Genomic DNA, 142,674 nt, shown 5'->3' with positions numbered 1-142,674 from the left:
AAGCCCGGAATGAACCGAGATCCTCCAATACGTAGAATTGACTTATCTTTACTATGAGTAATCTATAAGTCAGGAAGGCCTTGACCGGTAACGGCTTTTGCGCCATAAAGAAGAAAAAGATGTAAGACCCTCTACGGGGCGTTGGAATGTAGAAAATAGAGTAGATGACCGCTAACTGGGTACTTTTTAACTGGAAGTTCTTGAATCTGTTCGTTCAAGTCAACGCCAATGAAAACAACCAATCTATCGAAACGTCATTTCAGTTAGCGTATATTGGTACGTCGAACTATACAAACATTAAATTCAATGTTTTGTTGTTCTTATTTCACCGAAAATCATTGACAACGGTGCAATTCTGGGAAAGAATTTAATATTTGATAAAATATTGTATAAGAGCCTAGACGATAGTGAATGTAAACTGATAACACCTGTAACTTATCGGTTGTTTTACGATACTTTTGGTAGCATACATTGCCTAGAAAACTTTGAAAAATATAGAAATTTGTTCAAATGATCGTGCGGCTGCTTGGAATTAGTACACTGCGGCTATAACCACACCCCTAAAAACTGGCAATGACTGGGTCAAACTTTGTCATTGATATTAAAATATCATAGATAAAAAAATATTTTTCACGAACATAAAGCCAGTACACGAGCTCGGTTACAAAAATACGATTTAAGGATAAGAAAACTCATTACAATTTTTACAATTCTTACACTGATCCTCACAAAATTTTGATATTAATTCGGTATACAATATTGAAAGAATAATTGTGATAAAGGAGGGTGTATGCAAAAAAATGGCAATTTCTTGATGTAAAATTTGTAAATAAATTTTGTGTCGCAATTTGAACAGCTTATAAGAAGCTCGTCAAAAATATTAAACAATTTCGACAAATGTATACCAATCAGGATTTTCGATGTAATAAAAGTTGCAGAGAATGCAACAAAACATACATTAATGAAAAAAGCTTACGAAATATAAGTAAAATCAACCTTCTACCGTAATTTATTTAATTGCGCTTATAGAAACTAGATGGTCAAAATAACGTAAGTTAGTTATTACTTTAGCTACATGCATGAAAAAAATAATTAAAAATGCGCTAAATTCCTATTTCTCCACAAACAAAAGCCCCATACCCACCGATATCAAATCTTTTAAAGATATAGAAAAAAACACGAAAACTAAGGGTGCGGTTAAACAAACTAGCCGCAGTGTATTACAATATAGCATGCACGGGAAATATAAAAACATTTATGAAAACATGTTGTTCTTTTTGATAAAATGATCCTGATTTTATGTGCTGTTAATTGATGTATGCTTCAAAACAATTGAAAACAAATTTGAATTGACTATTTTTAAGTAAAAAGTCTACGAAGGCCTCTGGATGATATTGCTCTTGAAAATAAAATTTAAGTTCAGTGATGCTTCCAGAGTTGGGATTCATAATTCCCAAACAACTCATGTAAAATAACAACTCATGTTTGCTAATTCAAATTAACTAGAAGGTAACTTCTAGTTAGCTCAACAGCTATTTTCTCAGAATCTTTATGCGTAAATATCTGTACTAAACTGTATTTTTGTTGGTGCTGATGATAATTTAAATAAATGTTTGTCAATGAAATAGATATATCATTACATCTCATGATGTCATGATGTATGCTATGTATTGTGAGTAATCGATGTCGGCTTGTCTTGTGTCGTATGTGTGCTATATTGACAGCGGTTAAACCGAAGGAGTTAAGATGAACAATAACTACGATGTGGATTAAATGAAACGAACTTTTGATGATCGTTCCTCATGTATTGAACGTTTGGTTTTAATTTTACATTGTATATATTAATTTAAAATCAATTCACTTCCCTTCTGAATTAAATTCACTTCAATGATCGTAAGAAACATTGGAGAATCTTTCAGATATCTGCCGCAGCCCCGCAGACCGTAAAATTACTCTAGTCTGCCGCTTTTCTTGAGTTTGTCAACCCCGGCTCTATTCAATTACCAATGAAATTTTAGCGGTAAAGTAAAAATGAAAGAGAAGGGATTTGAAAGAAGACAGACATTTGATTTGATGAACTCTGAAATAAATTTATAGATATATTTTGATACATTTTGTCGAGTTAGATAGCAAAGTTTTTTCATACATGGTTTTACTTTTAGTCTACATAGGAGATAGCAAATTGCTACTTTGTAATTGTGTTGGAAACTTGCCAGTGTTAGACAATATTAGTATATGCTATTGCATTTTGGCGTTCAATACAATGTTTCATTCTACCATTTCGATAATTGGAGTGCATAGTTTGCCGATCAATAATATTAATCCTTTTAATCGGGTGTAATGAATAAAGATTGGTTTGTATTAGAACGTATTCAACGCGGAAACGCGCTGCAGAAATAATGGATTCAACAAAGTGAATAAATATGAACGTATGCTGGACATCGATTTGGTGTTTTAATTGCATTTTTTCATATTTTTGGACAAACATGTTTCACACTATCAGTTAGTAGAGAAAAAAAAGACAAATAAAATAGTGATATTCTTTTTTCTTTTGTTAATAAATGCAGAATAATTGTTAATAATTGAGTTTGGATGCGATGTAAGTTTAGTTGATGAATGTTACATAGCAACAACAAACGATCCTCGAGTTCGTTTTTTGCTATGTAAGTTTGTTCCACGATCCTCGAAAATCGAATTCAAACAGAAGCATCATCAACACGCTGAAATTTAATGCAATTGCAATGCAATGAGTACATATTCAACAGTTTATACGTTTCGATTGCCACAATAAACGATAGTTTTTTTTATTGTTGCATGGATAACAATTTAATTTACATCTACCTTGACACGGTCTTAAAATGCAGGCTCGCTAACGGACCAGTATGGATGGGACGAACAGAGCAAAGCTTTCATCGGTAAAAGTTGCGCAATGTGTTAGCAACCGTGATGAAGCGCTCATCACAGTACATTGCGCCATAAAGCCTAAACAACGCGAACGACGTCACAAGAGACCGCAGACTGTTTGTAATTTGTAATTAACCTCAACGGGTTCCGTTTTCCACCGTACGGTGCTGAGGTGCAGATGAGCACCGATGTTACAGCGGACCCGAACCGATGGGAGTGTATCATCTGTCTGCTTTCATAATCCATAATTGATAACAATTCAACGAAAGTGCGATAGATAATGTTCGCGGCCCACGGTGAAAGAGAAAGGTCAAATTTGTGCATTGATGATGAGCACGAGATGAAATTTTAAAACCGCCCAGTTTTGTTGTGTCTCTACATCCTTCCTTTTCCCGTTTGACGTCACTGGGTAGAGAGGGGACCCGTTTTGTGGGCTGTTGAGAGTGACTAACCGAGATATACTCCATTGGGCTGCAAAGGCACCGGAGGTGCCAAGACAGCCTTTTCCTTAAATGAGTCGGATGGGTCAGAAAATTCGCGGTTTTGTGTTGTTGATATGTACTATTGCTCTAGCAAGTAAGCAGTTCGATAATCAGTAGTTACATGTAATATGTTCTCCTCTGCTTTTCCTTTTCACAGGTTTCAGGCCGGCAAGATCTACACATACATCGGGGAGGTTTGCATCTCGGTGAACCCGTACCGCGAGATGAACATCTACGGGCCGGAGTACGTCAACCGATACAAGGGGCGAGAGCTGTTTGAAAATGCGCCCCACATCTTTGCCATTGCCGATGCTGCCTATCGGGTGCTGAAGCAGCGCAACAACGATACCTGCATCATGATTTCCGGCGAATCGGGTGCAGGCAAGACGGAGGCATCCAAAATCATCATGAAGTACATAGCGGCAGTTACGAATCAGGGAAAGCAGGGTGAAATTGAACGGTAAGCCGGCGGGGACCGGGATCGCATACCAGCACTCTCGATAGTAATGTTTTGCATTGCAAAACTGTTAACCTTCTCCTTCTGCTTAAATGCGCGTAGTTTTGGCTCTCTCATCATGATGATGGTTTACGTTGTGTGTTGTTATACATTGATGGAATTTAGGAGAGCTTTTTACTTCTTCCGAGTTCCGAGCTGCTAATGTGAAGCATTATAATTAAGTAATTTCTCGGCCGCGTAATGTTTATATGAAATTTCAAATTCAATTGCTCTTCTATGTTGTAATACCTCCTTGCGCATTTTTATCCTAGGAAGAATAGGCTTCATAACAAGGTTAAAATATGCTTTTAGTCCTTGTTGTAGGACCTTTAAAGCGTATGGTTTCGCCAGTCGCCGTTAATAAGCGGCAAATTGAAGGTTCCACAGTTAATTGAGTTGTTTTTAAACCACCCAGCAACTTTTTGTGAGTGAAAAGTTGTGCTTACATCACAGCGAAGACGACGCTCCTTAAATGATGGCAGGGACATGCGAAAAGCAATTCCTTATCGCATGGCACAACTTCGGAAGCACAACAAACCTATTTGAGTAATATGTGCGCGGAAAATGAGAGTGATACTTTGTAAAGTTTTAATCCTGCTTCCGGGTATGTTCACTTGTTTCGTTTGATGAGATGAAGCAGTTTCCTGTTTTAATTTCCCATATGTTTTTTTTTACTTGGATTGCTTCTATTAACAAAAAGGCTCCTTTTGCTTTCAACAACGAACACACATTACGATGCCAGTGAATGAAAAACTGTTTACACATTGTTGATTATTTGCCAATTATCGTTAGGCTTTTTTATTGAAAAAAAGCGTAGTTTATTCCAGCATGCCGCTAATTGGCGTGGCAAAATGCTAATTAAACTTTTTTTTCTCCCTCCCATTCTTTTCCATGATGGCTCGCACTTGCAATGTTTCTAGACTTTTGCGTAAAGTTGTTCCACTCAGTAACATTTGAAAGTTTATCGAAATTTGGAGCATGGCTTTATTCTTGGTTTATTCCGGCCGTGTTAAGCGTTAAGCGAGCATGAGCGGGAGTTAAATAAAAAGTTTCAACTGTTGGCCGCGCGAGAACTTTTGATACTTTCAATTTTACGCTCTTTGAACACTTCACAAAACAAATTCTGTCTTTATCGCAGCTGCGTGAATTGGAAAGCCGAGATTTATCAGCATAATGTACTGTTTGCAGAATGTTTCGTTATGGATTGTATTGAAAAGCAAAAAAGATAAACCATATGCTAACGAAAAGGCACAATGGAGGTACCTTCTGTGGTACGATAATTTTCCCCATTGTATTGCTTCATCCCACAAAAAAAAATCAAGTTCTTTGACTAAATCCGAAAAGAATCATTCTCAATCAGGAAAAATGAACAATCACGAGTTTGCATGAAATTTGAATGATTCATAAAAAACGCTGAAAATACTCAACACATCTAAAATGGTTCAACATTATTAAGAGTCCCGGTATTAATTTCGCACATTGTTGCACATTATTCGCTATTTGCAGGGTTAAGAACGTACTGATTAAGAGCAATGCAATTTTGGAGTGTTTTGGAAATGCGAAAACTAACCGCAACGACAATAGCAGCCGTTTTGGGAAATACATGGACATCGAGTTCGATTACAAAGGGGATCCGGTCGGTGGTATTATTACCAACTATTTGCTGGAAAAGTCCCGGGTCATTCAGCAGCAGAGTGGTGAACGAAACTTTCATTGCTTTTACCAGGTATGATTTATCGATACGAGACCAGCCAGCATGATTGGTTGGGCAATTCCTGCCAATATTAATTACAGAGATTCCATAATTGTGTGCCAAACAATCATAATAATATCCATGTACAATTGCAGCTTTTACGTGGCGGTGCTAACAATGAGCTGCAGCAGTACAATCTAGTAAGAGATCCGGCCGCTTATCATTACACAAATCAAGGAAGTACGGAAATCCTGTCGGAAAAATCAGACTATCGAGCGACGACCGGAGGTTTGCAGGCACTTGGATTTAGTGCGGAGGAGATTTCTATGGTATGGCGCACGGTGGCAGCAATTCTGCATTTAGGAAATATTGAATTTAAAAGTAAGCATGCCAATGAATTGTCGCATAGTTTGGGGGAAATTAATAAATGGAATTTGTGTTTTCTTTCTAACTTTCAATCATAGTGAAGGATGAAAAGATTACTATTGCTAACGGTAAGACGCTAGCAAACGTTGCCCAATTGCTGCAGGTGACGGCAGAGGAAATGCGTGCTGCCCTGACGGAGCGAGTGATTGCAGCGCGGGGCGAGATCATGACTAAAAGCCACGACACGAAGCAAGCCGAGTATGGGCGAGATGCACTTGCGAAAGCGATCTACGATCGTATGTTCACTTGGATCATACAACGCATCAACAAGGCCATCGTAGTCCCAGGCAGTACCACGCAGAAGCGGTACAATAAAGTGATCGGCGTGTTGGACATCTATGGGTTTGAAATATTTGACCGCAACAGCTTTGAGCAGTTTTGCATCAACTATTGCAACGAAAAACTGCAGCAGCTGTTCATTGAGCTGGTGTTAAAGCAGGAACAGGAAGAGTACAACCGGGAAGGAATTGAGTGGACCAATATTGAGTATTTCAACAATCAGGTATGTTCGCGTGCGTGTGCGCTTTCGAGCTCATGATTGTTAATTGGAATGTAAGGTTAATCGGGTATTCATTTTTTTCCTAGATCATTTGTGCCTTGGTAGAACAAGCTGACAAGGGTGTTATCGCAATCATGAACGAGGCGTGCTTGAATGTTGGCAAAATTACGGACGAAATGCTATTGGGCGACATGGACAAAAAGCTCTCCCATCATCCGCATTATAGCAGCCGCCAGCTGAAACCGATGGACAAGGAATTGCGCCACAAAGAAGACTTCCGCATAACGCATTACGCCGGCGATGTAATCTATTCGATTAGTGGGTTCATCGAGAAAAACCGCGACACTTTGTTCCAAGATTTCAAGCGTCTGCTTTACGGTTCGCATGACAAGGTGATCAGCTCGATGTGGCCCGAAGGTGCACAGGATATTGCGAAAACTACAAAGCGCCCGCTGACCGCAGGAACGCTGTTCCAGAAATCGATGGCAGAGCTGGTGGCCACACTTTTGCGCAAAGAGCCGCTGTACGTACGGTGCGTTAAGCCGAACGACATCAAGAGTCCGACCGTGTTCGATGATGTGCGTGTGGAGCACCAGGTCCGATACTTGGGCCTGTTGGAGAATGTGCGTGTACGAAGGGCCGGCTTTGTGCACCGTCAGCGGTACGACAAATTTCTGCTCCGCTACAAAATGATTTCCCAGTACACCTGGCCAAACTTCCGCGGTGGCAACGATCGGGACGGCGTGAAGGTGCTGATGAACGAGAAAAACTTTGGCCACGATGTGCGGTTTGGTAAGACGAAAATATTCATCCGTTCGCCGCAAACGCTGTTTGCGCTGGAGCAGCAACGGAACGACATGATACCGCACATCGTAACGCTGCTGCAGAAGCAGGTGCGCGGTTGGATCGCGCGCCAGAAGTACAAGAAGATGAAGGCGGCCCTGGTCATCATGCGCCACTATCGGAAGTACAAGCTGAAGAGCTACGTGCAGGATTTGGCCGTGCGGTTCCGCAATGCACGTACGCTGCGTGACTACGGCAAGGGTATACAGTGGCCCCAGCCTCCGCTTGTCGGTCGGCAAGCGGAACGGCAGCTGCGGATGCTGTACTCTCGCTGGCGCGCCGCAATGATCCTACGCAAGTATCCGCGGGAAGAGTGGCCCCAGCTGCGGCTGCAGATAATTGCTGCCAGTGCGTTCCGCAAACGGAGAAAGTGCTGGGGCCACGATCGCCGCTGGCTAGGCAACTACTTGTCCATTGTGGCCGAAAACAGTAACTACTCGTCGTACAATGCGAGCGTCCGTAATATAAAGAATGTGGACAACTTTGATACGATCGTGTTTTCGGCGTTTGTGAAAAAGTTTAACAAATGCAACAAATCGGCAGACCGTGCGATCATAGTGACGGACGGAACTATCTACAAACTGGACGGTCCGAAGAACAAATTCCGTAACATGAAGCGAACGGTTGCTATTAGAGAGGTAAGATCATCATCATGGGATCTTTGCACACAACATAAACTAACGATAAATTGATCTTTCCTCCAACAAGATCACATCGATCAGCGTTAGCCCGGGACGCGATCAGCTTGCAGTATTTCATTCACATCATAATAACGACCTGATCGTATCGTTGCAAGGCGAACATCAACCGTTGAAGGAAGATCGCATCGGAGAGTTGGTGGCACATGTCATTAGGCGATACTTTGCGTAAGATTACTCGCATTTTATTTTTGTATATCAGACGATAGAGAAGATTAACGTCCATTTTTTCATTCTCTGTGAATAATTTTAGCATCTGCCAGCAAGAACTACCAGTGAATGTGGCGTCAACGATTCCGCTGCGGCTAGGCAACAAATCTCGCTCTTTGAGTATCGAGGCTGCCGCCGGTCAAGATATGCCAGAATTTACCCATGCCGGTACATTCATCATCTTTAAAGTGCCTGCAGCATATGCCAGTGCCCAGGAAACGACCGAAACTTCGCCCAACACGTTACCACAGCGATACTAAATAGAATGATAAGAGAGAATAGAGTGGAGAGAGAGAGAGTGAAAAAAACAACCGACAAGCAGAAGTGCCATTAATTAATAGTGAAGCGACGATAATCCAGTATCCATCCTTTCCAAGTATTGACAACAGCATCAACTAAATTGACACACATATGTTTGTAATGGTGCATTCCACACATTTGACTTTGACGGCAACGAAAACGGATGAACCGATTGTGATATTGGAGTTGTGCTTGGTTACCGCGCTATGACTTTTACATGGATCATTGAACGGCATTTTGATGTTACTTATACCATACATACACAAACCACTCCGACAGCCGGCGGCAGGAAGGAAGTAAAGTGATCGAAGGAACAAATCAACGTTTGCGGGGCACCCATTTTCATGGCTTAACGTAGTTTTCAATTTTTAATCTTTTTTTGATTTTTAGCATGTAAGATGTTCTTAAAGAATGCTTAGGAAGCTGTATTTCGTTTTTTTACAACTATTGCTGTACTTATTAGCTTACAGGGCGGCACATACTTGGTCTGTGCTGTTTCTGCAGATACCGCAATTTGTGCCTTTTTAAAACGTTTCCAGAATGTTGGAATGGCAATAAAAATATAGCATTAAGTGATATGTATTTCCCCCCACGTCAATTAGAGATCCTTGAGCGTGTCTGATGCCGGAAGCGGATACATGTTTTTACACGAACCGACAAAAATAAATCATGATTTTAACAAAGCAGAATGTGGTTTTTGCTTATTGTGCGGAAATAATTTGCAATCGGCATTAAATATTACACCATTTATACAATAGTTCATACTTTTTAGAGTATGTTTATTACAAAATATACTTCATAACAACACAGTGGCAATGCGAACGATAATCATGCCCGTTGCAGCAACTCAATTAGTGCCGGTCGATCCGAAACCTCCCGCTCCACGCTCCGTATCGGTAAGCGTTGGAAGCTCTTCCAAATCCGGATAAGCTATTTTCTCGCAAATAAACTGTGCGATGCGATCACCTTTCTTAACTTCAAAGTTTGTCTCGGAATGATTGAACAGTACAACTCCGACGTTACCCCGGTAGTCCTCGTCGACGACACCGGCGCCCACATCGATGAAGTTTTTCACGGCCAAACCGGAACGTGGAGCTACCCGGCCATAGCATCCTTCCGGCACCTGGACCTGGATATCGGTCATCACGAGCTGTTTGCCCCGAGCAGGGACCGTGTAATCGTAAGCGCTGAAAACGATACGAAGAGTGGTTTCTCTCATTAGATCGATTGATGGGATGCGTTGTTGATCGTTTCATTACCTTCGGAGATCGTAGCCCGCTGCCTTGGCGGAACCTCTCGTTGGCGCAAAAGCGTTTTCGGTGAGTTTAGCAAACTTGAGCACGCACTTTTGTTCTGGCATTTTTGATTGGGAATGTACTGCTGCAGCGGTTGTAAAAATGAACTGGCGTGAAACACAGATGCGTGACTATTGGCGCGAAAGCAGTGGATTGGTTTGACAAGCTTGAAAAGCCACATAGTGCTACGACCGGACATTGTTGAGGAATGAAAAAAAAAATTACAAGGGTCATATCTCGATTGGTGCAAAATGTGTTCAAAACTCAAAACTTTAAAAAATACACAATAAAAAAATCATGTCAGTGTTTTTATAATAGTGATAAGTACGCCGGATTGAATGAAAACTGATTTAATGCATATTGACTCTATGACCAATTCCATGTACAATACGCAATCATAGTGCAATGCTCGAGTTTTTAAAGAAAACAACTGTACAATTTATGTTTTCAAGCAAAACTACACGATTGGCAAGATGTTTAAATTGGCCGTTCAGATTTGAATAGTCGAGTAGTTCAACGGGCAGACTATTCTTATGAAAATGCTATCATGTGTAGTTTAACCACCGACGGTTTAACTACGCGGAAAGTGCGCGTAAAAATGTATTTGTGTAATTTGGAGCACCGTAACTTGCATTTGCGCAATCTACTAAACGATGTTAACTAAGAGTATGAATTATAATTCCGAAGTTAATAAAAAGTTCCTTCCTTTCTGTTGTTTTATGTTTTTATAAACAAATCGATATTTTTGTTTTGTTTTACGAGAGCATTTTGAAACATACTTTATTTTTTCAATTGCAGTTGGAAAACGGTGCACCCTGCATTGTTGCAATGACACAATCGTTAAACAATTCGATATTCGAACAGCCAATGGCAATACTTCTTCTAAGAAATACTGAATATTTTTTGCCAGGCTAAAAGTATTAAATCAAAGAGCATAATGTTGATAATAAATATTAAGAAGGAAATTTCATCGTAATTATGAAAGGATATTTAATTAGTCCACATATTTTATTTTAATTGTTGTTGATTGTTGAGGAAATAATATATATTGTATCGCCTTTAAATCATCTATTATTTCTACTTTTATCATGTGAGCTTGGGATTATTCTTTTTGTTTGAAGTTAACTCATAGTTTCTCTTTCATATTCAGTGGGCTGCTGGCTTTTTTTTATTCGATCGATTACTCGGAATCGTATTCACCGACTGGTCCCTTTAATGATCGTGCATATGCAATACGGGTTGTCGGACAGCATTTGTGAATGTGATTTAAAAACGAACGTGTACGTCTTTTTGTTTGCTTGTTTTTTTATTTAATATAACACATGGAATTCTTCAAATTATCCTAATGATTTTCAGTTTTGTTTAATAACACATCTGGAGGTGTCTTTTATTTTGGAGATTCGCAAATCATGTGTCTGGTACGTTACCTACGTGTTATGTATGTAATATTTGACTGCAGTTTTGCTGTAGTAGTAGTGGATGTAGTAATAGTAGTAATAGTAGGTTTAAATTATTGGTTTTGTACATGCAGTTTATGTTAACTTTCCTCATTATTTTTTTATATTTTTCTTTTGGCATTGTCTCATTGTATCTTTAGATAATTCCTTGTCTTTTCTATTATCTAGAGCAGTGATCGGCAAAGTCGCCGCAGTGTTCAATCTGGCCTACGAAAATATTTGCGCGATTTTGAAAGAAGAGGAAGAACCATAACATAACATGGATTGGCGGACTAATCAATATGGTCAAACTGGAGGAGAAATTTCCCGTATGTATTACTAACTAAGTACTTCTGCATGGCTATACTCATCTCCATTTGAAAATAGGAACGAATATTTAAAACAAAAACCCTGATTGTTGTTTTTACGAGAACAACGGACGGTTACATACTGTTGCTTTTTATGAGTAGAACAATTTTCTATGAGCTTTTTTTTAATAAATGCGCTATCAATTTATCTGACATGGCATTACTTGTCCGTAAGGCTTTAGAATAGTAACTGAAAATACGTTTGTCTCGATATTTTATCAGCCGTTAATGCTTTTGTATAATTCCCATAATATCCTCAATAAGTTTTGCAGCATCGGAGAAGGGGTTCATTAAGAGCGATATTGTTCTAGCTTTGTTGTTTGGTATATTTAATCATTTTTATTCACTATGTTGCTAACTCTTAACTGAAGAATCTTTTCAATGAATTTTAATAATTGCAATTTAATAATATTAATTTGAGCCTTGATATAATAATTTAATTAGGAATAATAATTAAAGAAAAAATAAAATGTAAACAATCGTATTGCTTAATACCACAAACCAGTTATTTTCTTTCTAAACTGTAATAATATAATCATTTATATGTAAAAGGAAAAAATCTGCATTCTCCTGGCCTGCGGCACTCGATCATTTAGGAGCGGCTTGAGCGGCCGCGGTGTCCTCGACTTAAAATTCGATAGTTTAATAGGGTTTTGAATAGAAATGTATACCTGTAAATGTAAAAATATTAACTTACTTCTTCTTCTTCTTTGGCTCAACAACCGATGTCGTTCAAGGCCTGCCTGTACCCACTTGTGGGCTTGGCTTTCAGTGTCTAATTGATTCCCCCCCATAGCAGGATAGTCAGTCCTACGTATGGCGGCGCGGTCTATTTGGGGATTGAACCCATGACGGGCATGTTGTTAAGTCGTACGAATTGACGACTGTACTACGAAACTGGCTCAACTATTAACTTTCGTTGATTGGTAATTTTTATAATTTTGAAAATTCGAAACATCGAATGTCTTGATTTCTTATCATCAACTTAAAATAGTTACAAAGATTGGAGGTTAAATTGCAGCAAAGAAAATTGTTAGAAAAAGCTATACTTAGCGTTATCATTCGCGCAAATCTTCAATTTGATTTTATATTTGTGTACTTTTAATGATTCCTAATGTAGTTTGGGTATCAGCCTATATCAGCAATCGGCAAAGTACGGCTCGCGAGCCGCGTGTGACTCTTTACTGTTTAGGTGGCGACATACGAACCTTTTTTATAAGATTTTGTTTTTTTGGTCGCAAATTTTGAATATAAAAAAGATTTAATAAATAGTTTTAATAAATTGGCTAGATAATTCACCAAAACATGAGTTCATTGTATATAATTTATTTTTATTATTATAGATAACTTTTTTGAAGTTATTATTTAAATTTGAAGTCATTTTAATTTTTACGATGAAAACGATAAAACGATTATCATCGAATAATGTCATGGGTGTAGCTTGGCAATTAAAAAAACAACAACATCTTACATGATAGCATAATGTATCGCTCCACAAACATCTACGTCACGGCCAACGGCCGCACAGGGTTGGCATGGTTGGTGCGCCTTAAAATAATCCGTTAACAGTGCTGCACCGCAAAAAGCGCAGCTAAGAAGGGATCAGTTCATCGGCACCTGCTCCACGTCAAACGGTAGCCCTCATTGATTCCTTGAGCGGAACTAGAGACACCTAACCCATCATCTCGCGCAGGGGTGTTACTTCCTTCTCGCTGCACCCGATACCGATGCTGGTGGAGGTGGCGTTTGCGGTGGCGAACGGAATTGCAATTGCAACACGTACTCCGCCGCTCCGCCGTTCGCTTCTAAGCGCAGCCTCCTGTTCGCCGCAGTCGCAGCCCGCCGGGAGCACGGTGGCCACGGTGGAGTGCATTTCAAAATTAACATAGGAAGCACTGCTCGCTCCAGCTGTACGCCCCAATCGGCCAGCAAGCCAGCCAGCCAACCAGCCAGCCCTTCGGGACCAGCAGAAGGAAGCCTATCGAAATCGAACGGCGAAATGGCTTGGTGCCGGCCGAGTTAGGCATGCCAGCTGCACAGCCTAGGCTAATTAATTGAAGGGAAAGGGGAGCGTAATTTTCATGTTATAAAAATAATAAGCGAAACGGATGCAGTTGACCTGCGAAAAGATCAGTACGCTCACTGCGTGGTCCGTACGATCGGGCGGCAGAAGCAAGCGGCGGCGCGTTAGGATGGGCCGGGCGCGCGATGCTTCGCTGACTCGATGGGCACTGGCGGCGTGGGGTGGTGCAAATTTCTCCACCCTTTGGGCCACCGCGTTTTGGGGGATGAACGATGGCATTGGTTGCGATTTGCGGGCCAGACCGAACCGGAGCAGGCAGCCCTTGCAAGCAGCCCCTTGCACATAGTGATCGTTTCGATACGCTCCTTTGAATCCGTTCACTGCAGGGCCTAGGAACCAGGGAATGGGAAGCCGAAGGTGAATATGAATGCTATAATGCACCAACGCAGGCAGGCAGTGGAAGGTGAGCATGATGCATTCTTTTTTCCCTTCCCACCAAACGCTCCCTCCCAGCTGCAGCGCTTTCCCTTCCAGCGCAAGACTAGATCGTGGCCATGTAGGGCAATTGTAGGGGAAAATGAGATCGCGGCAGGAAAGGCCTTTGGAGGTGGCGGTTGGTGTTTGCAGATGACTCCTGGTTTTTGTGCCGGAGAGTATGGACGCACGCTGCCAGCCCAACACCTACCACCCTATAGCCTATCATCGTTGCCGGTGCAGTCGTATGCAACGGAGCTTAATTAATAGAAGATAAGCATTATGAGGCGTACACAGGTGGCTTATGTGAAGTTGCGGTGGTTGATTTGCTGGAGGCAAACCGAAACTGTTGCGACCGGATGCACCGGAAGACACGTAAGGGTAACACACAGGCATAGAACATTGGCTGGGATGAGCAAAACTGTGTAATGAGTCCGAGCTATGCGACGGAGTGCAAAAAAATCACAAAATAAAACAATACAAAAACAAAAGAAAAAGATGAGGTGAATGATCTGGGACGCTTTCGATGGAAGGGCTTATTTGATGAATGCAGAAACGGTAGACAAAAAAAAACTATTTTATATTCCATTACACTTACCAACGTTGGTTGCATGTACAAAGAATGTAAATGCATGAAAGATAGCTCTTCTTCTATCTATGTTCTACAATTTGTTGAAATACTGCCAAAACGGGATGAACGATGCGGATGGGAAACAATTCACAGTACAATTTTGCTAAGACGTAGCAGAGTTTTTCAGTGGGAACTTAATGTGATGCGAATTGGACATTTACAGCACCCTTTTGGACAGACTCAGTTGTAATCCAATAGAATGTGTGCGTATTAAGGTGGCTGTCGCAAAAGGATGCCGTAGAGAGCCGTCAAGAAAGTGTCCAAAGACGTTCTTATATGATAACCCTATAAGAATGCCATTACATCATTAACCATTATAGAAATACTAGTTTTAGAAAATAGTATAAAATACAACTTGTACAATGCAAGTTTCACTCATTATACTGTTTTCAATATTTTTTAAACACGATCACCCCACAAATCGGCACAAATCATGCACAGCATTGTTTAAACAACATCTTACTGGTGACCTAACGTTACCTGAAGATTATTGATTGGCGTTTAGGAGCGCACCAACGGCTCCGTAGCCGGCTCCGGACTAACGGCTCTGCACTCACAGTTCCGTTCCAACAGCTCCGGAGCCGGCGACGAATCAACGGCTCCGGACTAACGGTTCAATAGAGACATCATTGTATGATAGCGTAATAAAAAAACGAATTTATATTTCTCGCACGTGTGGAAGCTAACACACGATGTGATTGCAGTATTGACATGCATGACGTTGTGTAGCATTCGTTGGTCTCGTCTTTCTTAACAATATTCAAAACTAATCGATGTTTTTTTTTTGATAAATTCTTTTAAACATACTCCTTTAGACCTACTCCGCTATTTACGGATTTCCTCGATTGAAACTTCATAGAAAAAGTTCTTTTGATCCCTTGTGTTAAAACCGGATCCAGAGCCGTTGGAGCGGAGCCGTTGGTGCGCAGCCGGCTCCGAAATTGTCTGGAGCCGGTCGGAGCCGGCTTCGGAGCCGTTTTGGCCATCACTACTGAAGATGTAGTTCTTTTGAATGAAGATATAGAATTTGACCACCATGACTAAATTGTCTATTTTAATGATGTACAACACACGTTTTTGAGGTGTGTTCTATGTTCTACACATTTCTTTATTATTATGAATGTTTGTTACTTGAGTTCAGTTACAGGGTTTACCAGCATAATAAACAACTGTTCATTTATTTATAACAATAGTCGTTTTGAATAGACACCGCTGTCTACCACTTACTCACACGTCAGATGGTGTAAGCTACTCTGTCCAATTCAATAACACAATTTTCGCCTTCGATTGCACAACGGTTGGATTCGGCACGGTTTCTTGTGGTTGTTGTATAATTAACAAAATTAATGTTTTGATTTATTGTAATGTATGGTTTATACTGCATATTTCTTGAATAAAAGAAACGTATTTGAAAATGTTTTGTTTTTGCAAAATTTGTCAAAACAAAACAAACTGTGCCGAATCTGACAGTTGCTTATCGAAGGCGAAAATTGTGTTATTGAAATGGACAGAGTAGCTTACACCATCTGACGTGTGAGCAAGTGGTAGACAGCGGTGTCTATTCAAAACGACTATTGTTATAAACAAGTGAACAGTTGTTTATTATGTTGGTAAACCCTGTACTTTGATTAAAATAAGTACCTAATTAAATGATATTATTTGTAAATACTTAGTAAATACTTGAATCATACTTAGAACAAATAATGGTAAGTGTTTAAGTCAATGACTAACATGCCCGTCATCGGTTCAAGCCTAGAATGGACAGTGCCCCCCGTAGCAAGGTTTGACTATCCGGCTGCGTGGTAATGAATTAAGTCTCGAAAGCCTGTATAGGCCGGCATGTCTGCGTAGGACGTTACGCCAAATAGAAGAAGAAGTTTAAGGTAAAAATATGTGACAGTTGATTAAAAAAACACAAATATTATACTACAAGAATGTCAAGTTACAAATTATTATAATTTTGTCGACACAACAATCAAATTACGAAAACTAGTAATAATCATTTTTACACCAATCGACATTTTATTACACGGCACTTTGGCAAGTCCTGATTGTTGATTAAGTGGATTATTCATAAAAAATAACTATTCTTTAACCCTAGTAAAGTAAAAATCAATAAAAATTTCGTTATAGCGAAATAAAAATGGGCTAGAATATAAATGTTTCGTTATTTTTTATTGAACAAATTTTGTACGAAACACTTGTTAAAATCTTTCACTACACGATCAAAGGGATTGTGGGTCACGATAGTCTAATTGTTCGACAACATCCTAAATATGCCTCTACGCGCACATACAAGAGCTACAATTAACTAAGCCGTAGCCGGGCAGATTCAATGCTCTGGTTGCGTTTGCACTATGATGCACGCCAGGGAAGTGCATCGTACGCGGGCGGTGTAAGTAGGAGTGGCAAACTTGCAAACGATTGCATTCACCCCTTGGTGGGTGCGGTTGGTTGTCTTCTTCACTCCCAGAAGCATACATCGGTTCGCCCCTGCAACGCACACCATGCTCCCTGGACGGTGCTTATTAACAGTAAAAGACGCCGAAGATAAATCGTAAGGCGAATGAATGTGATTACCTACGCTGCCGATTACTCCTGCAAGCACTAGGCAACCCACCATCGCCGCCGTGGCCGCCGCCACCGTCGTCGCTACGTGATCTTGAACCGTTGACATCGTGGGACCTGGTCAATGGGAGCCGACGATGACCACTTCACTTACAACACCGGAAATACGCATTGATGCGCGCGCCATCGTCGGTCCGGGCTGGGCAGCGCATGTTCCCATAGGGCACAGGGACGGTGTGGCTTAGCGAGATCCATTAGCCATCTAGCTGAGATGGCAAAGGTCTATCTGGGACCTGGGACGGGAACGGATCGGGATGGATGCATCGGCGCAGAGGGAGGGCGGGGTCAGGTGAAATACTTTTTTTGCATTCCTAGTTGGCTTGGTGAAGCGATGGATATGAACAGGAGCAAACTGACCCATGACGAGATGCCGCCGTGCGCCGCAATCGACCACACCAAACCGCTGGCTCTGTGCCGTCCACGTTTATGCGCTTTGTAGCAGCCACTGGCTGGTTGACCACATAATTGCATTCCGTAGGTAACAATCTCGCTTAAGTTCACCATCATCTTGTGTGTATGTGTCCGCGCCTGGTCTTACCTTTTTTCCCCTGTCCACTCGAGTTCCTTCTTCTCTGTTCGCTTCACTCTATTAATCCTTTGCTTGCTTGATGTCTCGACATCGTTCTGTCTTTTGAGCTTTGTTTTACAATTTGTGGTACTTGACCGCAAACCTTGCCTTGCGCTGTATGTCTTATTTAAGCGAGATGATTTTTTTCTTCTTTCGGTTATGTTTTACATTAAACGACAATGGGGGCATGACCTGAGAGCTATGAACTTCGTGTGGATGGATATCGTTTGTTCAATAAAGTAATCTAACACTGCGCGGTGTGAAATTGTATAACATTATTGACGCGTGTCAAAAAACGATTATCACAGTAGTGAATGTTGAAGCTTTAAATCATTCGATTTTTAGTTCGAAGTTTTAGTTTGGAAGATCTTGTTGTTAGGATCATCTTTTTTTAACTTGATCTATAAAATTACCCCTGATCCAGACAATTGCAGTCAAATATTACAAACATGTTTTATAGCAGAATTCAGCGGAATTGTCAGGTTGATAAAGCTATTGTATTGTTAGATATTTTGTCTTTAATAAAAAAACTAATTAAACAAATATTTTAGTGTAAAATCTGACTACGACACGGTAATTCGCAACTTTATACAGGGTACTGGACAATTTACATGCAGCACACATATCAGCATTTACATCATTTGGCCGACCCCTACAACATTCTGTCTATCTTAATTTTGTCTTTTTATGTCCTACCATTTCTTTTTATTTCTAACTTCAGGACGTTAAAAAGAGGATCCATTCCACATGCAAATAATACCAAAATGGGTGAATTTTGCTGAACTCCTCGTTCCTCATATTGACGATAACGACTTACGTGGTCATGCGGGGCTTATACAAACTATGCTACCTGCAAGTCAATCAGTCCTTGCCTCGAGCAGTTTCCTGATGGAAAACGAACCTGCCCTGCCTTGTAAGATCCAGTACATCTATCAAATAGATTGCCTAAACTATCGAACAGATTATGCCTTCGCGGTGATATTAAGCACGAGAACGAACGCTTAGTGAAACGTTTAGTTTACAGATAAATATCATTGGCAAACAGCTGAAGTGAGTACTACACCATTGACTCTGTTATAACTAAATAAATAAGCAAAGTTAATGCTATTCTTCATACAATGCGAATAAGTTGGTTCCACTATCCACAACTATACTTAAATTGTAATTACTCCTAATTTTATAGAGGATAAACATTCATGAACAACAGAGGTTTAAAACATATTTTTGTCTTTTTGATCCAAAAGGAACTAATTTGTTTTCTCTCCAAATTTAAAAAAAATGTTCAAACTTATCATTGCGCGTCTTTCCAACGAAATTATTTTTGTCTGTCGATAGTAGTTCATAGAAGGTAGCAAGGATGCAAAAAGACGGAAATTATTTAGCTGTAGACATTGAAGTGATACATTTTTCCATAATTTTCCTGTGGTGATCAGAGCAATTCCGTTACGATAATATGGGTTTTTCAGGGATTCGCTTTATTTTGGGACACTGTCCTGACACTTGATTTTTCCTATAAGAAGTCAACTTTATATAACAACAAACACATTTGAAATTCCTTTCGAACAAACACATTTGAAATTCCTATTGGGTTCACAATAGGCATCTATTATGATAACATTGTGTATGATAAACAGATGGTCGACGAATGGTCGATGCTGGGACTTGTATGTTGATACTATTAATTTTGCAGCTCATATTAATCCGTAGCAGCTTTCGCCTACTTAAACATAGATATGCATGTACATATTTCAAAACATGTCTTAACTGAAGTAGCACTAACCACCCTCTGTGCCAAACGGGCTAAACATTTCAACCACCAAATGTTGGCACCGTTCCGCTTAGTTCTTATATTCCAACTTGATCTGGCTGACATTTCGGCGTTGTAATCGATGGTTTATAAACCAACTTCAAACAAGTATCGACCATGCCCGGTCGTTCTGTGTATGCAAGCGACGTGTCGGAGCAGGTCCACAAAGTGATACGCGTGCTGGAGCGATCGAGCTGGCGATCTCGCTGTGTTCTCGCTGAAGCCGGGCGCAAGCAACCGGCTCAGAACAAGGCAAAGGAGACCGACTGGTCGCGAATACCTTCACCTTCATAGTCACCTAAGATGCGAAGAGTACGATACACCCCAGGTATGACCGTGACTTGTAGATATTATATTGACTCCGCCGTACTACCGTGCTGCACACAGTGCTTCTGTTTTTGACGTACTTTTATTTCCCTGTCCTCCGTCCAGCATCATTCTGCTCTGGTCAAAATCCGGGCCAGGGGCGACCCTAGTTCCGTCACTAAAACACTCCGCGCCGTTGTTGCCTGCCTGTCGCTTGTTTTGTTCGCCCCTCTTCATGTGCACCACCAACCCATTTCGCGAACTGCTCTCATTTCGGGCTCTCGCCTTCGATCTGCTAGCTTGATTTACGTTCTTTTTCGTGCCCGCCACTCCACCACTTACGGTTGCCCTTCTCGTTCACAGTTGTTTGCACATAAGGTGGGTGGTTTGGGGCGCGAGTTTGCCCGTTTGCTGCCCGAGACTGCCCAAAGACAACGAGACCCGGAAATCGAACTTTTAAGCGGAAAAAATTGACCTTTTAATTAGATTGTCCATTCCGCAATCGCTCGCCAACGCCGTGCGTCTGTGTGCAACCAGTTGGCCTGGGGCTTCTGTTCCCTTCCCTAGCCGCGTCTCCGTGCTGCTCATTGACCGTGCACTCTCGTGCGCAAATGATCACCTTTAAACTAACGTCGCTCAACGGCGACGAACAGGGTTTGGTAAATGAGTCCGGACGGACGGCGGGGACGATGGTCGTTACCGGCAAGACTTCTGTGCGAGTTCTTGCACAGATGAAAGTGGATTCTGGTTGGCATTTCTATATTTATTGGCAGTCTTATGGGTGTCGTCGTGTGCAGGTAGTTTGATTGGTGGAAAAACGTAAACGATAGAATTGTTGATGCCTTTGTCTGGTAGGGGATGATATGAGTGAAAAATGGTGATACAGAATTTTATGAGATCGGGTAGCTGCAAAGATTTAGCCCCATACAATTGAACAAAACTGTAAAATAATTGTTCCACAGTTATAAATTGAGGGGACAATACTCTTGATACAAATGCTCCTGATATTGTTTTTTATAATTTAATAGCTAATTAACTCTTCATGTCTTAAAAGCTGAAAAGATATTTCTACTCGGAAAGCCCTTTGCCAACGGAGATCATCAAGCAGCTTCTATTTTTTACCAATGTTTTGACCGATCGGATAGGTCACAATTGGAACATGGAGCAAAAAATCAACAAGTTTAGGGATCGGTGCTTTCGTTCTACGCCTTTAACGTCGGCACCGTCATCATCATCATCATCTTTTCCGTCGTTGTCGTCGTCGTCGTTGTCGGTTGTATAACCGCAAGGCATGTTAGCTCTAGCCGTCTCACAGTTTGTTGAGCTCGTTCTCCCGTACCAGAGACCTGAGCGATCTTCAACCTTTCGACCTACACAAACACCTCCGTAGCAGGGCAACAACATTCCACTTATTCTGCTTCTTCTCGCATCGCGTCCAACCCGGGTGCCGCGACTTTCGGCTTTTCGGATCTTTTCCCTTTTGCTACGGTCCTACTAGGAAGTACGGTTGACCTGATCGTGGGGACCCAAGGGATTGTGCTGAGGAAAGGGTGCGCCCGAACGGCAAGTGGGTTTTACTTTACCGGGGGTGTCATTTCGGCGGGTGAGCGGGAGCACGCAAAAGGCACAAACTCGGGGTTGCGAAACGGTTCGCGGGTTCACAGTGCGCCAGTGTTGCGTTGCGCGTCGCTGGCAAATCGCAGAACGAAACCATTTCTTTGCCTTTTTTTCTGGTGATGCTGGTTTTTGCCGCTCCTTCAAATAGAATCTATATTTAAAATAGGTTACTCATAAAAACCGACCAACTCAACCGACCCGTCGACCGCTCTGCCGACCTGATACGACCGCGCACAGCTTGAACTGTGCGAGTGACCCTCCCCTGATGGGGTGAGGCCAGTTTCTCTTCCCCACATCCGTGCTCCGTGCTGCCATATGACTGGCGACACAATCTGGCCGGGTGACCGCAACTTTGGCGTCTAATTGTATGACGTGATATCTGCTCGATTCGTAAATCTGCTGATGGTGCGCGATTCTGCGACTGGCAAAGCAACTCGTAATCGATTTTGGTTTTTCTGTTATACTTCAAACAGCATTTCAACAAACAACTGTGTTCATGCAACCAGTTGGGTTACGTGAACCTGAGCTTGCAATAATCGATACTTCTTGGCCTTGAAATATTGTTGAAAATATAAATTTAATACTCTGCCCACAGTATTTTATGTGTTAAATACTTACATACTTATCCGGCGCTACAACTGCTTGGCGGTCTTGCCCTGCTTCAGTAGTATCCGAAAACGCTCACGGTCTCACGCCATGTTATGGCTATGGATTAACAAAAAACTGAAGTAACGAAAATAAATACTTCTTTGTATTTTCTAACTTAATTAATAATTCATAAAGATATTTAAATTAATTTAGATTGCTAACAACGTATATAATCGTTTTAATTTAGTGAAATTTAATATCTATGTTACTTTTATTTATAGCTTCATTGCACTCTGTACTATGTTACAATGTTGAAAAATAGAAAAAAAATATTTATAGTAAATAAAAAATTAGCTTACCATTTCCATCCAACCGACTCAAACGCTAGGCCAAGCTAAGATAAGAAGCAAAGCTACGAAAGAATATGGGAAATAAAATCAACCCATCCTAGCTGTTTGTGTACGGCTAGAATGTAGAAATAATTAACATAATTAACACCAACGTCCAGCGATCGAAAAGTGATTTGCTCGTAAACTCGTCCCAGCGCAAGATCGCGGGCCAAACTTACACTACACTAGACCTGTGGCAGTGTCAGTGTATGTGCGCGAACGGGCGGTATCATCCGCCCAGAGGGAGAGCTATGGGGCCGTCTCGAGACGGTAACATTTGGCCCGAAAAGTTCACCACCGGTAAATGTTTGCACATGGCATTTGGCATCGCAGGGCACCGACCACCGGTGCTGCCCACCGCGCGCTCTTCACCGATCGATCCCATCTGCTCGCAGTGCTAAATGCCGTACACTCAATTCAACGAGCCGACTCTCTGGCCCGGTGTGTTTGCGAGAGAGCGTCAACGCTTCAATGATTTTTACAATTCGCAACAACTTCTCTTGCCTTCTAATGCATTCAATCGCGGCTCCGAAAGAAAGGCACCGATTCTCTCATCACAGGGGGCACAGTACGTTCGGGGTCTGAAAACGTGATTGCGTTTCCAAAACATTGCCACTGCCATTACTGTGCCAACTTTTACCTCAGTCCCTTGTTTTCGGGGACCGGGAATACAAAAAGTACACACAAATACACAACAAAGAATTACATGAATTGAGATTTTTGAAGTGTATATTGGTCTGACTCGTCTGGTCTGACTGGTTTGCTCATAGCACGCTTGCTGCTATCTGCTTTTTAATTTGGATACAGTACAACTAATACATTAATAAATAATGTCGATCACAACACGGATCACACCGCTCTAGATCTGATCAATATTGTGAAATTCTCACCCGGGAATAATGCAGCAAAAAGCTGTTTAAAATTCATCACATCCAACCCCGACGTAGAAGAGAATGAATGGAAATAAACCTCAAAAGGATGGGGCAATTGCCAAAGAACTCCTCGCTGATAGCCCCATGAGCTAAGCTTGTAAACAAATCAAGAGAGTGAATTAAATCCGGTGCGCCACGTGAGACACTTAGTGTGTGTATGTTTTTTTCTTCCTAACCTCGTTCGACACCGTTTCGACGCGATGAGAAAGAGCGGAGATGAACCGCCACGGCCCACCACGCGGAAGAGAAGATAACTCGCAGTATAAACTCGCCGCTGGCTTAAGCTTAGCCGCGCGAGAGCGAGAGCCAGCGCCTGCAAAGCGAAACAGAGCAACGGAGAGAAAGATAAGGCCTGCTACGAGCGAACGCGAGAGCTGAGAACGCGAGCGCGGTGAACGCGAGCAAAAGGCACCAGAGGCCGAGAAAAACAAAGCAATCGCGCGCTTTGGAACCGTTTCCATCGTGGCAAGTGAATCAATTGCGTGCGGCTAGCGAAAGACGGAAGGGCACGTTCTGTGTGTTGCCTCCGCCAGGTTCCCGGTTTTTTCTTTCTTTTTTTTGATTCGGCGTGCGTTCGTTTGTCGTCGCAGTGTGGACCGCGAGGTATCCGGCCGTTCTTTCAATTCCCCTGCTCGTGGCCGCCCTGGAGTTCTGGACTATTAGGAGGTTGGAAAATGATCAGTGAATCCATCAGTGCGACTGTGCGACATCTTAGATTCAATCCATTCTATATTGCACGTGTTCGATGACTATCTGCTAACGTCCTTCTGCGTTACGCAAAATGCGCAAGTAAGTGATTGAGTGTGTGAAGGGTTTGGGCGTCTTATCTACAAATCGTTCCCAGTGTAAACCGAAGTGTGAAGTGCTAAAGAACGTGTGTTGCTGGTGCATAATTAGTGCTATCAAGTGTTGTCCTCGGTTCCTTCAAACCAGAAGAAACAGTAACGGTGCAATCGACACTGGATGGCTTTGCGTCCTTCTGTGTGGTGTATGGGAAAAGGTGTCAAGACATGCTGATAACACGCTGTATGGGTGTGTGTTTGTGCGTGTGTGTTCGTACCGCAAACACGTGTAAAGTTATCAAGGCGAGTATGTTTTGAAAGCTGCGACGAGCGGGTGTGCATGAAGACATCATCATCCGGTGTTAGAATTGATTGAAGAGACATCGCGAACCAAACCAAAAAGTTACCCATTTACGAGGTGAGAATACGTTTGCGATATTTATGCCATTAGAATCGTTTGTCTGCGATCACGGGAGCACATGATCGTTTCGTTTGTGTGAGCGTTGCCATGCGTCGAACAGCAGGCCGCGGCCCACCACGGGGAGATGTATATGACGTTTGTGTTGCGCGGGAGGTTCCGTCAACCGAGAAGGGGTTGTGAAATATCTGAGTATTTGTATGTTTATGTGTGCGTATGTGTGTGTATTTGTGTGTATTTGTACGAGGAAGGGAGGCAGAGCTCACCGTAACGTGACCTTTTGTGCTTCGGAACGAACCCGCGGTCTGCCCTCGCCGGTTGAGCACGATTAGCCGCACCGTTGCGCTCGTGGGGTGGACAAGGAAACACCATCGCCACCAGTGAGAGAGTCCGGTGGGAGGCAACAGCAGCAACACAGCCGTACGCTCCGGTTTTTATTTATGAGCTTGAAATATTTCTAATGACAATTATTATTCCGTCCGAAGCTCGCGCGGCCTGCTGTCCGCCCGCGTGCGCGCTCCCGGACGCCCCCGTTCTGCCGCTGCTGCTGCTTCTTCCGGAGATGATCTTCCAACGTCCAATTGTCAATTCACGATCACCACGATCCGCGGGCCCGCGGTACGCGTTCTGGCGCGTTGGACGAATGTTTCTGTATTTGTTGTTTATTTACTTCTCGCAGCTCGTTCGCTCTCTCGGCGGTATGGCCGACTGGCTGGCTCTCCACTGGCACTCGCACCCTGGCACGGCGACACCTTCCCGTTGCGTGTTTCGAGGCGCATTCTTCGTGTTCATGGGGGTGGGGGAGGGGTGTTTTTTTGTGTTCTTCGTTTGTCCCTTCCAACCCCCTTCCTCTTCAAATCCGTCATAATGCGTCGCGGCGCAGTGCCTGAAGTTCTAAAGTTCTAAAGCGAAACCGATCCTACCCGATTCCGTTTCAACGTTCACCTTCACCTCCTGCTGGCCGAAAACCGTGGAGTAGCGCCCATATGCTCTGTGTACGGTGAGGGCCGGTTTGACATTCTTGGCTTGAACTACTTGAAATGTCAAATCATTAATAGAGAGACTTAAACGTTATTCTGCAACGGCGGCTGCCGCGAGCGATCATACGGGCGTTCGGGGGATGGAGGGAAGCTTGAGAGGGTGGTGGGTGGTGGGTATGATACAGAAACCTGTGCAAATCTGTTCCGCGTGCCCTGCTTTTTGAACCTTAATCACTCGCTCTCAGCCTGCCGGGCGATCGGGAGATCAGCATTGATTGATTTGCTCGAAACCTGCGGCTATAGCGTTGACGTGTAGTGGTCGTTAAAAAGTACTGGTCGGCGCTACCTTAAAGGCGCTGTCAAAATTTACCATCGGCATTACTACTCCTACAGTCTGGTGAATTTTACATCTTCGTACGACATTTCCTGCAATTTAGTTTTTGGCAAACAATCATGCAAACATTCTATTTGCAAAGATGTACTATATAACATCAGCTATAATCCCAATTGTTGGACGCCACAGCTGGTGGTATTTTTCTCGTGAAGGGGTCATGTTACGGTCATTGGATTTCGTCACAGACCGATGATCGACCAATAATGGGTTCCATATTGATACGAATTTCATGTCTAAGGGATAAGATTTTCGTTAAATAGTCAAAGTGAATGATTTATTGGAGGGATAGTCTAGCGATAACGATTTTACAACAAAATAGACGTTTTTGTGTGTGTGTAAATAAAGTATTTTAGCTCGGAAGATGTTGAATTAAATCAAATTCAATTTACACATTTCAATAATTACTCAAAATTTTACAGTTAAATCTTTTTGGGTGGCATGTTTTGAAGGCTACACGCTACATTTTTCTTTGGAGTATTCTCTCGAGGAAACTATTACCAACACACTGCGTAAGTACAGTAGTTCTTGTGTTTGCACCAACGTGTTTTATTTTCATCCTGATAATTTGCCAAGGTCAACTCAACCGGCTGAGGAAACGACATCACAAGGTGTAGTCATTTTTAGCGCCCGCTCAATGTCGATAACTTTCCCGAATACTTGTCCAATTTGTCCGACGGAGACAGGTCGTTGGGACAGCGTGTTGAATTGATACAACCGCGACCGGATGTGGCCGGCTAAGGTGGACTTGGTGGTGTGCATTAACAAAAAAGCATGACGAGACAATACAAAATGTAAGTGCAACAGGGTGCGTGCAAGTAATGGTGAGCCGAGTTGGCACCGCGTGTTGGAGTTGTACAAAAAAGGCAAACGGTTGAACTAAACGAACTCGCGTGGCGGGGTAAGCTAAAGGGCACCGGGGACGTATGGATCTTTAACGAATGAATGGAAGATTCTGGCGGGGTTGGCCCGGTTGGACGCGCGTGGAGAAAGAAGCAAATCATTATGAAGAAAGGTGTCATAAAGAAGCGAAGAACCGGGGAAGAAGCGACGCCTCAAATGGGCGTACGGCCGACGGTTTGTACATGGCTGTGGCATGAGGGAAGTGCGGCGGTGCCCGGGAGCACCGGGAGGGCCTGTGCACGGGGAAGGAAAAGTTCATGAGTCAACAGACAAGTGAACCCAGGTGACTCTTTGGTGACCGTCCGAGGGGTGAGTGAGCCCGCCTCGGTTAGAACTGCGCAGAACGCAGCGAATTGAGCGCGTTGGCTTCACTTCCTTCGCTGTGGTCGCGCATACCACGACATCGTCGCCGCGGTCGTTTACGACCGACACGTCAGTGTGTGCGCATTGGTTAGTATTTGGACGGCGTCTTTAAGTGTATGTATCTGGGGTGCTGTGCGCCGCCGGCCGATGACGATTAAGGTGACGATGAGGTGGACCACGACGACGGCGACGACGACGACGACGACGACAACTGCGCGAAGATGACTCTCACGACCTACGCGGTCAAAGTGTGGACACAGCCGCCACCGCACCATTCTCCCGCCGCCGGGCACGGCCAGAACGATGGAACGAATTGAGCGCGATCGTCAAACTCATCGGCCGTTGTTTCGTTCCGCGCGATTTCCAACACAACGCGCGCGCCATGCGTCTGGAACGAAGGGGATAGGGGACGTCTGCGGAGGGAGGCTACCGGGTTGGACCGGTAGAGAGTGGTGCGTTTGAAACAGTCAGTTCGAATGTCGAATTCTCTCGCTCTGCGTCCGACGTCGGGAGCGTTAATCTCCGCCATCAAGAATGAGCAAGCAGCGAACGACCGGAAAGGTTATGACATTCTTACGACTTTAAAGGTACAGCGTCAGCACACGATATAGAAAAACAATCTCGCGGGGGGTTTTCGATGCCATTAATACATATTAGCACGAGTTGGCCGTGTGGTCCGCGATCGTGCACGGTCGATTAATCAAACGCGCCGAAAGTGACGTGCGACAAAGATGTTCGACTTTTGGGCAATCATGCTGCCGTGCCAAGCCCGCGGTACTTGTGGCCACCGCTGTTTTGTAGGGTTAGAAAGTTTAGTGCACGCTAATACAACCACTTCGCGCTGAGGGCGAATCTGCCGCGGGTTGGTTGGTCCACCGCAAAAGTATGTATGACAGAGAGAGAGAGAGAGAGAGCGTTTGCATTATCTCCTGCCATTTGATGCACTTTGCCACGGATTGCCCTTTTGGGTTCCTGTTTATGTGCGCTGCACACATACGCTGTGTGTCGTAGCGACAAGCATCACGCGAGCTAGGGCACCGTCGATGTCAAGATTCCTCCGCCAGACCCGGGCCAGGGGGCGATGCAATAATGGACTTTGCGACACACATACATAAGACGGGCGTAAGCGAAAGGGGAAACCAAGCGGGACAGCGGCAGGCACGTTAGAAACTGTGTGCTATCTCCTTCGCGCGCTCCTGTTATTTTAGTCACGGGGGTCATGCTCTCGCCCCGATGGGCCACAGTAGCAGAGGCGATCGGTATGAGCATACACATGTATTCCAGCCTCCAGCCGCAGGCACGGCAACGAGCAATCGAAGTGTACGCTTGATCGCCCGACCTTTGACCACTAACCGAAGGAGGAGAGCTCGATTTCGCTAAATGGTTATGGTTGCCCACGGCACAAAAGCAATTGGCAGTATTTGTGCAATGTGTAACAGTCGCCAGCAACAAAGTTTAGCAAAACTACACTTCTACTTCTGGGCAGATGGGAAATGGCGAATGGGCAAATTACTGTATTAATCTATGCTCGCACTAGATGCTCCTCTCAACTATGACGTTCTGTGGCAAGGTAACAGTGAGAAACTGGGTCACCGATAAACAAAAAAAAAACTCGCTTTGGAGCAGCCAACCAGGATCCGATAACGCACTTTGCTCCGGTCTATTATGGTACACCCAGCTCCAGATAATAAACGGAGGAGACTTATCACGCAGCGCCGATTGTTGCAGCGTGGACAGGTGCACGATGGACCTCACGTATTGTCCTCACGCGCCTCCACTCTCCCAGCTCTCCAGTGCAGCCATGACATTTCATGGCCAAACTGGGGAGACGCGACATGGGACCAACCCTATTGAGAAGAGATAACTTGATGGCTGTCACTCTCCGTTCCATCCGCTCATTCGTATCACACTCTAGCTGTCTTGTTCCGTAGGGGTTGGCCAGTTTAATGGGGGAGTTAGTTTGCAGAAAGTGTTGTGGTTGAATATTCTAGCGTGTTGCAGTACGACTCAACAGAATGCTGTTAAAATGGCAAAGAAATGCATGTTTTTTTTTGTCATTTTCCTTCAAAATAAAATATTCCCCAAAATCAATACAAACAGTTGTAGTACCTCCCTGTAATGGTTGGATACAAAGCTAACATCTCGTAGTCCTAGGGATGGAACACATCGGAGAAAAATGAACCATCACCTCTATTCCATATTCGCCTCGAATCAGCGCTAGTCTTTCATTGTTGTCTTCCTTTCCTTATCGTTTCAGAACGTTCGTGGAGCCGTGAATCACCGTCGGCACGGCCACACGGGAAAAACATTCGTCTTCGGTAAAGGCGTGAAGTAGCAGCGATAAGTCGCGACAAGTAGTGGTAATAAACACACTGTGCCTTGCGCGTCGGCGGTTTGAACCGCGACTTGAGCAAAACGAATACCAAGCCGCGCAAAAGGGGTGTAATATCTCCCGCAGGTCATAACCGCGCAGTGCAGTGGTAGCAGTGGAGTGTGTTGGTGACCGACAGGGATAGGGCTAATGTGTGTAGGTTGAATGCGGGCGTGACAGAGAGAACAGAACCTTCGGACGATCACGAGTGTGCTCGAAGAGACAGGGTAGTATCACCTCTAGCGAAATTGATGTGCTGTTTGCGGTCGCGTACTTACACGATTGGGCAAGCGATTGCCCTGCGTCGATTGATTTCCGAGGGCTTGCAAAAAATAATAATAATAATAAAAGTGTCGAACACATATTGGAGCAAACATATCGGAGCGGAAATCTAGTGCTGGTGTGATTTTGTTTGCAGCACGCGTAAATTGTCGGTTGTAATGTGTATTTGTGCGGCGGATACGCTTCCAAAAAGCTTCGAATAATTTAACCTTTTGCGAGCCATCGACGGGTATTTCATTCCGATGAGTAATAGCATGAGCTACGCGATACTAATTGCCAAGGTTTGAAATTTGTCAAAAGTGTCACGTATCAGGTCGCCTGACGGACACTTACCGACCGCGTGGCGTAAGCTTCGCCCCCAAACGCTCAGTCTAATCGCGCCGAGGTGTGTAGTTTTTAGCGTTACGGCGTTGACTGTGTGCGCGATCGCGCAGTGTATTGGTTGTGTCTGTGTGATATCTAACTCTAAGCGACCGATTGTGAAATCTACGTGCGTGCGAGGGTGTGTCTGTGTGAGTACCAGTGTGCGAGTGTGTGAGAGTGCCTGCCGAGGGCTCAGACGGCAGTACGGCCGGTAAAGTGTCGCGTGTTCGTGGTCGTTATCTCTAGGGCTAGTTTTGCCATTGACCGTCCTAGTGCGCCCTAACCTCTACCCTTCCTTGGTCGGTGACTCCCGCCCCGAAGGGTTGACGAAGGGTGGTGTGTGAGGTGCTGTTGTTAAGGGACGGGCGGTTTATTTAGGGGAACGGTCGCACAGGGCTATCCCGCTATCGGCAGCAATGAACGATCGCGATTGTCGCCGTGAATGAGATCATGAGGGAAGTGGACACTTCGGAAACATCCGTCGTATGGCCTGCATGGTGTTACTCAGGTAAGTTCGATAAGCGAATCATTGGGCTGAGGATGGGTTGGGATTGGATTGGGGGGAGGGGGACACAGTGTAGAAATCAACATGTAACACACGCACGCCTATGTACATCCCCGATAAAACCAGCACCTGGAAAGTTTACACTCGGTCGGCGTTTCAAACTAATCCCGGATTGAAACTATTTCGAGCGTTTAAAGTAATTCTATCCTCTTACAATTAGCCTCCGAATGTCAAACGGCTGTTATCGTAGTTCGTTTTGTTGGATTTTTTAAACATTTTTCCTAAACTCACCTGCAAGATATTTAAAACTTGTAAGGATTCAACACGTTGGCGGCGTTATTGGTAGGGTTTTTTCGTTTCTTTTCTGAACGTCGGTGTCATCGTCCAATCGTGGAAACATTCGTCATAGAAATAGTAAAATGTGAAAACAAATAAAAATTGCGTACACTTCTACCACATGCCAAGTGCGTCCGTCCCGCACAGGTGTATTACTGTGACGTCCTAGTTTTGGGGGCTCCCGATGCTCAATTTAATTACCTTTGCGGCCGCAAAGTTTTCCCATTTTCCTACTATTTTGGTCAAGCGTGAGAGGATTTCACGGAGCGCTGAGCGTTGCTTGTGTGTGTGGGGAAGTTATGTTTGGATTTCCTTGCCGCACTGCACGAGATTCCTTGCGAGGGCTGCTTTTCAATAAGAGCCGACGCGTATAGGACTTCAAACTATAATACCGCAGCTTAGATGCAACGTGTGTCAGCCATGTGTTGGCGTCTGTGGTGTGACCAGTGTGGCGCAGTGAAAGGCATTCTGTAGGAAATTAAGCTGCGGAAAGCATTCCTGGAAGCTAGCGTGACATAAGCTAACGATTAGTGCAGGTCAAAGATCACAAGCAAAATGGGATCGTTTGTGTTGCTTTTGTTCAGTGTATTGTATACCAAGCACACTTTTTACATAACGGTATTGTTCTGTACAAATAACCAAATGCCTTTCCTAGAGTAATCTATATTTCGTAGGATTATTTCCTCTTTGTATGAAACGTTCAGTGCTGACGTTTGACAGTAGTAGTTCGACTGTTGATAAATCAGTAAGCCTGACCGCTGTAGGTATCCACATGCATTCAAATGGTGTGAAATTTTCCGATAAGGTCACGGCCCAAAGCGGTATGCAGATTTGCATACGACATAACAAAGGTCAAACTCGTTTGTGTCATTGGGGTGATTTCGTTTGACATAATCCAGGATAGATAGCACGGAATGGTAACCTTTACCCATGAGCTATAAGTTGGCCAGTTTGGTTCGTTTGAATTTGATTGGTTACACAAACTACTTTACAAAAGTCCTTTAATATTTCGCCGGTTGACAAAAAACAGCTACAGCTAAGTTTTCTGTGCCGAAAAAATAAATCATTGTAATCGTGTAAAGCTGCCTTCAACGTGATGCTGGTATACGTTTTCACTTGGATTTATACATTTTTTGCAGTAAGTAGTCATCAGTCATGCCAGGCTGCTGGTGTGTGCCTTTATTGCGCTTGGTTGTGCGACTCGGTCAGGTCACATTTATTGACATTTGGAGCGCTGCTGTTCGTTTGAAGGAAGGTACCGCCATTTAACAACGATGCTCCCGCGAGTTAACCTCTCGGTGTGTCCATGAGCCGGTGTCTTGCGCTTCGCTGCTTTAGGATGGTCGCTGAACATGGGTCACGATTTGCAAAAGCAATTACAATTACTTGCCCCTCGCCCTGCGTCTGATGACCACAAAACCTGGTCACCCTGGGCAGCTCGTGCAATCCTAAAGTTTTGCTCCAAATAAAGCTACTGAAGACGAGCAGCAGCCTCGACATTAGTCTCAGCGTAGATACAAGACAAGTGAAGATAGCAACATTTGTCCGCGTGCTCGTTTGTTGATGTGGGAAAATATCAATTTTGGTGATTTTGCGAATTAGCTTATTTTGCAGAGAAATTGTATGTGCTGTTGGATATTAATATTATTACCTAGTACAGTTCATTAGCGCGACGGTCAAATGTTCCGTTTCGTAGTTAATGACCGTCTACTATCTTATCTCGAATATATCGACTAAGAAGATAAACAAAAATTTTGCTTATTACTACTATACTATTTTGTAAAATGCAAATGTAAGATAAACAAAATAAGTTATTTGTAAACTTAACATTACCTGACTTGTTGTGAAAATTGTATATCATTCTACAGTGATATACAATTGATGGATTAAGCATGTACGGAAAAGACTCGCTTATGATGATAAATGCATAAATATCAGATTCTGATTCGGTGCTCCCATGGAAAAAAGGCAAAAAAGGGCAGAAAATGATCATAAATGGATAAAATTAAAGCCTTTTGTTATAGTGCCACCGAGATGCTTCCGAATAACTGTACCATGTGCTCAAAAATACGAATAATGTCTTGATATTGTGCCGATGTATCTCGTGCTCTCAACGTTTGCTTTAGCATACACACCATTGTCATGGCTCATTTGTTCGCGGGCTTTCTTTTTAACGTACCAATATGGTGGTACATAATAAAAATATCTTTTCTCATTATTGATTGGACCGGCTTTCGTGGCGCTACATTTGGATGGATCCCGTTTGTTTTGAAAAAATCTGTCCCACCGTTCGCGAGCCACATGTTGCCGATAGGATGATGCCGGTCGATATCGGCTGGGGTAGCGGGAATGTTGGTTCACCTGTTTACTGCGGTGATATCTGTGCCGTGCGTGATTAGCCCAGGGTAGCATTCCGGTCTGATGCTAAGCGTTACCATACGTGTCATAAAAAAGCGTCCCGGTCAAACTTTCTTCCAAAATACTCACGCTACCCGCTAGTCGATGGGAGCAATCGGACGAAGGACTCACAGAGGAAAATGGTGTGAACCACCGTTTTTTTTTTAATCAAAGATCCAACCAATTGAAACGAGATCAACAAAGCTCGTCAGAAATAATAAGTGACAATAAAAAAGAATACCCTTTATCTGAATCGGCTGTCTGATGATCATGTCCGTTTTGTTGCGGGATCTTTCCCGAAGCGGTACCCAGCGTTGAAACCGCAATCGTTTAGGAGAGGATTCGCTCGCTGGTAAGCAGCAGAAGCGGCAGGAAATCGGGAAAATTGAAATGAAACAAACTTGACACTGGTTTTGGGGCGATTGGACTGCGGCCCGGCACTGTGATCCAATCGACTGACGAAAAGGCGACAAACAAGTTCGAACGTAACGTGTGGTAATAAAATCACAGCTCGATCGATCGTCTGCGGGTCGATGCTCAGAACGACGCCATCGTTCGAGGCGATTCTGGTGCGCTGGAGCCTAATTTAAGATCGCATTCTTTTTTTTACGATTTAAATGTTTTCATCTGGGGCGACTTCCTCAACCTGTTAGTCAGTGTTCAGTAGAAGGGTGCTAGAGTACCACCGATAGGTGTTTTTGTATGTTCACCAAAAGATAAAACAGCTAACCATAAGATGCATATGAGCAAGATGTTTGAAGCGATCAAGATCGTTTTATTACACGGCCTGATCTCCACAAAAGGGCGATTTTGTATAACAAAAAGGCGTAGAGGAGGACAGTTGATTGTAAATCTTGTCGCTGTGGGAATCCCAACCAATTATAGCGGCGTATCAAGGCAGAAGGGATGCTTCTTCAGAAACGGTTTAAAAATTAGAATAAGAATAGCTTACGCTGAAAGTAGTTTCGGTTTAAATTTGGAAATTTCGCTCTTCAACCTACGAGACAGAGATGTTGAAAGGTCAGTTTAATAACGCCCATAGGCCAAATTCAGCTCTTAATCCCACCGTTGTTCTGAGACCGGTTCCGTTTATCTTCGTAGCAAAACGAACACCACTGGCTGGTTTTGAGCGTTGTTTCACTGTTACCCGACAGGTCGAGAAATGACTGTTTTTATGGTTTGGGGGCACTAGGGTCCAAGGATCACCTTGGTCCCGACATGAATATGAAACAGCGCTTAACATTCTGGACACTGGATCAATCGCTCAAGCAAACAAGCTTCATACACTTCATGATTGAAAAGTGATCGCGAACGGAGGACTCTCTGCGTTCGGTGGAATGTGTTCTGGATTAAATTGAAGCCAAACAACAATAACAACAACAAACTCATTAAAGAATGCGTCATTAACCAAACCAGACTGGGGGAGGCGATCTTTAAAAGTTTTTATTTTTCTCGTTCGGTCTCGCTCCTCGTTCGATGAGGACGAATGCATCTGCACAAAATGACCGAGTAAAAAGCACGACATTCACACATTTAGTAAGCATGTTGGTTTGGTCCTGTCCCTTTTTGCACGGCGACACTGTAACGCTGTCCTGTTGTTTTATTTTTGGTTGTTGTCATCCAACAGGAATCGTGAGATTCCTTTTACTTTTCTTCTCCTGAAAGCACAGAGGGTTACGTCAATTGGACGAAGGGCAAAAGTGAATGTTGTTTGGCTGTTGGCGACTTGGCACCTTCGTCGACAAAGGTTCACCCGGGATCGAACCAGGGCTGGGAAGGGGCGTCCTTTCTGACGGAGGATATTAAATTATAATTCGGATATGGTTTGCAAATTGGCTGATTAATTGCTTGATGCAGTGTCTGATACACTCTACCCATGTGTGATCGATAACGATAAATTTTATGACAAAACTCCATACCTTTGCACCAGAAACAAACAAGTCAGTAAAAAACAACACATAGCTACGAAACTGCAATTTATATCAGATGCGTTTGTTTTGTTCCTGCTAATCCAAGTAATTGTGTCGAGCGTAAAACAAACATCAGTAGTGAAAGGATCAACAATATGAGCGTGAAACAATGAATCTGAAAAGAAAATGTGTGAAGTAATGCTGGAAATCCGAGCACAAAAGATGATTAAATACCCATAAGACTGGCAATGTCAAACTGTCAGATAACAGTGACAGCGTTGCTCGTCATACATCTAAATTAAAGGTCCGCAAGATTGTGAAAGATGATGATGATGTTCGGAATGCTGCCAAAATGCCGACGCAAGCTTCGAGATTCATCATAAGTTGTTATAAAAGTTTCTTGTTCTCGTTATGGCACTTTCCTCCATTCGTGGAGCCGGGCCAACCCGCTATCCTTAAATTAATGAGGGAGCATTAAAACTGGAGTGTGATCATGCGCTGCGCAGTAAAGGGTCTCTTTCATTACAATTGCCAAGAGGTTAAGAATGTCGAGCGGGGAGTGAATGAGACTCGCCAGTTGCTACAGTTTCATCGATAATAATGCGAGAAGTAAAACTAAAATCAGAGAAAAGTGCGCTTGAGCGAGACTGGAGACACCTTTCGCCGTATCGGGGCTGGGTGGAATAAAACGGGCAAAAACAAAAGTAATTTGAAGGTTTCGGCAAAAGCCAAAAAGATGTAGTAACGCGCATGCGCATACTGGCAGATTACAAAACCAGCTAGACGGTGAAAGGTGCATCCCTGCTCACCCCTCGACCGCAGGGGTCCCGGGGTGAGATGGAGATGAAAAGTGCAACTGCATCCGCGAACAACAAAACGACGATTCCACGAAAGTAAGCGGGCGCCCCGAAACGCCTTGTTCCAGATCGCTGGCAGACTTTTGGTAAAAGTCACGTACAGCCGGAGATTGAAAAACAAGAACGTAAAAACAACTTCACACATACATGATCTTGACAAAAAAAATCACATTCAGCGAAACAAGAAAGGATCGCCCGACGACTCACCCACTGAAATGGAAAATCCCGGGAACGGAAGCATCAAAGCGCTGCTGGTGCGGGTTCAGGTTTGTTCTGTGGTAATTCGTAACAAAACTGACTTTACCACAAAACGGGTGTCCGTTTTATTGCTCCATTCGCGTCCCTTTTTGCTGCAGTGCACAGGAGATTGTGCAACGTTAGCACCGTTCCTTGACCATTCGGCTTGAACTATCCTTGTGCTTTGGGGGCGAGCTGAACGAAGCTGAACCCGGCGGTAGTAAGATGCCTCAGTGCAGCCTTCTTTTCGGCAGGTGAAATAACCGCCAAGAGAAAGGAACTCGATCAGCACAAGGTGTGGATATCCAGCTCACGAATATAGAACGTATCAAGCGAAGGGCAGGAGAAAGGAGACCCTCCTCGAAGAGTGAGTGGCGGTCCCGGGGGGTAGAAAAGACGATCCGGTGCAGGGTTGCGGCAGACAGGGTGGGATACGGTTCCCTTGAACCGAAAACTACTTTTCACTGGCCAAATACGCCAAATCATCCAGTTTGCTCGCGTTCCGAACGGCGGCACAATCGACCACCAATGCAGAAGCGCCTTTCGAATGTCCTGCTCGCCTATCGCTTGGGCAGTATGCGCAAGCACGGGGAGAAGGTTGTGCCGATCCCAAACGGGGACAGGATTGTTGCTGATGTGATGAGGCCGATGGCAGGACACACTGGTCCGGTGGACAGTTGGAAAGGAAATGACACGTTTTGCGCAACGGCGAAGAGAAAGGAACCCAAACTTGATACTTTTGCTGGCGGAATGATGACGCCTTAAGTTTTGTCCGAGCTGATGACCCGTGATCGACGGATCGGCGATCGTCGGTTAATTTGCTGCGGAAGGTCGGAATGTTTCGCAATTCCATAAAAGATATCTTTCTTCAATGGGCTGACATATTTATAAACGAGTTGGAGTTAACATAATGTAAATATATTCAAAAACATATTCATAAACATGCAATTACATGATATACAAAGTTGATGACTCACATAATAATTTTATTAAAATTGACAAGTTTGGTAAAAGATATTTGTTACTTTCATAACTTTAACTTGTATAAATTACAATGACAAAGCATGTTCAATTATACATAAAAGACTGGCATCAACGAACGAAGTATTCTAATACCGTTTGAAGGGACGACTTTCGTTTCTAATAAACCAAATCGCATTCGTTAGGGTCGAAGGTACAAAAGATCTCTTTTCGGCTTGATTCGATTGCAGTAGTGGTATTGTAAATTGATCGAGAGAATAACACGAAAAAGCATAAATCGCAAATTTCTACCGGCCATTGCACTAGCCTATGCTGTATGCAAAAGAAGAGAAAAAAACAATAGTTGTTCGGCACAGTGCGGCAGTAACCTTTCGTCAAGGGGTTTTGTGTGAGAAACGGTTCGCATCCCGATAAACACACCGCCGGCTTCATAAGCCCATACAAAAAAGGCCGCCAGCAGGGATAGATGGAAGGAGAAAATACAAATAAAAAAACAAACACTAAGACGAAGTAAATGCCTCAATGGAAATAGAAGGAAAATAGAAAGAAACAGAAAGAGGAAACATGAAACTTAATTTTATAATTAAATTGTTTCGCTCGTATTAGAAAATTAGGTATTCCGATGCGGTTCGATATAACTGTACCAGTTTTGTGGCGGGTTGATTTACTTTCATTTTTTACTGTTTCTACTTGGTATTTGTTTTGCAGGTTGAAAATAAAACAAACCCAACTCGCGGCCTGTGGCACGGTGAGCAAGAATAGGGCATTTGTGGGAACACTAGTTCGTCTGATGGGAGGAAGAATTCTTCTGTTTCTTGAAAGATGTGAACACAAACTGTATTAGTATTGTTTTTCGTACTTGCTGTCGTTAGACTCAACTTCACTGGGAAATCGTATAATCTCATGCCAATCAGTGTGCAGAGAACGTGAATGTAATGACATAAAATGGGCTTGATTTTTATTGACTGGATAATAGGGGCGTTGATTTTACGAGATCTACTCGATATTTCCGGTAAGATGTTTCACTCACATGATCATCGCATGGAGCACTAGCAGCCTGAAAGACCGTAACTGATCAACAGGGTGACTTATTTGTAGTGACAGCCTAGTGCAATCGGACACTGATTGAATGTATAAGGACGCGAAAGCTATTTCACAATGCAAAGAATTGAGCGGAACGTGCAAAAACAAACGCAAAGATTGAGCCGATGATCTTGCGCTACGTTTCCAGCAGCATCCCAGTTAGTGCCACAATTAATCTAAAGAACTGGCCGTTTCCCGTTGGCACTGTTGGCAAACAAACGCGGGTTTTCTCTTTGCTAGCACGGTAGGCGTTTAACGTTGGGCAGATGACTCCACCTCAAATCAACGCCGGTGGCATCGGGCCGAACGCGAGCACATAGCGTGAAAGCTCGATTTGTAAGATTTGTTGTTCGCTGTCGGCTACGCAGCGCTCCTGAATACATTCAATTGGCCAAAATTGCGTTTCAGTAGGTTCCTCACAGTTGGGCGGGTAGAAGCTGCTGCTTTTCCATTGGCAGCTATTACGGATATTGAGTGGCGTTGTTGCTCACACTCTCGCGGTAAAGGGTTTTCCGTTGGGTTCCCCGGAGCTTTCGCGGCAGTCGGGTGTTCTGCTTGCTCAGCTAGCCAGCCGGTGCTGGGTTTGGCCACGGAAGGAAATTAATTGAAAAATTGATTAAAACATTTGCCGTCATCTGCACTGGCAAGCTGTTTGAGTAGCCGATAATGGTTGTTCCGATTTCAATGTGAACTGTACCGGGTCTTGGGAGCAATTTGTCCATCTGGACAGAGACGATGGGAACGTAGCATATACGGCGATCGCTAAAGTATTGCTCGATTACTTTGAGTATAAGAAAAATCAACGTTGCCAAAAGAAAATACCCTCGAGCATGTGCCCTGAACTTCAAATGAAATAGAAAAAAATCATGCTGCTGGCAGGTGACTGTACGGAAATGGTTATTTTCGTTGATATTGGTGAGAATATTGATTCTCATTGGTGTAAACTAGCTTGGTCCCTCCAGTAAAATAGCAATGCTTTTGTAATTATTTTGGACTGAACAGAGAATTAGAATGAGAAATTGCTTTGATTGCCTTTGATTTGTTTACTTGTAGCTATTTATGTGAAAAGTAGGAAAAATATAAATTCCTTGCAAATATTTCATCAGAAGATGTTGAATAATCCTGTAAACTTGTGTAAATAGCCATCCTTTCCGATGCTGATGATTTGTAGCAGAACAACAAAAACAAGGGCGATTTTTACGAGAAACTAATTACATAGGATATAGAATAAACAGTTATACGCAACAAAGAGTTACGGCTACCTTCGGGAGAAATCAATCGTAGAACCGGCGATTGGAGTGTAACAGGTGTTTAGCCTTGTAAATTTCGAACCTGGTGATGTACTGCCCGTACCGTTGCAAGCTTCCGGAGAAAAGAGATATTCTGACCTCTTGGAAGATAATGAGCAAATAAGGCAAGCAAAATCCTCATTAAATGTAAAGTGTTGAAAGCATGATTACCTGCTGTGCGCCTCCTCCCTGCACAGCGAACTACATGCGTTTGGATTGTTTCGCTATCTTTTCCTCATGAAAACAAGGTGTTTAGGGAAATTTCATAATTGCCTTAAAGCATTTGTCTGAATAGGCTTGAAGCGTTGGAATAGATGAAAGTTCTTTCAACATCCAGTGTGTGTGTGTGTGTGGGTGAGCTTTTGATAGATGCATGACGAGATCGATTTAAAATGAGATCTTTCCCTGAACCGTTAAAAATGCATTTTTTATACATACTTTGAAGTAAAAATGCAATGAACTTTTTAATTGGACAAAACAATATGAAACAATCAACGTCTCGGCAGTTGAATCGCATTGCAAAGAGAAAAAGGTTTCTGCGCCAAACGACGTGTGCTGGAATAGGGTAATGCTTCTAAAACGTTCCTTCTTTGACTCTGGTGTTGACTCTGGTTCGTGTTGCAACGACGCGTTCGAAGCACTACCGAGCAAACGCCCTTCTTCCGTGGCGGATCATCGTTCGGATGATCATGATGATCATGATAATGATAAATATGTTATTATGTGCCTACCTTTTATCGTAGAAGCGTTCGCGTTGAGCATGCTGCATGGCTGTTGGGAAGGCAAGAAGCACCAAACGTTGCATTTCTTGTGCTCTCTTCCGATTCTCTGGTTTCCTTTCCTTTTTGGTTTTTCTTTTCAAGCGCAAGAAAACCTGCACACTCATTGATTGCCACCGAAAGGCAGCGTGGCGGATGGTGGAAACGGCGACCGTCAGCTGAATCGCAATATTGCGCTGATCGTAACTGTTTATGATCTATTGATACATGATTCTACTGATTCATATCTTTGATGCAAATGTAATCGTTTATCCGGACGGAAGAGATTGGGCAGACTGTCGGTTGTATTTTCCTACTGCTTAAAGTTTGCTACTCGGATGGCTTTTGCAGGTCTTTTTGGGCTATCATGAGAGAGATACATTATGTGGTGACTTTTATCGTTGATTGATGTGATACGTCTGCTAAAAAATCTATTCACCAATCTAAAGGTGTATGCACATTCCAGTAGTCTCAGAAATGATTGCTGCGACATTTTAAATATTTATAGTAAATTTCTGACGTATTTGAAAGTAAACTTTCACTATTTTCTAGTAATCACGAGTTTAATAACAAAGTCTTTTGGTTTATTATGTGACGCAAATGACCCGATCGGGGGCCAATATTGCAGCCAATGTGGTGGAAGTCAGCTGTGCGAACGATCGATAAGCTGTAGACAAGAAGCGAGGCAAGCAAAGGCGCGGGACAGGCAAGCGAAACAAGGCTCAAGAGAATTGGTGAATGCGCCCTGGTTCAGGCGTGCACATGAAGGAAGCATTGATCACCTCGGTCAAACGGCAGCAACAGCAGCGGCAGCATTGTCTCTATCACAGAAGCCCGCCTACATCTTCTACACTTGGTGCTAACGCAAGAACCGCGCGGCTAGTGCAGAAGCAACGACTAACCGTTTTGTTACAGATCCCTAGAGGCAAACTGTATCATTTTTTTACGATCGAAGGCTGGATTGCTCGACAGCGCACGAGCATGGCAATAGCTTTTCCAGCGGGCGCAACATGATTTCCCGATGCTTCCTCCGCGTTGTTCGCGTCCAAGGCGGAAGAACGGCTGACCAAGTGCAGCGAGAGACCGGCGAGTAACGATTCGACTGCTGGAGGGTGTAATTTATTATTTAATGTGCCGCGTGCGCGCGCTCACACTCCCGGCTTTATGTCCAGATGATCGCGTTGCAATCCAGCAGCCACACCATAACGAGAAGCTCCGGTGCGCAATGTGCAGAAGGTCCTTAGCTCCGCATGGTGTGGAGGTCGGTTTTGCCGCGGTCTGCAGATTTTCAACCCGCGTGCACAGCACAGTCATCGATAGAAGGAGGTGGGAGGAGGGGAGGGTAGGAGAAGAGTTACCACGGCAAGGGCCATTCTGCAGCCCGGGGCCGAAGATTAACGATTGACGAAGTCGCGACTGGGCAGAATTTACAGTACAGGGGCTTTACGTTGGGTCGTGGCGTCGTTCGATGAAAGGAGCGGAGAGAATGTACCATACTGTGCCGCAATGTCGGCGTCGATCGGTGGCAGCAGTAGGCTCGTGGAATTGAATTGAAATAATTTTGATTAATTGCTGATTCAGCGAAATGCAATTAACGATAAATACGGTAGGGAAAGGTGGAATTATTGACCTTTAGGTGCCTCTCGTCAGGACGCCGATGCGATGTTGTGTACAAAGTGTGTGTGTGTGTATGTGTGTCTATACATTTGAGGTACCGAGACAGTGTGAGGGAGACAGATAAACGAGGAACATTAAACAAGAAGAGAGAATGAGATGTAAAGAGTGTCGAGATGTTGGCAAGTGATCTTACAAACACTCGCAGCCGCGCTGCTATGCACATTGCCATCCATCCAAACATGACCGTCCTTGCGACGATAGAAAGGCAGTAGCGGAGTGGTGATCGATACCGGAAGAATGGAAAAGTGCAGCTGTACAAGTGGGAGCGGGTGGGGGGAACATTCGATGCATCATCTATTGGTATTTACGGAACCGTTAGAGTAAAGGGCTTCAAGCGGTTGCAGTGAGAAAAGTGCATGGTGGCATTCTTCTTACGTTCAGCGAGACGATTGATGGACGACGATGAACGAACGTTTTGTTCGTTGGTTCGCTTGGCGGATAAATCGCTGCAGGGGCATTGATTGGTTCCGGCGAAGGAGAAATGGCTAGGTCGTTTGTCGCGGGAAAATTGGCTTTGTGGTGTCGCATTGTCGCTAGCCCCTGGAAGGGTGGCTTTGCAGTTGAAGTTGGCAAATTGTTCGCTTCTATCGTGAGATTTTGTTCGACATATGTACAGTTACTGTGTTCAGCTAGACACTATGTATAGCTATGTGAGCAAATCAGAATGAAACGATTTGTTATTATTGTCATCTAGAAATCTGTGGATAATACTTTGAAAATGTTTCGTTGAATAAGCAAGGAACGGTTTATTTGAGACATTAGTTTAAAACGACTCAATAAAATATTATAAAAGCTTTGCAAAAAAACCTTGACAAAACTGAGAAGTGTAAGTTTCAATGTTAAGCCTATAGTGAAACATAATCAATTAATCAAATCCCTCCCGTGACAAAAATTGCCATATCGTTTTCATTTGCTGGGGGAGCATAATTTTTCGAACGTTTATTGCCACCGAGGCATTTTGTTGTCTGTGGAGCGTGGAGCAGTTAGCAGGATAATCTTACCATGTTGTCACCTGCAAAAACGTAAAAAGCGTGTCTCGAAGTTCACGCTCCAACAAGTTGTCGGTCTCCTGCAGGTTTATAAAGTCATCGTGTCATTCTGGAGGTCTCCCGCCGCCACTCGATTCCGTGCCCGGGGAAGGTGTGGAGTGGTTTTTGATAAAACGATCGAGCAATCGATCGTGGCAAATGCGTCTCGCATTCGTTTCTTTATATGCCACCAGCAGACGAATGAAGCGTTTCTCCCTCTCCTCGGTGTCGTTTGTGTGTCTCTGTGAAGTCAATTTCGACGTTCGCTGAGGAGGAATCATTGAAGGTGGGTTCCGTTGGTGGTAATTTATTCCAAAATTGATCGGTCATTCAGGCGCGTACGTGACGCTATGCGCAAGCACTACGCCATGCGATGGAGGATACGTTGCGTATTTCGAATAACAGCAGGGCGACGTTGAGGATGCGCTACGCATGATGCAGTAGGGTTGATGGGTGAGTATCGATTCGACCCCGAGTCGGGCATATGTGGGTGCTGTCTTCGACGCAAGCGATACAGGAAAAGGAGAAACACAGAAGTGAAGACCTTCACTTAAATATGCCAGTTTGGATTCGGCGATTGTTGACCGGGGATGACACGAAGGCATTGATGTCGACTGGATTGAAAGCAGATATGTACGCAAATATCTTTCACGAAGCTTAATACATCCTGCAAAAGCTTTCGCCTGTGGAAGGGCAAAGTCATCAGAATAGGGGTACACGGATCGGTGACTTTATAGCAGAAGCAGGGATTGTTTTCGTTCTTCTTATTTAACGAGAAAGGGTTTATCCCCCTATGTTCTATGAGACGTAGGTTCGATTTCGCATACTCAGAGGCTTACTTTCTTTTTTATAAGCTTTGCTCATTTGCTTTGTGATTGTTTTTAAATAACCTTTAGGCAGTAGACGTAAATGAGCTAGAGTCATTTGCTATAATTAAGTTAAAAAAGGGGCCGTATATCTGCCTCCATATTTCGCATAACGCTTGTATGTAAGTGCTAACTCACCAACACGAACTCAACTGTTGCTCCAATGACTCACATTTCCCCATACAGCCATAGCTCAGCTCATGGCTCATGTCAATTTCGAACGAGCTAACGACCTGCAACGTGAACGGAATGATAAAATTCTCTTTGTTCTGTTTGGATTGCGAGCTTTCCAATCGTTTCTCGGGATAAAGTTGATCGCCCATACCCGCATTTGCGAGAGCTGCTTGCGTTAAAATGAGACACACGGAGACACATTACCTTTGCGAAGAGTTCAGAAGCTTAAGTTACAGCGAGATGCCTTGTTGAATTCTTATGGCGGCACACATAACTACCGACGATACGTCTTGATGAAGCTGTCTTATTATAGATGATTTATGTGTTGTCTCTATTTTTAACTGCCAATAACCTTGACGAGATATGATTTTTAATTTAATTATTCAACATTGTTATAAGGACAGTTGTTGCATATTCCGATTGAATCTCCTGACGCAAAATGACACAATTCAAGGCATAATGTATGGGGATTCTATTTGCAAGTGAAATGGACCTTGCAAAAACAAACCGTTAATAGATAACGTAGTACGATAGGGTGCATGTTCAAACTAGATTGTTTGCAAAGTACAGCGATACAGTGTTTAATATTTTACAATCATCAAGATCTAACGGCTGGATATTGCACTTTTGTTTGAAATACAGAGTGTGTGAAACAGCTTGGCTAGTAAGTTTAAGCAAAGCTTATCATATAGCATATAGTATCACATCTATACATCTCTAGTAAATGTTTCTGCATTTTGCAGTAGCCACTCTAAAACCGAAGAAAAATGTGTGGAATGCTAGCCGTAATCGATTAGATGCAATCCATAGGCTATCGAGTCACTCCTCTTCAAAATGGAAAATACAGACCCCGAAAAGTAGGTTCGATTACTTTTCAATTACTATAGTGGTGGCGTCGAGCATGTTTCCCCACATTCCGAGCATATTTCCTTGGCACGGCACGGTGCGCAACAGAACTAGAAGCATCATTCAGCCGAAACCCTTCCAAGTGCGATCGTGCCTTCAAATTTCATGCGGTTTAAAGTAGATGAAATATTTGGGCTCCTGTCGGTTCGTCCCACTTGGCACGGTAATCGATGATACCGGCGTGCCAGTACCCCTTCTCTTCGCGAGAGCCACTTTATGGAGTGATCACAATGACGTACCAGTAATAACGTTGATGCCCGGCGTGTTTGTGGGAATGACTTGCAACTCGCCCGCTGCTCTGGCCGATTGTCCGCGGTTGAACAACGCTGTTGAACCGCAGATCTCCGGAACGAACGCGCAATGTAAACAATGTAGCACCGGAGCTCTACCGGAACAGGTTGGAAGAGGTGGTTTCATGTGGGCCATTCGGGAAATTGGAGAGTGACCATAAGCACCTGCGAAGACAACCTCCGGCGCAAGCGGCGGGCGATGGTGCCGAGAAAGAGACGAGAAAAACTGAAACGGAGCTCCATTATGCTTATGATTATCAAATGAAATTGAGCTATGCTTCCGTCGAATCTGTTTGCGGGTTGAGTATACGAGACTGGCAAGGGTGCATTGCGGATCGCTTGTGTGTCTGTGGTAGAAGGAGCGGAAGGAAGAAAAAGCGGGGTAGCGAAAAATTGTGATTTACGGTTGTTTTTTTCCTTGCGGGCTACCGCAGCACCCTGCACGTTTGCTCTTGGTACACCCTTGATTTCCCTGGAGTCGATCGACGATCAGGAAATTACTTTCTCACACCTTTTAATTTTTCGATAAAGATCCAATCCATTTGCCACACATCGCAGCCACCGTGCAAGAGCCACGGCCATAATGAAGTGATCTAGTGAGATTCGAGCACCGGCATCGCGGGGAGGAAGTTGGGGCGTCGCTTGGCGATCAGGCGTAGTACAGGTGTTTAGGTGTCCGCATGGATTTCAAGTGAAATTTTTCAAACGGATCCTGGAAGGTGTTACAGTACGTGTAGGCAGCTTGGTGCGAGGTGCGTGCGTCAGTTTGAGCCATACTTCCGGCTGGGGCGGCGGGATATTACGGAGCTCTTCCAACCGCTGCGCTAAGCGTTCTTGATGGCTACGGTCTGGATCGCCGTAATTTAGACCGGATCGGGCCGTCACTGAAATGAGCTAGCGGCGAATAATTGGATCTACGGACGGTAGTGTCCGGGTTCGGCAAGCATCGAACAGTGGGTTGGAAAGTGAACCCCCGATACCTTTTCCCTTCCGGAAAAGCCAATCGAGCAGCGACGGCGAGAAGCGTTATTAGAGAAAGCTGTCTAACAAACCAACGATGACTATCTGGTGGCGGTAAATTGACTCGATTGGGGCACGCCAAGCACCGTAAAATCAACGGTATGAAATACGGCAACACGAAATGCCCTGACAGTACCAAAGCTTTTAATGACAATTTACGGATTTTTGTCGATCTCGATTTGATCAAGCCCGTAGAGCCGCTAGTGCGCTATTGCGAATGCTGGTATGCTGATGGCCGTGCTTCCGCCAGCTGTAGCTGTATATCTTGCTAAAGAACAGTGGTCTGAAGTAGAGCATACCAAATGTATGGTAATGCAATACATTTATCTATGTGAGTATGTTTTAAATATGTGTATGGTATTTGAATGGTACCAAATTTTGTAGACTTTCCTGCAATAATGTTGTTTTCTTTTCTTTGATGATTTTTTAAAAATCACATTACAAAATAATTGAATTTGCATTTATACATGAATAGATGTTGGAGATATTTTTTATTAATAAATGTCACCGTTTTGTCTTATTTTGTATTGTGACGGAAATGATCAACAACGGAAGTCCATTGTGCGATCTTCAAACACTAGTGCGCTCTACGTACGCGCCCGTACGTGTGCGGGTGGAATGCGCGAAGATGCAAATGTTGCACTTGCACAAACGAGTCCAACGTCTAGATATGGCGTAGTGTAAAGCGACACCATCTACAGTGCCCCTGGCGCACCACAAAATGCATGACATCTTAGTGAAGTTTTCGCTCACGTATTCGACTAGCAAGAAAACCGAGCACGCTCTCTCCCACACCAGATCCTATCGTGGGGCTCGCCACAAACAAACACAGGCCACCGCTGCACTGCACAACTGCACCGAACCAATAACACGGACTATGAGCAAAGATTGTATTAAATAAAATTAGCATTATCGAGAAATTTAATCTGCATTACGCTGAACTTTAGGTCGCGCAGTCCTTTCCCCGTACGGAATTCGTCGGCTAGGAGGGTTTTAGGAGTATCGGGCGACCAACTAGCGAAATAAAGTTGTATACACATAGCCATGCACCGTTGCTGCAAGTTCCGCATCTAGCAACGCTTAGCAACGTGTCGGATGCATAATAATATGCAAACGAAGCTGCATCGATGGCGGTGTTGTGCTTCGAATCCGAAAGTCCGCCCGCATCGGTCGGACATCCGATAGAGTGACTGTGGTAGCTCTTCTGACTTTCGTTACGCTTACTTTACTGTAATCTGTGTGTGCTCTGTCTCTTACCGCTGTTGACCCTGACTGGGTGTCAACTCATGTTTTACTCTGTTGCTTGACTGCTCATAGTTCCATGGACGTAGGAGTTTCGGTGGAAACAATGTTGTCCAAAAAATGTTTTTCAACTACAGGGTTCAAGAGATTACATGGCCTTAATGCATGGTTAGATTAATGCTTGTCAGTGCAGTTCAAGCATGGGTGTATGGCAGTACATTAGCGCGGCAATGAAATCTTCTATCTATCTTTTGATCCGTACAACACATACAGCAATGCAATCCATTCTCACTAGGGTAATGATTGATTGTACAAAATGTTAGGAATGACACAAGACAGGGCATATATTTTTTGTTTAAATGAATGCAATCATTTACTTGATTTGTTCAGTTTTGTTCATCGTTGAAAAATCGGTGTGATTTATTTATCCTTGCAGTGAGATTTACGAGCAAGATGTAGTATTTGATACGAATTTTTTTTTATTTAATAGCTGAAAATATATTAAGGTTTACAGATCTATGGAAATGCTCACACACAATATATCAATAGCATTTCTCACATAAACACAACTGCCCTCTAAATGTGGGACGAAACAGAAGCCTCATAAATGTGTACATTTGATCGGTAAAAGCAAAGTGTACCGTTGGAGATTGCGTATTCTGCGGTTAAACTGCATTTCACTCAATCTAAGATCACTCATTTAACGGTTTGTGTGTGTTTGTGTGTGTCGATGCATTGCACGGTATTTGATGCGCGCTTTCTGCATTGAATGTTGTGCACTGAACTATTTTTCAATCTTGTATACCTATGCTGTCTACCTTTTTTCTCAATACGTCCATGTCTAACTGGCCTATTCAAAGCATAGTTTTTCGATAATCTTCGGAACGCTGCAAAGTTTCATCATTTACGATCGTTTGTTTGCTAGCCAAATTGTTTAATCGTCGCGGTCACAAAGGTGGGAAAAATCCTTTTTGCTATTGAAGACGAACCCAAAACGCTTCGGCCCTGATGGGTACTGCTTCGAATCGAATTGATTGTTCACTGTTAGGGAAAGCGATCGATGACGGTGATTACAGCGCCCGTACGTACACAAAGCTATCGACGATCGAAGATGAAGGTGGTGTTTGATCGTTGCTGGTACGGGATGCATCAGCGCCGTGGTGCAAATAGTGCAGCGCAACTAGCAACAAACATAAATCGATCTAATTTGGTATTTTCTCTATTTCTCTTTCTACTTCTCCCGCCTATTACTTGTGCTTGCCTTCCTCCCCCCGCGGCCATCCGATCGCGAACCACGCAATGCAGGAGAAACAACGGTTAATGAAGATTTACCACAACGACTGGTGGCGGCCGCAGCAGCAGCAGCAGCAGCAACGGCCGTTACGCCTTCCCCGATAGTGCTACTGGCGCAGCAAGAAGAACGTCAACGGCAGAACTCACGACATCAGAAGGATCGCCAGCACCACCACCATCACCACCACCAGCAAGCGTCATCAAATCAATCTCGGTCGTCATCGGCTTCATCAGCATCAGTGTCATCGTCACCGTCCTCGCCGGCGACATCACCTCACTCTCGCGCAGCCACCCTGTCCCAGCAGGAAAGACGGCGGGTGAAACGAAAATCAATCACCAGTACGTTGCTGTTCAACCAATCACCGGTAGCCGGGCTGGCAAGCAGCGCCATTGCGGCTGCACTCGAAGCCGGTTCCGTGGTCGTACCTGCTAGCCCTCCTGGTGGACTTTTAGGGCTTTCGCCACACCGGCGGGTTGCAGAGGCGCTTTACGATGGTCGGCCATTCGTAGGTGGCAATGGTGCACCGTTGCTGAGCAATCATCACGACCGCAACACCGAAAACCGCCAGAACGAAGCCACTAGTGACGAGGAGGAAGACCACGAGGAGGAGCACGAGGATAACACACTTGCAAAAGTGAACGCAAATCGCGTGAACAGCAATCATTTCGGTGTTATCAATACACGGCTTCTGCAGGAACGCGTTCAAGAGCGTCAAACAAAACTTCACACCCTCGACAAGATGCTCAGCGAAAGAATTTACGATCGGAAGAAGTATCTGAACTCTCCCACCGGCAGTGGTGGGGCCAGCACGGTTGGCAGTTCCACTGCAGCTAGCGCGTTTTACGAAAAGTATCGCAACGGCGGGGACTCCGGCGAGTCTCAGCTGAACCTGATCAAAAACGGTGCAGCCAGTGGGGGCTCTATCGGGAGCCTGAACGGCGTTAGCTCGAGTGCCCATCTCAGTGCAATAGCGGCAAGCATTATAGGTAGCAGTAATGGTAGCAATAATGGTAGCAACACTAACAATAATAACGAAGGAAACGGCACACTGTCTCTGCATAGCGGCGGCAATAGCAATAGTAACCAAATTAGCAGCAACAAAAACGGAAACGGTGGCAACAACAACAACAACAACAACAGCAATACAAACAATAACAACATCAGCAGTGGAAGCATCGGCAGTATCAACAACAGCAACACCAGCAGCATCAAAAGCGAGCGGTTCAGTCCACCCAACAACGATGCACAATCGATGGCTTCGAGGTGAGTAAAGCCTGTTGATAGATAATACTAGGGTCGTTGTATGTTATGCCTATTTGATTAGCATTACTACGCTCATTGAGCATAGTGCACGTTGTGCAGATGAAGTGGAGATGACTTTCTTCAAGCTATTTAATGATCTTAGTGAGCTTACTCATGATTTCTTAAGATGAGCATCGGAAAAATAACATAAAAATAGGAATACTCTGAATGTTCTTCAGTTTTATACATGTTTGTTCTTTACACCTCGAGGTTCATGTAACAATCTACAGATCAACAGAGCAACTCAAGGTGAAGGAATCCGCTGGCTTGCACGTGGTGCGAAAGCAAGGTAGCACAAACCAGTGCATGTGCTCAGTACAGATTTATTCTCTCCTCATACCGACGGGCTATAAATGCGCCTGTCTTAGCTGTCCACGACCGGAATCAACTTTCCTGGCCTAGTCAGTTGATGGGGGTTCATACGCAGTGCGCGCTCTAACCTGCACTGTCCGGGCCCGGGCATGTGCTCCTGCAGCAGCCGGAGCTTATGTCGCTCGGAAGCAGCTCAATGGTGCTTTCTGTTAACTGAGTTACGCTCCTCCTCCCGCTCTTCTCACTTTCTTCCGCACGCGTGTACTAACTGCTGGTGCACCGGGTCCGGTGCGACGACAGTAACATCATTTGTCAGCAAAACGTGTGGTCTGGTGATCGTGTCCGCCTCCCGGATCCCGGTTCAACCCAGTGTGGCGCGGTCCGTACGGTGCTTTGAGACTGTTAAATTTATGACTAATTTGATTTACAAGTTTGACACGGACATGCGTGAAACGACCTTTCCGGTGGTGTGGAGAGCGCACAGAACACGGGCTGCTGGCTGGGCCGGTAGCTACCGTGCGGTGCGGCTAGTCGTCGTCCCGGCGTCGTCAGCGATGGTCATGTTTGATTACTTTTACCTTTCCCTCAGCATTTTACTGTAAATTCTCTACACCGGCAATGCTTGACTTTGGCACGCGAGAGGCAGGTTCATTAGAGGGAAAAGCTCAAGCTTGTTTTATCTGTGAGCTGATTTGAAGTGGCCAGTGAATCGGTACACATTCTGCATGAAGTGGAAGCCGTATGCGTGATGGTAGGCCGGCTCATCTGTCTGTTGGCAGAATGATTTGCTTGTAGAATGAAAGCCGTATAAAATGCATTTATACACTTTACTAGCTCCTTTGATTTGTTATTTCGAATAATGTGGACATCAATTGTAGGTCGAGGAAGAATTCTTTATACATTTTAGCGTTGTTCATGGGACACGAATATTATTTGTTAAAGAAGATTTTTTTTTTCATTAGCTCATAGCAATAATACTGGTGAAAATGTTAAATGCATAAGTATCATACATTGCTCCAAAAAGATTGGACAAGCACAATTGCTATCCACGCCTAGTTTGCACAGTCAGTTTTACACAACCAAGAGAAAGGTAGACCAGGAGCGTTCGCCTGTAAAAGAAAGGAAAAAAATAATTAGTCTTCGAGCCCATTGAGGCGTGAAGTGAACATCCGGGGATCCGGGTATAACATCCGCCATAGACACTGGCCTTCGCGACAATCAAATAGGGACGGTATAATTTACGAAATAGTCACGATGATTGATCCATTTTGAACCGTTAGATCTGGCGCTGTTTTTTTGTTCCTCTACATTCTAATTGGCCTACGGTTTGTCTCTTATTTGTGGTACTAAATGAGGTTCATCGGGTAAAGAGGTCTGCGGCTAGCAGCAATCGTCATGTTAATGGGTATTAGGTTGTCCGGTGGATTAGTAAATTTGTCATAAACATCGTACCAGCGGTCGTATAATCACGTTTTATAGCGCGAAACCTCGCGCGGCTGCTGGACCAAAGAGGCATTTGAAGCGCGGTAGTGGGGTAGGGAAGTGTGCGGCTTTATGATTTGATCATTCGTTTTATGGCGGTGACCTTTCATGCGTTGCTCTAAGCGATGCTGGTATGTTTTCTTAGATTTTAATGAAATTCGTTTATTGCTGCTTACAGTTTGATTGAAGCTGTATGCGCAGTGGCAAAAGTGCCATAGTTTTCGTGTTGTAGTAAATGTATAGAGCAATAAATAAAAGTGGCTTTGTCGTTGGCTTATTTGTTGACACATTATCAAAAAAATATTAAAACTTTTCAGTAATACTTTTGCGGTCGGTGGTCGACATTGTCTACGAAATGAAATTTTAATATATCACGCGCGGCACGAATAACCAGAGCTACAATTTGTAGTAGGTGAGGTGTGAAATTTAGCGCCATTTTTCCTACGCCACGAAAGCATCAGAAAGCCCTAGCATGGGACGTTGTCACACTAACCGTAACGGAGCAGAACGCAGGTTGACACGTAATTAAAAGCCTATCAGACCTCCTTTGGCGGAGAAACGCGATGACGCTGCTTCTCATCGAATCGTATCGCACGGTGTCACATTCGCTCATCAGTCTCGGTTATTGAACCTGAGTGGTTGATCGTTAATTTCATTAAGCTGTTTGCTCGGGGCTGAGAAAGAGCTTTGTTCAGGAAATATGGTGGGAGACCCCAGACCAGAACGGCTAAGAATGATGCCAGCTGCTTCGGCCAATCATTGTTGATGAAAGCTGTAGTTTATTATATTTTTTTGTTTTTTTGGTTTAGCAAATTGACACAAGAAAAGGTTTCCGCCCAGGGTATGATCGCTCCATATGGTGAGGAGGACGCTGTTTATTACGCCACGGGGGCAAAATTAATTTCCTTCATCTCGTCTTGGCACGCTGTCCCACTCATTCCAGCTCGCAACCCTAAGGCCCTATCAATTTGTTTACCGTTTTCGATCGTTGCTTGTTTTTAACATGATCGTTGCCCGTAGTTGCTTGGCAGAGTCCGCGTGGTCTGCAGATGTAATTAGTCAAACAATTCATACTTCTTTAGCTCATTCGACCATTACAACCCGTTTCCTTTCTGTTGTTTTTCTTTGCATGCCACACACCAAAGGTCGCGAAGTGTGACACCGTCGTCCTTCTCCGGGACGCCACCCCAGACGATGCACGCGAGCGATGTCGGCTTCTCTAGCAGTATTTCTACCGGTGGGCTACTTCCGTCCCCGAACTCATCCTCCGGTGCGGGGAATTCCGTTGGACGATCCGAATTTCAGACGCGAAATTATTCCGATTTCATGCGCAGCCTGGCGGCCAAGTACAACAACAATAACAACACTAATGAGTAAGTTTAACCCCATATTCGGTATCCAGCCGGAGCGGTATGGAATTAAGCAGCAATTAAGCGAGGTTTACATTCTATTGGCTTTTGAAGCTTTCAGTCGATTTCAAATCCACACTAGTGTGGTAAGAGCAATGTAAAATTTCAAATACTCAACACACAATACTCGCAGAACGAAGCGATAGCATGTTGAGAAAGGTTCAAACGCAAAAACCAAAAAAAACTCATTTAATTCTGCAATACTTACACATGTTCTTTCCTTCTCGTCCATCCACAGTATATCGAATATCAAAAATTCTTTTCTTGAACCAAAAATGCGCCTCACTCAGCCGAAATCTTACATCGAGAGCTCGTTGAGTAGTAAGAAAGGCAGCCCTCTTACCTCCACTCAAGTAAGTGCCTCACGGTGGAATGTGCGTTCGGTCGTTCTTCGAATCGTTCCGTATCTAATTTTGACCGTTGATTTTACTCCCTCTAGGTACCTAATCCAAGTATTATGACGTCACTGTTTTCGGGTCTTCCATTCCAATCGGCCGTCTTTCCACCGCTGATCGATATGAGCAGCACGCAAGCGTTGGTTACGCTGGTAAGTACCAAGGGGTGCAGTTACAAGTAAAGGCTTAAACGTGCAATATTAAACGTTACATTAGACATACAAGATAGGAGCCATTGGTGCTAACACATATGTTGTGTTCTTTTTTATAACTTTTAAAAATAGGCTAGAGCGGCAAAAGATTCGGAAGTTCACAACATTCTCAAAGTGGATACGGGAGGTGGTCTGAAGAAACCGTCCTCACTGTCGCGTGGCTCGTCGCCGCCACCGTCCTCCGCTCTTGGGAGTCATCATTTTTCTTCCCCCTTCGGTACGGGGTATTTGCCGGGGTTACTCCCTAACCATCATCATTTGGCCAGCTTCCCCTCGCAGTCTCCCTCGCTAGCAACTAGCGGGCCTCTGAAGTCTCCTTCCCGAGCACCCGAACCGACTGCCCTTGTGTCCACCTTTCCACTTGACCTGAGCGCCACGACGCCGTCTGGCAGCAAGAGGATAAAGCTCTCGCCAACCCCTAGTCGTCATCAGGAAACATCTCCAGCGCCCAGCTCCACCAACAGCCAACCGTCCGCGGACTCGCTCGATCTCAAATCGACCCGGAAGTGCCACGCACGCGTGGAAGAAATCAGTGCCTGGACGGTGGACAACGTGTGCGACTTTGTTGCCAGCATCGATATCTGCGCCGAGTATGTACAGGTAAGCGAACAGTGTCATCGAACCTCTCGATCGGTTGCATCGCGCGACCTAACGGGGATCTTCATCGCGCTCACCAATACCAACAGCGAATGGTTGTCGCGATGAAGCAATAAAACTAGTTAGTCAATTAGCTCACGATTGAAGTCTGGGCAAGGGCTTGCCGATCGTCTCGCGTAGCCCGTATAAGGCAGGCCCGTTCCCGGGTGCAGCGCTAGTACATTCTTCTACTGCATCGACCTATCCCGAGATGCGCACCTGTCTTGGAATGACTTGCGCCGACAGGTTTATTTGGCATTTTTATGGGTCTCATTTAAAGCTGCTTAAGACGTTTCTTGACACCTTTTGGCTACAACCGCACAAAACGTTGAACGCTTGTTCTTGAGATCTCGCCCGATGCCTGTGCTGATCGTTGTAGTAGAGGGTAAAAGACAAAAAAACGAAGCTACAAAATACCCTTGTACTAAGCAAGCAGCGAACGTTTTCCGGCTTGTGCTACGATTGAAGTCTTTTATTACCATTCGGAAGCCGTTCATAAAATGCCGAATATTGTGGTGTTGCTGCGACACTTGCTATCGGTGTGGAAACCGCGATCTAATGCCACAAGAAATTAAACGTGACACAAATGCGCAATCTTGAGAAATTGTTCGTGATTTAGGCCAATCCCTTGCTCGATGTACGGTCTGCAGCTTGTTTACGAATGAGAGGCATGCAGCGGTTTGTTATTTAGCTTTGTTTGATGTTTAGCTGTTGCTCATTCTCATTCATTCTCATACAGATTCAAAGATGCACCGTTTCAATGCACGGATTCTGCAACAATTGCACTCGTTTTAGCGCCATTCAGTTGGGTAATCAATACCTGATGTTTTGCAAATTAGTAGATATATGTTGACACTGTACACGTTGTTGCTTATGACGCAATAAACTCGACGATCGCAATAATTGTTCAAAGCATTACAAAGAGTAAAAAAGTTTTAAATATCGTAAAATATACTAAAAAAATCAAAAGAGAGTCTAACGAGTTAAATTGTTCATCGACTTATACGTTCACCAGCTTCCCGTACGACTGTATCGGTTGTGTCTCTTTCCTTCTTACTTCCTCCCTCATGATCGTGTAAGTCGATGGTACAAACGGCTAACATCACTTTATAACTTCATCTGCTTAGTGTCGGTTGATTCGACAGGAGCTGAAATGCTGTTCCTTTGCCCGCTTATGCACCTTCGTTTCGATTGCAACCCTCAAAGCGTTTCACCCTTTTTACGATCGTAACAGTATTATTACCATTATACTCTCATTCGTACCGCATTTATTATCGATTTGTAAGATTAACATTCGCCGGAGCGAACGAAACCAAGACTGCAGGAGACGCTCGTGCGTGAGAAACGCACGGAAGCGAAGTGAAGGACGTAGGAAAACAAATATACTTTTCCACTTTGCCCCGGCTCTTGTTCGGTTAATCTCTCAATTTAAATTGTATTTTAATGCTTCTGGTTTGGTGCCAGCCGGGTAGATTTCCATATGAGCTACGCAGGTTAGGCCGGTCTAGTGGTCACTGCAACAGGGTAGGTGCCTAACCAATTACATGCTGCTGAAATCGAACGCGTTACTGTTTATTGATCATTGAGCACTGGTGCGGAGAGCATGCACGATATCCAATGCACGTTGCACTGAGCAAATGGTTTGATAGAAAAAAAAACCTTGTATAGAGGAAACAGAGGGGGAAAATATAAATCTACATAGGTTCATACATCGATCTGTAAGAAAAAATATCAAAGTATTGAGTTAGAGATGCGTTCGCTTCTTTTTATATGTATCAAAAATGGTACTACAACATTTTACATGTTATTTAGAATTAAATGCCATGCTATTATTTTAAATGATGGTAAGGTAAAATTTAAATAATTAATGACTAGCGGCACTGGTCTACAAATTATAAAGTGATAATTTACCTTAATGACATGGGTTGGCGAGTATTGATTTAGTTTCTTATCGTACGCGCGCAAAATCTATGCAATCATACGCTAGGACTGGTTTGACGGTGTTAATTATTCGCTTAGCTGGGGTTGAAGTTTGAATATTTAATTTTATGAGGCTTATTAGTGAGTAGATCGTGTAAGTGTCTCGGGTAGTGGTGCTGACAGCGGTGCAAAGTACGGCACTGCTAGCAGACCGTATATTTAGCTACAATTGTTATAGCATCGAATCGTACATGAGCCCAACATTGATCCGTGCTTCATACGATGGGTTCAATTCTGTCGATTAAAATTGCACTTCTTTCCTGGTTCGTTTTACGTTTCCATTACCGACTTGTATCTTTTGGAACAGCTGCTTAATTTGTAATTTTGTTCTTGTTTGTAATGAAGTGGATATAAACAACGATACAATTTTCTATAATGCTGGTTTCAATCGAATGATGTATTATCGTTTTTTAGTCAAGTGACATGAATGTTTATTGTGGGGTGTATTTTGATGATTTTCATTAGACTGTTTATGACATAGTTTTTCCAACAAGTGAAATAAGCTTTATTTGCTATTACATAAGTGTAATACTTTGTTCATCAAACAACTGTATTATGGATGCTATAAATACCTATTTCCATAACCATTAGCTTAAAGGATTTTATCAATCAACAATAACTATGACAGCAATGACAGTATCGGCTTGTTCACTGCTCACAACCACGACGGCTGCAATAATGGTGCTGCGTGTCTGTGTTTAAGCGCGAACATCCTGCTCGTGGGAAGTGGAAGCCGTTACTTTGACCATACCCTGTTCACCTTATGTCTTTCCTCTCGCTGAATCCGGTACAGGTTAGCCACAGTGGTGCAGCGGTACACGTTTTTCAGCACGTTTTTCCGCTTCCATTTCCATTACCGAAGGGGATGGCTGCTCCTCAATTCGGTATCAAACTGCCTCCAATCGCTGTCCGGTAAGGTAAAAATTATGATATCATCTAGATCGGAGCCCGCTGCAACGCATTCCACTGCTGCCCGTGTAGGGACACAGCTGATAGTGGAGCATGCGTCGCGTATGCTGCCGTCCCGCAACGCAGCAGCGGCCAGAATGTTGCCACCTTCCCAACAGGTTGTCCACCGGTTTACCGGTAGCTCGCACACGGCAGCATATTTCGTGTATTTCGCAGCAAACCGTACGCAAGCGCTCCCTGGGCGCATGCTGCCCGATCCAGTTCTGTTTCGTTACCGTTCGTGCAAGCTGTCCTCCTCCGCATGTGCACGACGACATAGCAAGGCCACGGCGCCGTAGTAAACAAATGACACTTTGGAACTCGGAAAATTGGATCCTGTCAGCAGGGCCTGAAACGGTTTCAGCGGGCCCTTCGGCACAGCGCTGGTACCGACAGTGCGCGAAGATTAATCGGCGAAGATTAGCGCCTGCACATGATTTACAACTGGCACCTGGATAGGCGCATTGCACGAAACCGTTCCGATGGCAGTGAGCACCGGAAGGAAAGAAGGGACAGTTCACCGCCTGCCGCGGTGTAGATCACGAATGTCAGTAGACGCCACACAGCAATCGTGGTCGGGGCGCGAACTGGGAAATTGGCGCGTATATGCCTGAGCCCTAGCTCAAACTGTCAATCGTAATTATCGCGTGAGCGTGAACACAAATCCCTTGCGCTTGTGACATGGGTTTTGCAAGCGAACGCGAAACCGACTTTAGCGTGCTATTTAGTGAAAGGGTTCGGCTGTGTGAAATATTACAATAGATTTTAAATTAAAAAAAATGTTCAACTTAGCTATTATCTGGGCAATTTAGAATTAAATTTGCAAATGAATAATACTTTTGTTTCATGCTTCTCGCAATCAAAAATTAAGTATCCTAAATATGGCATGCAATTGATAAATTTTCAATAAAATCTTAATCGCTCATAGTTTATTGTATGTATAAAAAAGCTTAACAACCTTTTAACCACAGCGATACGATACTGACCCTACACTTTCACCCAAAGTTTTTGGACAAATGTGGCATTTTTTCTGCCTTTTCCTTCCTCTGTCCCAACGGCCCGATTCGGGTGGATCTCGGGCTAAAAGGTTAAACAGCGGAAAGCGATACATTCCGGCGATCGTCGCATGATTCGATGCGGGGTGGAGAATTAGATCGATGTGATTTTGAACGGCTTAACTAAAGGCTGATGCTGTACGGCTTGCGTGTCTGGATGCGAATGTGGACAAAAAGTGGAGTGGAAAAACAATCTCATTTCTTGCGCTGAGCAGGCGAGAGGGACAGCCCCGAAGAGACCTAGCGCGACACAGGGTACGGAATAGGGCAAGAACAAGATCCACCAGATCTCGATGTCACGATAGATGTCATTGATCCCGTCTCGAACTATGGCCACATCGTTGATCGGGAGACCCCGGGCAACAGCAGCAGCAGGCTGGCCGGGTCGAGCTGAACCTGCTCCAGCCTCTTATAGCGTCGCGCGACGGCTAGGGCAGCAAGAGTGAAACACAAACCAAAGAAGAACAAGTTCCGTCCGGGTTCGTCGCTTTTGAAAGCTCCGCTAGATCACTCGGTCGAACGGGGCCGTGTACAGCAGTAGGTAGGGGGTTGCTCTGGGGGTGGTAGAAACGAAGAACGGGAAGTTGGTGCAGCGGCAGTTCAAGGATAGACACTGGTGCACCCCAACGTTCGCATGGGGCCCGGGGTGAACCTGGGTGGAACGAGAACTTTGATCTCGTTTTCAGAGCCTTGCCCGGTTTTCAACGACTTTGCACCACACACCGTGGCATTCTGTCGCGGTTTGGCGTGCACGTTGCTTCGTCTAGTTCCAGCGGGTCTGTGTTAGTGTATCAGAGACGATTTTTTATTCGTTCATTGTGCTCGGGATGATCATCATCATCAGCATCAGCATCAACATCAACATCATGATCTTCATCATGCGCTGCGTGTGGGGAAGCCATCGCCATACACGGAGCATGATCCCGTTTTACCGTTGACATTGCGCCCCGGCCGCACTGCACTGGCCCGTCTCAGGCGGCCGCCTCCGTGCTCGAACTAGTATCGTTGCATTCCTGTTCTATGTGGCCAGGACGCCTTTTCCTGTAAGCGACCTCGCGGACATTAGTTGACAATGCTCTCGTGGCAACAACCTGCTCAGCAACGTGACATCGAGAGCCCGGGACAAATTAGGCACGTAAAGTCATCACCGATCGAGACGGTAACTAACGTACGGCAAAACTATCTTTAGCTGGCCTTCCAAAGCAGCTAAATCCATTTCGAACTGGATTGCTGCCAAATTAAAAAAAAAAAAAAAAAAAACATCTCCTCGCCGTGATTCTACCGCATACATACATATACATATACCCTGCTTTATGCGGGCGACTCATTCACAAAAGATAAAAACACCGGTTGTGACCACCGGTGGCCTTTCCTACTTCTCGGGCAGTGGATCTTCGCCGTGGACGCTGACCGTGTTATTTTTGTTTTGTTTCTCGGGGATTTTAGAAACAGTTTTATGCAAATGCTAACCTTTTTCGCTATTTATTGTTAACCCGTTTGGGTTGTGGCCGGTTAGACCCCGCGTGGTCGATCGGGTGATATGCGAACGTTGTTTGTTTCGATGGGTATTTTTGTTGCTGTTGTTTTTGCTGTTGCGCCCCTGCGCGTCTCTTATAATACTCAGCTGGATGGCCGAATTCGCCGAGTTGGCCCCGGCACAATCGGAGGTTTTGAATATATTGAACGGGCGACATCGGTGGCAAAAATAGTCGTGAACCATGATTGGGATCAACAGTTAGTTGAAATTAGCAACCAAGGCCGGCAACCATGCAATGGTGGCTGGTAGAAGAAGTGGATGAGTGGAACGTCACTGTTATATTCTACGTAATCCCGATGGTTGAGAAATGGTTCGGTTTTTTCAGCACACATTCAGATACAATGCAATCAAATTGGAACCTTCTACATTGCGTCATTCCACGAAAGAGGTATATTTACGCGAGAGCGCGTCCTATGACCTGGTAATGTAATCTAATTAGCTTGGGCATATCAGCCCGGGTCCGATTTTGCAATTAATTCAGCTCACTTAAGCATGCTCGAAATGGTGGCTGCACAGTTCTTAAACATGAATACATAAAAACTAATCAAGCTCTAGCTTACTAATCCTCCAGTTTCCCTTGAGAACATTGTGGCCAGGTTCGTCGCTTAACGAACCCATGGTAAACCAGAGGACTTGATGCGTTAGCGTCACAATTAGAACTATCCATGGGAGCTCACCAGGATTACACCTATTTGTTGCTCTGCGATATTAACCTATGATCTTTGAGCGAGGGGTTTTTTTTGCGACGCGTAACGCAACGCGCCTCATCCATTATGCATGAAAGGCGTAGCCGTAGTTTTGAACTTGCCAAATCAAGAACTTTGAAGCCAAGGGGGAAAAGGTGGAATGATATCGAGGGAGACGTGTGTGCGACCGGTTATGTGTCGTCTTCGGGTCCAAAATAACTCCAACGTCGATGAATTATTCAGTAGGTCTTGAAATAAATTCTACACACCGTGATGCAAGAACAGGTTTCCAACTGTAGCCTCTGACCTAGAGGAACTCTCTTACTAATAACCGCACAGGTGCTGGGCTACAGGTTCTCTTGGTCGATCGACAATCACGATCGTTCTCGATCTGGGATCGGAAATACCACAGATTACAATCAACCAGTGTGTGGACATTGTAAAGGGAAGCTGGAACCAATTTGGACTCCTAAACTAAGTGCGTCTACGCCCTTCCGGTCATATGGTTTGCCTATTTGCAGCTGCCTGACCGTATGTGTCCTGCGCGTGAGATTCATATGTGTAACTTCCAATAAACATTGTGTGCTTTCGGAAGCTTTACATTGCCCCAAAAACGCACCCAAGGCGCAGCAGGGTAACACATAAATAGACAAAACATTTCCTGTTATTAATTCACCATCTACGGATTCTCGATCCGGAGGGCCGATGATTCGCGGTGGTCTACCAGAACGTGACCACCGGCAACGGATTAGTTCTCATTAATTGGATTCGTTACGCAACGCCGCGATCATAGCCGGGCGCGGGAACACCGAGAACGAAAGGTCTCATCGTCCGAGAGGTCTTTCACTGTGTGGGCTCGTCGCACAAAGGTCGACAGTACGAAATGGTGTGATTCCTTCCGTAAAGCTAATAGACTGGCGGACATTTGCGGAGAGCGTAGTGGGGCAGTGCAGTGGTTATTGGGGAAATTAGAACGGTACGGATGATGTGAAATATGAAATGGGCAATTCCCTTCCGACTCCCTTTCGGTGCTGCGCCAGCTGGATCTGATCGTGATCGGGAGGTGGTGGGAGGAGGGGGGATTTTCATAAGCACTCCCGAGCGCCCGAGATGAGGCTAAGCCTTTGCGAAGCCGTTTAAGTGGCCAGCATCATCGATGATCCATCAAGAGACTTCTGATCTGGCTGCGATTACAGGTGTGCATGTGTTTGTTTGTGTGAGCGGGCGCGCGCTCGTGTGTGTGTGTGTGAATCGTGGTAAATTTTGAGCAATTGAGGCGCGGTAGAGGGCAATATAAAAACAAAGCATCTTCACTGAAACTAGCTGAAGCATGCACACGAGGGCATGAGTGGGTAAAAAGGGGAACAAAATAGAAACAGTACGGTTCCCGAACATCTGTTCTGTGATTTTGGAGAAATCGCCGGAATGCTGGTGGGAAAACCGTTCCCGTCTCTGGGAATGTTATTTCAACTACGTCAGGTGGCCATCAGCTTCTAGTGCGGACCGTTGCAATGGAGGGAATTTATGTCATGCCGCCGGAGGGGGAGTGGGGGATGCTGCCAAAGATGTTTGCTCGTGTAAATGTCGCGTTCATATTTCACGCTGTGGATTCTATGACCTATTATTGGTTTACACGGCAATGGTTGGTTTTAAGTGCATTGCTCCCTTCGGCAAAGACAATGTGAATCGGTTGACGTTTGTTTAATATTTTGTTTTGTTTAGAACTATATTAAGATTTGTGTTGTTAAAATGAACGAAAGATACACAATTTGTTTAGTTTCTAGTTGTTTGTCAAAAGTAGTTAACAAAAGAGTCAACAAAAGCAATTGAGTGTAAGCAGTTGAACATTCAACTAAAATTGTTGCAAGTTTGATCATTCGTATTATTCGTATACAATTCTATAGTCTGAAATATGTTCAAATAATTTTATCAGTAGGAAAGCAGTTAAACTTATATATTATTATTATTTAAACGGATAGATAGAAATGATAATTTCCGTTTCAATTTAACTTTGTTATAGTTATAAAAGCAATAAGTGATAAGTGATCTTTCATATTTCATTTTTTGCTTACAAATTCTACCCCTTCATCTTCGTACTTTCGTTGTACTTCCCGCTATCGACAATTGGCGTACTTGGTTCGTTTGAGGTTTATTTGCTTGCTATAGATTGCGCTGGAGTAGCTGCGCATAACAGATTCATTACATTTCTAAAGCTGCTTACAAAGACCGACTAGCTGCTGGGGTTTTGTTGCTTTTGACGTGTCTGAAGTGAAACCGTGCATCTTTGCACTTCTTGCAATCACTGCTCGCTAGATGTTCGGCCGATATGCGCACCGACGGTTAAAAGCGAACGGAACGGATGTCTTGACAAGGCAAACACAAAAAAATGCACACACAAAAAAAAAGGTTACATCGCCCTAGGTTGGCAGATGCAGTTCTGGTTTGCCCACCAACACCAATCGGTCGGCCCATGGGCGTGAAGGGGACGGCACTGAAACGCGCAGCGGAAACTAGTCTTAGGTTAAGTACGCTGCTCATTTTTCTTAAGGCGCTACTGCGTACAGTCAGCTTCACCGCATGACACGACCCATCCCCTTTTGGTGCAGTTCCGTCTTGTGTTGCTCTTTTTCATAGAACCGCTTTTCTTTCATCAGATGCGATCGAATTGCTGCGATACTACTGTGGTATTTTCCGTGCCTATTAGAAGCGATTGCGCGATGCATTCTTCGCGGATATCGTATTAAGGCTGCTGCTGGTCGGTAGAGGTAATTGTAGCTGCGCAGCATCGTTGTTGGCGCTAGCTGCTGACCTTTGTGGAGCAAAATGCTACCGAGCCAGTGAGCAAGATTGAGCTATTGAAAGCGATTGTATCTGAAGTATGATAACATCTTACTCTTACATTTGTATATTGTTGAATATATAATGGTTTGGTTATATTTTAACGAATTAAAGCAATTTTAGAATGATAAGCTTGTGACAGACATTGTTTTGGAAACGCCATGCCATACAGACATACGATCGTTGACAAATTTGTGACATAATCGTTGAGCAAATATGTGGAATTTAAAATGCGTGTCTGATCAAGTCATCCGCATTAGCCTGGTTTTTGTATTGTTTCAAGTTTTACTTTTGAGCAATCTTCCAAAAGGAACGGCATGGGCGCCTTGCTGCGAAAATCAAATTTTCCTGCGGCAGAATGTCGAACTAACTGTTAATTCTTTTCCATCATCTGCGAACGAGAAGTTAATTACCGAAATGCGTTTCGACAGGTTAACAAGTGTTTTACTCTCACCTTAATTAAGCAGCGAAAGGTAGCGAAACAGAACAGAGTGCGAACGCTGCGAACAGCAACGATGCACAAAACAAGCAAATCTTAATTCACCCGACCGTCGCCCGGCCGCCGCCCCGTGGGACAAACGCGCACGAAGGGAATCGAGCAACAAGGCGCAGCAAAATAAGAAAAAAAGGAAAGGGGACCGTCTCTGAAGCCGCGCAATCGCAAATGCAATCATTGCGGAGCTAAGCTTCATAACTGCTTATTTGTATCCTTTCTTCCTTTGGTGTATTTCTGTTTCATTTGTGCGTGGTGTTTTGCAAGGAAAGGAAAGGAATTGTCTGACGCACGCACTCTTAGCAGAGAGGCACTCCATTTCGCTGCAGCTAATTAAGAGCTTAAGCAGCTGTGCTGAAATTCGATGCTGAAGTAATGCGACCAAATCGCGGCACCAGTGAAGATCGCACATGCACAGTTCACAAGATCGTTCAATATTAGAGCTTGCACAAATCTGTTCTCCATTACGCATCGATAACGTTCGCTGCCGAGTCGATTGTGATTAACTTTCTCATTTTATTGGGCATGGGTATTGAAGGGAAAGAAACAAAAAAGGGGATGAACACAACACACAACTGCAGCGACCTCTGTCTCGAAAGTAAAAGGTGCTCCAGTTCGTCAGTCGCAATGAGATTGGGGGAGCACCATTCGGGCAAAGTTTGGATGAAGCTTTCCGTAGCGATTGTGCCGTTGCGTCTTTCTCTCGTTGTGGCGTTCTTCGGGAATGAGTTCGAATTTTACGAATGTCCTCCGGGCACCACAACGCCGAGCAGCATTCGTAACATATTATTAGCATAAAATTATTCCAGTCTTCTGGACTTTTGTTTGATTGGGTGTGAGTCTACTGGCAGTGTGCAGTGAGGGGGTTTTTTTTTTGTAAGATTTGGTTTTATTTCGTGATGCCAGACATAGGGCAAGGAAGGACTTCAGAGAATACGGCGAAGGATTTTTATGATTCCACAAAACTCAGTAAAGTTTAACATAGGGCAAGGGAAGGACTTCAGAGAATTAAGCGAAGGATTTTTATGTTTCCAACAAAACCGAGCAAAATTAAACTCCCAAACGCGGTCGTTTTTCTATCGTTTACGACCGAGCGCCAACGTTTGGGTTAATTGTATGAAAAGGATGTTTTACGACAAGCGGATACCGTGTTCTGTGCGATCGGGTTATGAGTGCGCTTTTTTTTGCCCTTACCTGTATGCGATGATGTTTGTTGGATTCCAGGATCCCCGATTGTTGCAAGGTCGATCGTCAATCTTGGAGAATCACGGGATTCGCTTTTTGAGGTACGTTCATTAAAAATTCTATCGATTCTTTGTCGGGTTCTGCTGCTGTGTAAGGGGCCTGACGAGGGTGACGGTCTTGATGATGGCAGTGGCGACGACGGCGACGACGACGACGACGCTGACCAAGACGACTGGTTCGGCCATGATATGCCCCGGGCCAAAGGTCTCGCCAGACCTGCCCCGCCACAAAAAAGGGCTCGGCAGCATCTCCCCCCTCCCGCCCCCTTCTCAATCGATGTCGTTTCACAACGGGTTCGGTTAGGTGGCTAGAGGCATGTCAGAACGGAGCCCGAGCCAGGGAAGAAAAAAGGATCTAATCAAGCACGGCTATCCAGTGGTCTTTATTTTGTATGGGCTTTGTTCGTCGGGATGCTGTGCTGGCAGATATTCCAGGAATCCCGAAACCACCGTAGCTTTGCCAGGGGTCTTCGAGGTCAGGACCCGGGAGGCTAACTGGGGTGGCTGATGATGTTGCTGCTGCCGCTGCTGATGATGCTCCTGCTGCTGCAAACGAAGGCGATGCGAAGCGAACGGCAAATGTGTAGCAAATATTTTATTCAAGTAGCCGCGGGGATCAATTATTTCGCCCGTGCTGCACCTCTATCGTCGTTTGTGGGGCCGATGCAATCGTCGCTTTTCGTTGCCTCGAACACGGCCGCTTTGCGCACGCAACGCTTTTCGAGCTGCTTCGTCGGTGTAGACTGCTGTCTCCCGCACGATCGGGGATTCGCTGCCGCCCGGTGCAGCATGCGCGAGTGGGGGGCCACATGCGCGAGTGAGTTAGATGCATCGCGTCGGTGCAGTGGGATGCGCTCTGGTGATTGTAATTTCCGATGAATTACTGCAGCATTATGCTTCCTGAGCAGCAGCAGCAGCAGCTCGAAATGGTGTCTGCTGTGCCACCGAGACGGTGCTGTGATATCGATATCATGCTGGTTTTACACCTTTTACGCGTTCTACTGTAGTTGTATTTAAGAGTGTTTTGTGTGTTTGTTTGTACATTTGGTAAATTTTGTAAGCCATGAAAGGCAAAGTGTCCTTCCAGTAGAGCAGTAGTGTGATAATCTTGGACGTATTAGATACATGGATAGAAGAACTGCAATGATTCGAACTGCATGGAGTTTTCATTGCGCATTTAACTCTACAACAAATGTGTATTCTTTTATATTGTTTATATGAACCTTAAAAAAGCGAGTGTTTTTCATCAATAATGTATCTTATGTTATTACATTTAATGTCTAGTCAAGAAAAGTCCACAACTTGTTATTAATATTTTAAACATTAAATTTTCATCCTCAAACCCTCTTTGCAAAAAAAGAAATAAAAAAATCTACTTCACTCCAAAGCAAATCGCAACAAACATCTCGATTACGACCAATTTAGACGTTCGATCCTAACCTTTTACGACCTCCAGCAACACACCGGTCACTTGGTGCATGTGTGCCTGCGTATATGTGCCGGGCAGAATTAAAATGTGCCCTCGAGCGTGCAATCTTCTGCTGTTTGCCGGTTGCGCCGTGAGCAGCTTTGTTCTCGCGTTCTTCCTTTATTAGCTGGTACCATTCGCTCGCCGATGGAAGTCTGCAGTGAAACAAAGTGTACGAATACCTCCGCAGGTACTGAGGCTTAACGACGGGAAGGACGGGGGCAGTCGAAGCGGGATGATCGGCTTGATTGGAGAGCAGGCAAATATATTGCACTTTGCACCGAATGCAATCCTGGTGCTTCTGGTGTGAGTTAGTGTGGTTTTTAGAAAATCTGGTTTGTTGGCCGGCAGAAACGTTGAAAATTGTCTCTTTGTGCTTAACGGGGGGAGGTAATGTTATTTTTATAAAACCTCTAAAAGGGATCGATTTACTCCTTTGCGTTCATGTTGGTCTTAATCTCCATTGGGATAGCCTCTTGCTCGAGCTACTAATCTTCCACTGCACACCGCAAACCAACGCACGATCGAATGATCCTTGCAAGCTTCCATCAAAGGTGCCACAGCAGCACTTCACAGCATTCGAGCAGGGCATAATCTTTTATGTGTATATGGCACAGGTTTTAATCATAATAATTTCCTTCACAGCTCTCACCTCCACTGGGAGGTTGGACAGAAGTTGGGCGGTTAATGGAGCGTTTCGTTGGTGGTAAAGCGGATCAAACGATCGCTATTCGGGAACATACAGTAACATTGTTGAGTAAGTTGTAGCACAAGTTTCCTCCTCTCGGCTCCCTATCACCGCTCTGGCTTGTATCGTGTTACACTTTCGTACAATGTTGTTCGATATGGGTTCGATTAATTCCACAAATTTCAACACTTTTACAGTGTTTTAGCGTGATACGCATAGTGTTTTTTTCATAACAGAATTATGTACCGACTAATAGCTTATGACTTTGTCACGTTCTTCACTCCACGACTCTTGAAACAGGAAAATTTGATCTTACGTTATTCTTTTTCGCCTGCGATCAGATTTTAATCTTTAAAATGTATTAAAGAGATAGAACATGATTTAATATCTCCGGTGATGGATCTGATTCCCATCGATGGTGCGCGCACGCACGAAAAGAAGAGAAAGGCACACAGGGAGCCCCATACTAAGACGCAACCTTATAACAACCGCATTGATTTATTGCTTTTTATAGCGAAAACGTTATTGCTACCTACAAAAGGAGAATGAATGATTTTGCGGCAAAATTGTAACTAACTAAGGAGCGAGCCCAGATATTGCTGGTAGTGGTGATTAAGTGCTGTATACGAAGAGATGATTGAAGCTAAAAGAAAGGGATCTCTATCAAAATCCTGATTGCTCCTATGCAAGCGATGGAAATGTTCTCAATGGTACTGCTCAGATACCTTTTTGCACCAGGCTTTAGACTACGACTATGGCCACGCTCAAAGCAAACTCTCTGTATAGCTTACGCAGACAAATGATTAATTAATATATGGTCAAAGTTCATTGCCTGCGACCGGTACTGAAGAAGTTAGGTTTATGTGCTAGACAAGATTAAAGGATTTTACAAAATTGTTGCAAACATAAAGAACAAGCTATGATTTCAAAAGGAACCCATAAAAGATCGTTTCTTTCATCAAGACAAACTCTGAATTGGATTGAATATGATTATTAAGATAATTGAATGGCTGACGGTCAGGCCAACGGAAGGACTTGATCGCTAGAAGTTAAAGGCTGCCGTTAATCTTTAGAATCTGCATCTCAGCAACTTATCCCTGCCGGGCTTTCCAAAACCACCCGCAAGCCACGCACAGGAGAGAAACCGTTGTTTATATGTTGGCCAACACCATCGGCACCACAATATGGGACCAGAGCATAGCAATTTGCAGCAGCAGCAGCCCACCTATCCTGATGCCAGTAGCCCATCAAGGGTCCGGACTTCGATAAGATTTATGAACGAAAGTACGCTGGCGCTTGATGGTAAACGGGCGCGCGCGCGCGCTCAGTTCATTGAGTAAATCCGTAAGCATTCAATTGCACAAATTGTCGGTTTTTGCAGGGCCGCAGCCCGACTCCTGGTCAGCAGGGTTTGAGTGTGGTTTTACGCCAAGCTCCCTTGTCGATTGCGGGCCATCGCGCTGAGAGTTGGTGGAAGTTGTTTTTCGCTGAAATTATGCGCCTCCAAAGATGTGGGTGAGGGATAGGCTCTCTGCTTCTTGCTCGCTTAGCCCTTCCCTGTTTCGCTGATCTGTTTCCAGCTGGTTGATTGAGCCGGTTGAAGAAGGCCATTTTTTATGGGGCGTCTCTTTCCGGAGCACGGCGGAACCACAATCCTAGTCCTAGGTATCAGGTGCCCCCAGGCAAAAAAAAACCCTCCAAGACACCAGGCCAGGCAGGTAGCTTAGCGAACGGTACTCGGCTGCAGCAATCACTCATTCTCAATGAGCGGTGGCGCTCGGTGGCTGAAGCCTTCTGGTGCATCTGGTGCATCGATGCAGTACACGAGTGCACGCGCATGCTACCCGCACCATAATTGCCGTTGTCGGCGTGTGTGTGCGAGCGCACACGCGCGCCGCACTCGCGTTCGTACTTGCACACGCGCACTCGTTTCCTTCTTGCTCCTTCAGTGGATTTTCTTAATGTGCATACAGATAATGCGCGGGCACACTTACTCCCCCGTGTGCAGTAAATCGAAACGACCGGCCGAAGTCAGCCGAGCAAAAGGAGCAGCCGGAATAGCTAACATTTCGATCCCATTGCTGCCCGAAACGGCTGTTCCCTCTTCCCGGTTTGGTGGAAAGATTGATTCCTTCCTACACCGAACGTGGCTTCCCCCGAGGGAGTGGCGGTGGTGGTGAAGTGCCGTCGGAGAAGCCAACCGTTTAGCCCTTCGCACAAGCTCAAGCGAAAAGCCCGGAGTGACTAAAGGGTGAATGCGCTAATTACCGGGCATCGGTTTTGAGGTGCAAGCGCCTGCAACTGAAACCCATTGCCATTCGGTGAGACAACTCGCACACGAGCTATAATCAATTGCAGGTGGGAGAGCGCTTGCCACGGCAATCACCTGCCTGTTGGGTGGGAGGTTTGTGCATGTCGGTGGTTCGGTTCGGGCCAAATGGTTCATTCGTCATAGTTGACACGTTTCCGCCTTGATTCGTTTGGTTAGGAATTTGTAAGTCATCTAATCTGAATAACGCGTTCTGGAAGGACCTTGACGACTTGTCTATCCACACGCACAGACATTGCATAGCATAGCAACTATGTTTTTATTAATTATAGGCTTACAAGTTTAGTTTAGATTTTGTGCAATGGCATGAAAGACGACATTTAAGGTGGAATTTATGAACGAATGTGGTGTGTTATAAAATTGTGTCATAGTTCAGGAGATTTGAGGCTACTTGTTTTAAGCAAAGAGTGTACAGTCTTTCCCCGAGTTACGCGACACTCGAGTTACGCGAATTCGAGTTACGCGAATTTTTTATTTTTGACAGTTCAGATGTCAAATCAGTACAATTTTCTCCATCAATTGTCAAATGAAAAATAATTAGCAATATTTAAAAATTTTAATTCACTAATAAGTCAGAAATAACTGAATTCTCCACACCAATTGAATCAAATAAGTGATAAATTACATAAATGAACTAAATTCAATAAAAAATCATGATAAAGAAAGTATATTTTTACTGTAAAACGTGATATTCGACTTACGCGAAAATCCGAGTTACGCGAATGTCTCCGGAACGCATTATTCGCGTAACTCGGGGAAAGACTGTATTAGAATTTAACAATTAGTTGAGGAAACATCACACAGTATACAAAGCAATAATAATCCATGATATTCCGGATAGGATATTTTGTATTAAACATTTAAAAAATGTGCATTCGATTACCGTAACATTCAAAAATATTGTTTAATCGAAAAAGCTGCTGAGTAAGAGTTTCGAATGAAGCTTAAAATTAATCTTTAACAGAAGTTACAATAGTTTTAAAGTCATTTAAAGTGTCTCGAAATAAGCCTGAGCCTGCTACTCAATAAAGCTAGAAAATTTACTATTTGTTGAACGTCAAACAACAAAATTGCTGCTGTGAGTCGTTTCGATAACAATTTCCCATTCAAAAGCATACATTTTACGAACGGCACTAAACGTTAGGCAGACAATTGTGCAAATCTCATGACTAGGGGCCATAAGAAAAGAGTTGCACCCCGCTTAATAGCAAACACTGCACCGCAGTGCGAACCACTGCAAACTGATGATGGTAATGATTAAAGATGATGCTTCGGTAGTTACTGGGCGCCGGCCGGCAACGTGCCATAATCTTTTTTATGCTGAACGCTCCTTTCCCCTTTTACCAGCGATTGCCATGCCCCTCGGTTCAATCGCTCATTGAACGCTTGAGGCGTTCGTAGCGTTAAATACCAGCACGAGCACAACATGCAGAAAGTGCATCCGTGCATTGCACCGGAACACGAGCCACCCATGCCATCTGCCTAGATTAGACAAAAAAAAAAGAAGCATGTGCGTATTTTGACGGCACTGTATGGACCTCGATGTATGATATTCTGTCTGCGTAGTTTGTTTATATTTGTACCATATTTTATACTACTTTTCAAGTTCATTTCATCGCTTGTAAAATGAAAACCAAACGAGATCGTTTCTTGTGCAAACATCCAAATAGTTCCATCATTTAATCAAAAAACCATTACAAAATTATAAATCACATCCCTTGACGTTAGAACCCACCCATTCCACCAGGCCAGGCCCCCTTCGCGCCAGTCAGGAAGCTCGTGCAGCAGTTTCAGGCTATGGCGGTCTGTTATTACAAAAGCATAATAATGGTAGGATCGTGACGTCGGCAGCCTGAAGGCGCGTGCCTACGGTTTTATTCTGCCTACCTTTTTTTGTTGTTTGAATCGTTTGTCAGGGTTGGGTCGTTTGTGCGGCAGCAAATCTCCGGCATTGCGGGATCATTCTCGATTAGAAGGGGGCACTGCATTTCTGCATAATCTTCACATGGCCAGCTTCCATGCTTCCATGCTCTCGTATTGCCAGGATAGTAAGCTAACGGGCACCGATGTCGTATCCTGCCCGGCATGTCTGTCCGTTTCCTCCGAAAAGCTCGCCCCAAGAGGGCAAGAACATGGAGAGAAATAAGGAAAGAAACGCCAGCAAAAAAAAAAACTGCTCAATTGGTCGGTGGTGGTCGGTGCATTTGCTTATGCATCATCAACAACAACAGCAACTTGCCCTGATTTTGTTGTGTACCATTTGTGACCGTTTTATGTGTGTGTGTGTGTTTTTTTTTATTGCCACATACACGCTATGGTAGAGCAAACTGGTGGTGCTGGTGGTGGTAGGAAGCACAATTTGAGCAGAAACGCTATCATTAGGATTGTTGGTTTCTGTGTTTTGTTGCAGTTCTTCCCTGCAGCGGCAACCGAAGGACTGACGGTTGGTCTAGCACCCTTCCGTTACGTCGGTCTGTCTGTCGGCGAGGGTGCCCCGCGAACCGTTGCATGTGGCGCAGCAATTCGCAGCTGTTTGTAGTTTGTACCAAAGCAGCAAACACCACTATAACACACTGCCTATAAACACAAAAAAGCTTCAAAATACCAACGCAAATATGGGTCAGCTACCGGGTCGAAAACACTTGGTAATATACTGTTACAAGAAGTCCATGTAGTGTGTAGTTGATATGCCACGATTTACACGATACAATCTGCGACAGTTTCGAGCCCGTGACCTCTGCAATACGATACACGGGCCACATTCGGGTCGGGAATCTGTCGAACCGATGACTAATGTTGTGTTTTGTTTTCTCTTTCCCCTTATGTTTTTGCAGAACTTTCGTGACCAGAGCATCGACGGTGCGGGATTGCCGCTGCTAACGGAGGAACACCTGACAAACTCACTCGGCATGAAGCTGGGCCCGGCGCTGAAGCTACGCTCCATGTTGGCCAAAAAATTGGGTGGTCCCTGTCCGTGCGCACTGTGCAGTGTGCCCACTTCAATGCCGCCGGCCCGCACGAACAGTAGTGGCAGCGGTAGCAGCAAAGGCGACACAACTCCCACCAATCGGCCACCGAGCAATGACGGTTCGATTGGTTAATCGAGCGCTCGTGGTTGGCTGGAATTTGGTTGGCGCTGTCGTGTGGCTCCGTGGATAACGCGCCACTCGATTCGGGGTTTTCCATCCATTTTTTTTTGCTGTTTGATTTGTTTTGTTTTTTGGAACGTACTTACTTAGAACAAGGCACCGCGTGCAGGCCGCTTATTTTCCATTCGACAAGCCGGGACATGTACAATACTAACGTTTAAGTTGCATTATCTTTTAACACTAATGAAATAGCTCTAAAAGACAATCCTCTTTCTGGGAGGGCTACTGTGTTGCATAGCTGCTCGGGGCAGCTGAATCGTAGCATCTTTATGCCAGGGAGCGATGAGAATTAGGAAAGGCGTGTTCTGTTTTCCCACAGTGAGTGGAAGAGTGTTTCCTTTCGAATTTTTGCTAGCGAGTTAAAGACGATCCCTGTCAGTGAAATATAATATCAAGCACTGTTTGTTCCATGGATCGATTATGCATTCACTCTAGAACACCGACGACTCAGTAATTAACAATGGTTTGGTGTATTCTTCTACCAAAGAAAACAATAAAACTGCAGTGCGAATTTTTGTCTTTCATACTACTAGAATCAAATAATCGGGTCTCTATCGTACACAAGTAAGGTAGAACGTAACAAACATAAACTCACACAACGAGAAACGAAAATAGGAAACACTCATCCTTTAGGTGGAAAACAATGGCGTACGAAATGATCGTTAGTTAAGTGAGGCCTATCCATGGTCTGTCGCTAGGTGCAATGTGTAACTAATTAATATGAGCCCAGGCAAAGTTAGATAAGATTACTACAGTAGGCAAGAACGGTACGAAACACACAGTGCGGCGCGACTCAATGTTGTTAATTTGTCGTTATTTATTCAGTTAGTTTATGGACTGTAGCTCGTAACGCAGCTTGTTGCATTAGTCAAACGTACAGCTTTTGTAACTTGGTTTAATAGCACGAGCAGGAGGAGTAGGTTGAAGAAGCAAACGAACAACATATAAAAGACAGCGCTATTTTCAGATCTCTTCCCACTGTCCGAGGAGATGATAATCGTTTTACGAACAAGAAATCTTCCAAATAGCCCCTCTAAAAGTGTGAAAACGTTACAAAGAATTGTGTTGTATGTTATTGTTGCGCACTAAACTCTCTCAATACGCGCCATCGCGCGCACACCCTGTATGTTCTGCGAAATTCCACTACACCGAGTGCAACTAGGCAGCTATTCCTATTGACACACACACAAACACACGTGACGCAGCTTAACGATATTGATTTCACCGGCAATTGATTTCATTGCATGTTGCTATCCCTACTGATAAGGGTAAGATTTCATCCCATCTTCTCCCAGGAGGGGAGAGCAGAACAAAGGCGTATGGATAGCGTACACGTTAGCGGTTACATTATTTAAAATGTTAACGATAGCAATATCAGTATTTAAAGACAAAACATACAAAATGTTAATGTTATACAAACGCGTTTCCGGCAGAAACCAACACATCTGGATGTGGTGGTGAATGCTAACGGAATGTGTGTAAAAAATAAAGACATTACAATGAAATAAATTAATAACGAGTTAAACGTTTGTTGTATCTCATTTCAATGGACATATTCATCACAGCGTGCACTGTGGGGTGTTGTTAACTATGAGAAATTTATCTTTCCTATTTCATGCATTGTTTGTATGCTGTTCTGCTAAAGTAAGTTAATGGCTATGGAGACAAGGTAATTAAATGGATTACATTATTGGTCGTCGATTAAATACGGTCGGTTGAATATTGGTTCTCGTAAGGGTCCTAAAGGTAAACATAAGATATATGACAATGCGTGAACATTACAATCACGTATGTCGTTTACACCAAGGAGATGTTTAAACATAAATTTAAATAAAATACTATGAGAATTTTTTGACAGTTCCTTCAAAATGGGTGGTTCCTTCTATTGTATAAGCATTAAGCAAAGTGCAAAGCAAAAATAAACTTTCCATAACGTTCGTTTGAAATTAAGTCCATCCCTTCAGAAACTTCACGCAGACGGTCCACTACGGGCTGCACACAGTGTAATTGGACAAAATAATGAAAATTGAACAAAAAACCACATTCGTACTGTTGAAATGTTTCACGTTTGAATTGACGGTTTGATTCGGTATTCGGTGCAATAGCAGATTGGCTTTGTGAACATCGTTTATACGCAACGGTTCAATTTGCACGTGAAATTATTATGTCCTTATTTTCGTATAAAAAGTAATGATAATTTTAATTTTTTTATGTTGTTTGATGTTTGATGGTACTAATTTGACTATTATAAAAAATGAGCAATTTCTTCTTATCTATGCACAACAATTGTGTACGGTATATACTTGGTTTGGGAATAGGTACCACACAACAAAAAGGTGCCAAATTTGTCAAATTACCTACACTTGTATTTTCTAATAAAATGGAATATATCTAATAAGAAATTTATGGACCTTGATCAGTGGAGAAAATTATCCACCGGCTTAAAACATATCCATATATAGTATATTATTCGATCAGATAAAAGTTATCGACCATCACTTAAATTAACAGTAAACTCATCACATATTTATTGTTTAGTAGAAGCTTAATATTCTTATTTCGAAACATGAAAGTATAGAAAAGGAAAGGAAGACAATTAACTAAGTGGGATGAAAATGATGTAATCAAAATTTTCTTTCGATATTTTTTTAGTTTAAGCTTAATTATTAAATAAAACGTAAGTTAAATAGCATCTACTAAAATAAAACTCATTATCTATTGTACAAAATTATTACACATACAAATATATGCCCCTCCTGGAAAAAAATCAAAATTGGTAGAAAAATAGAAAATGAAAGCAACTAAGAATAATTATGAAAAACATAACAACAAATGAAAAACAAGCGGCAACCAGAAAGGATTAGGCGAAAACTTATTTCATTTGGAACTAATACATTTTATTTTAAAATGATAATCAGCAGAGATGGCTCAGAACTCAAAATTTACAAAATACAGTGCCGATCTCCTTGTGCTTTCAAATTTTCATTTTTGGCAAGAACTAAAGCTGAAAATCGAAGCCAAAATTATAAGCAAAAATTATTGTTTTTCAGATTAAAAAAAAAAATGCTTCACTCAGCTAGATCCTTAACGTGCGTATATTGATGGATCCGACCATCTTATGCTAGGCTAATTAAGCATGGATTACCATTTCGAGACCGTTAGAAGATACACGACGATGAATGAAATATATTATCTGGAATATTATCTGAATTGGAAAACTTACATCAACGCGTCGGTCCCGTGGTACAGTCATCAACTCGTATGACTCAATAACATCACATAAATGACGGTCTACCTCTGCGGCAAGCTCTAAACATGTTTAGTTCCTGGTGTGATCGCAACTTATTCTCACTATCAGTTGACAAATATCAGGTTATTTCGTCCTCGAGGTCCCGAAGTCCGAAACTCAACTATAAAGGTGTTGGAAGCGGCACTAAACTGGCTGTTGGGAGTTTGAACGCCGTCGGGGGGCCCTACGATCATCAGTCACAGGCTCTAAAATTGATTCGCCAGCCTCGGGGCCCCAACGTCCATCCTTCCGGGGGCCCTTGTCGCTAGTACTCTGTCCATACAGCTTACTATAGAATGGCGATCTACGGGGCCCCTTAATCGGCGGGGCCCCAGGCGACCGCTGGCAACCACTGACAGGGCAGCAACCTTAGACCTCTGCTATTCCTGATTTACATAAATGACCTGTCAAATATACTGCCGGTGGGATCGTATCTTGCTTATGCCGATGATCTGAAGATTTTTACTGTGGTCAAAGACACAAGTGACTATCAGCGCCTACAAGAAATGCTCGACTTATTCGGAGCTTGGTGTAACTGTAACTGATTAAAGCTGTGTCCAGTTAAATGCCAGACAATATCATTCACTAGAGCATGTCACCCCATCAGACACAATTATTTTATCTTTAATACCTCGCTAACGCGGACTACCTGCACACGAGATCATGGTGTCCTGTCAGATTGTAAACTCAAATTTCATGAACATATTGAAAGTGTTGTGTCCAGGGGTAACCAGGCATTAGGACTTATAGTGAAAATGTGTAAAGAATTTCATGACAATGTGCCTAAAAGTCGTATATTGCGCTATCGTTCGGTCCCTCTTAGAATATATGTTGAATGCAGTTAGAATAACTGCAATATTGTTGAGTAGTATAGTGCCCCTTAGCAGTCCGCGCAATCAATCGCCTGGAAAGTATTCAACGAAAGTTTACTAGGTACGCTTTACGACTCCTTCCTTGATCTAACGGAGTCCAACCTCCTTACAACCAACGGTGCCTGTTGCTTTGTTTGGAGTCGCTAAATGTCAGCGTGTATTTGCATTTCGACAGTTAAAAGGTGATATAGATTCCCCTGCGCTCCTTGCTGATTTTTTTTTTGCACCATATAGAATAGTTAGAACTAATTTTTACTTTTGCCCAGAGCGAACGAGGACCATTTACGGACAAAGCAACCCTCTGCAGCTTATGTGTCATGAGTTAAATGTTGTGAGTGACCTGTTTGATTTTAATATGTCTACGTCAGTGTTCAAAAATTGTCTTCGTCAGCGTTTCCATTCTGGTAGTTTATAGGTATAAGTATTAGTTAAGCTATTTGTGTAGACCTGCGGAGGCCCGATGATTTATCCTAATAAATAAGTCACTGAAAATTAAGCCGACTAGTGGTACAGTCATGCCTTGACCGACTACGTTTGTTGTGCCAAAGAAGAAGAAGAAGAGACTACCATTATAAGGTTTTTCTGTTCAATAGTCCAACCAGGATTAGAATAAGCTAGTATTGCTTGGAGTTGGACTTCAGCTCAGTCTTGCATTCAGCATATTGAGGCAATTCAAAGGAAAGCAACGTTTTATGCAATAAGGTTCCTTCCATAGAGACATGGAGACGTACGTCCAAATTACGCCAGTAGATGTCTTCTACTCTTAGGTTTGGAACTCTCAACTAGACGTGCGATCGCCCAACGTCTGTTTGTGGCAGGTTTGATTTGTGGCGAAAATAATGCGCTCAATTTCCTCAACACTATACACTTCTCTGCTCCATCTAGGACTCTCAAGCAAAATCAAATAATTCGCATGTCACATTATCGTACCACTTTTAGTCAGTCAGATCCGACAAACATGATGCTTTCCGCCTTCAGTCAAGTTAACATTCTGTACGAATTTAGTATGTCTCAATCTGTGTTTCTTGAGCGTTTGCGTGTTCGTGAATTAAATTAAATGTAACGTCCCGTAGCTCCTGGTTCATTAAGATTTGTTCTATGTGCGATGAACAAGCTCAATAAATACATGCCTTTCATGGGTTCAAACCTACGGGCTCCCGTAGCAAAGACCAACTCTCCGGCTGCGTGGTACTGAATATGTCTTGAATGGCTGTATGCGCCGGCAATTCCGCGCAAGACGCCAAATAGAAGAAAACAACGGTAAAGGATAGCTTTCATAAACGGCTTAACGATTGATAACGGAACATAGTGAAAAATAAAATCAACACTAACATAAATTTATTTTATGTTAGGGCAAAAAAAACAATGAATGGTCTGTTCGAAGCCGTAGCCAGCTCTCGCGGATTAAAGATTAGTTTGGATGTCAAGGGTCTGCACGTACACGGCCCAATACGTGTAGAAAGGAAAAGAAAAAGTGTGCTCGCTCGTAACTGGAATGTTTCAATACTTCGTTGGCATTTTAAAGTAACGAGGGCAAATGCAAATATTGACACCTTCCTAGACGGCCGGTGCAAAAAAGACTCGGTGCGAGCGGCAACAAAACCTATGTATGTATTAACATCCTCCGTACCATCCTCGACTCGTGCACAACCATGCGCCGCTTTGTTAACATTGTCGAGAAGAGTGCAATAGCGACGAGCCGAAAGCAACACGTGCCAAAGTTGGATCACTTTCGCAGTATTGGTGATGGGTAACCGAAACGGATGGACACCCGCCGTCGTGACATCGTCCTTTATCGCCTTTGAGTCTTCGCTCACACAGCAGCATCACACTTACGATAAAAGACTTGCTTTGCATGGCCTGGTGAACGGTTATGTCCTACGTAACATAACTTTTCATCTTGAGGAAAGCAGTAAGGAATCTGACCGGCAAGCGATCAGCAGTTGGCAGTTGGGCCTACCGGCATGCAAACAAAAAAAAGGTAAGTCGACACACTTTTATCACACCCCCGGAGCCGGAGCGCTGCTCCCTCATATCTTCCCTCACTTAACCTTATGATATTTTGATGAAAGAAGAGTAGCGTGACGACAGTCCAAACAGTATGGAATAAATTATGCAAGCTTAATCTGTATTTCTTTTTGCTATCACTTCCTTTCCCCCCGTTTGGCACCTGCGAGTCTATGGAATGACTACTGGAATCATGCGCCTACAAGACACGTTCCTCACGTTGGTTCGTGTGCTGCCGACATGAAATCAAATTTCAAAACCAACCCATCCTCATTTGCTGCAGACGTTCTGTGAGTGAGTGAGTAAACAAATTTGTGCTTTTCCGCTTTTGTGATGATTGAATTAACGCACCTGAAAGGGGTACAGGGAATGAGCAAATGGAAGGAATGGGGGGAGAAGAAAAACCAACACCAAAGTCAAGTGTCTTCTGTACCAAACATACGTTATTACGTCTTTTTACAGCAGCTCTAGTTTATTGAGATTTACGATAAATATATGTGTACGTACGTATGTATAAATACATTGTGTGCATCTAAATGCTTCATTTGTTGGTGAAACGTTGGAAGTGTGTGAGTGTGTTTATGAGGTGTCTATGTGGGAGCTGTTGTGGCCAGTGTTTTGCAACACTTTGCTAAGAGGTGTGTGAATTAAGATGTTACAGCAGCAGTACAGCTCGATCTTTTCCTGTGCCTATACTTCACATTTCGGAACTGTTTCTCCTGATAGGTCCTGAGCAAGACGAAGACGGCTAGCAGTTGATTTGCGTATTAGAAATGGCCTCGTCGCCTTATTCATCACAAATCATTCTGAGATTACAGTACTTCCGCACGCACTGTCCGTCTTGTTCGTCCGTCAAACGAGTACAGTCTTTCTGCTAAAAATGTACCAAACACACACTACACGCATATCGAAATAGCTTCCTTCTGCACTTCTTCCATAGCTCTGACACTTACGGTAACGAAACCGGATAGCTGAGAAGTGGTTGTGAAATGTGTGTGTGAGCTATTTAGCTTCCGTACTGTGCTGTAGGAAAAATGATGAAACATAACAGAAACATAACATTGCTTTAAATGTGTGCGATACAATTTCCACCTAAACAAAACCCATCGCTTTATGCTGGGAGCGCTGGAGGATTGTTTTTGGTGGAGCATTTTGTTTGTTTGAAATCTATATTCTTTTCCTGCCGCAACCATTCAACATTCTGAATTAGTTTACACATAGTTACATATATTGTGAATTTCACTGCAAAGAGAGAAAACGGCAATAGGGCTTTTTGGTTTTATTTGCTAGAGAGTGTATGTTCTAATAGACTCGCCATATAATTCCATCTTCTTTTTTTGTTTTTTTACTGGTTGTTCTGTTTTCCTACAATAGTCTTTCGTTTGCTGGTTTCACATCTTCTTCTCTAAAATGTCCATTCCTTGCCTCCCTTCTCACTAACGAGCGCTAGTATTTCGTGGATAAAATATGGCTTTAAACATTTACAAACATCCCTGTCACATCAAATAGATTAGCAGCAACCGATGCCGGAGAAGATCTCGAAGACACGAGGTGTCTTGTGTATGTGGTTTTGGTTTTAGTTTTTTTGTGTTTTGTTTTTTTTTTTGGGTTTTTGCTTATCTTTTTGCGTGTATGATTCATGGTTGTATTCCTTTTTTTGTGTATATTTTTGTTTCGTTCCATTTCGAAAATCAACAAACATTACGAAACGTTATCTTACGCCTTCCTAACCGCCTCACTCTCTCTCTCTCCAACTTGCCTGCGCTACCTTCTTTGGGGACAGTCTTTCCCCCCTCCCCTGTAAGAATTCACATTTTACTTGTGTTGCACGGCAAAACGCGACTGGATAGAGATGCTGGCGAAGGCCGAACAGGAGCTTACACTACTACACTACGGGGGATGGAAGATTGAAAGGAACTGGGAGGAACGTGACCGGCGTGACTCTTGCTCCGCTGCTGTGTGCCGGGCACCCCCTTCTCCCTCGAGGACATGGTTTCTGCAGGTGGCGGTATACGATGGGGGCAATGGGACGACGACGACGGGGCCCTTACTTCTTGAAGCAGGAGATGGGATTGAAGTAACACTGACGGTATCGAATTTGGCGCTTCATTTCTGGTGCCCGGTAGAGCTGATCCCAACCACCACCACCGCCGCCGCTGATGGCACTGGGCACGGGGACAAGAAGGTAGAAGGATTTATTTGCTAATCGTTTGCAACCGGTACCTGCCGGAAGGCGGGCGAGCGTACTTACTTGCTCTGAGCGTACTGCGCCAACAGCTGCAGCTGTAACGGATCCAGCCCATAGTTGTCCAGCTGGTTCGATACGTAAGAGTTGTAGTTTGTGTAGAGTTTTCGCAGCTCGTTCGGATTTATCTCGGGCAGATCCTGCAAAGAAAACCAAATCCAGACATGGTTTAGAAACAATAGGCAGCACAATGGTGAATATTTCATTTGCTCCGGGTTGTAACCAAGGAATGTTTGCACCTGGCAAATGAGGATGAGGATGAGGTGGTGTCATGTTTCACATTTACTTTCACCTTCATTGGCTAGACTTGCCATTCGTTTCTGGTGTTTTGTTTCAAGTTAGTGAGTTGGTATAGACCAGGCAAGAAGTCTTTTGAGACGTGCCATAGCACCTTCGAACAGCTTAATTTGCTAACTTAAATTTTTTGTATTGAAGAAAATCGTATTCTTTATTTATGAATTTATGTTATTTTAACAATAATGAATATTTATGAATTTAGGAATATTTTAACACATAGCAGTTGGGATATGTTTTATCTTCGCAATCACAATCATTTTTACCATTTACAAAGGTACCTCAAAAACAATCTATAACATCAATGAAACTTAGTTTCGAAGCTCTTTTCGTATGAATAGCAAGGATGACTGCCATAATAATGATTTCTTGCGTAATTTGATCATAAAAAATCCATAAATTTGGATGATAAAAATATTGACTAAACTACTGTTCAACATCTGTCGTCAACCCACACCTGGAAGAGTGTGCTTTTGGCTTTTGTTTGATAAATTACTTACAGAACACTCATTTATGTTGCTTGTTTTAGTGAAAACATTACTACATGTCAAAAAATCATGGAAAAAAATCTATAATCTCCTATTTTTACTGATTTAATGACAATAACCACTATAGGAACATGTCTTGTTTGTGTGCCTATAATGACACTATGATAAAAAAACACTTAAAAATGCATAAATCTATTCAAAAGGCAATGAATTTTAGTAAAACAATAGCATTTAATAACAGTTATGCTAAAAAAATAATAATTTCGTTGTTATGTGGTGATTTAGAACGTTAACAAATATATGAGTTTCATTATGAATTCCAAAGAATTTTGGAAAAATGTTGATACCTTTCACAAATTAATAGATTTTTCGGTCATTAGGTAACGGAATGGCCTATTTAACTTTTAAATCCTTTGTGAAAGACCAGATAACATTTCACACTATACATAAACATAAATAACTTACTTATTTTTAAATTATCGTATGGAACCCATTTCATTGCAATACCACCACTATTGGTACTACCACCACTATAGGTACGTTTACCCGATCAAGAATATCAACACATTGAATTTAAAAAGATTAAAATTGTTAAAATATTTAAAAAAAGGTTTACAATTATATTTATTTGAAAAATAATGTAAACCTTATCAAATATTAAAACGCTTAAGACAAAATTATTGAACCGGTAAATAGTTATCCTTTCAGAAAATTAATGAAAACACCTTTCACCTTTCAGAAAATTCAATCAATAAATATAACACATGATAAAATTCTTCTTCTTCTTCTTTGGCTCAACAACCGATGTCGGTCAAGGCCTGCCTGTACGCACTTGTGGGTTTAGCTTTCAGTGACTAATTGATTCCCCCCCATAGCAGGATAGTCAATCCTACGTATGGCGGCGCGGTCTATTTGGGGATTGAACCCATGACGGGCATATTGTTAAGTCGTACGACTTGACGACTGTACTACGAGACCGGCTACATGATAAAATGATAAAATACAGACAAATTAAACAGGAGATGAGTAATTAAATACATAAATGAAATGATGAAGTTCACAATTAAAATACTAATATGTGTGAACACAATTGAATGAAACATGAATGAAACAAGAAGTGCTATAATTAATAGCAAGTTAATTCCATCAATTAAAAAGGAATGAAAAGGATGATGCATTTTTATTCGTAAATCTTTCCTTGTAAGCTTCAAGTGAAATTATACTACTAAAAACATACCAACATCAATTAGTCAACGTGTCACGTTAAACATCACCCAGCCTTTAAAGATTTGCCCTTCCTGCCACTAGCGTACGTACTACGTTGTAACGAAAACACCTGTTGACTAGTAAAGTGAGTCGACAAACAACGACAAGTCACGGGCATTTGGCAGGAGAATTCCCATGCAGCCTCCCGCGTCACCGGAATAAGAATCACACGTTACACGTTGCACGTTACAGGAATCACCAAAGGGTGCCTGCGTTCCCTTCGAAGCAGAAGGATCATAAACGTATGACATGGAGCTGCTAACACGATAAATCTCATCTCATCGAAACGAAACGATTACGTATGGAACGGAGCATCTCCGGCTTTCCGAGCACCATAAGGACCATAAGGGGCGTTTGAGCAATGCTCACCGCATAAGGTGAGCCGTTCAAGCCGGGAAGCCGACGACGACGACCCAGGAAGCTAGCCGCTTCCGTTCCGTTTGTTCGTTTAGGCAGCTCTGTGGCCAACCACTTGTCGTCAATTTCCGCCTCCTTTCCATACTGATTGCTTGTTTATGTGCTCAGAATTTATGGTGACAAGCAAACCGCTACCGTACGCTGCTTCGTCGGCGAGATGATGCGAATGAAGTGCGAACTTTTCAACACAAACGCGAACCTTGCCTGCCCGGGTGACTTGTGCTCTTTTCAGTCTTTGCCGTTGTAGTGTTCTGGTTTTCCCGCCACTATGGCTATTAGTACAGCAATGCATTTATCAATATTCGTATCCTACTCACTCGCCACTCTGCGCCACAGATGGGAGCAGAAAATAGAATGTAAACTATTTCACACGGATGCTTGAAAAAGGTACAAATTGACAAGAAAAACTATAGTATGGAAACGTTCAAAAAAGAAGGACGGTCGCTTGTTCCATTGTTCGCATCATGTTGACAGTGGTCAACAGGACGGTGCTAGCAATAAATTGGCACAAATTGAAGAATAATAAACCGGCACTGCTGCCACACTTTGTCAGTATCGTCGATCCTATCTAGCAGGCTACCACGAAGCGTACTTGCCCCGTACCGAAACAGGCTGATGAGTACCCTTATAGCACAAACCACAAGCCACCTACCTGATTATCGATTGCATTTTGCGGTCGACCGGTGCCCAGCTTCACGACAAACAAGAGCGCCAGGACGAACAGTATCTGTCGCGAAGGTGTCGCCGGGGCAGCCATGGGGATGCTGTCGGTGGGAAGATGATGGTTGTTGCTTTCGGGAAAGATTCGGTGCACTTTTCGCAGCCGCGCCTCAGTCTGGGCTTATTTCCTCTTCTGCTATGCTGTTCCTGTTGCAAAAGAGTGGCACTCTTTCACGTCTGCCGGTGTTGTTTCTTAGCTGTGTGCTGTGAATGATAAGGAAGAAATCTCGGCAAAGTTCAAAAAGGTAAAGCAGGCACAACGGGTGGTACGGGAGTGGTTATGAAAATAAAATACAATTAATTCTGCGGTAAGTGGATGCTTTACATGGAGGGGCAAAGAGGGAGGAGGGGGGAGGACGTGGCAGGAGATATCTATGGTCCGGTTAAGATTATACAGTAAATTGAAATTCCGCCAGCGGCTGTCGATTGATGATGTAGTAGTTTCATGAAGATTAATATTTATCCGATGTAAGCTGGGCTGAGAATTGGTTGAATTATGCAGCGGTGCAACCTCAGCGTAAAGTGGTAAGTTTGGTGACAAATAATTACAATGTGAGAATAATTTACAGTAACAGATAAGATTTCAACCGTTTGATACTACTAAATTGGTACGTAGCATTACTGATAGTTCCTATAGAGTACTCATATATTATATATAAATACATGAATAAGTACACATATAAAGTACATTAACGGTTAAATACTACTTTCATTTCCAAATTAAAAAAAAAGTCTAATCTGCTCTATTATGTTTATGCAACCTTTTAAAAGCAAGTAACACCATTTCTAAACATCCCCACTAGCTTCTCACCCAGCCGTCGTCCCAGTGAAGCTTCTCACCCAGCACCTTTGTGTGGATGTGCTTTTAGCAGACGCTCATGTAGACGATGCAAATGACATTCCCAGCTCACTTTGACCCAGCACCTGGTGTTAGGCTAACGAAAACAGTACTATGATTACACAAACGTCCCACAGCCGGCGGTCAGCTGATGAGTGAGTGCGCCCAAAGAGCTTCCCTAGTAGGCTAATTAACTCGCAACCCACGCACGGCCCACTTTTCAAGCTGTCCAACATACTGCTTGGTTAGCAAAAGGACAGTTGTACTATTGTACGTCCCTAACGGGTGGTGCGGACAAGAAGAAACAGCTTTATCATTTTTTAAAAATGCCACAAGATCTACAGTAACACTCTACAGGGAAAGTGTACATAACGAAGGGAAGGTAAAAAAACGTTCTTTTTTTGTGCGCATTTGCAGCTGGTACCGGTTGCTGTCGATTACAGAACCAACCTTAACGGTGCTGCCATTGACAGTTCGATTGTATCGGCTACAGCATCAAATTCATGCAAACCATAGCGCTGTACGTGGTTTCAGCTGTGTTGTGTAGTGTACTTTTCTTTCTTTTGGCACTACAAAAATGCAAAGTGGATGTTAATTTTACAGCTCCCTTCTTCTCCGCACCTTCGCGCTTCGCCATGGATGTGGAACAAATTAGGAGAAAAAGTCATCCCGATTCCGACCCTATTGCCACTCATTAATCACGGATCGCTAGAAACACCATGCGTCTCCATTGGGTGGCCGTTTCAATAAAAGAAGCGTTGTGCTTGGTCAGGGTTTCGTAGGTTTCTTGTTCGGCTTTTTCCCCCATTTTCTATGTGTATGCTAAGTTGGAGCATCCGTAGGAAGCAGCAACGGCATTTCCAATTCGGCGGAGCGTAAAATTAAGGACAAACTTCACCCTTTTTCACTTCATCTTGTGGTTTCGGATCATGTAAAACCCATTGAAAATACGATTACCCCTTTGGTGGTGGATGGCAAGCAAGGATATGTGATGGTTGTGACGAGAGTCATTTTTGTGGTAATTTGAACGATGTAATTATCTCCATTGCCAAACGATGTGTGGCTAATTATTCCCAAACGCTGCCCGTACCGAGCGTGTTCTGTGTGTGTGTCACGTTGCGTTTAATCAACAGCAGTAGCAGCCAGATGTCGCCTCAAAATAGGAAGCAATTCTTTAGCTTCCCACAAGGTATACAATTTGCTCAAGCAATTACAGGTTAATGAAGAAAGTTGGAGTTGCTTTCAACAAGTTAGAACGTCTACACAGGGTGGGACACAGTAAAGGGAACGACATTTTGCATAGTTCGTTGTTTAGCTGGCATTTAAATCAATCCTGCTGAGCTGATGATTTGAAAAAAAGGCCACATATGTACGTTCAATAAATATTGTTTTAGTCCCTTTGCTGGCACGATACCGCATTCACTAGTTGACGTCATTTTGGACCGCTTCTATGGGAATTTTCACAATAAAAAAACAAGATCTATGAAAAGGACAATAGGCCGACCCGTTTTTTTTTTGTCAACGATTTTGAACCTGTTGATAGCTGTCAGCGTGATTGACGAAGGTTTTACGAGAGGTGAACTTTCCGGCAGCGAAAGAATCAATTGAAAAGATAGAACCGACAACAACAACGAGGGATATGATGGCAGTAAATCATGCTACACGTATTGCTAAACCTGACAAAACACACAATCAACTATGACGATATTGAAAATGGTGAGTATTTGAAGGCAATTAAAAAGGACCTTTTTCTGCATCCCAACATCCTTTGCTTACGCCCCCGGGGGATAAGATAGAATGTCTGTCACGAAACGTGTCAAAACAATAGTGTTAACTTATGTTGTTTTTTCTTCTTTTGTTTTTCTTCTCGAGATGCGATACACGCCGAGGAAGGAGAGAAAAAAGGACGCACAGGAAAATATTGCTACCGTCTCCTGGTTGCTGGTTGTTGAATAGTCGGTCGGACTATAGTGAAACGTTCTACTGAACGAGGAAGGACAACATGTCCCAGGTTAATATTTTACTTTCCTTGACACATGATATTTTAATGTGCTCAGTTTTCCCTTCCTTGCATGACAGTTTTTACTACATTTGCATAACATATGAGCTGGTGAAGCTTCATATCGGACATATCGGTAGCACGGGGAAGCGAATAGAGGCAGTTTTAAAGAAGCTTTTAAATACTTTGTGATGGGGTATGTATGAAAGGGGACTATGGTGTATTGCAAGGAAACGAAAACTAATGCAATTTATACGATAGGGTGTTAGGCAGTCTGCATTGTTTGGTAGCAAAGTTCAAGCAAAAACCAAATTGTTATTAATAGTAGCAATAACTTAAAATTAATAATAATATTATAGCTCCCAACAATTAATTTTATAATAATAACAGCAATGTTTAACATATAACACGTGCTTATTCCACAAGTTTGGTGTGAAATTAATTATAGCCTCAATTAAATGAATTAGAAATTTTAAGTAATTTGTATTTTATTGTAATGATAAGTTGAAGATGTCTTTAGATCACTTTAGCGTTACATTTCAATACATATAAATTTATATGATTTTATGTAAAACAGATAATCTTTTTTTTATGTATTTTTTTGTATTGTAAAGACATTGAGATATTTTCTCATCCATTGTGAAATAAGGCATCAAACATATATCTTACCTAATATGAAGATTGTGATTGAATAATAAAGAATTTGCTCATATTGAATCTAAAAAACTGAATTGAGTACTTGAAACATATTTCGTATTAAACAAACCAAAGCAAATAGTAACAAAATGAACAATTTGGAGGATGTCGTGGAAGTCCTTATTAAGCTATTAAAAAAATGTCTCAATTTTAATTTAATTAATTTAAACAAAAAAATTAGACTGCAAATACATCAATTGATGTTTTTTTAGATATTCAATAATTATTTTTAAAACCTTAATGAAATAAAATTGAAAAAAATCTGGCTTGTTAGTTACCTATTTTTTATATAGCAATAGACATATACAATATAATTGTAGCAATGTCTGGAAGGCTGATTTAATTGTTTACAACTGTTTGTTTGCGTGTTTTGCCTAGAAACATATTTGCAAAAGTAGGTAACACTGTATGCTGTTAATTAGTCTCTACATGACACGCTTTTGCTCGCATCTCAAGGTCGTAAAAGCGACCAAAAACGCATAAAACAGCTCGTAATGGAATTTACGATTCACACATACATTCCATAAATCAATCAACTAAAACCCCTTTTGACTAGTGCACTTGACCTATCAGCCAAATACATATATCGCTAATACAGTTTCATTGTTTCTTTGTTTGATGCGGTCGGTTGGAATGCATTTTATGTACGTTTGGGCCGAACTGCTCGTCCTACCATTCTTCGTACCGTGCAGTAAAGAAGGGCATGGTCGCAAACCATGAAAGGAAAGCCCAGAGCTGAACTGAAACTGAAACATACCACTCGGGCAACAGTTATCCATTAGAAGCGGCAGGAGAACATTATAATGGCTTAATGTAACAGCTACCCAAGCTAACGAACTTCATCATCGTGTGGTGTATGCTCTACTCACATGAAATCTCGCTACAACCTAGAGACAATTGTTCGATTTAGATGCGTTCACACACACAAACACACACACATTACACAGCACCACAAGCACACACTACGGACCAATGAGCAATCTACACTACATGTACCAAAACGGATACAATCACACACACACACAAACACACACAGACACAGGTTAGTAGTTAGAGAGAAGTTAGATCACTTGGGCTGTCGCTACTTACAGCACGTGTCGGCGTATTCTTGCGTCAACTGTTGCGCTCCAAAAGTGAGTCTGCTACGGTATGAGCGATCCGGAAGCGACCGTTACAATATTTATACAAACCGAATATGCCATGTCGAGGGCGCAGAACCGTTGCACGCATGGCTCCACGGATGGCAGTTTTGCTCGATTTGTGTGGCGCCGTCTCTATCACACCAGTTTGCGACTAGTGCGTGCGTTCGCTTCCTTCCTTTTCTGCGTTGCGTTTTTCTTCGACGACATCTGCCCTCTCACATCGTGCTTCTCTGTCGCTCCAGCAGGCGGTGGCTGTGGGGAGGAGGAAAATTCGCACACCAGTATACTACGATCGCACGCTTCTCAGTGACGCGCGCGAAAAGCTCCTTTTTCGCAAGCTTGCCTCCTTCTTGTGACGATAAAGCGGGGATGGACGATGAAACGGGGATCGTGATGATGAGTCGTTTTGCCTGCTTTTGCCTACCGGGCGTACACCACCTATCAACAAGTGAATGCAACAATATTGTCCCCGCACGAGAATGAGCAAGCAAGCGGCGAGCAGGCCGGGCTGGCACCGAACGATGAATATATCGTTTTCCTAACACGGTGCATGCACCGTTTTGAAACTGGCACAGATATAACAAATGTTTAAATGAATGCGCTTGTTTGCGACTAATTTTCCAACAGTGTAACCTATTTCTTGGGAAACGCGTTACTTTGTTGATTGAATAAAATATTTATATCTGTTGCGTTTCTATTGGCGCTACCGTAGGAGGACAAACAACTTTTACCTGCCTGCTCATCAAATCATACTTGAGGGAAATCGGGATACAACCGAACCGATTACAAATGATTTATAACCTTTTCCAAAAGACCACCCACTCCAGCCCGGGCCAGGGGGTGGAAAGCTGCTGGAGGGTGAAGTGCACGACGCACTTGACGCGTGACGCGCTGCTGACGACTGTAAGTCTCCGAGGCTCCGTAAGCGAAAGCGTCCGTATGAATATTAGATATGAAAATCCGTCCTCCCAAACGCAACAATCATCCATCGCCGAAATCAATGACAGTGGCGCTGGGTGCGTAATGGTGGCGCATTATTTATCGCAGCATCACCATCCGCGACACACTCGGCATCCCCCACCCGGGTGGGTACAAGTGATGGGTGAGCGATTACAACAACACAGCACCACCGCCACTGTACGAAACGAATTAGCATATAGATATGCGTGAGCCCTGGGATCAAAGAAAAGCCCCATTGGCAGGGAGGCCTTTTTCGTCATCGTGGGATAAATTACTGCCCGTCGATGCTTTCGCCCTCGGAAAGTTCTTTAAATCGCACCACCGCCAATGGGGTTGCAAAAATGGGACAGAAAATTGTCACCGCTTGTTGTGGTGTTCTTTTTCCCCCCTTTTCAATGTGTGAGATTCTTTTAATATTCGCATCATTAGCTCGACCAAAAAGAGGCTACATTGGAGTGAGTTGTGCAGCAGGGCGGGTGTGACAAGTTTACATTGTCCGGACAGCATGATTGCCATTTATCAGCCACGGGTGCCAGGCTGGCCGTGGCATTAGGAATGCACGAAACGTGACTTTGAATTTTCATCCTAAACCGGATTCGTCCCATCATCGAGATGGATCGTTCTGATTTCAGCCCGTACGCTGTGCGGGACAGTGCCAATGAAGCAAGCGGCGGCATGACTTTTAGCTTTTGATGCATTGTGCAGAAGATATTTAGATTAATGTAGGCCACCTACAAAAAGACCCCCTACCCTGCATGTGGCACTGTGTGTGTGTGTGTTGTAACCAGCACTGCATTTGCGAGTGCAGCGTTAGTTTAAGGACAGCTGCATTGGCTCCAGCAATGCGCCTCAGGATTGCGTCAAAAATAACCTATTTTATTGGTTTCTTCATCGAATATCATTAATTGCAAAGTGGAACCCACGAAAGTAATCCCTTCGGGCGTGCATTCAGCTGTAAATAAGTTCAGCACAGTGACGCCATCCCATAGTTAATGGCCGTATGGGTTAGTGAGGAATGCGGGCTGTAGACGAGTTGGATTTTATTTGGCAATAAATAGAAAACACACTTCTTTCATTTCTCACCCTGCTCGGTTGCTGCCTCTGGGAGGTTGATTTAAAACGAGTACAAAAACAGTAACAAGGAAATCCCACCCTTCTGTCTCGCAATTCCCGGTATTCTTCGGGAACTGCGAAAGTGTACAGTTGCAAAAAAAAAGAAGAATAACACAAAGTTTTCCGCAATGACGCTCACAGGGAAAGCTCTCGTCTATCATAGTCATTCTTCAAACCCTCCGCCCCATCTTTTTTTGTATATCCGGTAAGATTAATCAACTATCTAATCTTACGTCAATTTTTAGGCAAACCCGATAAACTATGACGACTCATGGGACTGACTAACCAAACCCATCGGTCCGGGGTCTGTGAGATTTTCCCACCGCGCGAGCAGCAGTGCTATATGAGACATCAGTTAATTAATACGCAACGATAATTTATGCTCCACGACCAACCACGGAGCCATGGTTGGGTTTTATCATTCATCAAACGCTTTCACCACTTCCAGGTGCTTATCAACGCTCCAGCACTTTTGGCGGCTTTCTCGGTAGAGGTATGCAGTCATCATTATCTTACTATACAGCTTGGTTTACTCTCTTTTTCTCTCTTTCATTCTCTTTCGGTATTTCTCTATGTATCCCTGTGTTACGTCCGTCTACCATGGCATACTTCCGTTCAGAAGGTTAGGAGTAGTTTCTGATGCATTACGTTCCCATGTCCTCCCCATTTCAACGCAAGTATTTATGACATATTTTGTAAATTTGATTTCTCCTCTACATTTGAGCACATTAGTTATGTGCTATTATCCAGAAACGGATAGGTTTTCCCAATGCGATACTCCCTAGAACTAGGGGTTACCCTTGCGATGGATTCTATCAGCATCGTTCAAGGATGAGCGTTTTCTTACGTAAAAGCAAATTGCTAATCAACAGCACATTACACAACGGACCGGATTCCCAATTGGACCTGAGCAGCCGCCCAAGCTGAACGTACATCGGACGGCACCACATCAAACGAAATCTGACGCAAGACGTAGCTAACTGGGCTGGCTGTAACTCTATCTTTCACTTATGTTTGCCGGTTGCTCGTTCATCGGTCAAGTCGTCGATCGAACTGATCGAGAAAAAAAGGGACGAAGGACGGAAACTGCACGTCATATAAGAAATATCTTTTCGCTTATAGTGCTGTCGTGGGTGTCAATGTCTTGCCCCCACCAGGCAGGGAATGATGTGGCAAAGTCGAGCTGAGGGCTACCTGTAGTGTGGCTCGGGCTTGAAGATATCTGAGTCGCAACATGGCTCCAACTCGGAGGGGGAAGCGGGGAAAGGGGGGCAATTTTTATAAACTGGTAATTGAATTTTATGAAACGGATTATCATTTCCAAAGAGCCGAACAACACGAAAACAACGGTCACACGCGCAGCCATGGATGAGTTCGGCAGAACTCGAACCTCACTAACGAGGTATATTTTAAAGCCGTTGTGCCGCAAGCGGTGTCGAACATTCAGCTGGTAATTGAGAAGCAACATTCGGTAGGGGATTGATTTGGAATCCATCCAAAACTGTCTATTCAATCAATAATCCCAAGGTGTACAGCCGGCGGGTACAGCAGCTTACAGTTTACGTTTCTACAAATCGAAACGCCTTCGGTCGCGACGCTGTTTTACGAAGCGTAGTTTAGCTGATGGATACTGAGAAAGTGTATTTTTGTAGTGTACCTTCTTTACCGAGCTGCTAAGAAAAACAACCATGAGTATGAGTTTTTTGTGGTGATGAGCTTTTGCGATATCATAGATACAATGGAAGCTTTTGTAAAAGCTTTCACAAAAGTTCGTTTGAGCACGGCAGGAGGACTGAGCGAAAAACGAAAGCTTAACCGGTTCGGAGAGGTGCTGACCTGTACGGTTTGCTACGACGATCCTTAATGGTGTCCGAAATTGGTTTCTATCTCTGTATGGTAACGTTATAGTTTTTGTGTTTATTGCGCTGTTAGCTACCATAAATAATTTAGTTGTTGAAATTCGTATTGTTTAAAGCATAAAAATGCTTTAAAACACATAGTGAGCCAACCAAAGCTGATTTCTTGCGATAACTACGACTACAACTACGATCATCGCAAAGTACACAACATTGCGAATCGCTTTGCAAATTATACAGCCGTACCGGCGAACTCGTTCGACGAGAAACATTCGTCGCTCATGAGTGGACAGGGTTGTACCACTAGGTTGGCCAGTACAAAATCTATATGGTTTTCTAATTTTTGATCTAGACGGCTATGAAATGAGTGAAAATGAGCGTCGCGGCGAACGTTCCCAGGAACGAACGAGTTCGCCGGTACGGCTGATAGTAATTTGTACAATGGATTTTTTAAATTATAGCTATACAGTATAAAAGACCGGTCTGGTGGTGCAGTCGTCAACTCGTACGACTTAACAACATGCCCGTCATGGGTTCAAGCCCCGAATAGACCGTGCTCCCATACGTAGGACTGACTATCCTGCTATGGTAACAATAAGTCAAAGAAAGCCAAGCTCACTTCGCCAATGGGTACAGGCAGGCCTTGACCGGCAACGGTTGTTGTGCCAAAGAAGAAGAAGAAGAATACAGTATAAAAAGACGACAAATTTTGTCGGCAGCTACCAAGCTGGGTTTGTTGAAGGCAAATCCACCACCGATCAAATTTTCACTCTAAGGCAGATCCTCCAGAAGTGCCGAGAGCGCCAGATCCCTACGCCCCACCTGTTCATCGACTTCAAGGCGGCTATGGTGTCATAGACCGGAATGAGCTATGGAACATCATACAGCGGTACCATTTCCCTGGAAAGTTGATCCGGCTGTTAGAAGCCACCATGAACGGGGTGCAATGCAAAATGAGAGTATCGAACTTGACGTCGGAATCGTTCGAATCTCTCAGGGGTCTAAGTCAAGGTGACGGACTCTCCTGTCTGCTCTTCAACATTCAACTCTTCAGACACCCTGGAAGGTGTCATTCGAGGCGCGGGAGTAGACAACGACATCCGTGGCACGATCCTCTACCGGTCACTCCAATTTCTTGGCTTCGCGGATGACATCGACATCATCGGCAGGACAACAGCGAAGGTGTGTGAGGCGTGTACCCGACTCAAACGCTAATCAACAAGAATTGGATTGAGAATCAATGCGACGAAGACGAAGTACCTGCTTGCCGGTGACTCAGACCATCTGGGAAGCAGTGTATAAGTTGACGGCGACAATCTCGAGGTAGTAAAGGAGTTTTGCTATCTCGGGACGGTCGTTACTTCGGACAGCGACATCAGCAGCGAAATCCGGACAACGACATCAATGTATCGCACATTGATTCGCCCGGTGGTCCTTTATGGACACAAGTCCTGGACCATCCGAGCGGAGGATGCAAACGCTCTGGGCGTGTTTGAGCGACGCATCCTCCGGACCATCTTTAGCGGTGTGTTCGAGCATGGAGCGTGGAGGAGAAGGATGAACCACGAGCTTGCTGAGCTTTACGGCGAACCGAGCATCCTGACGGTGGCGAAGACTAGCAGGATACGATGGCTGGGGCATGTTATGAGGATGCCGGACCCATGCCCCACCAAAAAGCTGTTCGACAGCGATCCCCAGTTTGGCACAAAGCACAGGGGAGCACAGCTAACTCGATGGCTGGACCAGGTGAAGCGAGACCTGACGGAGATCGGGTGTCTGCATGGATGGGAGGCTGCAGCCAGGGACCGAGCATCCTGGAGAATTACTGTTGTCCGGGTCAGGTCACATCGACGTGCTCTATCGTGAGCAGACCAACAAGAGATACAGAGAGAGAGAAAGAGAGAGAATAGAGAGCGAGATAGAGAGAGAGAGCGAGAGAGAGAGAAGAGAGAGAGAGTATAAAAAGGGGTATACAGTCTGTTCCCGAGTTACGCGGTTTCTGCGGTCCCGACGAATCCGCGTAACTCGAATATCCGCGTATGTCGAATTTCACGTTTTTTGACTAAATTACTATTGATTACTCGGAGTATTTTATTTAATTTAGTACTTTTATACACTTTACCATTTATTTGATATGATTCGTGCTAGACAATTCTAATATTTCTGGCTTTTAAGCGGTTTCAATTTGTTAGCATAAATGCAATTTATACCGAACTTGACGCAAATTGTACTGATTTGACATTTAATCTGTCAAATTTAGAAAACCGCGTATCTCCGAATCCGCGTATGTCGAGAACCGCGTAACTCGGGAACAGACTGTATAGCGGAATTGCCCCAATGATTGAAATCGATAGTTGTAAACTAATTGTTCTTCTGGAGGCCAATCTTATTCATCGTCTTATATACAGACAAATGCGAGTCGATGAAACTGTAGCTGATCACATATGTTTCAAATTTCACCCAATAGAGTCAATGCGAATGTCTAAAAATGAGGTCTATAATAAAGTTATCCAATACAGCATTACTTATAGAATAGATGGGTAGTGAAAATGTCTCGCTAAGGGTTTTTTTAAAAACAAGATCAAAAATGAAGGCGTAAAAGATGAAGACGAGGAGAATGGTCCTAGATATTTCACAATGCGTCATGCACAAAGACATTGAAGTGGACTTCTTGCTATGACAGCTTCTCAAAGGCAACTGGTTTCATCAAATGGCTCGCCAAACTGCTCCGTATGTGAAAAGTGCTGTGAGACTACCGGCTTCGATGACATCCGATGGACGAGAAAAAGCCCCAATTGTAACAGTTTCAATAGGCAGCAACACTGAGGGGCGGTACCAACAGAGACTCTCCGAAACAACATAGTTCGCTCTTTGATGTTATTTAAGTTCCACAGCATCATCATTAGATCGTCAACATCCAGGGTACATTGCATGCTCGCTCCTGATTGGAGTAGTACGCCCGTCACCAGAAGTGAGATCAGTTTGAAGAGTAATTTAGTGCAAGATCGCTACGGTTGATTTTCCCCATTAACCGGTAGAGATACAAAATAGATAGCAAATAATCAATCATGTGCCTGTGCCATGCTGGAAAAAGAATGTGTATGGAGAGATGAGAAGAGGGTGAAAACTGCTGGACACTAAGAAGTGAATGGTGAGTTTAATGAGCAAGAAAGCACCGTTCCTTGAGCTTTTGTTTAGTTTTAGAACAAAGGTAATATACAGATCCCGATTGGCGCTAGTTGTTAGGATTTTTCACAAAAACGAAATCTGTAAACATGTTTGAACTAAATAGTTCCTCTGTTCCGTTTGTATTTCTATCAAATACCATATTACTTGTCTCCTATTTGATACAAAAGTTTTCGACGAATGTGTGCTTGTCGTTTAACATATACGCTAAGCTTGAACAGTAATTATTCTTCTTTAGCTCAACAACCGTTGTCGGTCAATGCCTGCCTTTACCTCTTGTGGGTTTGGCTTTCAGTGACTAATTGATTTCCCCCCATAGCAGGATAGTCAATCCTACGTATGGCGGCACGGTCTATTTGGGGCTTGAACCCATGACGGGCATGCTGTTAAGTCGTACGAGTTGACGACTGTACTACGAGACCGGCCTACAACAGTAATTTTATTGATTGGGGGAACAGTAATTATATTGATATAAATATCCTTGGCTTGATGGGCTTGCCATTAGGATGCACGAGCCGGCCAGACGATAGAAATAAACGTATTTTTATACTATTAGCAGCTAGCAGTCACATCAAAAATTGCCGAGAGTAATTGCTAAACGGATTGGTTCATGTCTAGGGAATAATGTCGACTATATCGAAAGCTTCATAGCGCTTTTTAACGGTATTTTCAAAATGTTTTTATTTTATTTTTAACGTTCATTTTAAAAATGAATAGAACAAAACTAGAAATATGACTTTATTTATTTAACAAAGTTATCTAGCCATGCTGGCCTCCATAACTTAATACTAGATTCCTAACTAATATAAACACTGAACTAATGAGCAAATAAATAAAAGCTGACCATAAAAATAAATTGAAAAAAATAATAAGAATTTCACTCGTCAGTAAAGGCTTCGCAAAGTTTGTTTTAGTACATTTACGCTTACGCTAGGATCGACAATGCTGTTAACAGAGCTATACTAGCTAATCATTCTCAAAAGTGGATCTTTAGAACCAAATACCGTAGACCTAAAATCAGTACTAAATAAAGGACGTTGCCTTAGATTCCTACTAGGTGCCTGAAAATTAATTTGTTCTAGAATAAACGGGGCGTCAATGTAACCGCTGATAAGCTTATGTATAAAAGTACACTGTGCCGTCATTCGTCTATGTTGTAGTGAGACTAGTCCGAATAGCAGACACCTAGCACGATACGAAGGGTACACAGATTCTCAAGACCATGGTAAACGGTAGTAAAGAGCGCGTGAAAGTTTTCTTTGAACTGGTTCTAGTCTATAGATTTTGTACTGTACTCCGAGCATCCTGGAGAATTACTGTTGTCCGGGTCAGGTCACATCGACGTGCTCTATCGTGAGCAGACCAACAAGAGATACAGAGAGAGAGAAAGAGAGAGAAAGAGAGAGAAGAGAGAGCGAGATAGAGAGAGAGAGCGAGATAGAGAGAGAGAGCGAGATAGAGAGAGAGAGAGAGAGAGAGAGAGAGAGAGAGAGTATAAAAAGGGGTATACAGTCTGTTCCCGAGTTACGCGGTTTCTGCGGTCCCGACGAATCCGCGTAACTCGAATATCCGCGTATGTCGAATTTCACGTTTTTTGACTAAATTACTATTGATTACTCGGAGTATTTTATTTAATTTAGTACTTTTATACACTTTACCATTTATTTGATATGATTCGTGCTAGACAATTCTAATATTTCTGGCTTTTAAGCGGTTTCAATTTGTTAGCATAAATGCAATTTATACCGAACTTGACGCAAATTGTACTGATTTGACATTTAATCTGTCAAATTTAGAAAACCGCGTATCTCCGAATCCGCGTATGTCGAGAACCGCGTAACTCGGGAACAGACTGTATAGCGGAAATGCCCCAATGATTGAAATCGATAGTTGTAAACTAATTGTTCTTCTGGAGGCCAATCTTATTCATCGTCTTATATACAGACAAATGCGAGTCGATGAAACTGTAGCTGATCACATATGTTTCAAATTTCACCCAATAGAGTCAATGCGAGTGTCTAAAAATGAGGTCTATAATAAAGTTATCCAATACAGCATTACTTATAGAATAGATGGGTAGTGAAAATGTCTCGCTAAGGGTTTTTTTAAAAACAAGATCAAAAATGAAGGCGTAAAAGATGAAGACGAGGAGAATGGTCCTAGATATTTCACAATGCGTCATGCACAAAGACATTGAAGTGGACTTCTTGCTATGACAGCTTCTCAAAGGCAACTGGTTTCATCAAATGGCTCGCCAAACTGCTCCGTATGTGAAAAGTGCTGTGAGACTACCGGCTTCGATGACATCCGATGGACGAGAAAAAGCCCCAATTGTAACAGTTTCAATAGGCAGCAACACTGAGGGGCGGTACCAACAGAGACTCTCCGAAACAACATAGTTCGCTCTTTGATGATATTTAAGTTCCACAGCACCATCATTAGATCGTCAACATCCAGGGAACATTGCATACTCGCTCCTGATTGGAGTAGTACGCCCATCACCAGAAGTGAGATCAGTTTGAAGAATATTTAGTGCAAGATCGCTACGGCTGATCTTCCCCATTAACCGGTAGAGATACAAAATAGATAGCAAATAATCAATCATGTGCCTGTGCCATGCTGGAAAAAGAATGTGTATGGAGAGATGAGAAGAGGGTGAAAACTGCTGGACACTAAGAAGTGAATGGTGAGTTTAATGAGCAAGAAAGCACCGTTCCTTGAGCTTTTGTTTAGTTTTAGAACAAAGGTAATATACAGATCCCGATTGGCGCTAGTTGTTAGGATTTTTCACAAAAACGAAATCTGTAAACATGTTTGAACTAAATAGTTCCTCTGTTCCGTTTGTATTTCTATCAAATACCATATTACTTGTCTCCTATTTGATACAAAAGTTTTCGACGAATGTGTGCTTGTCGTTTAACATATACGCTAAAGCTTGAACAGTAATTATCTTCTTCTTCTTTGGCTCAACAACCGTTATCGGTCAATGCCTGCCTATACCTCTTGTGGGTTTGGCTTTCAGTGACTAATTGATTTCCCCCCATAGCAGGATAGTCGATCCTACGTATGGCGGCACGGTCTATTTGGGGCTTGAACCCATGACGGGCATGTTGTTAAGTCGTACGAGTTGACGACTGTACTACGACACCGGCCTACAATAGTAATTTTATTGATTGGGGGAACAGTAATTATATTAATATAAATATCCTTGGCTTGATGGGCTTGCCATTAGGTTGCACGAGCCGGCCAGACGATAGAAATAAACGTATTTTTATACTATTAGCAGCTAGCAGTCACATCAAAAATTGCCGAGAGTAATTGCTAAACGGATTGGTTCATGTCTAGGGAATAATGTCGACTATATCGACAGTTTCATAGCGCTTTTTAACGGTATTTTCAAAATGTTTTTATTTTATTTTTAACGTTCATTTTAAAAATGAATAGAACAAAACTATAAATATGACTTTATTTATTTAACAAAGTTATCTAGCCATGCTGGCCTCCATAACTTAATACTAGATTCCTAACTAATATAAACACTGAACTAATGAGCAAATAAATAAAAGCTGACCATAAAAATAAATTGAAAAAAATAATAAGAATTTTCCTCGTCAGTAAAGGCTTCGCAAAGTTTGTTTTAGTACACTTACGCTTATGCTAGGATCGACAATGCTGTTAAAAGAGCTATACTAGCTAATCATTCTCAAAAGTGGATCTTTAGAACCAAATACCGTAGACCTAAAATCAATACTAAATAAGGGACGTTGCCTTAGATTCCTACTAGGTGCCTGAAAATTAATTTGTTCTAGAATAAACGGGGCGTATATGTAACCGCTGATATGCTTATGTATAAAAGTACACTGTGCCGTCATTCGTCTATTTTGTAGTGAGACTAGTCCGAATAGCAGACACCTAGCACGATACGAAGGGTACACAGATTCTCAAGACCATAAACGGTAGTAAAGAGCGCGTGAAAGTTTTCTTTGAACTGCTTCTAGTCTATCGATTTTATACTGTTGATTTGGTGTCCATAAAATGCTAGCAAATTCAAGAATCGGTCTTACATTATCACAATACAGTGATTTTAGGGTAAAGCGGTCCTTGAAATCTTTAGCGAAACAAAACTTAACAAAAGAGTTACTTTAGCTAAACACACACCTGCTATCAAGCTGTACACCTAAATCGCGATCGCTGTTGGTCCGCAGAACTAAACTGTCAGCTATTTTGCAGTCAAAGAGAATAGGGGATCTTTTTTCTGGCGAACGTCTTGACTTGAACGTCTTGAATGACTTGGGCTTTACTTTCTTATTTGATTTGCTTTTGATCTGTTAATGAGCTAACGATTAAACAAATGATTCATTAATTGTAGCAATAAATAGATGCTTCAGTCCCTTGAGCTTTTAAATATTGACAAGGAGAAAGGGGATGTAGTGTTGTGTTTGGTGACTTGTTTTATGTGCCCTCTGCCAACCCCGAGGATAAATGCTTGGCGTAGTATTTGTTTTTGCATATATCCCACTATGCAACAATAATATATGTAATGCTATCGCTTTAGTTCTACAAAATATGTGTGCCCTCTCTTAATACTGTGCCCTCTGATTTAAGATCCAGTTTTGAGAAATGTTTGTGTTTAACATTTTTAAAGCAATTTAAACTATAGCAAAATATACATATTTTCTGTCAAAATACTTGTTTGCTACATTTCTTTTGCATTGAAAATAATAAAAAAATGGTATTTTATCTATTGTAATAATTATTTATTATGTTTAGAAATCACAGAAAATGATACATAGGATGTAGGAAATAATTGTAAAATAAAGGAAAAGTTGTGATATCTCATTTTGCCAATGTTTAATAAACTTCAATTACAGCTCATTAAATCTTTGTATATTTCAATTCTTAGTCTTTGTATTTATAGTTCATTGATTTATTGTAGTATGACTAATACCATTACTTTAATAATACAATCCTATATCCGGCTTAGATGTTTCACAGTTGAAACAACATGGTTATGCTCAGTGATTGAATAGGAGCACCCAGCAGCAGCATGTTGACCAGTGCACTCGTACATCAGCAACATCGGGTTTCGTTCTTTTAGTACGTAAAATTTAAACTCCATTGCTTGCCATGTCATCGCTGGCCTCGGTGGTCTCACTATCAACGCAGCTATTGACTTCTTAAGTGGGTAAACTTTTTTGTCCGATTTTTTGTATTTAATTGGTAGTAACTAGCAGCCGCTGGCCCCACCCTCTGCCTTAAAGTCCACTCTTACTGTTCGTTCCCTTTTTTTCCTTTTGTTTTAAAAACAACTTACTGCATTAAAATAGCATTTCCAGTATCTGCCCTTCTTGGTTTTGTCCTCAGTGCCCCGGGTTTGGATGTCCATCTAGATAAAACGATCGAGAAGAAAGCAACAACAAGAAATCGTATGTATACATTGTGGTGGCGCAATGCCCACAACTGAAATTGCTGCGGCCAAGCATTAGGTTTCTTTTTGTTTTGCATTTCTTTCTTTTGTATACCACTGTTTACGAACTCACACACAGATTTGGATTCAGTACTCTAGTTTACCATTTCGTCCAGCAACTCCTTCCGCGCCTCGATGTCATCGATTTCGTCCGGAATAGAATTGGCTACCCTGTCGTCGGCATCCCCATCTGCGTCCGCTTCTGGAAGTTCAGAAAGTGGAGCGGATAGAGAATGTAACGATCGTTAAAGGATTTCAGCGGATGAAGAGATAGATGATGGAAAAGGTTAACTTGACCCATGACACCACGGATCGAACCGCGGGCCATCACAGGCGCTCAATTTACCAGCATAATAGCTTTTCATCAGTTGCTCCGTTTTGCTCGGCGGTGGCGGTATTTTGGCCGGTACTAGCGATACCGTGGGTTTACCGGTGTAGCGCCCATCTCGGTACACCTTGTTGATTGGTCGCCCACCGCCGTCCTCGCCGTCGCCCTTCTCGAGTGCGTGATGCAGGGCAACCATCAGACGATCAAGTAACATGGCCGCCCGTTTCGGTACTACCATCTGGAAAATGATAGTTTAAGACACAGTTTGATTGGTTGTTGTATTGTTGGGTTGTCCAGTGTGAAGTTCAAACATTTAAGGATCACGGACTTTTAAAGAAAAATGCCATTTCTGTAAAACAAAGAAACTAGTTTTTTCTTTTGTATGCGATGCAAACAACGTTAAGCGGTATGCATTTTTAGGTCATGTTGATCTGCTTTGTAGTTGTGTTTTTGTTTCTTGATACTGCCTTTCCTCGTTTTTATGCAATTTGTGATGCTTACTTCTGCATTTATCTCATAAAACCGTAAAATTATAGACTTTAAAAATGTGTGCTGCTGCCTTAGGTTGCATAAAAAATACTGGTGTATAATTTTATTTTATTCGTAAAATGAAAAATCGAAGTGTATTAACTCTTCCAGAAAAGAATTATAATTTTGTTGCTATATTTTTCGAAACTAACATTAATGTACCCATAACATCTAACAAACTTATTCTACACGTACGTACCGAGCAACCAAGGTCCTTAAGAAACATTAAAACTAATGCAAACTCAGTCGTATTTTGTTTCGAGATAACTCCGAAAATTAGCATAATTTTTTGCAGACTAAATTACATATTCTATATGGAAAAACAGATTTGCGTCAACTATCTAGAAACGAAAAAGGAACGAAAATTACTAGATACACTCAATTGGAAACTTCGCAACAACTAGTGATGGATTGTCGGAATCGCATCCACGGCTCAAAACCATTTCCGAGCTACTCCGACTCCGAATCCGGCCAAATCAAAGCAACAGTTCCGCTCGGTGCCTTCCGAAGCCTACAAAGCCGTCTAGAGTCGGATAGATTCGGAACCGTTGGGGTCGTCGGTTGTCGCATGGAGCGACTAGTCTGCAGTCAGAAATGGCTCCGGTCGGTTCCACCGATTTTGACAATCTCAATGCCTCCGAATGCCGAGAAAATGTTTCAGTCCGCTCCGAATGGCTCCAAACGGATCTACACGTCTCCGACCTGTGAATGTTGCATCTTTGATGTTCGATTGAAGCCACTTCTGTTGTTTTCATAATCATGCCACCATAAAAATCAGTTAAAATTCAATATGTTAGGCTCATTGAAAGCGTTTGTACCCGAGTTGAGATTAATTGAACCCCATATTCTACAAGACGAATTAATATACTTTCCAATCTCCCCAACAATCAAAACCAAAATGAAATGAATACGCTTAAGATAAAAGGCTTTCGATTAAGGATTAAAATATTCGAAATGCCATGCAATACATAGCTTATTAATAGGTTAGCTCACACAGTCCATACCTTAATCCGCGGATCATTCCCCTTACAAGGGTAAAAAAAAATCGCCAATCTTTTTCCATTCACACACCAACAATCTTCGTTGGATAAAATTATCGTAATTTAACAAAATTACTCCTAAAATACGGGTTCTTGTTACTAGAAATGAATAAACCACCACCAATTTTTAAACACGGTTTATTGCAATTTTTCTCTTGTTCTGTCGAAAGATTACAGGCAAATATGTTTGGTATTCATCCAGCGATGATATGCTTGGAAAAAATTCTCCACAGACTGCTGATTTCCCCTACCTCAGTGAAAAAATGTGTTTGACAGATATTTTCTAGCAGAACTCCCGTGTGAGAACGCGACTAATGAAGAATATCCTATTTTAATAATAAGGATAATAGAAATTGTATGTGATTTTTAAAGTACATTAAACATATTTTGTCACATAAAACAAAAACAAAAGAGCACGCGCGACCCTCGAATCACTGAACATTTGTACTTGCGCCCCTCTGATGAAATGAGTTTGACACAGCTGACCTACACGATCATGCCGACGAGACTTCTTCGAGAAGTGTCATGCAGGCTAGTTATCAAGTAGTAAAAGTTTAAAACTGTAGCACGAGACCGCCATTGTAGTCATATAGCTATATTCACGCAAATACCAACCTGCAGCAAATCTGCTGCTAAATACTTTGAGGATTTCGCTCCATAAAAGTGGGATCGTAGGACGCAGGGCAGCAAATATCGTTTTTCCTTTAAGCTCCCTGCCACTCTTTAACAATGATGTACCAAATCTGGTAGCATAAATATCTTTCTTATTATGATAAGAGGAGATGGGAGTCAAATGGTCCTGGCGGCAAATGAATTTTCATCGTACGTTCATCGTGCAGCGAGCGTTTGTATGTAAATAGGATCAAACAAACATTGAATTAAATTTTTATGGATTGAAGGGCGATCTTTTAATTAGATTCAGTTTCTGCAAAAACAGTTTTTTTGCAATAATTTATCCATTTTTTCTTAACAATTGGATATGTTAGTCAGTAAATTTCGATGAACCATCATCAAATCAAATAAAGAGATCGTACTCTGCAGGGTATAATCTTACTTGTCACCGAAAATACCTGGACCGTCGAATAAAAAGCTGATAAAATTAAGGGTCAAATCAAGTATAATTCATTTGATGTAGTAGAAGACACATTTTCGTGGGATTTTTTTATGCATATTATCTTTATCGATGGTGTTCGATATGTTTGCTTTATTGCTATTATTGTTCAAACAAAAATTGATTTGAAATATTATCGTCGTTCAGATTTAAAACAGAATACCTATTAGAGAGAGCCCATGGCACAAGAAACATCTAAGCCACTACCTGGCTCGCTAAACAAACACAAAATAAGCCCAAAACAAATTAAAAAAGCTGCTTAATCAGACATATTTCAATTATCTTTAACTCTTTCATGAATTAAAATGCAGTTTTAGATTATTGAGAAGTTCATATTATTGCATGAGCAAAATAAGTATAATTTTATTTTTGTTAATAAGCGCTTTGGTATGTAAACCTTAAGATAGTTTCCCATTTAAACCCTCGTGTCCTTGTAACAGCATGAACTTGCTTTCGTATGAAGCAAAACGGCAAATCAAAACGTCCCTCTTGAATATAAACTTTTGAAATAGTGGTAGAAATAATTCACGAAAACCTTTTTAAAAACAGATGTAGTCGCGTGCAAGATCATCGTACTTCTTTTTCTTTGGCACAACAACTGTTGTCGATCAAGGCCTGTATCACTAGAGGGGCTTGGCTTTCAGTGATTATTATTGATTTCCCATAGCGGGATAGTCAGTCCCCATCACTTAACCCATGGCGGGCATGTTGTTAAGTCTTGCGAATTGACGACTGTACCACAAGTCCGGCTCTATACTAAAAGATAGTCGTTCACATGAAATAAAAATAGTGCGCTATAGGAAAATTACAGTAGTAAATTACACGTCAAACTCCCTACCTAAAACTAATACGTATAATTCATTATAACTCTGCAGAAACAACATACTTTGTCCACTCAAGAAAAACTATGCATATGTTCTAGGGTTAGCTCGATTTACGTTTGTTTCCTCACGGCTTTACTTTGCCTCTTCAGACCGTCATGATCTTTCATACTGCTCTAATGGTACAGATTCTTTTTTAAGTTAACTATAAATATGTCTCGAAAATTCGCTACACATGCTAGAAGGATGCGAGAAGGTCCCAAATTTCAACCCATGCGTTGCCCAGATATGTTTAGAAATCCAATTACCCCGCAAACCCGCCGTCTTGCTGTCGATAGTTCGCTCGCATGGATCGCAGACGGTTTGTGTCCTATTGAAGTAAAATTGCACAGAAACGGTTATTAACCTATTAATCGAGTGATTTTTGTTTCGTTTCATTTTTTTAAATACCTACAACATGGGCGGAAGCCCATGCGATTACAAACAAATAAATTTAATTGAGTCATTCTTTAACAGAATAGCTTCACAATTCAACGCTTGTGAACTAAACGCTATTCTGATTTACCTTTTTTCTCCTTTTTCTAATGATTTCTTCGGCTTATAAAAAAAATACAAACGATCAATAAATCTATAACTTTATAAAACAAAACTATTTTAACCTATCTTTGACCGATTCGTTATTTCCAAGAATCAATTGTGAAAGTTCTAGTATGAGTTATCGATTAGCTAAGACTAGTAAATCATTTAATTTACTAAATAAATATAGTTTGACTACAATTAAAACGCAATCAAAAAACTAAACATAAAAAGAAAAACAAACTATAATATGTATAAATGGTTGAAACTTGATTGAAACGTGTTGCTTTATTGTGTTTTTAATTTAAATATTACAGGTAAACTATTTATCATTGCATTTCTGTTATTGAATATGTCTCTATGATCCAAGATTGAACATGAACCTATCTATTAGCACGATACAATAATATGTGTGGAATTGAATATAGATACGGATATTAAAATAAACAGCCGATTAAAAAATACACCTTATCCAAGACTGGGTCGGTTCTTAACTAAATCATCAAATCCCGTTAGTATCGCGCTTTGATCGACTGCTCTCATTAGACAGGATATTATGAACAAGTTTTCTATATATATTCCATTGGCATAGATATACTAGTTTTGAGAAAGGGGTTTCCCCATAAATCTTGTGCTCTTATCAGAGCTGTATCACACAATATGAAATGGAAATGTAAGCACTACTCAACGCTATGGATATTAAAAAACGAGATTTAAACCTCAACACCGGCAATGATACACTTATCACGGGTGATCGCCTATCATTAAAATAATCTGGCTGAAAAAACTGATATGAAATTTTTACATCTTTTTACAATTCCACTGCAACTAGGTTGGTAGTAGAATAATGGAACCCTTACCGGATAGTCATCGTAATTCACTTCTGCAAATTTTGCATTCTCGTCGGACTTGATCTTCGCTGGCGGTACGATGGCTTTGTAGCTGGACAATTTACACCACACACTAGGCGTTTCGAGCAACACGAAGCAGATCGTCAACTGTAAGAGGATTCTTCGCATTTTTATGCAAAATGTGGGCTGCGTACGCGGTAAAAATTAAACACTGTCTTGACGGTTCGATGCCACTGCAGTGCACGTGCAGCAAGCGTGCTCAAAACGGGGTTTGGTCCAGTGACAGAATAGAGATAGTTTTTACACAGCTGAAAATTTGTCACAATCACGCCAAACACTGAAAACCACTCACTGCGACCGCCAACTCTTGCCCGCCGGCATATACAACCGGCAAAGGATTAATTATTCACCACTGCATCCATCATGCTTCACCACAACACGGTTCTTTTCAGCTCTATCAGCGGCCAGCGATCGGAAAATCTCTTCCTGTTGTGGTACTGTGTATAACACCCGGTTGTAAATATATTTTCCTTCCTTCCGTTTTCGTTAAAGCGTATCAAACTAAGGTAATATTGCTACAAATGAAACGGGATTCAAAACTGCAGGCCAGACCTGTCTCAGGAACTCGACCGTACTCGACAGTGATGTGAGCTAATCTAACCTGCTACACTGTGCTTACAAGAGCTTTTATAGACTGAGTCGATTACAATCACCACCGTAGAAGTGTGACTAGCAGCAGCGCCCTTAATCCTTAACCGTCGCCGGCTGCAAGCGATTCAAACGGCACGCACACTATCATAAAACCAGGAAGACGCGTGTACGCTACGTTTCTTGGTACGTTTGGCAGTGTGTAGAGTGTTCTGAGTGTAGTCTGAACTGTGCAAGCAACAAGTGGTATGTACTCGTTGTGTGTGAAATTTATCTTTTGAATGGTTTAATTATATCATAACCACTTCATCGAACACATGTGAATTGAAAAAGAGAAAAAATGTTTCCAATTCAATTATAAAATATAATAAAGATGCTCGTTCTTTGCATTAAAATTATGATAAAATGATCAAACTATAATCCTTAATTAAATTATGCTAATAGTATATAATATTTAACTGTTTCTTTACTTGATTCGGTTAAGTGTAGTTTTAAAAATATACAGATCAACTGTTTGTTAAATTAATGTATCTCGAAAATAATTGAAATATTATTTTAAAAAATATGCACAATTGAAGGAAAAGCATTAATGTCTTTCCTCTAATCTTCTTCTTCATTGGCACAACAACCATTGTCGATCAAGGCCTACCTTGCACCCACTTGCGAAGTGACCTTGGCTTTCAGAGAGCTTTATTGTTACCATAGCAGGATAGTCAGTCCTACATATGGGGGCACAGTCTATTCGGGGCTTGAACCCATGATGGGTATGTTGTTAAGTCGAACGAGTTGACGACTGTACCACAAGACCGGCCCCTTAGGATGTCTGAAGGTCTAAAGTCATACAATACTGAAAAACGCCCTTTCCTCTAATTCACAATTTAAAAAATTAAAATTAAATTAAAATTTGAATGAAGTTCCTGTTTGTAAAATAAGAACAAATGTAAAATGTGTTTATTTATTTATTTATTTATTTATTTATTTAATGAATTATTTATCAATTTAATTATTTATTTATTTATTTATTTATTTATTTATTTATTTATTTATTTACTTACTTACTTATTTTTATTTATTCATTCATTTATCTATTTATTTATTTATTTATTCATTCATTCATTTACTTATTTGTTTATATATTTATTTATTTGTTTGTTAGTTTGTTTATTTATTTATTTATTTATTTATTGATTTATTTATTTATTTATTGTAATTTAAATGCATTGAATTACGGCTTTTTTCAATATCATTGTTTTCATTTATTTATTATACATTTTACATTTCACATTCAACTTAAACGAAACAAGTTGAGAATATACTGAATTCTTATTTCTAAATAATAAATGTACAGTTCATTATTTATACCTCCTTAACCAAACTCCTAAGAAAACTGTAATATAAATTCATTGAATTAAAAGAATAAAAAATGTTCTATCATATTTGTATTTTTTTTTCAATGAATTATAATTTCTTTTACTTATCATTATAATCATCATTTTGTAATTCGATAAAAAAAACATACAATTTTAAAATGATCTTTATTCTAGAAATTGCATCTAGCCACAATTTAATTTGTTCTTCTCTCTTTCTCTCTGTTATTATTTCTTATTTCTTTTTTCTTACATTTACATTTACAGTTACATCTATTATTTTGTAAATTACAAGCTCAAAACTTGCAAACATAATTCATCAACTATGATTTTGTATTCGGATGCCGGATTCTGGTCCCTGTAAAACCGTACGAGAATCGTATTCCTTGAAATGCTGCCACTACCACCTAGATTCCAACGCTAAGAAGTACAAAATGTTGTGTTTTATTCATCTCGAATAATCATGCGACACCCCGTACCCTTTTCCTGTAAGATTAGGATTTAAGGTTTATGAAGAATGCAGCAGAAAATATCAAACAGTTTGTTATCAAACGAACATTCCCAGCTATTGTCGTTTGTACCAGCGTTGCATTTATTCGTATTACAGATGAAAAATAGCTGCGGAAAGGCAAACAAACCCGACTGATAGAAAGATGAAAGGATTTTCGCAGAAGCGGGCATTTCGCGTGCCGATGATTTAATTATGCATGAAATATGGTGGAATATTCAACAAATCTGACTCAAATTATTTTGTTAAATAGATGCTGAAAGAATATTAATTAAGGGCGACCTTCAAAAGTATGACCTTCTGCTATTGTGTCCCATATTTAGTGGAAAACTCCTACATCCCTAGATCACGGGCTAGAAAATTGGACTAGGATTACAACTGAACAAAAACATACCTCGTTGCAGTTCCGATTGTTTTTTTTTTGCATTTAGCCATGGATGGATGAAGCTAGATGTATGCCAATGCCAGTTGCAACAAGCACAAAAGTAAGTCAATGTCAGGAAACCGTCCCACAAAGCCTACACCAAATTTTTGGGCAAGGCTCTGGAAAAAAGTGGCCGCTGTGTCTCACAAAACGACGAACGGTCGCGGAAGCGGAAGAGGTCATCGGTCAAGTAATGCGAAGCACACGAGGAGGGAAAGGCTGCCTGGAACCTGGAACCGATGTTAGGTTCGAAATGCATGTTTAATGTTCCGATATCCTGCCGAGGCGCAGGGCGCAATTGGAGAACGCTCTTCGAATGCCGTTTGCCCACCTGTTGCTGCGAACATGAAAGTGCTTTCAGCACCGCTTGGTAAAGTATAGCCTTACTTAGTTCGGGTTCATCTTACGACAACACACATGAGCAGCAATGGGAGAGGAAGAACAAAAAAGCATCCTGATCGTCGCCTTCAGACAAAAGGGAAAGCTTCAGGATCATTATTACTGTGGAAAAAGCGGAATGAAAATGTGTACATGTGTCACTACATGCTGCATGCTTTCTATTGCAGTTTCGAATAACTCACACACCTACATACACATTCATACACCCAGGAATAAGCCTTGGTGTACAGGGGAAAACTCTATGCAATTCTATGTTTATCTCGTACCAACGACACCACGCGTTTTTCACACCCGTCTGTATCACGTGGCGATCCATTCTTCTTTCGGTGGACTAAAAAATAGAGGTTCCGATTCCCGAATGTAGAAGATAGAAATATACTTTTAGTAATACATCTGCTTGCTAAATATAACTAAATATTTTATCATTAAATGCTGACAACAATACATACCCAAGAAAAATTAAACCACACAAAAGAAAAAAGGACACCAGGCTCAATCCAAACAACAGATAAAGAGGGCAAATCAATCATTTTTATTACGCAGCATCTGACCATAAAATCGGTGAACGAAATTGAAGCTGCTTTTAACGATCAAATGAATTGAGTTTCGTAATTAAAAGTGGTGTTACAAATTGTATCAACACATCCTATCCCTATGGAACCATATCGACATATAAAATATGTTTTTAATTGCTTTTTTGCCATAATCAGTCAGTAATTCAGTCATCAGTCAGTAATTCAGTCAGTAATTCGATAGACCAGAATCAGAAGACATCTTGAGTGTGTTGTGCGATTCCCAATTGTAGTGTCCCTTTTTCAGAAGCGGATGTATAAATGGTCCGCACGGATATCGACACATGTCCGGGCGTGTAGTAGACAACAAGTTTATGACAAAACCCATCGAGCCGACTCAATATTGCAAAATAGATCAAGTTTAATCGTAACGCAGCTAATCAACTTTCTGAAAGTTCGAATCGAATTTGATTTCTTTGCGTAATTATATAAAATAAGTATGTATCTTACATACAAAGCGTAAACATTTCTGTAATAAATGAAAATAATAATATAACACGCGAATAATAAATTTCATCTTTAAAGTCTTTGATATTTCAAACACACGAAAATCATATTTATTACATTGTGGTGATAAAAATAATTCTGTCCATTAATATTAAACATGACAAAATAGAATACAACCTTAATGATGTGCTTATAATGAGAGTTTGCATAGAAGCTGGTGTGCTTGAGATATGTATTTATTTTGTTTAATTTTACTTCTTTTTTATTAAATTTTGAATTATTGCATTTTGAAACAGTTAATCAAATTATATTTTTACCATAACTAATAAAGTGATAAATAAAACAATTATTATCTTGCATACTTTTAGGCGTTTAGTATATCAGTCGCAAAGTCATGTTTACTTACTCTTCAGGCTCTTCTAAAGTGTAAAAAAAAGTTCATTAAGCTGTTCGCTGCTGTTGATAGTGGGGCTCATCCCGACTAGTTGAGTTTTGCCTTTTGATAAGTGAAGGTTATGAAATTAGATTAAAAAAAACCGACCCATCTATTACAGGGGACTTATGTATGACAGAGGATTTTTCAGTTCTCGGTCCTCAAACAAAAATATTGAGGGCTATTTTAACGTTACTTTCAGCTAATGAATGTACGTTTAAATCTTGTTCCGATAAGAAAAAAATGTTTACAAATTTCTTAAGCTTTCTTTTATTGAAGCTTAATTTTAGAGTTTAAAAATCCAAACTAAAATTTTTGATTTGAATAATAAAAATAATATGCTATTTATTTATTTAATCCTTACAAAGACATCAAGGCCGCAACTGTACATAACATAAATAACACCAACTCCAGTAACATAAATTTAGTAAGTTTTAGAGCACATCATAAGCTCGATCTAAAAATAAAAACAAAACAATTAGTTTTAAGGCTTCATCCATAAATTACGCAAAGCTCATAGCGAGACACGATGAGCTTACTCCACTGGTCATATTATTCCATATCAGGGAAGGATTCTAAACATTGTTTCCTAAAACAAAACAATATGACCCAACAACTCCATATTTGTATATCCTCGAATGTTGTTAAATAACGACGGTGATAGTTTTTTTTATGTTTTTGAGGTCTTTAGTTAATCCGTTCAAATCCGAACATGTTTTCAAAGATTAATAAAAGAAAAACGAAACGAAAGAACAAAATAGTGATCGTAAAAACGTTACGTTGATTAAGGAGAACTGCTGTGAACGTCATCTTTAGTTACACTAGGAGATGTGGATAGTACTAGCGGATAATAATAGTAGTTTTATTGTAAAATTCCTAGCAAAATTACAATAAAACATCAGATCGTATGGAGTGCATTCTTCTCGCTGTGATATTCAAATGAAGGCAAAGCAAATCATCCAAACAACATACAGTATTTTTCACATTTTTATTACTACGTTCCGCCATCAGTCAAGCTGTGTTTCAAGCTTGCTGCTGGCGCGTGCAGCCTTGTGTAGAAGGAACAGTGTGCAGTGCAGTGCTGTGTTTGTTTGAGTTTATAGTTGTCCACCTTCCAACAGTGGATGTGGTGATCCTGTGCAGGATTCACCATCATCATTTCTTCTAAAGCTTATCGTCTTGGCAAGCATAACCAGGGAATGGTAGAGTTTCAGTTAGCGTAAGTAATTATGCCTTCAAAAGATAACCATGCGCAGCGTTCACGATTGTATTAGCGACACTCTCGCAAGCTAGCTTCCGCATCATACAATAGTTCAAGTATGTTCGTAATGTTCAACAATGTCGCTGTTCAACGGCGATCTCTCTTTAACTTTGCCAGTCATGCGTAAATGCAAAGATGGTTCCAAAATATCAAATGAAAGTAGCTCTAAAATATTGTTGATTCAATAGATTCTGTGCAGGCTACCCGGTGCATAGTGCAGTTTTTTTAGTACTATACTTTTTATCATTATATGTCCACCATCGTCCACTACCAACAAAGAGCTCCGAATTCGAGTGCTGTGCTTTAACGCAGTGTATCAATCAAGTGCTGAGAGCACACTTCTGTTGTATAGTTCGTATGATATATTCAGTGCGGGTTTTTGAGCTCTATTACTAAATTGGACAACGGCAGCTGATTACAACAACGCCACACTGATACATATATTTCATTTTAAACATTTGCCTGCCTTCCTGTATTCGTTTTGGGACAACACTTTCATCCATCCCATTCAGTTTTGTTATGTTTGGAAACAATTACGTATTGGGATGGCGCGGGATTTTCTGTGGAAACAAACAAATTTGAACAAACACCATCTAAATTACAATCAAACACATTTTTAAACTAAACCAACACATGAAAAAATGAACACAAATGAACACAGAGATCGTTATTTTGTCACTATTATTGATGTATCTTTTTTCCATTCAAGTAAATTAGAAGAAACATATCCACATAAACTTATAAATAGCAACAGAAACCGCAATGAAGACTTTTACAGGAAAGAAAATAATAACAATTTTAAATAGAAATGATAAGATTTAGAGCTCGTCGTCTCCTCCCGCATCTGGCCAGATTGCAAATATGCCTGCCTCTCACTTCAGTGCCACCTTTTGCTATGATATTCATGGAATATAGCGTCGTTATTTATATGCCTTGTACACTCACTTTTGATGTAGTTAATAAAAATCAAGAAACCAAAAATGGAAAGAAGAGGAAGAAGAAAAAAAGCATTGGAATCTAATGAGCAATGAAAGCAATTAAAAGTAAGTTTCATTTCGCTTTCACTGCTTGCGTTTGTTTCGAACACATCGTTCCTACTTCCACCCCAGTAAGATTTGCCCTGATTTGCATTGATGGGTAGCAAATATTGTGTCTGCCAAAATAACACTTTCTTTCTCTGCATAGGTGGGGGGCCTAGGTTAGGACCAACCTTTTAAAAAATGATGATCGTCCATTGTTTAACAGAATCGACGAATTGTAGTTGATAGTAGTAATAAGTTACAAATTACACAGAGCAACTTTTACTTGCATAAATGCACTGTTTGTTGAGAATGTAAAATTAGTAGCTCAACAGCCACAAAACAGAACATGACGAATCTGAACGTCTTACACTATACGCCAAAGGAAAAGAAGAGATTCTTGTAAAACTAGTTACCAATAAGGGGGGGGGGGGGGGGAGAAAATGGAAAGAACGCAGCATGTGCAAAAGCTGCTCAAGTTGTGTAGATTGGTTTTGTTTGTTTTCGATTCTTTCCGATCGCTATCTGGTTTTCTTGTCGCTTGTTTGCTTACTTGAATTACCACCCTCTTGAAATTTTCACTTTTCTGCGCGCTCGCTCTCTCTCTCTCTCTCTCTCTCTCTCTCTGGTCCGAACGAAACGGTTGCGTTTTGTGTCGTATTGTGCTAATGAATGTTTGTAAAGTCTCTTCCCTGATGCCCGACGAATCCCGGCAGAGGGCGGGTTTTTAGTTGTACTGCTCAGGTAGAACGTACGAAATGTCGTCCCATGGATGACGGTAGAGACCCTGCTTCAAGCGCTTCTGATCCATGTAATGTCCGATGAAACCGATGCTGCGACCCAACACGAACAAGGAATTGATCGCACCGATGTTGATGTATTCCTGGGCTTCCTCGCTGTTAATGATAGAATAAATAATAGTAAAGTATGGTAAACTATATGTACTGAATTGAGGGGTTAACATAGCACATGCTCAAAACATACCTTGTGAATGAACCGCAGTTCCTTAGCATATCGACAAAGGATGTTGCAATGACTCCATCGACGTTCAAAATTAGATTCGGTTTCTTGCTGGTGGTAATTTTCTCCACCTCAAGCGCGTATTCCAGCAGCGGGTAAGCTGGGAAGTTTTGCATTACAAACTCTTTGATGATCTTTACTCGAACATCCGGATTGTTGATCGATTTCACTCGATGACCAATACCCATGATCAGTTGACCCTAGGAAAAAGGCAGATTTTATTATAGTATTGAGAGCTTTAGTGCAAAACACGGTACCCCTTGCCCCACCCTTCTTCACCTACCTTCTTGCGCATAGAGTTTACAAACTCCATCGGATGGAGATTGGAATCGTATGCTTCGGAGAATTGCTTGGCTGCACCATCAAGCGCACCACCGAACCGATCACCGATCGTGAGCAAACCGCTCACTACAGATGACACCAAATCCTTACCAGCTCGTGCACACACGATCGTGTTGTGTGCACCGGACACGGCTGGTCCATGGTCAGCCGTAACCATCAAGCACATTTCGAAGAATTTGCACACATACGGTGGCAGACAGCGCTGGAACCAAAGCAGCGACACAACGCCACCGATTCCTACGTTCTTTTGCAGCACGTCGCTGATCGGCATACCGGCGTAAAGCAGCTCCTGCCCTCTCTCGTCACAGATGGACGTCATGAACGAGGCCGGCTTACGGATCAAACCAAGCTCGCGAGCCCACGAGTAATCCATCGGCACGGTCGGGGGCGGTACTTCCTCCGCAGGTACAATAAGTCCCTCCTTCACCATGCTCTCGTACACGGATCCAATCATATCACCGAAAGCATCGAACGATGCAGGCACATGAGCGCCGGCTTCGGCAAGAGCCTTGTTTTTAGCCGATGCTGTTTCGCGGTCCGAGTTGGCGCAAGATCCCGCATGCCCGAACTGCACCTCAGAGGTGAACATTCCCGCACACGTTCCAATGCACCAGGCAATCAGCGGCTTGGTGATGCGGCCGTCCTTCAGCGCTTCGCACACTTCGTACTCCTCAACACCGCCAACCTCTCCCAGCAGTACGATCATCTTGGCAGCCGGATCTGCCTGGTATCGCATGATGTGATCCATGAAGGTAGTGCCCGGATAACGGTCGCCCCCGATTGCCACGCCTTCGTAAACTCCGTCCGTCGTCAGCGAAAGAATGTTGTTCAGCTCGTTCGACATACCGCCCGAGCGAGACACGTACGCAACACTGCCAGCGCGATACAGCTTGGAATGTATGATGTTGTCGAGCATACCGCCCGTGTTGCCGATCTTGAAACATCCCGGCTTGACGCCACCGACCGTGGCCGGACCGATGATTGCAACGTTTCGTTCACGGGCAGCCATGTTCAGCTTGCGAGTAAGATTCTCCGGAATACCCTCGGCAATGATGGCAATCGTGCGGATCTGCGGATAGTCCAGCACCTCGACCGAGCTGTCGTAGGCCGACCGGAGCGATGCAAAGTTTACCAGCACGTCCGCTTCCTTGTGCTTGTTGATTGCTTCCGACATCTTGGAATACACCGGAATCAGCACTTCCTTGTGACCCCAGTAGAACTTCTGTCTATGGTATCCGGTGAACGGGTACACCATAGCCACTACGGAAGGTTCATCGCGACTGTAATAAAATTAACATATGCTTTGGTTAGTATCGTCATTCGGTTCATTGAACCCCTTTTCGCGTTTGCTCACCTGCAGATGAAGTCGAAATCTAGCATTGACTGAACCGCACGGGTTTGCATGCCCCAAACGATCGCCTTAGTACGATTGCTAAACATCTGACGGTACGCATTCGACCCGATCTCCGTTGGAGAGCTGCGGGCTGCACCAGCTTCGCCTACCGGGGAAGTAGCGGGTGAGGTAATTTTCTTGCTAACGCCACTACTAGCTGCTACATGCGTTTATCGATTAAAGTGTGATGGTGGTACGGCAAGTACAGACCGCATTATGAACGTACGTAGGGATACGGTGAACGGGATTATGTATGGAAGGTGTTTGATCATCGGAAGCAGGCGAGGATGCAAACATAAACCATGAACACAAACACACAATGCGTGATGACGTGCGGGGAGAAAATGAAAAGAAAAAATAGGAAAACAGTATGGGATTATGTGAATTTTCAGTAAGGTCGGGTTTGATACGGCTAATGATAGGGGGATGGAAAATTATAACGAAAGCTGCACACGCACCAAAGCGCCACTGGGAAACACCAATTTGTGTGTAAATAAATGAATCATAGTGTATGAAACGTATGCAAGCGTAATTGTGGAACAATACAAACACAGGAGAAAGTATTTTCTTTTTTTTTATCAGAAATTAGAAACAACCTGAAGATTACAACTACATCAATTGTTCAGTCTCTTTCATATACCGAAGTAAATAATAGCGTCCGGCCAAGAAACGGTTTGCTTAACAGCGTGCTACTAACACCAAGGGAAGCTTCAACTAGAAACCTTAAAGCAACCTTATCATTTCCACTGTAGAGGAAATGGAAACACGTACACGCACTTTATACATATTTTACCAATAACACACCCTTTTTACAACATAGACCCGTACTTGTTTAACAAGTTTGTTCAAAAAGCAAACGCTCACCTTGGCCGGTTTTGCCGCAACGATCTTCGTCATCGTTCGATGTGGTATATGACGGACGGAGCAATATTTTAAACAATAGCTTAGAAAAACCAGCCATTCTACCACGTGGGGCAGGTGGCACGTTTTGCTCTACAATAACTGTAGGGGTGGTATTATCTTGTGCGGAGGAATTGCTACACAATCGTTCATCAGATGCTTCGTGTACAGTGGAAACGAATAGGGAAATATGCACGATTAATTCACAAAAGCATCACGATGGCACACAAATGAATAGTAAAAGATCTGAGCTGATAGGAAATACATAGGAAGGATGGGGGTTTCACTGTGTCATGTACACGGCAAAGAAAAGCTTACCATTTTCCTGGCTGGCCGTGGATGATTTCTTCGACGACTCAGCACCCTGCTGGCCGCCCGGCAGTAGAAAATTTGCGGTAGCAAAGTGTACATTGTTGCTCTTTGCGATCGGTTTCTTTCCCAGCGCCATGCCGCAAATAGCCGTCATATGCGTTTCCGGACCGAACACATACAGTGGAATGCCTGTTGTGAAATGAAATAACAAAATAACCAATCAACACCCAAACCTCGCACCACACCTTTCACTCTTCAACTTACCCAAGCTGCTACCGATCTCACGCATCTTGCGCAAGCCCTCCTGATAGTTCGGACCAGCACGGCGCACGAAAATGGACACATTATGCTCGATCAGCTTCTGCTGGTAGTCACGCAAAGCGGTAATGATTCCGCTAAACGTTGCTGCCACATTCGTAAAGTTAGCAATGCCACCTCCGGTGATCAGCACCTTTCCGTCCGGATGCTTCGGGCTGCTCGTCATTAGACTAAGAATGGTCTTAGCGTACTCGTAAGTTTGCTGCTCTGACGGAGCGCCACTGTATTCGCCGTAGTTGGCCAGCTCGCTAGCACCTCCCAGGTCGCAGATTGTATCAGAATAGATAACGCTAGCACCACCACCAGCCACCATCGTCCAGATGCGACCGTTGCGATTGAGAATGGTTAGCTTCAGCGAAGCGCCACTCTTAGCATCCAAATCGGCAATGTACGCTTCCTCCGGGAACGCATCACGTCCAAACGGTGGCGGATAATCGATCTCTCCCCATTTCGGCCGACATATGAAATCTGCAGTTGCATCAACCTTAGCGGCAAGATCAAGGATGTAGATGGAGTCGTCCGTCACGACCAGCGGATTAATCTCCAAGTAAGTAAAGTACAGATCCACGTACATTTTGTATAGATTGTACACAAAGTTTGCAACTCTCCTGGTAAATGGAAAACAAGAAAATTGGGGATTTTTTACTTTCCGCGCCAATTAATTTGCACCATTCATCACTCTTACTTTTTCTTAGCGGAAGAAATCTCGGTCAGCAACACTTTTTCGATTTCGGCCATTGTGACATCAGTCCCGACTGGTACTTCCAATTTCAATGCTTTCGCGTCCACATCGCCGATATCAACTCCGCCCTGGTGATAGAACAGAATTGTGTCCGCCGTCCGATGAGAGTAGATGCATACGTACGCTTCCTCATTCTGTAAAGATTAATGAGTTGATTAGAAGACATGATTAAAAAGAAATTTATCAATTGTTTGTTATTATTTGCTGGAAAAAATCAACATTTCTTACATCCTTGTGGGGTACGAAGGGCTCAATGATAAAATTGCGCAGCTTGCCAGTAGCATTGCCAATCTTCTGATCCTTGCCCATCCGTTCGTTGACCCATGTTTTTACTTGTGCTAGATTTTTGTTCACGGCAATCAGTCCAAGCTTTCCACGTCGCTTGATCAGTTGATCAGGCTTAACCACAAGAGGCTATAAAAAGAAAAGAAAGAGAAAAGATTAATAGTATGTTACATTGTAACAGCAATATATGATATATAGTTCCAATATTTAATGTTAAAATTGCTAGTTGTAGTGACAACTATATTTAAAAAGTTTTACTGAACGAAATATTGACTATCCGATAAACAGAGTTCGTATAGCATTATGTAAAACAACACAGCTTTGAACACTATACGACTGACTAATGTATTCTTAATAGAACTCTACGAATATAGTCTTTGAAAAGATGGCACCCCAAGAATCGGTACATTTTTTATCGCAACATCAACATTACGAAGCATTAAATGTCTAACGTCCATTCTCTGAGATACAACCTCACAGCCAAAGATTAACATTTACGTATTGACGCGCGATTCACCAAGCCTCTATACAAACACTTCGATGATACACTACACCTTCGGCCACCAGTTTTTACGTCACCGCCTTTACGAACGGCCGAAAGATCCACAGGCTGTGACGAAAAAAAGCCATTTTACGTAATTCCGTGCCCACAAAAAAGCTGATCACCGCTATATGTAGGTATGTCAGTTACAATATTTTTCTTTCTTTTTTTTCTCCTGATGAATTTATGTAAAGGTATTAGGAGTAGAAGCGGACAAGCAATCGGGTTGATGACGGAATTCAGTTTGCTGCGTGAAACAAAAAGTCGAGGTTCTCGAAGTTTCTTCGTGGCAAACGACAATTAACGGCAAAGCAGACATCATCCTCTCCAGCCGCTTATTGTTTGTGCAGAGTGCATTATCTCAACACCTGACCTTGACCGTACTTTGCACAACCCGTAGGGATCTATTTAATAAGAAACATAAATTACCAATTGATAACGTTAACTTTCATTCCTATAAGTATAGTTGATTCTAGTTGATTCATAACGTTTGAGTAAATCCCAAACCTAAAAACAAACAATATCCTTCCTCCGAAATCAGTGCATCTTTACACATCACTTGGGTTAATAGCGAAAGAAGCTTAATGTACGAATATATTGAATAAATTGTTTGCCACTTACCGATGTCTCCAGCCACGGGTTGTCCTGCACCAACTGCTGCCATTGTGTAGTTTCCGTCACGGTTGCAAACCGACACTTGGCCGCTCCATGATCGCCCTGCAGCTGACGGTTGATAATGTCTTTACCGGTGGCTTCGCGTATTGCTTTGGCGGACATCTTGCTATTGTACCTCTTGTGTGTGTTCCTCTTTTGTTAGTTGATCTTTTAAATCTGTCAAGATTGTCCCAATAGATAGGAGAGATCATTAGAATAGTAGTCACACGGAATTCCTACAACGACCGACAAAACAACGCATTCGCATTCGCCACGTGTTCACACTGTTGTGTGTTTGTGTGTGTGTTTGTGTGTGGGCTGATTTAAACCCGCCAATCGTATTACATCAACGACTCCGAAAGCCGTTATGCCATAGGGCTGCAATGCCCACCGAATGCATCGTGTGCGTATGGGCCTTTTAACGATTCACTCATCTCAAATGCGCTTCAGAGGGCGCAGCCTGGGTTCGTAGCAACAAACTGGCCCGTCTTTCGACCCAGCCAGCCAGCCCGACATACCAGTCACAGACAAGACAATACCTGTGGCGTGGTTGCTTAAAAACGCCGTCCCAGCTTTCGCTTTCCCCTTAATGACACAGCCATGGAAAGACCTTCTCCGTTTGCCAGCACGCTCGGACTGTTTGGTAATGAGGAGTAGTTTGTTGTGTCGGCTGGCTTGGTTGAGGTTGACTGACCGAAAGCAGGTGGACCTTTAGCGGTTAGCAACACTGTCCCCGTCCGCATGACGTGTCGCGGGTCGCACCTAGTAGATAAAGATTACAACATTCCTATCGCCGTTCAGATTTTGACGAGAGAGAGAGAGAGGGAGATGGAGCATCACTGAAGACAACAGCAATAGATAGCAGAAAGGATGAAATTTATTTCAAACAAAACGCTCATCTTTCTAATTCCATGAGCCTTAGCCTAAAACGCTATGGTTCAAGACAGCCTTAATGATACATTTTGTATACTATAATCAATTCCAACTACAATCAAAAGTTTAATTATAGCTTCATTGGACGCCAGGGACAAGCTTTATCAGGCAAGCAAAGTCTTATTTATTGCAAAAAAGCCCCCATTTAGAAAGGATTTATCTATCAATGGGTTGCGCATAGATACATTGACAATTGGTACTATATAGCCGATCAAATTAACTTCCAACCTCTGATAGACCAGCCCACTGAATATGCCGAGTGAAGTGAGGGTGCAACACAACATTATTGCATCTATCGGGGCACATAAATTAGCAAGGGCCAAATAATCCTGCTGATAAGTGTGATAAGACTGGAAGGCCCGTGTGCGTTAAGTGTGTGCGCGCGGTGCTCGACTGTAGTATTAGACAGATTCCGTGTGGCCAAAAGCTAACGGGGAACGGGGATTGGGTTGATTATTTATTACATAAAAATTCCACTGAAGCAGAGAAAACCTGCAACCAGCGAACTGGCTGGCTGGGAGCGCAGCAATTCCGGATTCATTAATTATTGCTAGTTTCCTAGGGAAGTGGATGAAACGTCCATTAACGCACTACAAATGCACCACCGAAAAAATTGGGAGAAAATGGGCAACAACTTTCTCTTCCAGCCGAAAACACACCACGACCAAAACTCGTACAATGTTGGAATCTCCGGCCACATACACACTGTATACACACACACATATACACATACACACACACTCATGCAAACACTCGGTGGCCAGGGCTTGCGGTTCAGCGCGAACCACTCTGGTAAAGGCACACACGCGGAAGCGAAAAGTTACGGTTACACACCTAAGCGCAGCTGTGGGAGTGACCGCGAGTAGAAACGGGCCAACAATGCAGCGAAACCGGTCACGGGCAGCAAACACACACTCCTGGGTTATGCTGGACGGCTACGAGAGACAACGATCCGTTCGAGGCGACGACACAAACGCAACTAAACCCCGTGGAGTTCGGCTCGGCTCCTTCAAGTGGATTCCGACTGGCGGGGTTTCAACGCGAAATCGGCGGCCGCGAAACAGCGTGATTTCGGGCCCATCGTGTTTGGTAGGGCAGGGACCCGCAGGGAGACGCGGTACAAGGGGTGGTTCTTTTTTTCTTTCCTTGCTTTTCTCCTGCTACCAATACGAACCGTTTGCCTCCACAGCGTCATTCGCTGAGACTTGTGCACGTGTGTGTGTGTGCGTACGTACGTGTGGTTTGCCCTTACCGGCTTGGCTGCCTGGTCGCGTTCGCAACGTTACGTTCCCGGCCATTTCTTATCTCCTCAGCTGATGGTTCACCACGGTTTCACCTCGTTGTTTCGTTGCGGAGACTACACACCACCGGTGAGTGGTGCTGGTCATGTGCCGTTGCATCCGCCTTTCGTCCGACCGTGCCGGACCGGACGGTCACTGATAGGGGACACCCGTGCAGCCGACGGGAAGAAGCAGCGGTGACCTGAGCGAGCAAAAAACATGCACGATCGGGACACTGTCAAGGGCGGATTGTGGCGGTTTCTTATGCATGCATGCTGCATTTGACCTAGTGACAGGTTAAAAGCAGTAGCGTTTTCACACCATCGCCAAGTTGCAAACTGGTGAAGGGGTACACCTTCAAAATTCTAGTAAAACAAATGAGATTGAACAATCAATTTACCTTAAAGGTATGCTTTAATGATCAAATGCGGAGCTTTTCCGGGTTATTGGCAAATATACTCTTTGTTCTATTTACCCCGATCACTTTCACTGTCTTTGTGAATAAAGTGTACAATTCGCTTGGGTTTTATCATGCAACAAATCGAGGACACCATTTGAAATAGTGGTTTACATCCTGGTTGTTTTCAAAACCTGTTCTTGCAACTAGACCCCGATTACACCATGCCGTTTTGTATCCTGGTTCCATATGTTAATTAACAGCATTGCAAAACCCTTTGCTAAAGAGAGATCAGTTGCATTGCGGTATTGTTACATTTAACACGAATTATTCCTTCCTTTCTACACTTTACAAGGCAACACAGCACCATCAGGCGATACACACTTTAAATTGTTTATTTGTAAAACTAGCCGTTGCTACGGGAACCAGAGCATACGGCCACTGTGTGTGTGTAGTACGCTTTTTGCTCTATCAACGTGTTGCGAGCTTCACTCCTTCCTGTGACCTCTAGATCAATCATCCTTCAATCATAAATTCAATGGAAAGAAAGTTACTTTACAAAAACAAAAAAAACTTTGTGCAAGTGGACTAGTTCCTCACGTGAAATGTTACGAAATGTGATTTTGTAAATGCTCTGAAATGAAAATTTAGGCTTCATTCACATTAAATCTTACGGAAACTGATCTATCTTCATGTTAGATTTTTCTTAAAAAGAAAAAAGCAATTTAAATCAATACTTTCATCAGAATCAAAGTCATCTCTTCCCTCTGTCAATCAGCAGGAATCGTAAGCCAACATACACTGACGTCATCATCACACAGAGAGTTACATAATCTCGCTGGACCAACCCTTAAGGAAGCGGGATGGGATCCTTCCTGAGTGAGCGGGTGAAAGATGGGTGGGACCAGGAAATCCAAACTAATGGGCACAGTGAAGACTTTGAACGGCAGATGTGCATCTAATTCACTAAACTAGCTTTTTAGATGGCTTCATCCGTCAATTGCCGATTAATCTTTCTTGCAGCCGTTGGTTTCTGCTACAACGTTCTGATTTCAGCTACATTTTTTCACCAGTTGGCTTTGTTAAACATTATCATATGAGAAACCGTGCCACGCTTTACTAACCATATTAGTTGTCAAAATAATGTTCTATTTCAGAAAGCACCACATAGATTTGGCAATGTTCATCGCGATCGATATAACCTTGACAATGAAAAGCTTATGGTGTTTCCTCCTGATTATTTCTCCCAGGTCCCAAAATTGATGGCCAAGGTCAAGGTATTCCATTTTGGTTTCGGTGCACATGTCGCGTGCAGACATCCTAACATCATCCCGTGCCAAGCCAAACAAAACCCTATTTTTGATATTTTCGTACGTTTTCCACGATCTATACGAATATGCCGCAAAGTTGGCTGCAAAATACAATGATAAACATGCGTGAACTCACAACTACCATCAACGCTGCTGTATATCTTGTATACGTATTGCCCACATCAGACCACCTCTCGACAATCTCGTACGATCTGTGCAATCATCATCATCGTCATCGTCATAGTAAGCGTTGCCTGCATTTTGCTCTCCACTCGCACACTGTTTGCCGGTATATGCCGTGTGAAGGAGCGAGCAAAACGACAACATAAACACGCCACCCCCTTCTCTCTGTCTTCCCACCTTACAACAACTTCACTTCCTTCACTAATGAGCCAGACACATGCATCTCGCTGTGCATTAGCTTCGGTCACACTCAATCCGCCAACGATGATTATTGCTCGTTGCCATGTGCGCTCGCATCAAACATTTTGGGAACCATTATCGTGTTTCGATTGCCAGCGCCGGAACGGCTCTTCTCAAGCAAACCAATTCACCCGGCAAAAGCGACATTAGGAATCATTGCCCGATCATGTTGTACCTCTTCCTCCGTTCTGTTCCTGCTGACGTATATTTTGCGACTCTCTACACGCACATCTCTCCCGTGCAGCTAAAGGTGTATTAGTAAAATCGCTCTTTCCTTCATTCCATTCGGCTGCCTCTTGGTAAGGCATTTTTTTTTTTGTTGTTGCCTACAAATAGTAAAAATTAGTCAACACAGCTGTGTAAAACGCAATATTTCGAAAATCAATATCAATATGACCATCTCAAGTAGAGTGTTTTGTTTGTACTCCACTGCTACACTGATAAGAGAGTTTTGCGTTGTATAGGTCACAGTAGCGCACAACACGTATACATTTATCCAATCGCCGTTCATCCCCGTATCCCCGCATTCCAGTCGCACCTTGTGCACTTCGCACCTTGTGCGAAAATTTAAAGCCAATCATTTTCCATTCATAATTCCGATTGGGCAAAGCAACCAATGACCGCATCAATGGTGACGTCGTACCATTCTTTTCGCACAACAAAAACACGTACACAGGCAGCAGGCGACAGCATTCGTACCGCGCTGTATCGATTTCTCTCTGCACGCACTTTTACATCTGTAACACAGCTTTAACACAATATAATACAGCTGCAATTTACATGACACTGCTATCGGCAACTAACGTACAATCGTTTGGATATGTTAGCGTTCTGAGACAGGGACTGTGTTATCTATAACTACGTCCTTTCCACTTCACTGTCGGCAATTCTATTGCACAACACCCACTAATTCCCCGGATGTGTTCCCGGATATCAAAATTCGATATTCGAAGCCGATACTTTCATATGTTTTCCATGACGAAACAACATTCTTCATTGCACAGCGAAACAACCATTGTACGCAATGCTTCTGTTGTTTCTTCTAAAGGGGTAAAAACTAAAATCTGGTAAGAGATTGTTCACATACCTGTGCGGATATCTATGTGTCCAATATTGCAGCAACGAAGTCCGGTTTCAGCGCACACAATCTGACTCACGCACAGTAGTTTTGGAAAGAAAATGCAGCCTCACAAATTTTCACCGTCCACGATTTGTCAACAACATCAAATTTTGCCAAAATGTCAAACGAAGTAGCTTAGGGGTGAGCAACCCAAAGATCATTTACAATTTTGTTCTATAAATGCAAATACGATGTAACAAAAAATAAACAAAAGACGAGTCATGCTCATTGCTAGCGAACAAATCATGGTCATGCGAATTTTTCATTTTATCTAATATAATTGATAAATCGTGCGTCACGTTTTATGCATAAACTTCCAGTTGTAATTTAGAATGATTATTTTCTTGTCAAAGAGCTTATATTGTTTATACCTTGGCTTAATGTGACTCTATAATGTACATGTACTATAATGTGTAGGTTTAATTTAAAAAAATGTTTAGCTTGGACCAATGTTAACGAGTATGTCCGATGGGTTCATTATAGTGCTACGTTGTGGTTAGACGATTGGCTTTTCTGAGCTATTAGTTTGACACATATGTTGACAGCAGAGCCGGACGCGGGTTTTATTACAAAAAGGCTTACAAAATTACACTGTTTACAGCCGGTACCCACGCACGGAACATTTAATCTCAAGTTTCACGCCAAAATATTGTAATACAGTGCATAAGATGGTGCCAAGCATGGAAGGATTTGTTGCTCCGATCATTCACCGATGGTATCATCAAAACAGCCTAATATCTACCCCGGATAATGGCATCCTGTACTGTTCGCGCTACGAAGTGGTGTACATACCGCCGCTGGATACGGGTTGCCTGCCCAAGACTCAGCTAATCAATGTGCATGGATTGTAAGTATTTGAGTCGATTGTAGGCATCAATATTTGGTTACTAATTCCGTGCTTTACCACAGTACAAAATCCCTGGCATGTTCTCCGGATTGGAGTGCTAAGCGTTTGTTTGCTACGTTGGACGAGTATAACGTCCTGTACGTATGGGATCTCGACTTGGGACAGCCGGTCCATGGTCATCGCGGTCACGCAACAGCACCGAAAGCGCCAACATCAAGGCAACAGTTCAAAGATGTAACTTCGGCGATTTGTTTCTCTGCACATGGAAAAGTGATCTCTTGCGATCGTTCTGATCTGGTGGTGTACTGTTTGCTCGCGGACAGCTACAAGGCGATGCCGGACTTTTTCCGCAATAAAACCGTCGTTACACTCGTACCTTCACCTGTTGATCGTGACGTGTTTATCGCTGGGCTAAAGGATGGGCTGATACAAATATTTTCTATTAAAAAAATGGCCATACTACACACTTTGCGCAGTCACGACAAGGAAATTGTCTCCATAGAATGTATGACGGTGCCAGTTCTGAAGGGAAATGTATGGAGGAAGCGCCAGAACAATCCAGAAGCTGGAAGTGGCAACGTACTGGACAGTGCGTCCAAAACGGTGCAAAACAGGCCCAAAAAGCAGGCCCGAAAAAAGACTGTGCCGGTTGCGGACGATTCGGATTTCTTGGACATTTACGATTTCAATGAAAGCCAGGAAGAGTTTGGCACCATCATTGACCGCGAGGCGAAGGATGATAAGCAGAATCAGTTCCGAGAGAAGGTTAAAACGGTCGAAGGTTTTAACTTTCTTGAGGCTTGCGAAAACCTTAAGGAAGATATCCTGAAAGCGGCAAATCGCAGAGAAGAAGAAGAAGAAGAAGAAGAAGAGGAGGACGACGAAGCCGGGGAACAGTCCACTCTAGCACAGGAAGACTTCAATACGGACGACGAAAACGATTTGGATGATTGTGAAAAGTTACGCGACTACGTGGTAGTCGATAATGAAGATCGAGAAGCCGAAGAAGAACCGCTGGGTGATCGAGAGGAATTTGAAAGCAAGCTCATTTTGGTTAGTGGAAGTCGGGAAAATGTCGTCTGGTTCTGGGACTACGAAACTGGCCTTCCAATTGACAAAATCGTGATACCGTCCGAAACCAACGGAAGGCTTTGTGATACTTTGTTCACTAATGCTGTGTGGATGGATGAGTCGCACATCGTTGCGAACACCCCAAATGGGCAGGTGATTGAGTGGAAGGTAGAATTCAAGTTCAAGAACGATCGCCTGCAGCTAGTGGCCAAGGAAAGCTTGGCGCCATACCCAGTGGAGAAAATTTTCCATGTGATTCGCGCTAAAGGGCTTACGAAGATGGAGACCAATGGCCGGTATTTGTGGTGCTCTTCGATCCATCGAAAGATAAGCTGCTTGGAAGTGGCTGAATCCGGTAAAGCGACTGTGGTTGTCGATTACTCTTGTATCACTCCCACAAACCGTTGTGTGGTGGAAAATCCACTCGAGTCAATGGTGTAAGTAAATACGTAGCTAACTACAGGCAATGCATTCTATATTCTTATTCTAAACTGACCATTGCTCATTTCAGTGTTGCCCTCGCGAGTGCTGCACCGAGAATCGAAAAATTAAACCTGGCCAGTCTGCAGCCCGACAATATTCCCTTCAAACCATTTACGAATAAAATTAGTGGTTTCGTTATGTTCCTGGCCTGGCATCCAGAGGAAGAGGATAAGTTGGCCTTCGCCACGAACGAAGGACGGGTCGGAGTGCTCGATACGAGCAGCATGAGCAACGTCCCCGTCATAATGAAACCTTTCATCAACAAAGAAGTGTATGCTTTGCATTGGTGTTTTTTAACGAACGACAAACAGGAAAGGCGACTGGTATTGTTTGCGTGTGGTACAAACGAACTTGCTTACTATCACATGTCAGGCGCTCATAAGTATGGTAAGCATTGGATGATTATATGTTTTTCCGACAAATAATTCAGTAGAACTACAATATTGCAAACGTTGCGTTTCTCAGAACCCGTCAGATGCAAGCAGTTCGGCCAGGTTTCAAACATATCAGGGACAGATAAGATGTGCTTCATTGGTACTCAGCAGGGAAGCATCTATATCACCGGTTTGGATGAAAATCTTAAACAATTGTACTGCCATAAAGTTGCTAATCGGTACATCAGCTCGGTGGAGTACAAGCAGAATTATCTTGCCGTTGGTTCTAACGACCATGCTATACGTTTGATCAACTTGAGCGACGGTTTTGATGGTGAGTTGAACTAACGGTTAATTTCCCGTAAATTCGCTTCGGTTAATCAGCTGACGTTTTTTTAGGTGAGCAAGAAAAAGAAATTATTACGCTTGAGGGTCATACGGAGGGAATTTGTAAGGTGAAATGGAATCGGGAAGACACGATGCTTCTTCTAAGCTCTAGCTACGATTGCTCTATTCGTATTTGGGACGCTCTCTCAGCTACCTGTTTGAGTGTGTTTTATACAAAATCGTTTGCTTATGGAGCCATCTTTTCACCGCTGGATGAAAACATAATACTTTACGTCGGAAAAGGGATCCCACTTTCATCATATGATTACACTAAACAACACGACAAAGTGCCTAAAGGTAAAGTTTGGAATGCTTCCTGAAAGGGATCCGATCGATCCGCGCAACGATTTTTTAAAACAATTTTATTATTATGTAATATTTTAGCATCATCAAAAAAGTATCCTAAAATCAAATTCGCTACACTTGAAGATAGCAAACCGATAGAGACAATGCCAGGGAAGAAGAGAGGACGAGGAAATAAGCAGCCCGCTGCTGTGTCTGTGAATGAGGCCGTCGATCAACTGACGGATGAGGTGAAAAAGGTCACACTAAAGGAAGGCGCTGCTGTTAAGCCAATGCCAACACCAACGCTAGCGACAACATTGCCACTTACGTATCGCGAAACGAACAAAGTAAAAGATGTATTAGAATGTATCGTTAAATTGCTACATACGCCGGACCCGGAACCAGAACCAACTAAATTGGATGAAGACGAAAATGGCAGTGATAACGAATCGCTAGATGAAGAGTTTAACCGCTTGATAAAACCGAAAGCGATCGAACAAAAGCAGCCAGTCGTTGAACCACCGGTAAATGATAGTGAAATGAGCGCGCCAGACGAAAAAATGTTCTACAACGAAAGGCTTTTCTCGACCGAACAAAACCTGAAACAACTTATAGAGGAAGAGGGTAAGCATTTGATTGGTATGGCTATTAGTTTCGGAAATAAATTATTGGCCAATTGTAATGTTTTAGCAAAAATGCACACCATCACGGACGTCTCATCGATCGGAATGGTAATGTTACCGCAACTGCTGCATAAACTGAAGGATACAATTTTGGGATGTATTACTAAAAAGAAACTGACTCCTCAAATGTTGGCATTAGCGCCCTACGTTTCGCACATGTGAGTATCTCGTCGCTTTACTACTAGAAACTAACAGGTACACTGACACTCGACTCTTCCACCTAAATTACCCAGGTTTTGGCGTCAATGCTGTCAAGCTTATGCCTATCAGTTGATCGAAGGTCAGCAACCTTTAGCAGCTGTACCCTATTTTCTAGCCAGCCATAAGGTAAGTGTTAGTAATTGTTGACTAGCTATGTAAATGTTGTTGAACTGCATACACTGTCCCTTTTTCTTAACAGGTTGATTCATCCATCGAAGAGCTTTGCGATGCCAAGTATTTCCGCGAAGCATGGGTGATCTGCAGGTTGCAGAAAATGCCCGATGATCCTATTCTGGAGCAGGTGGCTAGCAAATGGGCACATCATTTGGACGTCATTGGAAATTACGAAGCGGCAGCATTAGTGTAAGTACTGTTAATGTGTAAGGCGTCGATCGCACTGCATTCGATATCTAATGCCGATATGATTCTTTAGATGGACTGGAGTGAAAAAGTACAAGGAAGCGATCGAAGTATTGACAAAGCGTCGAGATATTAACGAGGACATCAAACGCACTATCGATGAGCTGAATGCAAAACTACAAGGAGCGCCCAAGGCTGAGCCGAAATGATTTAACTCATTCATGTGTATACTGAGTGGAAATTAAATTCCATCAACTAACTAATTAAGGATTGTAACATTGTGGAAACGTTGTAGGTGTTTTCTTTTCATTCCCCTTATTTTCTTACTATAACATCCATTTTAAATCACATTCAACACCATTTCATGGAACAGTTAAATGTTGAAATAAATACTGAATTCATGTCGAACTTTCCCGCAATAATACTAGGATTGTTTTTTTACCTTGCGATCCTCCGCACGCCGTTTCATGCCAGCGGAAGCGGTAAGTAGTTGCGATTTCGTTTGCGGCAGCAGCACCAGTACCGTTTTAGCACGCCACACCAGAGCTGTCCACAGACCAGTTTGAGCGGTATAAGCATCATGGAGTACACCGCAAGCTGATAGAACCGCTGCGATGTCCACAGCACGGTGTACCGGAGCTTATCACCATCGAACATGGCGTACCCGTACCCTATCTTCATTTCGCCCATTCTGTACGAACAGGTGGGCACGATAAACTCCAACAGCTCTCGCGTATCTTTGAGATAGTTTAAGTCAAACTCCACTACCTCGTGCCGGTTGGATCGTTCTGTGTTGAGTGGTTCGAAAGGGGCACCCTGGGTCAGCTGATTACGGTGCGTCTTAACGTGGCGGGATTTGTGTTCATGGGCGGAGAAAATCACATTTGGCTGAAAATCGTCAATAACCTGGAAAAAGGAATAACAAAATGATGGTAAAAATATCACTTTGATAACTAACCGCGTTGCGTTTCACCTTATAAGTAAAAGGATCCGACCACCTCAGTATTGGCATGTGGCTCAAAAGCACGGTGTAGGGTTGCGGTTCCTCGGTGCTCGGTGCACTGTTCATCGGAAGTGTCATGCTGATGCGATTTACGTTCAGGATGCGCAACATTGGATCGATCGTTAATTCGTCCTGCTCGTTAAAGTATTGCTTAAACCTGAGCACTCGGTCGGATTTAATTGTTTCTAATCCTTCGCCTCCAATATCGTTATCACCTGGAATGTAAAACTGAGCAACGGCGCGTTACCAAACGAATTATCTGGCCCGAAATTGGCTCGTATTTGGGTGATAAATAAGCTCATACGTACCATGATGGTGTTTGCAGTCGGTTGGGAGAAGATGTTGACAAAGCGGGTAAAGTAAGCGGCAAATTGATCATCGTTAGCAACGCTTCCTTCGTCCATGAGATCACCCAGAAAGCAGATAACATCCGGTGCTGCATGTTGCACCACGCTTTTGTACGTTCGTTTTAAATGACTTGAAAATACATTTAATTGAATGTATATTAAAACTAACTACACTTAGTAGAACATTTATGATTATTTGACACTTTCCCTTAACATGAGCTTTCTATTGATAATGCTAGAATTTCATGATCTTTAAACGAATGACTAGGCTATAATCTAAAATACAAAACCAAACAAAATAATAGATGTTTTGCACTTCTCTTCCTTTTTTTTCTTCCTCACTATTTACGTTTTTCACAATTCATCATAATGCTGTATTATCTTGTCACACAAGCTTGATCATTTATCAATGCGAAGAAATTATCCAATATCGTTGAAATAATAAAAGCCAAATTGAACACCGTCATTCTTCAGCCGTTTGCTGATAAGATTAGGGATCCCACACGCACGATTGGCGCGTGATCTGTCAATTTATTTCGTCCCTACAAGCTAGCGCCGGCGACGCAAGATGATTTCTGATTCACTGCTGTTCAATGTACAAGCGCGATAAAGCTCACATTCAGAAACACTCAACAAACACCTGGAGTGGGTTTGAAGTATATAGTTTGGGGATTTCTTAAGTGCGTTTAGTAACGTCAGCAGAACTAACTACATTATACTTCTTCAACTGCACTGTATGAGATTATTCTATTCGTTCATACATACCGATCCGAGTCGAAATTTGCTAACGGCCAGTAGAGCTTCGTGTCGAATGTGTTGCCCAGGATCTGTGGATCAGCAACCAGGAGCATCTTAATGCAGCTATCTGAAACAACAAAAGAAAAAAACATAAACGAAATTAAGATGTTTATTCCAACTATGTATCAATTCGGTGTTATTCCTTAGTTCTCTAACCTGTTTCACATTGCAGCTCAGCCCACTGAAAGCTGTGATAAATGTGGATGAGATATTCATTGTACACGATCAGCGTAGCCAGCGTTGGAAGATAGATTTTCCAAAACAGTGGTAACCTGAGAACGAAAAACGGCGTGTCTTAGAAGCGAGCGCACTCCATGCACTGCTTAGGTGGTTGTTGACTTTACCTGCAAATACTCCTTTTCATCATGTCGTCTGATCACAGTCACCGCCGTCCATCGCTTTACGGTGACTGAGACTGCCCGCAACATGACGAGGTGCCGTAACTGGGTGAAGGTTTGATACATCCCAAAAAGGTACACACATCGATAACGGCACTCCACGTTCGCCTGCCCGCCTGCCTGCTTGTCTGTGGACACTGATAAGACCCACCAGTCGATGGGACTCATTTAATCGTACTGGCCAAATTCTCCCAAATGGTGGGCTGTGTTTCTATCCCAGGTAAAATGAATCCATTATGTCGCCTGAGGAATTGTGAATATTATTTTATATTGAAATTTTTAAGCTTCAGAAGCGAAAATGAATTATGTTCAGTGTGCGTGAAACACAACTCAGTCGACGATTGTATGCATGGTTTTTTTGTGTGTGCAGTTCCCGCCGCTTATCAAGAGATAAGGTTTGTTTTGATTCAGTGCTTCTACTAACATTCATACAAAATGGTTACTGCTCTTATATGATGCTAGAGAAAATAATACTTTTTAATGGACATTTAGCTGAATAGAGATAGAAAAAAAACGATTTATTCTTGATTCTTTCTAAAATAATGGTAGGAAACGAAAAATCTCAGCATAATTTATTGCTTAAATTTATGTGAATTTTCGGTAATCCAACAGGATTACTAAGATGCCTCTCCGAAAAGGGTGTCGTAGAATCAACTTCCCTTGATATACATTTAATTTCCAATAAGAAAAAGCTCAAGAAAGTGTACCGAAATAATGGAAACTGCTGAAAAACTCTGTATAAAGTTATAAAAATAAAGAAATTAAATAAATAAACAAAGTTAGTGAAATTATTAAAAAAATATAAATAACTATGTGCATAATTAAATAAATCAATATAACCTGATCTTAGATGAAAAGTAAAAAAAATGAAATTTTAATGAATATTCTCCACTCTTGAATATTTTTGGTAATTAATTACACATATTTATGCAATCATACGCACCGTGTTAGCAGAAGCAACGAGATGAAATTACGATGCGGTAAAGTAGTTCGATCTTGAACTGATCCGTAAGTAAAACATGCGCCCCGCTCCAAGGGGAATCACTCGGCTTGATATGCAACCGCTCGCTGGTACACTGTGTGCGTTCATTGTGTAAGTACGCACGTTACTAGAATGGTTAGTGTTCCATTTACTGTCCAGCGATTAATCGGCGTCACTCGTCCACGGTCAGCACAAAATGCCGAGTCGATAAGTTCGCTTCATTCATTCGCCCGCAGTGCACGGTTTCGAAAACAGTGATTGCGGAAGTCCGCTACACCAAATAGCAGCTTTTACCGTGTAAGTTCTGGTTGTTTTTTTGTTTTCGGTCAAAACAAGTGCAGTGTTTAGTGTTAGAACAAACTCTCCTACCGTAGGGAGAAGGAGATTTTTGCAATCTACGTCAACGGATTCGCCCAATTCCGGTTGATTCGTTGCAGAACGCCGTGTTACGATGTGGTATCGGTGTGACATGACAAACTAATTGATACAGTTAAACGCCAAGCTGTGGATGACGTGCGTGCGTAGGTCATTGATATTCTGCCCGCGTAATTTTGTTCGGCTTCGGTTCAGTCGCGGTAACGCGGTGCTGTTCTAAGCCGGTATACGATGGAGTGAAGTGGAACTGAAAATGTGCCCTCCCCATGCGAATGCTGAATTCAAAGTTCAAATTGTTTATCGGAACCATGAAATTGCGTTTAAAAAGTTCAAACCCTTTCCCACATGCACTCTTACCTTGCAGTGCGATAAGTGTAAGGGTGAGATATAACGCCTAACCCTCCTTGAAGCAGCGCAATGTCTTATCGGATCAAGAGAAAAAGACCAATGTTTTAAGAACACACTATGCGTAATCATTTGAGGCAACTTGTAACAGTAAAGGGAGAGCTGGGTTGCGTTTTGAAAGGCGGTAATTAGAAATAACCTACAATTGGACCGTCTTGACTTGATCGGTCTCATATTTACAAACCATTCAGTGCAAGCAGAACAACAGCTTCACGTTGACTGAACGTGATGCAGCACATATTGCTGGGGATGTGCAGTAATAGAGTGCATCAGGTGCTTAGAACACGCGAGAAAATAAGTAAATGTTTATTAGATGAGCTTTGTCGATCGTCCCTTGCCCTATCGGTTAATGTCCGTCAATCGACATTAGCAGGTCGTAGTTCAAATGTCCGTGATATAATTGCGCAGATGACTTGCCTGCCAGAGATGCTAAACTTAATTAATATAAGCTGATGGTGTATAAAGCCTTTAGAGAGATAACGGACATATATTAATAAGAAAAAAAATTACTTTTTTTATTTCAATTTACATAATTACGGCTTCGGACGACTTTTCTAGCAGGATAATTGATAATTGATTTATGCATCTATAACGACATGCAGCATCATAAGCCTACAGAACATAATGATGTTGAATAAAAATAATAGGACAAAAAATTGACCGTATTAAGGAACCATATAGTCACAATTACACAATGTGTATTATAATAACAATAATTATAATCTTAAAATATTAGGTCATACATAAACAAATTGTATTACAGTCTGTTCCCGAGTTACGCGGTTTCTGCGTTGCCGACGAATCCGCGTAACTCGAATATCCGCGTATGTCGAATTTCACGTTTTTTTACTAAAATACTTTTGATTACTCGGAGTTTTTGATTTAATTTAGTTCTTTTATACTCTTTATCATTTATTTGAGATAATTCGTGCACAAAATTCTAATATTTCTGGCTTTTAAGCGGTTTCAATTTGTTAGCCAAAATGCCATTTATACCTAACTTGAAGCAAATTGTACTGATTTGACATTTAATCTGTCAAATTTAGAAAACCGCGTATCTCCGAATCCGCGTAAGTCGAGAACCGTGTAACTCCAGAACAGACTGTACATCACACTGCGTAGCCGTTCTGGTGGTACAGTCGTCAATTCGCAAGACTTAACAACATGCCCGTCATGGGTTCAAGCCTCGAATGAACCGAGCTTCAATACCGTAGGACTGTGACTATCCTACTATGTGTGTTATCAGCAAATCACTGAAAGCCAAGCCCCAGTAAGTGGTACAGGCAGGTCGGTCAGACAACGGTTGTTGTTGTGCCAAAGAAAAAGAAGAAGAAGATTACATCACACTAAACATTTTATAATTTTATACCTAAACTGTGGAGAAAATGTCGCCATGCTAATTAAGCTACTACTGAAATGGCCCTTTTTTCCTAAAGGGTTATAAATATTGGAAATTTGTCGCAAATATTGGAAACTGGTTCCAAACTAAGTCGATCTTGACTCAATTTTTAGAAGTAACCTATGTGTAAATTGGTCTGTGCATTGATAAAATAAACCATTAAAGAAACCTGCAAAACAAAGATTGTTTAAAAAGGTCGTTTGGCGTGCTATCCATAAGGTCTCATGGATCTCGAACTAAATTAGATCGAAATGTAGAGAGTTTTAAAGTTGAACACAATTGGAGATCGTTTAATATAGATTTTAGAACACTAGGACCTAGAACGCTACCTTGAGATACCCCTGCTGCAATTGTGGACGGATCCGAACGGAGTTTGACAACTTAAAGTAATTGTAACCGCTGTTGGTAAATGGCAGTTGAATTGGTTTACCAAATGATAGTAAGACCGTTTGTGAATATGGGAGTTTATGTAAGATACGTATAACGAGCATATTATTGCATTAATCAGCTTTACGACACATCTACAGAAACAGATCATTCTCTCAACAGTCGCAGAAACCCCACCAAACTAAGATAAATCTATAACAACACTAGGTTATTGCTTTACTGCTTTCCGTGCACTTGGACTTGTTTCCCGACCTTCACCGTAGTGCAACCCGCTGACGATGCACTTCTTTTCAATTTTGCTTTTGTTTGCAGATTCGCCTTCAGGCTTGGGCTGGGTCATGGCGACCAATTACATCACGACCATATCAAAAAAGTACCCCTCCTTTCGAGATGAACCCTTAAAAACGGTCTACCGATGGTTGGACGGTAAGCGGCAGGACGATGGTGCGGAGGGGCTCTGGCGCATTCACGACACCCTGTACGACTTTACGGACTTTATCGAGCGTCATCCCGGTGGCCCTGAGTGGTTGCGCCTAACAAAGGGCACCGACATTACGGAAGCATTCGAAACGCACCACGTCACTGTGCGAGCGGAGGGCCTGCTGGGAAAGTACAAGGTGCGCGAGGCCACCACACCGCGAGCGGTTCAACTGACGTTCTGTGACGATGGGTTTTACCGGACGCTGAAGCGCCGAGTGCGCGACAAGCTGAAGGATATCGACTATGGTCCAGCGCAGCGATCGAAGCTAATCATCGACTCGATGCTGGCGGCTGCGTTCGGTCTTGCGTTTCTTGCCATCCGGCTGCACAGCTATGCACTCGCCACCGTTTCGGGACTGTTCGTTTGCTGGACAATGATAAGCGCTCACAACTTCTTCCACCAGCGGGACAATTGGCGCATGCTGGCGTTTAATTTGGCCTTCTCAAGCTATCGGTAAGAGTCGGTGAAGCCAGATGAATGACTGTATTCAACGTATAACGCACATTTTTCTATCCTTTCCCCATAGTGAGTGGCGTATTTCTCATGCGTTATCGCATCATAATTTCCCGAACTCCATATTGGATTTGGAAATTTCCTACTTTGAACCGTTTCTGTGCTGGTTGCCGAATCCGTCCATTAAGAGCTCGGTGAAACGAATCGCATCATGGCTGTATGGCCCGCTGGTTTATTCGTTCCTGTTTTACGGCGAATTTGTTAAGCGTGTGATAGAAACGTACGAAACGGGAAAGAACACCTTCTTCCTGGACGATCTTGTGACACTCATACTGCCGACGTTTATGTACGTGGTGGGTGCTACCAGCCTGTGGGAAGTGATCAAGATGTGGCTGTTCATCGTGCTTGTCGCTAGCTTCCTGTTTGGTTTGATCGGACTGAATGCGGCCCATCATCATCCGAAGGCCGTGCACGATGGAGATCAAATACCGTAAGTTTTAAGATGACATTCATTAAAAAGATGTAAGTAATTTTAGCTAAACCGTTTCCATATTCCAGCGCCGACATTGATTTTGCCGTCTATCAGATGGCCGCCGTGATCGATCGGTCGGATACGAAAGGATCACAGTTCATGGTGCTGACCAGCTTTGGCGATCACTGTTTGCACCATCTCTTCCCAACGCTCGATCACGGCATATTGCCCCAGCTGTATCCGGTGTTTTTCGAAACGTGCCGTGAGTTTGAAACCGTCTACCGAGAACTACCTTGGCTGCAGCAGATCATAGGCCAGCATAAACAGCTGGCACGCGTCGAAACGATGACGTACAAACCGTCGGAAAAATTCATTTAATTCTAGCGAAAGTAGCACCTAGAACCAAAGATAGTAGAAACAATTGCTAGCAGAAATGATTTTTGCAGCAGTGAATGACTAGCAATACTGTGTACTTGATTGTGATTGTTTGTAGAACGTGTTAATGAAGCTGGTTCGTAAATCCTATTTTTTTTTGCAAAAGTAAATAAAAATAAAGAGCTGACGGGGACTGAATAAATGGCCAAAAACTGAATTATATAGAACTTTATAATGCTTGAGTTTATTTTACTTTCATACTGATTTTTTTACAGCAAACTTGATGGCATCCTGTGTCATTAAATTTAATTTGGAAAAGTATTCGAAACAACGTAAATCCTAAAATAATTTGCTCTCGGAGCTAGGATTAGGCTCTAGTTAGTAACCAACCAGAGGTCCTCTCGCAGTGAGCTTAGTATATTGATAAACTACCCAACAGCCAGTTTAAAGAACAACTCGAGGCTCTATTCAGTGGCGGATTTAGGGTGTTGGGGGCCCTAAGCGTTAAAAGGAGTGGAGGCCCCCGGTTGGCCTATACAATATCCTGCCTGATCCTCCCAGATTAACTAAGATATCCAAAACTATCAAAGAGGGTTCCAAAACGGAAAATCAACCATTAACTAGATTTTCATCATGATCACCAACACGTACCATCACTAAGAAAACCAGACCTACGAATGGGTCTGTCAGTGAAGTACGGATTGGTGAACGCACTTCTAAAGTCATCCAAGATGTCACATATCTCGGGCCATTGTATTGCCTGAGGAAGTAGTTCACCTAAAAAAATGCTAGGGATGGAAAGAGCTGTGACTATATCGTAGCTTTATAGCACCAGCATTCACATACGTCTCTGAGAAAAGGACACTGTAAAAATCTGAATCTTCTGAGCAGCATTCGAGAGGAAGCCGTGTTCAGAAAGAACACGTATTTTGGCCCCGTATAAACGGACATCAAGGCTGCCTTTTATAGCGTCCCGCACTCCTTGTTGCTCGCTATGCTCGAGGTGCTTGGACTACCCGTGCAGCTGGTGTCATGGATGCACTCATACCTTGCCGGTCGTTCATACTGCGTGAATATTGGACCCTATACATCGCGTCGTATTGCTGCTTCTTCGGGGGTGACGCAAGGGAGTAACCTCAGATCGTTGTTGTTCGTCATGTTTCTGAACTCAGTATCTCGGTTGCTCTATCCTGATAGCCATTTCAAATGAATACGCGGACAAGGCGAAGCTGTTCCTGCCGATCTGCGACCGGTCAGGCCAACTCCGCCTTCAAGCCACTCTAAGCGCTTTCCAGTGCAATTGTCTCTTTGATTGGTATTGAATTGCGGTGCCCTTTAGTCTACGACTTCGCGTTTAATGGATCTACCATTGAGCGGAAAAGCTGTGTCAGGGATCTTGGAGTGTCTCTTGACGAAAAGTTGAGTTTCCACCACCAGCTAGAGAACGTTATCGATAAGGGTAACCAATTGATCGGCTTAGTAAAACAAATTGCACATAACATTGCTGCTCGGGTCTGCATCAAGACGCTGTACTGCGGTTTAGTGCAGTCAATGCTGGAATACGCTTCGGTAGTATGGTGGCTATCAGCTGCACGCCCCCTGGCCCGTTTGGAGTCAATCGAGAGCAAGTTCACGCGGATGGCTTGCGCTTCTGGAGTGTTCAGATAGATCATGCTGGTCGCTGTACGCTCTTTGGCCTCAAATCGAACCAGTGAACCAGTGACACTGCAACGCCCAGAAGCTGTTTGCTGCGGTACTCCTAGACAATCGGGTCGACTCGTCGGCGCTTCTATCTAAGCTCAACATTTATGTCCCGCCAAGATCGCTCCGAGCTGATCCGTTTCTTCGTATGTGCCGTGAATTCAAAGTTATCTGTCCCAGATATGTCGCGCGCCGAGCTACTAAATAATATCCGTGCCGTGCGTCCTTCTATGTCCTAATTTTATTGACCAATGAATCCAATGTAACCAATGTGACCAATGAATCTGAACGTAACATGTAATTTGTGAATATGTTATAATATTATCTATAGAATTAAATGCTTCGAGAGAGCCAAGCGGTCCGTTGAATTATAAATAAACAAATGACAAACAAATAACAAATGTGTGAAAGAACAACAGAGAAGTCAATGTGTGAAAGAACAACGAAGAGTTACATGAACTGCACGGCGATCTCCACTGTCTTTTTCAGGTCCTCTACAAGGACAAAGGGAGCGTACTAGGCACAAATTGAGGAGGCAAGATAGTATGTGCGTCCCTTATTATAGCCGAGATAATGGGCTGACAGACGAAGGTGCGAACCCGTCGGTAGTTTTGGGATATTGTGGCAAGCCAAGACCGCAAGACCGGTTGTAGCGCCGAATAAGTAATTCATAGTCTTCTTATGTAATGACCTTGGAATGTCTCCCTGACCTTAAGGGGTAGGGGAATTTTGTCTTTGTTTCCTGCGAGGAAAAGCTCTTTTATGATCGCTTGAACGACCAACCGGACGAATCGGACGATCGTCTACTTAAAACATAATTGACGATGAGGCACCGATGTTCAACATCCGTCCCATGCTAACTTACGCAAGTAACAGTATATCATAAAACACTCCGAATAATAATTGAATGTACTGGAATGCCAATGGTTATATTACAATCGCTATGTTTTTTTGTTTTTTAATGAGATTTACATAACTTCATTCTTAAGATAAACTTTTTCAATCGTATAGTTAATGGCAAATGTTGTGGACAGACCGCTGCCTCATCCTGAGGGCTCACTGTTGACAGCAGGGCTGTCATCCTGTGACGTCCTCAGTGAGGATCGCGGCGCGAGAATGATCCGTCGTCCTCTCTCCGCATTGCGTGTTATTGTGTGGTTTCATTTATTGTATTGTAAACGGTTGAACATATACCAAAGCTAGTTTAAAATATATATTCTGTTTGTGCCGTACACGTTTCATGTCTCATTTCTGCGAACACAACAGTGGCGACGAAGATGGGATCCTCCTCGCGTAGGGGGCGACCCTACAAAGGACCTACGCAGCACGGAGGCCACCATTGCGGTTCCACCATCGCGCAGGATGGGCACGCTTGGGCTTGCGCGAAGCCCCGAAGAGAACCTCACTCCGCTGCAGCGTGTCTCGTTTGTGCGGACACAACAGCCAAATGTCAAAAATAATATAATTTCAAACCCCCATAAACAAATTTTATCACATCTTTGTTTTGTTTATGCTCATCGAGACTTGATTATTTTGTTTTATAAATAGCAATCAACTATTTGGCATAAGCTTCTTTTTGAATCGTAAATTTATTTTTTGTACATAAAAGAGTATGCTTCATCATGAAGTTTTTGATGATATTTGCTATTTTTTATACATTTTAAATACATTTGGAATTGTGTGTATATGCTCTACTTAGGTTAATTAATTACACCTAAGTATCAATCAAAGCTTGGAGCTGAAATCGAACTATGAAAAATTATATATCAT

General features: G+C 42.8%; 9 protein-coding genes across 17 annotated transcripts in view; 4 read left to right on the top strand and 5 right to left on the bottom strand.

Moving 5' to 3' along the window:
• Positions 1 to 9,240, top strand: part of LOC120955585 (unconventional myosin ID) — a 13,341-nt gene extending 4,101 nt beyond the window's left edge. For both annotated transcript variants that reach the window (XM_040376607.2, XM_040376606.2), the window contains 7 exons: positions 3,544 to 3,846; positions 5,389 to 5,608; positions 5,731 to 5,956; positions 6,040 to 6,503; positions 6,587 to 7,981; positions 8,052 to 8,209; positions 8,295 to 9,240. In XM_040376607.2, coding sequence (XP_040232541.2) covers positions 3,544 to 3,846; positions 5,389 to 5,608; positions 5,731 to 5,956; positions 6,040 to 6,503; positions 6,587 to 7,981; positions 8,052 to 8,209; positions 8,295 to 8,511 — 2,983 coding nt within the window. In that variant the 3' untranslated portion in view covers positions 8,512 to 9,240. The remainder of the gene's footprint in view (positions 1 to 3,543; positions 3,847 to 5,388; positions 5,609 to 5,730; positions 5,957 to 6,039; positions 6,504 to 6,586; positions 7,982 to 8,051; positions 8,210 to 8,294) is intronic.
• Positions 9,241 to 9,313: 73 nt separating this feature from the next.
• LOC120955586 (deoxyuridine 5'-triphosphate nucleotidohydrolase) lies at positions 9,314 to 10,018 on the bottom strand. Its single transcript, XM_040376608.2, has 2 exons — positions 9,811 to 10,018; positions 9,314 to 9,738 (listed from the first exon to the last, which is right to left on the bottom strand). Exons 1-2 carry the CDS (start codon positions 9,909 to 9,911, stop codon positions 9,399 to 9,401), a joined length of 441 nt encoding a protein of 146 aa, XP_040232542.1. The 5' UTR covers positions 9,912 to 10,018; the 3' UTR covers positions 9,314 to 9,398.
• Positions 10,019 to 24,073: 14,055 nt separating this feature from the next.
• Positions 24,074 to 75,004, top strand: LOC120954915 (homeobox protein 5). The gene is made up of 8 exons (XM_040375234.2): positions 24,074 to 24,813; positions 29,708 to 30,974; positions 49,328 to 50,579; positions 53,558 to 53,785; positions 54,060 to 54,174; positions 54,261 to 54,368; positions 54,501 to 55,028; positions 73,165 to 75,004. Exons 2-8 carry the CDS (start codon positions 30,917 to 30,919, stop codon positions 73,429 to 73,431), a joined length of 2,556 nt encoding a protein of 851 aa, XP_040231168.2. The 5' UTR covers positions 24,074 to 24,813; positions 29,708 to 30,916; the 3' UTR covers positions 73,432 to 75,004.
• A 5,068-nt stretch (positions 75,005 to 80,072) lies between these two features.
• Positions 80,073 to 89,801, bottom strand: LOC120958655 (uncharacterized). 2 transcript variants are annotated; one of them, XM_040381606.2, is made up of 5 exons: positions 89,700 to 89,778; positions 89,480 to 89,596; positions 85,010 to 85,281; positions 81,899 to 82,032; positions 80,073 to 81,812 (listed from the first exon to the last, which is right to left on the bottom strand). In XM_040381606.2, exons 3-5 carry the CDS (start codon positions 85,112 to 85,114, stop codon positions 81,695 to 81,697), a joined length of 357 nt encoding a protein of 118 aa, XP_040237540.1. In that variant the 5' UTR covers positions 85,115 to 85,281; positions 89,480 to 89,596; positions 89,700 to 89,778; the 3' UTR covers positions 80,073 to 81,694. The 2 variants fall into 2 exon arrangements, with proteins under 2 accessions (XP_040237540.1, XP_040237539.1); XM_040381605.2 differs by lacking the exon at positions 89,480 to 89,596 and having other exon boundaries at positions 89,700 to 89,801.
• Positions 89,802 to 101,742: 11,941 nt separating this feature from the next.
• On the bottom strand, positions 101,743 to 108,270 carry LOC120959267 (uncharacterized). Of its 2 annotated transcripts, none has more exons than XM_040382545.2 (4): positions 107,599 to 108,270; positions 102,681 to 102,900; positions 102,408 to 102,536; positions 101,743 to 102,253 (listed from the first exon to the last, which is right to left on the bottom strand). In XM_040382545.2, the coding sequence occupies exons 1-3, from the start codon at positions 107,755 to 107,757 to the stop codon at positions 102,430 to 102,432; spliced, it is 486 nt and encodes a 161-aa protein (XP_040238479.2). In that variant the 5' UTR covers positions 107,758 to 108,270; the 3' UTR covers positions 101,743 to 102,253; positions 102,408 to 102,429. The 2 variants fall into 2 exon arrangements, with proteins under 2 accessions (XP_040238479.2, XP_040238478.2); XM_040382544.2 differs by having other exon boundaries at positions 102,439 to 102,536; positions 107,599 to 108,267.
• Positions 108,271 to 114,312: 6,042 nt separating this feature from the next.
• On the bottom strand, positions 114,313 to 126,743 carry LOC120954680 (ATP-citrate synthase). Of its 5 annotated transcripts, none has more exons than XM_049610659.1 (11): positions 126,605 to 126,743; positions 121,142 to 121,351; positions 119,923 to 120,108; positions 119,638 to 119,828; positions 118,899 to 119,560; positions 118,641 to 118,823; positions 118,287 to 118,481; positions 117,384 to 117,528; positions 115,971 to 117,309; positions 115,652 to 115,887; positions 114,313 to 115,563 (listed from the first exon to the last, which is right to left on the bottom strand). In XM_049610659.1, the coding sequence occupies exons 2-11, from the start codon at positions 121,295 to 121,297 to the stop codon at positions 115,395 to 115,397; spliced, it is 3,462 nt and encodes a 1,153-aa protein (XP_049466616.1). In that variant the 5' UTR covers positions 121,298 to 121,351; positions 126,605 to 126,743; the 3' UTR covers positions 114,313 to 115,394. The 5 variants fall into 5 exon arrangements, with proteins under 5 accessions (XP_049466616.1, XP_049466615.1, XP_040230750.1 ...); XM_049610658.1 differs by lacking the exon at positions 126,605 to 126,743 and adding an exon at positions 122,942 to 123,104; XM_040374816.2 differs by lacking the exons at positions 118,287 to 118,481; positions 126,605 to 126,743 and adding an exon at positions 122,942 to 123,104 and having other exon boundaries at positions 117,384 to 117,582.
• Positions 126,744 to 127,188: 445 nt separating this feature from the next.
• Positions 127,189 to 131,750, top strand: LOC120955613 (protein rigor mortis). The gene is made up of 10 exons (XM_040376647.2): positions 127,189 to 127,484; positions 127,547 to 128,992; positions 129,067 to 129,425; positions 129,504 to 129,746; positions 129,812 to 130,096; positions 130,184 to 130,708; positions 130,775 to 130,925; positions 131,001 to 131,094; positions 131,168 to 131,331; positions 131,402 to 131,750. Exons 1-10 carry the CDS (start codon positions 127,306 to 127,308, stop codon positions 131,535 to 131,537), a joined length of 3,582 nt encoding a protein of 1,193 aa, XP_040232581.2. The 5' UTR covers positions 127,189 to 127,305; the 3' UTR covers positions 131,538 to 131,750.
• Positions 131,303 to 134,160, bottom strand: LOC120955616 (uncharacterized). Of its 2 annotated transcripts, XM_040376650.2 has the most exons (7): positions 133,821 to 134,160; positions 133,633 to 133,748; positions 133,444 to 133,543; positions 132,640 to 132,808; positions 132,302 to 132,559; positions 131,771 to 132,234; positions 131,303 to 131,406 (listed from the first exon to the last, which is right to left on the bottom strand). In XM_040376650.2, exons 1-6 carry the CDS (start codon positions 133,841 to 133,843, stop codon positions 131,794 to 131,796), a joined length of 1,107 nt encoding a protein of 368 aa, XP_040232584.2. In that variant the 5' UTR covers positions 133,844 to 134,160; the 3' UTR covers positions 131,303 to 131,406; positions 131,771 to 131,793. The 2 variants fall into 2 exon arrangements, with proteins under 2 accessions (XP_040232584.2, XP_040232583.2); XM_040376649.2 differs by lacking the exon at positions 131,303 to 131,406 and having other exon boundaries at positions 131,614 to 132,234; positions 133,821 to 134,158.
• A 677-nt stretch (positions 134,161 to 134,837) lies between these two features.
• Positions 134,838 to 139,420, top strand: LOC120955614 (cytochrome b5-related protein-like). The gene is made up of 4 exons (XM_049608786.1): positions 134,838 to 135,151; positions 137,735 to 138,356; positions 138,430 to 138,846; positions 138,915 to 139,420. Exons 2-4 carry the CDS (start codon positions 137,761 to 137,763, stop codon positions 139,204 to 139,206), a joined length of 1,305 nt encoding a protein of 434 aa, XP_049464743.1. The 5' UTR covers positions 134,838 to 135,151; positions 137,735 to 137,760; the 3' UTR covers positions 139,207 to 139,420.
• Positions 139,421 to 142,674: the final 3,254 nt, after the last annotated feature.

The sequence above is a fragment of the Anopheles coluzzii genome, chromosome 3 (genome assembly GCF_943734685.1).
Source record: "Anopheles coluzzii chromosome 3, AcolN3, whole genome shotgun sequence".
NCBI classification, from domain to species: domain Eukaryota; kingdom Metazoa; phylum Arthropoda; class Insecta; order Diptera; family Culicidae; genus Anopheles; species Anopheles coluzzii.
Note: the sequence above shows the minus strand (reverse complement) of the source record. Positions and strands in the feature narration are given on the sequence as shown.

What these genes read in the sequence shown, in the direction of transcription:
- LOC120954680 (XM_049610659.1), bottom strand. Translation starts at nt 121,297, where the DNA reads ATGTCCGCCAAAGCAATACGCGAAGCCACCGGTAAAGACATTATCAAC. An exon ending in TTGCGGCAAAACCGGCCAAG is followed by an intron (nt 117,529 to 118,286) that starts GTGAGCGTTTGC and finishes CTTCCCCGGTAG; the next exon opens with GCGAAGCTGGTGCAGCCCGC. An exon ending in GATTTCGACTTCATCTGCAG is followed by an intron (nt 117,310 to 117,383) that starts GTGAGCAAACGC and finishes ATTTTATTACAG; the next exon opens with TCGCGATGAACCTTCCGTAG.
- LOC120954915 (XM_040375234.2), top strand. Translation starts at nt 30,917, where the DNA reads ATGAGGGAAGTGGACACTTCGGAAACATCCGTCGTATGGCCTGCATGG. An exon ending in GCCTGCATGGTGTTACTCAG is followed by an intron (nt 30,975 to 49,327) that starts GTAAGTTCGATA and finishes CACGCAATGCAG; the next exon opens with GAGAAACAACGGTTAATGAA. An exon ending in AACAATAACAACACTAATGA is followed by an intron (nt 53,786 to 54,059) that starts GTAAGTTTAACC and finishes GTCCATCCACAG; the next exon opens with TATATCGAATATCAAAAATT.
- LOC120959267 (XM_040382544.2), bottom strand. Translation starts at nt 107,757, where the DNA reads ATGCGAAGAATCCTCTTACAGTTGACGATCTGCTTCGTGTTGCTCGAA. An exon ending in TGAATTACGATGACTATCCG is followed by an intron (nt 102,901 to 107,598) that starts GTAAGGGTTCCA and finishes ATCATTTTCCAG; the next exon opens with ATGGTAGTACCGAAACGGGC. An exon ending in GATGAAAAGCTATTATGCTG is followed by an intron (nt 102,537 to 102,680) that starts GTAAATTGAGCG and finishes CTGAACTTCCAG; the next exon opens with AAGCGGACGCAGATGGGGAT.
- LOC120955616 (XM_040376650.2), bottom strand. Translation starts at nt 133,843, where the DNA reads ATGATGAAAAGGAGTATTTGCAG. An exon ending in ATGAAAAGGAGTATTTGCAG is followed by an intron (nt 133,749 to 133,820) that starts GTAAAGTCAACA and finishes TTTCGTTCTCAG; the next exon opens with GTTACCACTGTTTTGGAAAA. An exon ending in CGACTGCAAACACCATCATG is followed by an intron (nt 132,560 to 132,639) that starts GTACGTATGAGC and finishes GCCGTTGCTCAG; the next exon opens with TTTTACATTCCAGGTGATAA.
- LOC120955614 (XM_049608786.1), top strand. Translation starts at nt 137,761, where the DNA reads ATGGCGACCAATTACATCACGACCATATCAAAAAAGTACCCCTCCTTT. An exon ending in TTGGCCTTCTCAAGCTATCG is followed by an intron (nt 138,357 to 138,429) that starts GTAAGAGTCGGT and finishes CTTTCCCCATAG; the next exon opens with TGAGTGGCGTATTTCTCATG. An exon ending in CACGATGGAGATCAAATACC is followed by an intron (nt 138,847 to 138,914) that starts GTAAGTTTTAAG and finishes TCCATATTCCAG; the next exon opens with CGCCGACATTGATTTTGCCG.
- LOC120955613 (XM_040376647.2), top strand. Translation starts at nt 127,306, where the DNA reads ATGGTGCCAAGCATGGAAGGATTTGTTGCTCCGATCATTCACCGATGG. An exon ending in GCGCCCTACGTTTCGCACAT is followed by an intron (nt 130,926 to 131,000) that starts GTGAGTATCTCG and finishes TAAATTACCCAG; the next exon opens with GTTTTGGCGTCAATGCTGTC. An exon ending in TACGAAGCGGCAGCATTAGT is followed by an intron (nt 131,332 to 131,401) that starts GTAAGTACTGTT and finishes ATGATTCTTTAG; the next exon opens with ATGGACTGGAGTGAAAAAGT.
- LOC120958655 (XM_040381605.2), bottom strand. Translation starts at nt 85,114, where the DNA reads ATGGCTGCCCCGGCGACACCTTCGCGACAGATACTGTTCGTCCTGGCG. An exon ending in AAAATGCAATCGATAATCAG is followed by an intron (nt 82,033 to 85,009) that starts GTAGGTGGCTTG and finishes TTTTCTTTGCAG; the next exon opens with GATCTGCCCGAGATAAATCC. An exon ending in GCGCAGTACGCTCAGAGCAA is followed by an intron (nt 81,813 to 81,898) that starts GTAAGTACGCTC and finishes CCCCGTGCCCAG; the next exon opens with TGCCATCAGCGGCGGCGGTG.
- LOC120955586 (XM_040376608.2), bottom strand. Translation starts at nt 9,911, where the DNA reads ATGCCAGAACAAAAGTGCGTGCTCAAGTTTGCTAAACTCACCGAAAAC. An exon ending in GCGGGCTACGATCTCCGAAG is followed by an intron (nt 9,739 to 9,810) that starts GTAATGAAACGA and finishes TATCGTTTTCAG; the next exon opens with CGCTTACGATTACACGGTCC.